The sequence below is a fragment of the Lathyrus oleraceus genome, chromosome 7 (genome assembly GCF_024323335.1).
Source record: "Lathyrus oleraceus cultivar Zhongwan6 chromosome 7, CAAS_Psat_ZW6_1.0, whole genome shotgun sequence".
Lineage (NCBI taxonomy): Eukaryota > Viridiplantae > Streptophyta > Magnoliopsida > Fabales > Fabaceae > Lathyrus > Lathyrus oleraceus.
In genome coordinates this window covers 31795121-31939299 of record NC_066585.1, presented here as the reverse complement: position 1 = coordinate 31939299, position 144179 = coordinate 31795121, and the positions used below count along the sequence as shown (strand labels likewise).

The window sequence follows — 144179 nt, the reverse complement described above, 5'->3', positions numbered from 1 at the left end:
CATACTCTGCATGATTGTTGCTGTAGATGAACTCTATTTTCAATGCATGCTATATGAGTATGTCACCCAGTCTCTCAAGGACTATCCTCATCATGCTTCATTTCACGTTGGAGGCTCCGTCTATAGATAACGCCTATTCTAGGGGCGTCTCCAGGTCTACAAGTGAGCTAAATTCTTCCACAAAATATGCCAGATATTGTGACTTGATGCTTCCCCTTGGGACATATTGGGTGTTATATTCCGAGAGTTCCACCGCCAAACATACCATCCTCCCCGACAAATATAGCTTCTTCAGAACTTGGCGGATAAGATAGTTTGTATTCATAGATATCTTATGACCCTAAAACCTTAAACCCTAAACCCTTGCTCAAAAATACGCAAGCCTCTTTGTCTTGTCTATTTCTTGGACAAGGACTGAGTTCATCTCCTGGTCTATGACCGAGAGGTAGAAGAGTAGTGGCAACTCTTCCCTCGAGCGAGTGAGGACGAGGGGAGATGTGAAGAAGTCCTTTATCTTGGTGAAATCCTCCTTGTAGTTGTAGGTCCATTAGAATATCTCCTTCTTAATTAGGATGGTGAAAAAGAGGAAGGCCTTGTTGCTTGCGCAGGAGAGGAAACAAGATAGGGTAGCAAGGTGACATCTAAGCTGATGTACCTCCTTTACATAAACGGGACTTCTCATGGTGATTATTGCTTGACATTTATCCGGGTTGGCCTCAATACCTCCCCTTCTCAGTATGAAACCTATGAATTTCCCAGTCTGAATCCCGAAAGTGCACTTGGCAGACGCATATCATACTTATTGATTGACTTCAAGACATCCTTCAAATCTTATGCATGGATGCGCCCTTTGATAGTCTTAACTATCATGTCATTGACATAGACTTCCAAGTTTCTCCCTATCTGGTATGAGAAGACAACGTCCATGAGCTTCTTGTAGGTGGAGCCAACATTTTTTAGGCCAAAAGGCATATTAGTTTCCATGATTTGACATAAAGGCAGTTTTGGGAGAATCCAAGGGGTCCATCCGCATGCGGTTGTACCCTGAGTATGCATACAGGGGTCATACCCCGAAACTGACCTTACCCTTTACATTGCTCACCTAGATCAATAACCCTAATCATGTGCCTATCTTCATGGTCAGTCATTTCATTTGCATAAGCATTGTTCAATACAAGAGGACATATATCTTGGATGCAAACCATTGATGCTTGTACCTGGTGGAAGCTAGGGTTTCCTACCAACATGAGGTTGCTCAGTCAATCAAAACCCTAATTGATGGCACCTTTGGTCCTTATGTGTGTGCTTGCTGTTGATGATTCATATGTTGATTCTTGGTGAAGCAAAACCCTAATTGTGGTTACTCGTTTCTTGTGTATGCACCTAACCCTAGTTTCATCTGGCTCACTACCATTCTTTATGCATGATTCATTGGCATATGCAAGCTCTATTTAAGGCCTTTTGTCATTGATTCATATTGAGGTTTCATTTGTTGGATTGGATCCATTTTAAGTCCCACTTATCCCACCCATAATCATTTCATCTGGTCATTGTCATTCTTGATGGTTCACCCATTGGTCTTTGGTCATTCAAGTATGTTTCACTACACCTTCATTGTCTTGGTTGTTTTACCTATTGGTCTTTGGTTCATTCAATCATGGTTAAGGTCTTGGTTTCTTGTGTTTGGTTCAATGGATAATCAGTTTACAGTCTTCTTTAGTTCAATTCTATTCATATTCATTTCAATCCATTCAAATACCTCATTTCATTCATAGTATGTTCTTTGCACAAAGGTCTATATTGATAAGTGCTTTTTGCACTTTCTTTTACCGTTAATGTCATTTAATATTTTCACTGTTCTTCATCAATTTGTTTCCAAATTCCGCATTTTATGCTTGGGTTGTGTTTTTTTACTGCTTTCAGGATCAAATAAATATTCAAGAAGAATTTCGGCTAAAAACTATGAAGAATCGCGAAGAATTGGAAAGTATGGCCCAAGGAATAATGGGTTGCTACAGCCACCCATAGTGCATGCTACGAGCCGTAGCAGAGGAGCAGTTGCTACGGCCAGAAATAGTGGTCTACTACGGCCACCCATAGCACTTGCTACGGGCCGTAGCAGGCATAACCCCCCAGCTTTAGTTGGCAAGCCAGAACCAGTGGCCTGCTACAGTCATCCGTATGTTTACTGTGGAAATTGGTAAACAACCGCTGGTCCTCCCTAGGCCTTAAAACAAAGGGTTACTTGCAGAATTGACCAGTTGATCCTAGGACATGTGCTAGTGCAAGTGAGGCTTGTCCAACTCGACGAAATAACTTTGTGAGGAACGACTCCTAACAAAGTGTCGAACAAGCGTAGGATTTTCCACACGAACGGTTTAGATGATGCTACAGCCTATAGGTGACTCGTGACCGAAATCGCTATAACATTCAAAAGATGTATACGACGAACACGCTTTTGGTAAAATCTATTATCGTAATAGAATCAGTGTCGACAGCGTAAACGACAACGTAAAATGATAACTCAAAAGTAAATGAAATTAAGATAAAATGTTCAACGGGAACAATTGAAAAGTAAGGAAGTTGCATTGAAATAAATGTGGTGATTCACGTACATAACACTCTCAAAAACTCTTTCTTCCTCGCGCTGGGAATGAGAAGTTTTCTTACAAGTGATTTTTAGTACAAAGTGAACACCTCGAGCCCCTCGTGGGACGTTTTATTTATACTAAACTAAAGGAACTACTCATAAGCTAAAACTCCTAGAAATTAGCAGATGTTATGTCACACGATCTGCACAACCGTTGCACCCATGTCTTGCTAACTGCTCCAGATTCTGGCGCTCTTATTCTTCTTGTAACTACTGGTTGTTTTTAAATTTCAAATTTCTCCCGCCCATACGTTAGGGTGATGCTGTCTTCTACGCATTTGGCTATAATTCTTTAAGTCTCAAACTTCACCTCAGTCGACGGAATGGCCTATCGACCAGGCCAGCTTCTCCTGTCGGCTTCATCCATTGACTTGTGTTTTTCCCACTCTTGCTTGCCTCCAACACCTCTTCATCCTTTGATGGGGTATAACCCCCAAATTCACAGGACTCTGTCATTAACTATGCTTTTAGCATGCCTTAGAGATTTTTTGTGGTAACAAAATGCCCCCCCAGAGATGCCATTTTCGACTGTCGAAGTTGGTGAGATGATGGCATCTCTGAAATGTCGACTTACCCCTTACTGCTTCCACTTCTACTTAGTGGGACCTCTGTTTACCCCATGCTGATGACGTCATATAATCATGGCGGACGTTTCCTTTTTCCCTTGAGACGCACAAAATTGCATCCCCATCACTTCACGTCTTTATGACTGAAACGTGTTTGCTATCACGCCTACCTTCTCTCCTCCACGTGTCTGCAAACGTGGGAACGTGGGCATACGTGTTGAAAATGGAAGACCAAACGCTAACTCTTCTTCGCTCAGGGTTTAACCCCTATAAAACCCTCACTCTTTCTTCTTCTTCCCTTTTTTTCGCCCTTTTGCTTCAGCATACACTTGTCTCCTGCGCTCTGTGAAAACCCTTCTTCTCCAAAACGAAAATCTTCCATTTTCTCCATGGCAAGCTCCAACAAACCCTCTGCTGCTAAACTCACGCATCCTATCAACATTGATGGTAGGGAGTATGTTCCTGAGCCTCAGTTTGCAAAAGAGAAGGCAAAAATCTGGCGTTCTCAGGTATTAATTCCTCTTTCTTTGGCTGATGAACCCTTATCGTTCTTAGGTCCTCTCCCAGAAAACTGACACCCAGAGATTACCAGAACAAATTCTTCCCTTTTCCCCTCCACTCACATCTCTGAACCTGTGATTTCTACTCAACAAACTTTTTCCCTTCGCTACGTCGACAGGAACTTCAGGATTGCTCCTCCCAAAAATTGTCCTAAGTTTTGCGCTTGGATTGATCGATTGGAATCAGAAGAAATCGACCATTGGAAAAGGACAGACATCTACACCCTTCTATAGATTGCCCGTTGTGGCCCTCCCCAATCTTGTGGCATGTTATTAGCTGCCCTTCAATTTTGGGAGAGTTCGATCAACTCCTTCCATACAAGTGTGGCATGATCACACCGACACTTCTGGACATTGCTGCCATCACTGGCTTGAAACGGACTGGCGAAGTCTTCGATTACGAAGCTGTAGCGCCAATTTCCTTGAGGTTCGACGTTGGTGACTCTCGCAAGCCAACATACAACAATTTTATTGATCATCATGCCACCTCTGCAGGCCCTGTGACTGACGAGGAACATGTGGCTTTCTTGACCCTCTGGCTATCCCGCTTTGTCTTCTGTTCCAGATCTATGCAGGTAGCCAAGCACTTTGCTCTCCTGGCAACCCAACTGCACCAAGAGCGTGACATTGCCTTGGGCCAACTGATTTTAGCTTCTCTCTATGAGTCTCTGTCTGAGGTTGTCTGCCAAATTAGACTCTTCGACCCTGAGAACTCCAGAAAGAAAAATGTGTTGGTTCATGGCCCTTTCTGGTTTTTGCAACTGTGGCTCAATGCCACTTTATCTAAGGATATAGCCCCCTACGGGATGAGGAGGGTTGCGTGTCCCCCAGAGGAACGACACCTTATCTGGAAACGGTTGATCCCTCTGATGCCTATCGACAAAAACTTCCCCTACCTTCAAGTGTTTCGACTTTTGTTCAACATCATGCTGACCCGTGTCGATTTTCTACCTTCTATGACCCCTTTCAGCTGTTGAACTGAGGGTCCTGCGTGGCTCACCAGACCTTTCCCTCCGACTGACGGGGAACATAGAGATGAAACCTTCCTCATTTGGAGGCGTCTTCTGGTCCCTCGATTCCTGTCGGCTGAAACCTCTAGCAGCAATCCTGGCTTAGTGGCTTATCAGTCTAACCTTGTGGCCAGGCAATTTGGCCTTTGCCAATTCATTCCCAAGTCCATGTTCTCCTCTCAAGAATTGCTCGCCAATATCCTCTACGGTCAACCTTGGAGCGAGATCGAAGAGGAACTTGAAACCATTTGGAAAAACCGACCACATCTCCCTTCTCTTCCTTTTCGACCAGCCTACTACTGTACCAAAGAATTCCATGATTGGTGGCAGTCGTATTTTACCATTTATGTTGGCGCTCCTGAGGCCAAATATCTGAATTAACTGAAGCTTTTATTTGTTTGCAGGTGAAGTCGACCAAGTGTAAGGCTCTTCATGTCAAACAAATTTGTGCTTTCCAGAATTATTTCCAAGTTGTGTATCGACCAGATAATCTTCGTGGGACCATCTGGGAGGTTGCGGTCGAACTAAAGGCGAAAGTAACCGACAGGCTTCCCAAACTTAAAATCCCCGGTTACGCGAAAGACAAGTATCTTTACGCTCTTCACTTTGGAAACCTCAAGTTCCCTCCTCTGCCATCCAATCCTTTGGCTTTGGCCTTTGGTCATTTGGTTCCGGTGTGGTTTTATTGTCCCGTTTCATACGTACAAAACACCTATAAGAAAAAAGCCGACAAAAAGTGGTCCTGACGAAGCATTATCTGCCTGACTACTCAGGGCCACTTCATATTGAGCCTCAATATGTTAGTGTGTTCGAATCCACACAACCTGGTAACACTTCTCTGGAAATTTTAACACTTCCTTTCAGCTGTCTTTCGTTGCTCACTTGCGTTTCTTTTGTTTATTTGCAGTGATCCCTCTAAATCTTGTAGGTCCTGCACCTGCTAACCAACCTACTCTTTCGACACATGAGGCTCGGGTTCGACTCTGGTTGAGTTGCTATTTCCTTTGGCTTTTTGTTTTTATTCTTAGCCATCCTCTCCCTTCTTGCAGGCTGCTCCTGAGAAATCCTCTGATGATGATGAGCGCCCTATTGCTCAAGTCTTGAGGAAGCCCAGTTCTTCTGTATGCACCTATCTGCCACATTTCCATTTACTCTTGTGACTTCTTAAGCGAAATACTGCATGATCATATGAAGAGTGTACTGCTTCATATTCTCATGTTGAAGATAATTAAATAGCGGCAACTGTCACACCCTAATTTTGACCCTGAATCGCTGATTCAATACATTCATCATAGATATTGCATCTCTACATAGCATACCATGCATTTCATACCTCATAGTTCCTAGAATATCAGTCGAAATAATTTTTTCGGATCTACAGGCAAACCGGTTGAATTAATCGACGAATGTGCGTCAAATCAGTGGACGATTTTTTTTTTAAAATCAAGCTTCCAGACATCAGCTTTATTAATCTACGTTTCAAGTAGTTTAACCTGGTGCGCTCAATTTATTTTTCGGCTAATTTTTTGGTCACATTCCGTCTGAGCGTTTTAACCGGGCATTTTCCATTTCAAAATTTGGTAAAAACATGTATGTTTTCGAGAAATTTATTTCACGCTGATTATTTTATTTCATTTTTTTTTTAGCACTTTTACGCCCAATTTTTATTCATTTTGAATCTATTTATTTTTATTTCTTTGTCAAAATGATCGAATTAATTGATTAGAAATTTATATATTTTTGTTTCGATCAAATATTCGTTTATTTAGATTAGTTCTATTTTATTTTGGTTTAGTTGTTAAAATTCATTTTAATTTTATAAAACTTTGAAACAAGGGTATTTTTGGTGTTTTATGTAAATAAATTCTAACAGGAAGACGATGCATATATATATATATATATATATATATATATATATATATATATATATATATATAATATATATATATATATATATATATATATATATATATATATATATATAAGTTTCATTGACCTACACAAAAAGAAAAAAAGTGGCGCCTCACTTAAGGAGGAACTCTCTCTCAAATGTCATAGCCTAACAAAATCAATATTTTTCTCTCTTTTCTTCACAATACACATGTAGCAAAAATATAAGCCACTACCATTCATCACCGATACCAAGCGACGACGCACACAAGAACACAACACAACTACGCAGCTGCCATGCAATACTCGCCATCGCGCCAGCCACTCCATCACCGTTAGTTCCCTTTTATTCTCTTGTCTTGGTTTCCAATTTTGATGCTTGTTTGTTTAACTTTTATTTTTGTTAGTTTGATTTAAATAATGTTTGGATTTAATTTTTAGAGAGATGGGATAAATTTGTTTGAAGCTTCGGATATTTGAAAATAGAGAAAGAAAGAAAGGAGGATTATTGGAAAAGAAGAATCATGGTGCTTCATTTCTCTCTCTCTCTCATGATGGTGATATATATATATATATATATATATATATATATATATATATATATATATATATATATATATATATATATATATATATATATATATATATATATATATATATATATATATATATATATATATATATATATATATATATATATATATATATATATATATATATATATATATATATATATATATATATATATATATATATATATATATATATATATATATATATATATATATATATATATATATATATATATAATATATATATATATATATATATATATATAGTTACTTGTTAAATTTCAAAAAAATTCTACTTGAGTTGAGGGAAATGCAGTAACATCACTCTTTCTTTTTTTATTATTTATATATATTTTAAATCAATTTTATTGTTTGTTATCGTCTTAATTGTTTATATATATATATATATATATATATATATATATATATATATATATATATATATATATATATATATATTATATATATATATATATATATATATATATATATATATATATATATATATATATATATATAAAATTAGGTTTACTGTTTTGGATTTGATCCATTTGGAATTTATATTTTATTTTTTATATATATTCATGTTTATGCCATTCTTATGTTTTATTTTTATTTTTATAGTTTTTAATTTTATTTTGTTATTTATTTTGTTACATTTCTTGTAGTTAAGTTAATTATTTAAAATATTAGTTAATTATTTGATTAAATTTTTGTTTGATTAGTTAGAGTTTATTTGGTTAAGTTAATTAATTGTTAAGCAAATTATTTGTTTAATCGATTTCAATGTGCTTAGTCAATTAATTAGGTAGTCTCTCTGTCCATATTGTGACAGATGTAAATAATCACATTCAAATTCACTAACTTTTCGATTCAAATTTCACTGACTTTCCATGGTTTCAACATTCAATTTCATTTTCTAATCACCTTTAAATACAATTTCAAACTATTTTTCTATCAATCATCAAATCACTTCAAATCGTTTTCATAACTAAATCTAAAGAAAAAAGATTACACTGGATGGAATATCCAGTCGTAATCCCGAATATTAGGCCCAAGCTGTAAGAGCTTGTAAGCCATATATATTCGTCTTCTCTTCAAAACACTTGTAATTATTCAAACTTCTTTTCTCAATAAAATCCGAAGAAAAAGAATACCCTGGATGAAATATTCAGCCGTAATCCTGAATATTAGGCCCAAGTTGTAAGAGCTTGTAAGCCCTATGTATTCGTCTTCTCTTCAAAACGCTCTAATATTCAAATCATTTTCATAAGTAAGTTGGAAGAAAAAGATTACCTGGATGAAATATTCAGTCGTAGTCCCGAATGCTAGGCCCAAGTTGTAAGAGCTTGTAAGCCATTAGTGTTCGTCTTCCCTCCAAAACACTTATAAATATTCAAACCATTTTCTTAACAAAATTGGAAGAAAAAGATTACCTGGGTGAAATATGCAGACGTAGTCCCGAGTATTAGACCCAAGTTGTAAGAGCTTGTGAGTCATAAGTACTCATCTTCAAGCCCAAATATACATCCAACCAATCAAACTCTTTTTTGCCGCCGTGCGATTAATCAAAAAACCCTTTTCATAAACGAAAGAGATATTGTCTTGAGATGATGCAAAACAATGCTTCGGCCATAATTCTTGAGTTGAGATAAGTGACGTTTTTCTGAATGTTGATTTATAAATCCATTCGATGTGTGGTATACGTCTGCTCCTCATCTGTTTTGGGTAAAACAATATTTTCGTCGATTAATACAATATAGCTTTTGCTAAAATCGACCAACAAACAAATATTTTTCTATCCAGAACTACGTAAGCCTTGAGTTCTCTATTGAGATACGTAGGAGCAGGATTGCAAAATCTTGTCAGGCCCATTAATAAAAAACTTAGGTTTAGTCCTTTGTTAAAAATCTAAAAATATTCTCCTCTTATCCTTTCTTTCTTTCCCACCTAATAACTCGAGAAGCCTAACATTTCTAAGCTAACAATAACGCACATGTCGCAACCTGAAAAATGGAATGCGAAAAAAAACAACCGGCGAAGAAAGACAGGAGAGTCGCCACCGTGCGTTATTTATCCCAAAGGAGGGAAAGGAAACGCTCGAAGTAAACCTAGAAAAAGGAAAGGACAAGACAGGGTCTCGCAACCAAATCTTGGGTTCGGGAGTCGATTATGCAAAGGGAAGGTATTAGCACCCCTACGCATCCGTAGTACTCTATGGGATCCACTTTTGTAGTTCTTGTCTAAAGGGTGTGGGTTTATCTAATGTGTTATTTACTAAAAAAAAGGGTCAAAAGAAAATGAATCGCACGGATGTCGCATCCACTGCATACGTATCTCATTTGAATATGAGAATCAGAGTCTTCGTAGCTCGGCTACCTAGGGGTTAAGGGTAATTGTGCTCGCTAAGACATCACGTCTTATGCCTACGTATCTCATCTGGAATGAGAATTAGAGCAAACCGTAGTTCGGCTAACTACGGGGTTATGGATTGGGTTTTGGACGAACGACGTTACTACGCAATCTACTGGATGCTCGACCTTTGGAGACTCACTCGCCTGTAGTAGAAGGAGTTAACATGTTCTTAGGAGAAGAAAAATCAATGAGTTGGTAGGGTTAGGGATGCTCAGGCAAAAGGGAAATCCTAGACGAAGGAACCTGCATAAAGTAAACACACAAAACATTGTCTCCTATCGAGGTCTTCCAGCTAAGAAAGCGGTAAAAATACGAGAAAATGTAAAAGTACCACACGGATAAAGATCCGAAGTAACAGTAATTAACGGAACAAGGAAACCTTGAGATCCTCCCAAGCTAACACCATCAAAGAAAGTGAGTCAGTACAAGTAATCGGAATGAAACCTCCAGGCGGTATCCCACAAATAAAGTGGAACACCAGGCAAACCATCTCTGCAAGAGTCATATGAGCCCTCACAAAACAAAACTCAACAAACAGGTTAGAGAAACAAAATAGGGTAACCAAGAGTTGCCCCCAAATCAAAATGTAACCACATGAATCATGCCATTAAAATTCACAAAAAGCTCACAAAAAGCAACCAAGGGTAGGAGGCCTAAACCTCTTGTCAAACACATGCATCAAGAGGGTATCAAATTCATCCATAATACCTCATACATTTAGAGCATCCAAATTAAAGGCATAAAGATGATGGATATAGGGCAAACCTGATTGGAGAGATCGGTTGAAATCAAATGGCACGGCTGGATTTGCAAACCAATGTTAGGGTTTGCTTGAGCTGAAAGTGTGTGAGTCAGAATGAACCTTTCAGAGTTGCCTGGAGGTTGCTGCAAATTAATTCTCACTCTCTCTGTCTAGGTTTCTCTTCAGGTTTTGTCCAGGGTTTTGTTCCAAGGAAACCTCAGAGTGTTTTTGCTTCTCTTCCTTTTTCTGTCTGTTCTCCCTCTTTTATAACCTGATTTTCATGGCTTTGTGGGCTCAAATGAGAGAGGTCCAAGTCCAAGATTTTTCTATTATATTTTATTTATTTATTTAATTAATTAATTAATTATATATTTTTTTTCGAAACGCGTGGGCTTCCCCTAGTGAGCATGACAGTTCATGAACAAACTTTTGCTCCTTCAAGATTAACGTTTTGACTGATGAATAAACCCCTGTTGGAAGTAACTCAAGTCTTTCCCTTGTGTTGACTGATCATCTAAATAGAACCCACAAGGTGTCCTGGATGATGTTCAAGCTTCTTGGAGCTAATCCCGATTGACATGATGAAATGCAATGTATCTAATGTTAAATGACCTAAAAATGAATGCGTGAATAAGGAGGGCAAATTTTGGGGTGTTACAGCTGCCCATATTCAGTCATCAGCTAACCCGAGCAGGATGAAAGCGAATAACTTATCAGACAAAAAGGGTGAGCTGTGATTGAATACCAAAGACAGACCAAAAATTTGCACTCCGAGAACACCACAAAAATGCTGAAATACACCGCGTTGTTTATTTCTCTTCCGATCCTCTGGCTGAATCTGAATCAGTCTTCTGACTTAATCTGGAGTTTCGATCCTCTGGCTGAATCTATACTCAATTTAGTCCTCTGGTTGGATGTTAATTTTGATCCTCGAGTTGGATACGGTTTCAATCTTCTGGCTAGATCTTCTTCGATCTTCTGGCTAGATCTTCTTCGATCTTCTGGCTAGATCTCCTTTGTTTCGATTCTCTGGCTGAATATATTTTCTTTGATTCTCTGGCTGAATCTACTTCGATCTTCTGGCTAGATCTGAATTGTTTCGATTCTCTGGCTGAATCTATTTCTGGTCTTCGGGCTAGACCTGACTTCGATCTTCTGGCTAGATCTTCTTTGATCTTCTGGCTAGATCTTCTTTGTTTCGATTCTCTGGCTGAATCTATTTTCTTTGATTCTCTGGCTGAATCTACTTCGATCTTCTGGCTAGATTTGAATTGTTTCGATTCTCTGGCTGAATCTATTTCCAGTCTTCGGGTTAGACCTGACTTCGATCTTCTGGCTAGATCTGGATTGATTTGATGATAAATTCCCATCATCAGGATCTCGCATCTGAGGCATGCGTTGGTTGACTCTCTTTCGAAATCTACAGTCTTCATGTTAGATATGCAGCTTCGAGAATATCCCACTTTTGGGCTTCGTACATATTCTTCAAGCTAGAACATGTTATAACGACTCTTCGATTAGACTTTGTTTTTTAAATGTGATCCGCGGGCTGGATCCTCTTGTAGGTTGATTTTCTGTTGAGCTGTCAATCTATTCCTCCAGCTGCCTTGTTGGGGAAATAACGCTCGTAGTCGACTCTCTGGCTGAATCTTCGAAATGGGCCTCAGGCTGGATCTCTGGAAAACGATTCTCAGGCTGAATCTTCAAAAATGACCCTCAGGCTGGATCACTGGAACAACGACTCTCAGGCTGAATCTTCAAAAATGACCCTCAGGCTGGATCACTGGAAAACGATTCTCATGCTGAATCTTCAAAATGACCCTCAGGTTGGATCACTGGAAAACGATTCTCAGGCTGAATCTTCAAAATGACCCTCAGGTTGGATCACTCACACTTGATCCTCTGGCTGGATCTCATGACTCTGGTTGTAAAGAAATTCTTCAGTCTGCTTTGGAGGACCTGTTTATCAGCTTATGTGTATGCTTAATATGATATGCATGCAAATGCAAATGTTATGCATGGTGTAAAAAGAAAAAAAAGAAATCTGCTTGGGGAAGCAACTCTGGTAGGGAGCGAATCGATGTATCAATCCTTGAATGCTCTGTGGGGAACGATCCGTCTGCCGGGACCGGGGAGCCACCGAAAATAAATCGGCCTTTTTTGAAAAGTTGACCTTGCTAGGGAAGTATCAACTATGGAAACTTTGCTTGGCGAGGCTCTGTGAGGAGAGTCTGTGAGGAAAGCACTTCTTGGGGAAATGTCGTAGTAATCGACCTTTGCTGGGGATATGAACTTTCTAGTCGTCCTCAGGCTGGGGATTAAAACAAATCTGTTAGAAATAATCTGCTGAGGACGAGATGAACACTGGGAACACCACCCTCTTGTTTGTTGGGTATGCAACCACTCCGCTGTTGCTGGGGAGATACAGTCTGGCACTGACAATTCCGCTGGGGATATATAGTCTGGATATTGTCAACTCTACTGGGGATAGGCTCTGCTGAGGATAGGCTTTGTCAACCGCTTGGGGATGGGGATTCACGGCTTGGCATCCGGTTCCTGTGACCTGTAACCAAAAACTACACGTATGCCCGGGGGATTACTCGGTTTGAATTCACCGTCCGGGATTAAGCACATTCAAAGCAATTTTAAATGTTTTCCTGTGCAAATCATCTGCAAAAGCCATCATTATATTTAGATGCAATATGTTTCCTCAATAATTCAGACATCTTTTGCAAACAAACTGATAAATGAAAAATAAAGAGGCTTTTTAACTGAATTATTCGACTTTTATTGGTTGAAAAATTTGTGCCAGGAATAGGGGGGTACATCAGGAAGCTGATCCCTGAAAAGAGGTGATCGCTATAAATTGAACAAAAGAACACTATCCTAATGGCAATGTGGAAACGGGGTCCCACTGAGTTTCGACTCTGCTATGGCTCGTATATCCTCAAGACGCTCTGCTCATCTTGCTTTCTGAAGTGGATGATTAGTCGATCTTTACCCTTCGAAGATTGCCAGATTGAATGAAACGGTGATGGAACACAGGTGAACTCAGGTTGCAGTCATTCGCTTATTCCCTAACTTTTCCGTGGACCGCCCTTTTGGGTTTTCAATCCACCGGGATACCCTTTTTTGCCTGAGCCGCCCTTTCGGGTTTTCGACTCACCGGGTGTACATTTATTTTTATTTTTTATATCCCTAATTTTTGCCCGAACCTCTTTGTTCTTTTTTTTTGGTTCGTCGGGATGCCCTTTTTTGCCTGGACTCTTCTTTTTAATGTCCAGCGGGTCTATTTTATGCGAAGTATTTTTTTTTAACTGCGTCTGAGTTGACAGGGGATGGGAAGTCTTCGCCATCCATGGTTGTTAGCATCAAAGCTCCGTCAGAGAAAAACTCTTTTAACCACGTATGGACCCTCATAGTTCGGTGTCCATTTGCCCCTGTGATCTGTGTTGGGAGGAAGAATTCTTTTGAGTACCAATTCACCGACTTGATACTCCTGAGGGCGCACTTTCTGATCAAATGCTCTCTTCATCCGTCTTCGATATAGTTGGCCATGTCATATAGCTGCTAGTCTCTTTTCCTCAACTAGGCTTAGCTGATTGTATCGAGAACGGACCCATTCTGCTCCGTCCGGCTTTATTGTTGATGCAGGGAAAAGTTATTCTGGCACAAAATGGCATATGAACCCCCTCCGGTGTGATCAACAGTGCACCAACTCCGCGACCATTGACGTTGACCGCCCCATCAAACATCATAATCCATTTGGATTCAGGGTCAGGCCCCTCCTCCGGGAGTGGTTCCTCGCAATCTTTCGATTTGAGAAACATGATGTCCTCATCAGGAAAGTCGAACCTCATTGGTTGGTAATCATTAATCGGTTGCTCGGCAAGATAGTCTGACAAGACACTTCCTTTGATGACTTTTTGTGAAGTGTATTGGATGTCATACTCTGTCAGCATCATTTGCCACCTAGCAACCCTGCTGGTTTTTTCAAAAATATACTTGACTTGATCCATCTTTGATATCAATAGAGTCGTGTGAGTCAACATATACTGTCTTAGTCGGCGAGCAGCCCATGCCAAAGCGCGGCAAGTTTTCTCGAGCAATGAGTATCTTTGTTCATAGTCGGTAAACTTTTTGCTAAGGTAGTATATTGCATGCTCTTTTCGACCTGACTCGTCATGCTGACCGAGCACACAACCCATTGACCTTTCTAACATAGTCAAGTACATGATCAATGGTCTTTTCCTCTCGGCCTGTAGACTGGCCCCGATCTTGATCTCTTTCTTGTCGTCTTCGGTACCAATGTTGATGGTCTCAACCACCTGCTGATAAGGTGTGATAGCTCGGTCCTCCTGTTTCAACAACCTGGCTAACTCCTCAGGCAATTCACAATCTTCCTCAGCCCCTTCTTCGGCTTGATAGATAGGATTGTCGAAGTCATACTTGGCCATAGTAGTGTCGTTAGCAGTGAGATCCGGGTGATCAGTTTTACGAGGTGTTTTTTGGAAAGAAAAGCGAAAAAGAAACATTGCCGTTTTTGTAAAAGTAAAAATAATTGAAAGAAAGAGAACACAAAATTGTTTGCAAAAGCTGTCCTTTATTGATGATGAAAATAATTGCGAAATGTAACTAAATGGATGGCCCTACAGATGAGTCATTACACCTTGGTCAAAGTGTAAGACTTTATTATGCATGTGATAAAAGGAAAACAATAAAAATTACTCCTTCAGTAGAGTAAACCGGACGACTTTTTCAGACGACCAATTGTCGAGCTTTTCTCCTGGGACACACGGGCAAATCCAGCTATCTAAGTCACAGTCACTGTCAGCCTTGTCTTCATCTGCAGCATTGACGGTGTGGGGAGAAACCAAACCCCTGCTGGAGAAAGTACCGGTTTCATTCTTCTGAGACCCCGGAGTATACCTCAATCCAAACTTGTCTTCTTTTATGATTGGCTCCACAAATTTTCCCCAGCCTTGGGCATTACCAGCCTTAACCACTTCAACAGCTTGCTTGTATGAAGAGATAGAAGTCCCAACCTTCTCAGACTCAGGTGAAAAGACAGCTTCGGGCACGACCTCACTGATGTTTATAGTTTCGAAGCCCTGACACAGCATCTCATGCATCTCGCCATCCATCTCCACATACTTAAACGTAGACCAATGGCTAACAAAAATATCCTCTTCACCACAGACAGTGACGATCTGACCTTCTAGTCCATATTTGAGCTTCTGGTGGAGAGTAGAAGTAACAACACCGATAGCGTGAATCCAGGGCCGACCTAGCAAACAGCTATAGGCAGGCTGGATATCCATCACATAAAAGGTACTCTTGAATACCTGTGGTCCAATCTTAACTGGCAACTCAACTTCGCCACAAACAGCTCGCTTAGAGCCATCAAAAGCCCTCACAACCAAATTACTCGGCCTCAGGGTGGCGTCGTCGCAATCCAACTTCATCAAGGATTTCTTTGGAAGAACATTAAGAGAAGAGCCTGTATCAACCAAAACATGGGAAAGCACCGTCCCTTTGCATTCCATTGTGATATGCAAGGCTTTATTGTGATTCCTGCCCTCAGATGTTAGGTCATAATCGGTGAAACCTAGCGCATGGCTAGTGTGTACATTCGAAACTACCGACTCCAGCTGGTCAACAACTATCTCTGGGGGAACATAAGCCATATTCAGTACTTTCAACAAGGCTGCTCTGTGTGCCTTAGAGCACATCAATAGTGAGAGAATGGAGATCTTTGAGGGTGTCTGATTTAGCTGGTTGACTACCTTGTAGTCACTTTTCTTGATAATCCTCATAAACTCATCCACTTCCTTCTCGAATGCGGTCTTAGGAGGAGCTTCCTCGGTAGTAACCTCTTCGGTGGATACTTGTTTTCCTTTAGCCTTGGCAGTTGCCTCAGCTTCAGCATTCGTGCACAATGTTGATGGTGCAAATAGGCGTCCACTGCGAGTGAAGCCACCAATTCCTCCAACATTTTCTACAGCGGAGCTACCAATGTCAATGTCTTCTTCGTTAACTTTCTGCCCCTGGCAATAGATATCAGCCCCATAGTGCCACGGGATAGCACTGTCTTTCTCATACGGAACAGGTCCTGGTACCGTGATGGTGACCGGACCAATCAAAGTCGGTTGAGGGTTGTCAGAGCGGGTCTCTCGGGAACATATATTTCTTCAGGAGTGAAATAAAACGTTACTGTCGACACATCATTCTTCACTGGACGAGTCTGATCGAACTGAAGACAACCTTCATCTATCAGTTGATGAATACCCCTTCTTAAACTATCACATCCGTTCTTGGCGTCTTGACAATTTCTGCACTCTTCCCCACAGCCCGGGAAAATCCATCCTTTCAAGAGTCGATCTTTGACCACCGATAGCGAAGTCTTCACTTTAGTCACATCAGAAACCAAATTCAAAGTTTCCCCACTATCAACAGCATTAATCCTCTGCCCGCCGTGGGCTGGCATCGGGTTCTGGACAACATTAGGCACTGGAGAAAAATTGATAGCCTGGGCATCTCTCAAATCTTGTACCTTTAGCTGGAGAGCCTTGCAATTATCTGTAGTATGGCCAGGTGCATTGGAGTGAAAAGCACATTTGGCGTTGACATCATAACCTCTAGACAGATTGTTGGGATCGACCGATGGGGCCAAAGTTCTCAACGTAACCAGATTCATGTCAATCAGCTTGGGAAGTAATGCAGAATAAGGCATTGGGATTGGCTCAATGACCCGGTCCGCCTGCCTTGGACGTTGTTGATAGGGTCTCTGCTGACTCGGATTACCTCCTTGTTGTTGATTGTCGTACCTGGGTTGCTGTTGCGGATGATATTGCGGTTGAGGAACAGGTGTTGGAATAGTGACTGCGGCCACTTGATCTTGATAATAATTAGGGCGTCCTCTGCCCCTGCCTCTGCCGGCATATACAACGCTCGTCTCACCTTCTCTTCTTTGCTGACCGTTACCAGCAAACGGTTTCTTGGGAACTGATGAGTTGGAAGCACTGTTGTCTTGATTTCGGCCCATCTTCAACAGACTCCCGATCCTTTCTCCAGCAATCACTATCTCTGCAAAGCTGATTGACGGGAAAGCAGCCAATCTCTCAATATAATTGCCTTGAAGAGTGTTCATGAACATGTCCGCCATCTCCCTTTCAGACATAGGGGGTTGGACGGATGCAGCAATCTGTCTCCAACGCTGAGCATATTCTCTAAAGGTTTCCTTGGCAGTCTGAGACATTCCTTGCAACAAGGTCCGATTTGGAGCCATGTCCAAGTTGTATTGATATTGCTTGACAAAAGCCTCTGCCAAGTCTTTCCAGCTCTTGATGGTAGTACGAGACAAATGAGAATACCATTCACGAGAAGCTCCAGTTAAACTATCTTCAAAATAGTACATCCACAGTTTTTCATCTTCAGTGTGAGCTCCCAACCTTCCCAAATAAGATTGGAGATGAGTGCGTGGGAAAGAAGCCCTGTTGTATTTCCTAAAAGTAGGGGGTTTGAACTTGTGAGGAATCCTTACTCCCTGAACCAGACCAAGATTTGTGACATCAAAACCTAAGTAATTTTGAGACTCCAAAGATTTGAGCTTCTCAGCAAGCTCATCCATACGGCGAGTGGTCTCGAGGGCTTCGTCGTGCAAAGAAAATTGATCATATTGACAATCTTCAGTAACGGGGCGCCCGTTAATCCGAATCCCTTGATTCACATTGTACCTTCCGCCAATACCATTCCCAACATTTCCCGTGTTGCCAACATTACCCGGGTTTCCATCAACATTTGCGTTACCCGCGTTTCCAGTGTTCACAGGGTTATCAGCGTTCCCAGGGTTACCAGGGTTCCCCTCAGCACTTGGTATTTCCACCTCTGGATCGGGCCTCGGTTGCTCAACCAATTCCTTCAGCTTCGCCTGGCCTTCTGCCATACCAGTCATCAATGTCATGAACTGATCCATCCTTTCACGCATATCAGCCAGTTCTTTCTGTATCCGGTCCATTGCTAGTCGTGGACGGTTTTCCTTTGTCGGGTACCTGTGAACTCGCTTGGGACCCATAACTTCCTGGAACAGGGAACAAACATTAGACACTGCGGTGACACCTGCAAAACAAACAAGGGTTAGTATGTATGGTATGCGATGCACTGCTTATTCGATTTTAAGGCCCCCCCTTAAAAAGGGAATACCCTGCAAATGAATAAGCATGAGATGTTGGATGCAAATATGCGAATGATGTTATGCAATGCAATGGCATGTCAATCAGGATGGCTGGATCCGCTTGAACATCTGTCAGGTTGCACTTCCTGGAGAGAAATTAAGAGGATCAAGCAAAGCACACCAAACAAAGGTCATGGGATGGATCATGTTATCCTTAATATCAACCATCCATTTTTGGTGGATTATGGTTTACACCTTATCAACACCCAAGTTTCATTGATATTAAGGATACCTGAAAGGATCGACCATGAATCAAGGGTTTGTTGTAAGTCACGAGCATAGAGTTTAGGTTAAGAACCACCCAAAGGGAGTGTACTAAAGTTTAAACCTGCCAAACATGTTCTACAAAAGGTTCCCATAGTCATAATCCCATCTTTCGGATATTATCGGAGGAACGACTACTCGTATTCCAAAAATATTCTCAAGAGAGACTCTTATGAGTGTAGTATCGCGTAACAATCGTATCAAATCTTACACTTGAACGACTTTCGCACTACGTCCTACGAATAGGCCAAGATGGGTTTGGTAAACTAAGGTTCTTGGCTTCTAAGGTCTATATTGGAAAAAGTAATGTCTAACCACAACTTACTTGTGTGACATTATTGATCTCAACATGACCTCCACCAAGTGAATGGGCTTGCAAGTCAACTTGCTAAGGAATAACTCCACACAAGTCAACAAGACTATGCCATTCTCCTATCTTAATTGCACTCGAGTCCGGGTATAGAACTCATCTCACAAATAGAACCAGCAGATACGGCAGTCATATGTACACAATGCAATAAAGCAGGTAAATGCGGAAAGATAAATAACTGTACAAAAGAATAAACACCCAATAAACAAACAACCTAGAAAAGCTAGGAGGGACTCGCTTAGGGAAACCGGGTCCCATTCCCCAGCAGAGTCGCCAGCTGTCACAACCTAAAAATGGAATGTGAAAAAAAACAACCGGCGAAGAAAGACAGGAGAGTCGCCACCGTGCGTTATTTATCCCAAAGGAGGGAAAGGAAACGCTCGAAGTAAACCTGGAAAAAGGAAAGGACAAGACAGGGTCTCGCAACCAAATCTTGGGTTCGGGAGTCGATTATATGAAGGGAAGGTATTAGCACCCCTACGCATTCGTAGTACTCTACGGGATCCACTTTTGTAGTTCTTGTCTAAAGGGTGTGGGTTTATCTAATGTGTTATTTACTAAAAAAAAGGGGTCAAAAGAAAATGACTCGCACGAATGTCGCATCCACTGCATACGTATCTCATCTGAATATGAGAATTAGAGTCTTCGTAGCTCGGCTACCTAGGGGTTAAAGGGAAGTGTGCTCGGTAAGACATCGCGTCTTATGCCTACGTATCTCATCTGGAATGAGAATCAGAGCAAACCGTAGTTCGGCTAACTACAGGGTTATGGATTGGGTTTTGGACGAACGACGTTACTACGCAATCTACCGGATGCTTGACCTTTGGAGACTTACTCGTCTGTAGTAGAAGGAGTTAACGTGTTCTTAGGAGAAGAAAAATCAATGAGTTGGTAGGATTAGGGATGCTCAGGCAAAAGGGAGATCCTAGACGAAGGAACCTGCATAAAGTAAACACACAAAACATTGCCTCCTATCGAGGTCTTCCAACTAAGAAAGCGGTAAAAATACGGGAAAATGTAAAAGTACCACACGGATAAAGATCCGAAGTAACAGTAATTAAAGGAACGATAAACCCTGAGATCCTTCCAAGCTAACCTCATCAAAGAAAGTGGGTCAGTACAGGTAACCGGAATGAACCTCCAAGGGGTATCCGACAAATAAAGTGGAAAACCACGCAAGTTATCCCTGCAAAAGTCATGTGAGCCCTCACAAAAACTCAACAAACAGGTTAGAGACAAAAAAATAGGGTAATCAAGGGTTGCCCCCAAATCAAAATGTAACCACATGAATCATGCCATTAAAATTCACAAAAAAGACATGCATCAAAAGGGTATCAAATTCACCCATAATACCTCATACATTTAGAGCATTCAAATTAAAGGCATAAAGATGATGGATATAGGGCAAACCTGATTAGAGAGATCGATTGAAATCAAATGGCACGGCTGGATTTGCAAACCAATGTTAGGGTTTGCTTGAGCTGAAAGTGTGTGAGTCAGAATGAACCTTTCAGAGTTGCCTGGAGGTTGCTGCAGATTAATTCTCACTCTCTCTGTCTAGGTTTCTCTTCAGGTTTTGTCCAGGGTTTTGTTCCAAGGAAACCTCAAAGTGTTTTTGCTTCTCTTCCTTTTTCTATCTCTTATCCCTCTTTTATAACCTAATTTTCATGGCTTTGTGAGCTCAAATGAGAGAGGTCAAAGTCCAAGATTTTTCTATTATATTTTATTTATTTATTTATTTAATTAATTAATTAAAAAAAAAATCGAAACGCGTGGGCTTCGCCTAGCGAGCATGATAGTTCATGAACAAACTTTTGCTCCTTCAAGATTAACATTTTGACTGATGAATAGACCCCTGTTGGAAGTAACTCAAGTCTTTCCCTTGTGTTGACTGACCATCTAAATAGAACCCACAAAGTGTCCTAGATGATGTTCAAGCTTCTTGGAGCTAATCCCGATTGACATGATGAAATGCAATGTATCTAATGTTAAATGACCTAAAAATGAATGCGTGAATAAGGAGGGAAAATTTTGGGGTGTTACAGCACACAATTAACCTAATGGTTCCCGTTGAGTGCAACGGACGTAAGGGGTCTTAATACCTTCCCCTTGCGTAATCGACTCCCGAACCCTGATATTGGTTGCGACGACCATAATCATTGTCGTTCTTTCTTGGGTTTTATCGATATTTCCCCTTTCCTTTTTAGGAATAAATAAATTTTGGTGGCGACTCTGTTTAGTCCATCATGCGAGCGTGCGATTGCGCTTCGCTTAAGTCGTGTTCTCATTTTTCGAGGTGCGACAGATGGCGACTCTGCTGGGGAATGACTGTCCCTATCCCTAAGTGAGTCAAGCCTAGTTAGGACGTGTGTATGCCTTTGTTTGTTTAATTGTATGGCTTTTCTTATTTATTGCTTTTATTATCTTTATTGTTATATTGATATTTTTGTTGTATGTTGGTTCCACTGTGTTGGGTACTTGGATATTTGATTACAAACCATGTGGGAAAGACTCTACACCCGAGTCTAGAATGAAAAAACATAAGATAGGACGATGGTTGAGTAGTACAGACTCCCGAGGTGAATACTTCCCAAGAGTCGGTACGAGAACCTCACTTAGAGTAGATCCTTTTTCAAATATTGTCGCCCGAGGTGTATACCTCGTAAGCTTCAATGTTTCAAGGGGGTCCATGACTCTAACAACCTTTTAGAACATTGAACCTTTGGTCAACTAGAAATGATGGTTGCGTAGTATGTATTCCCGAGGTGAATACTTCGTAAGAATCGATACGAGAACCTCGCTCAGAATAGATTCTCTAGATGGAGTTGACGACCGGAAAGTATTTTCCGTAAGCGTTAAACATTCTTTTGAATTCATGAATCCGAGTAGCCTATCTAGAACCAAGTCGATGGTTGCGTAGTACGGACTCTCGAGGTGAATACTTCGTAAGAGTCGGTACGAGAACCTCACCCAGAATAGATTTCCTTTATGGAGTTGACGACCGGAAAGTATTTTCCGTAAGCGTCAAACATTCTTGTGAATCAATGACTTTGGGGATCCTTTGTAACAAATCCCTAAATCACACCCGGTGAGAGCCTATTCTTGGAAAGCAATCAGATTCATCAGTACCTTAGACTTTTAAACCCGTGTATTAGAAAAAAATATATGCATGGCTTGCATTGCATTCATTCACATTCCATTGCATCTGCATCTTATCATAATGCATGTCATTTTCCAGACAAAATACAAAAAAAAAAAAAAAAACTCATCCATCCTTTGTCCAAGATTCAGCAAAATGATTCCTGACAGGCATTTAGAACAAGGAACCATGTCTCAAGAGATGATGGACGAGCTAAGGAAAGGTCAAGAAGCATTGAAGGAGGAACTCAATCTTTTGAAGAACCAAGTGGGATGGGTCGTGGAAACCCTGCAAGCCTTATTAAGGAAAGAGGGTCATCCCATACCCATTGCTACAACAGAGGGAGCTACTACTCCACATCCATCTGGTGTTACCCTAAGTCAAGGGAAATTCTATATGACAACTCCTCACCTACTAGCATATGGACCTCCCTCAGGATGTCATCATCAACATCCTCTGACTATTCCTCCTCAAAATCACCCAAGTCATATTCAAAGCAAAAATCTGAATCAGAACAAGGGGAACAAAAATCACAACGACCCGATTCCGGTGCCATATAGCAAGCTCTACCCACAACTAATCCAGAATGCTTTGGTGACCCCTCTAGCTCTCACACCTGCGTCACCATACCTGCCATGGTACAATCCAAATGCAACATATGAATTCCATAAAGGGGCAGTGGGACGTGACCTAGATTCTTGCTTAGCGCTGAAAGCCTTGGTACGAGAGCTGATTAACAAAAAGAGCTTAGTCTTTGAAGAAGATCACCCGAAGGTCAAGTGCAAATACCATACTGGAACAATGGGGCACTCCATCGAGGAATGCAAGAGTTATAAGTTCAAGCTGCAAAGATTGATTGACATTAGGTCACCAACACTCAAGGAGGAAAGCTCAGGTGCATACATCTTGATTTTTGGGCCAAGTAGCGAGAAAGGTAAAGTACCTCAGAAACCCCTCAAGGTTTTGTACCACAAGGAAGAAGTCAGGGAGGTGGCTAATGAGATATCATTGTTTCCCGATAAGAGAATTGAGATATCACCTTGGATTTCTAATGTCACGACCCATGGCAACGGAAGCAAAGGAGAAGTGAGTAGTGGATCCAAGAGGGTTGCATCCAACGATCAGATTGAAGGAAAAGAATTTGAAGATCGTCGTGCCAATATCAAAAAGTTTGTTGATCCCAACCTTCAAGTGGCTGAAAATGAGCAGTTAGCAATGCCCGAAGTGTCGTGCCAACAAACGCTACCTTTTGGTCTTCATTACAAACAATCCTGGTTTGCTCCTCATCCAAATCAACAAGCCCAAGGCCCGAGATATCGAAATTAGCATAGGCCTCAAAATAACTTGGAAAGGAGAAACGATCCTCGTCATCTAATCCTCATGACATATAGCCAACTCCTACAACCTCTGATTCAAAACTCGTTGGTGGTTCCCAAGTCTCTTAAGCCGGTTCCACAACCTTACCCACCCGGGTATGACCCAAATGAGAAATGTAGATATCATGCCGGATCAGAAGGGCACTCAACTGAAGACTGCAACGCTTTCAAAGCCAAAGTACAACAGTTGATTGACAACAGGTACATAGCCTTTCAAGAAGGAAGCTTGGTGTTAAACGTTAACCCCTCGGCCGGATAAGTGCAAAGGTCTCAAGGGGTGTCCCCATAGGTTAATGGATCAAGTTTGAAGAAGTCATTCCCTAAAGCTGGCAATCATTTGGTTGTTTCAGCATTTCTTTTGTAGTTTCCTCGCATGTTGATTGTTAATTGCTTTTAAGCATTGTTGTTTTCTTTGAATTGGTAAGATTAATGAAATGGTTATGCATCTTTTGAATTGATCAATTCGTATTCACTCGTTTTTCATTCATGTTAAAAACAAAAATACTCCTCTCATTCACTTTTGTTTATCAAACCGTTGTGTTAACAAAGATTGGAAGGAGGATGATGAAAACGAAACACCTAAAATTGTTGTGGTATGCTTTTGAGTAAAACCTTGTCGATGATGTAAGTCATTGTTTCAAATCCCCAAACACTGAAGTGATAAGGAGTTAATCCCTAGAAAACCACTTTGAGCCTAGAAGTTGGTGTTTATTTCGGATCTAAAACCTTTAATCTTAACCTGGGACAGGGTAGTTGTGTTCAGATAGTTTGACCGTGCATTCGATCTTTCAAAAAAATTCGTCCATATGTACGCCCTCCAATTAGGTTCAACCACATGTTATCCTTCGCGCACATGTTAAGGTGTCGAAGAAGTTGAGAAAAGCTAAAGTTAGTGTTGGTTGATCCTCATCCACCAATAACCTGGCAGTCAACACGTAAAAAAAACAGAAAAAAGTCCGCTAAGTCAAATACCACAAAATGACTTAGGCAAAAGTCAGGGCATCCCGATGGACCGAAAGCTTCAAAGAAGCGGTCCAGGAAAAATGAGGGATAAATAAAATCAATCAAAAGAGGTCATTAAATCCTCAACAAAAACAAAATAAGATGACTGCCATTTCAAGAAAATCTCACCTTGAACCCTCATTTTCACTTTCACACCTTCGAAGTCGAATGCGTGTATTGAATTAACTGAACATAGGAACTGGAGATCATCAAGAAGAAGGGGTGGGTAAAAATAAATTTTGAGCCTTATATCCTTTTGTTTCAAAAACCGTGAACCAGACCACGTTACAATCCTTAAAAGACCTAATTGAGGCAGAGTTTATTCTGAAAGCATACTACAACAAGGTTGTGTTAACCTGAATCCAAATGATTTTTGTTAACCATTTGATGGCACATACTTACATGTTGTGATTGACTTGATCATCATTGTGTTCTTATCAATGACTCGTTCACTGTATTTCACCCGTTCATATCAATAAACTCTGATTTCAAATTTTTGCATAAGCACTGCATTAAAATTACCATTTTTGAATGCATAATCTTATTTACGAGTCAACGCTTAGCATTAAAGAAATTCCAACAATATACAATTGAGGAATTTGATAAGGTGAAAGAAGTCTAGTCATGGGAAAATCACTTTGAGTATCATTCAATCCGACCCAATCAACTCAAGGTTCACTTAGCAAAAAGTGATTTGCTTTAAGACTCAGACCGGGGCAAGCCACCTCAGAAGCTCATTGAGTCCAACTATCCAAAGACAGAAATCAGAAGTCTACCATTCCAGGTTTTGGTGAATTAAGGTCAGGTCACTGCGATATGTAAACATTGGGGCAAGCCATCTCGAGATCGTCTCATGTCGAGTTGTTTCAAACTCACTTTCAAGGTGAACATTTTCAAGGACCCAACAAACTAGGGCAAGATGAGCCACAGAGGGGCAGACCCCCTTCATATTTTGAAATTACTCAAACAAATTCTGCCATACGTCAACAACTGTTGATTTTGAGACGAGTGCCCAAAAGTTATGCTAGCACGATTCATTAATCCTCCGAAAGGATCCCTTTGGCTAAGTTGTGGCCGTCAAGATTGATAGAATTCTCCTTTGACAATATCTATCACAAATATTTGGTTGAGTTCTCAGTGTTGAGGAATCATGATCTCCATAAAAAGCCTCTACAACTCCCAGTCCACTCAAGTGTCAGCATTCTCATAATCATGATCATTCATATATCATGCATAAAAGAATTCAAATCATGCATAGCCGAAATGTACTTCGTGCTCATTTTGCATTGACCCAGGTCTTTTTGTTGATCCTATATTCTTTGACCTCTAATTCTAGTTTTTCTTTGGTGCCCTTAAACCATCATCCCGTTTCCGTAGTCATTTTCAAATCCAACTCAGTTGGCACCTACCAAAATATTTGTCCATGAGGTTCAATTCCTTCTTGGATTATCCAATGAATTTCCGGATTACTCCTTGGTTTATTGATGTATTTCTGTAACTTGCCTGATGTGTTTCCAGATGTTTCCTCACCTATCTGATGTACTCTCGAATATGTCTGTCTTGTATTCTGATGTATTTCCAAAATTTCCTTGATGTATTACCAGATGTGTCTGTATTCTGCTATATTTCTAGAATATCACTTGTAATTCTGATGCATTTCCAGAATTTGTTTCTTTTACTCTCCGATGAATTCTCGGACATGTCATTTTTGTTTTGACGCACTTCTAGAACCCCTATGTCATTCCCTGACATTATTTTAAGACTCGTTGGTGTCTCCTAAAGTTCAGTTGTTACTAGGCATTATTCCAAGCGCAGTGGTCACTAGAACTCATTTTAAACCCAATTTTCATTGGCATCACTGTCACTCCATTTGTAAATACAATCGTGATTGGTATCTGAAGTTTGGTCATTGCCAATATTATTTCAAGTCCAGTTGTTGTTGGCAAACTTCTTTGTAGCCAATAATTGTTTTACTAATGACTTCTATCAAGTCCAATTGTTGTTGCCAAAATCCGTTAAAAGCTGGTTGTAATCCATTGCTTACGGTCAAAGTCCAATTGTTATTGGCATCATTCCGTTAAAAACTGGTTGTAATCCATTGCTTACTGTCAAAGTCCAATTGTTGTTGGCATCATTTCATTAAAAGTTGGTTGTAATCCATTGCTTACAGTCAAAGTCCAATTGTTGTTTGCAAAATCTGTTAAAAGCTGGTTGTAATCCATTGTTTACGATCAAAGTCCAATTGTTGTTTGCAAAATCCGTTAAAAGCTGGTTGTAATCCATTGCTTACGGTCAAAGTCCAATCATTGTTGGCACGTACAGAGAGTTTGATTACCCTGTCTTACTTGATGGTTCCGTAAAAGTCATGTATGACTCATCATTCTGAGGAATTCCCAGAAGCTTGGAGGTTTTTCGTGTTAGAAAACTCCAATGATGTTGGTTTTGTTTGATTTCTTTGTGAAGAATCATTCCTTTTGCGTGGATGATCTACTTATAAGAAGACTCCCGTTTATCTTTGTTTTTCATAATTTCCTTGTGAGAAATCTCCATAATTGTCAGATGTATCCTAAAGTGTCAGGTCATGTATGAACCTATTGATGAAACTTGTTTTGTATGTTTTCCAATATTGTCAGGTCATGTATGAACCTGTTGTTGAAGTTTTCTTTGGGTTTTCTAGTGTTGTCAGGTCACGTATGAACTTGTTGTTAAAATCTCTATGAAACCTCCAAAATTGTCAGGTCATGCATGAACCTGTGGATATACTTTCTTTGAATTTTCCAGTGTCGTCAGGTCATGTATGAACCTATTGATAAAACTCCCCTATATTTTCCAAGTATCGTTAGGCCATGTATGAACCTATGGATGAAACTTACTTTGAATATCCTAATATTGAGGTCATGTATGAACCTATTGATTTAACTTTCCTTGATTTTCTAGTATTGTCAAGTCATGTCTGAACTTGTTGTTAAAACACTTTGAATTTTTCGATACTGTCAGGTCACGCATGAGCCTGTTGATGGAACTTTCTTTGTATATTTTTCAGTGTTGTCAGGTCATGTTTGAACTTGTTGGTGGAACCTTTTGATATCCCCCAACATAGCCAGGTCATGTTTGAACCTGTTATTGAGACTCTTTGAACATTTCAATGGTCAGGTCATGTATGAACTAACTGATGGAATTCTTTGATTTTTTTCCAGTGTTGTCAGGTCATGTATGAACTTGTTGACTAAACTTTCCTTGATATTCAAGTTGCCATCGGGTCATGTATGAACTTGTTGTTCAAACCTTTTTTGTATGTTCCATAATACTATCAGGTAATGTATGAGCCTGTTGATTGAGCACTCTTTGAATATTCAAGTGTTGTCAGGTCATGTTTGAACCTGTTGTTGAAAATTCTTTGAATATTCCGGCTTTGTCAGGTCATGCATGAACCTGTTGTTAAAATCTCTGTGCATATTCCCCAGTTGTCTTTCCTCTAGTAGGATTGTTATCTCTAGTGAATTTTTACCCTTATTTTTTATTTTATGTGGGTCACCTTTACTATATATCTACATCATTCCCCATAGATCTTTATTTCATTCTGCATCCATTATAAAGCATCCTGCTAGAGTTTATCTTGTGTCTGATCATATCTCAAGCAAATCAAAAATAAAAAGAGTCATTCATAAATTCGTAACATATCATATCATTTGCATTCCAGGATCAAAATCTGGATCTTCTTAGTATTTAACTATCTCCCACTATGATCATATGAAGAGTGTACTGCTTCATATTCTCATATTGAAGATAATTAAATAGGGGCAACTGTCACACCCCAATTTTAACCCTGAATCGCTGATTCAATACATTCATCATAGATATTGCATCTCTACATAGCATACCATGCATTTCATACCGCATAGTGCCTAGAATATTAGTCAAAATATTTTTTTCGGATCTACAGGTAAACCAGTTGAATTAATCGACGAATGTGCGTCAAATCAGTGGACGAAATTTTTTAAAATCAAGCTTCCAAACATCAGCTTTATTAATCTACGTTTCGAGTAGTTTAACCTGGTGCGCTCAATTTATTTTTTGGCTAATTTTTTGGTCACATTCCGTCTGAGCGTTTTAACCGGGCATTTTCCATTTCAAAATTTGGTAAAAACATGTATGTTTTCGAGAAATTTATTTCACGCTGATTATTTTATTTCATTATATTTATTTTTTTCGAGCATTTTTACGCCCAATTTTTATTCATTTTGAATCTATTTATTTTTATTTCCTTGTCAAAATGATTGAATTAATTGATTAGAAATTTATATATTTTTGTTTCGATCAAATATTCCTTTAGTTAGATTAGTTCTATTTTATTTTGGTTTAGTTGTTAAAATTCATTTTAATTTTATAAAACTTTGAAACAAGGGTATTTTTGGTGTTTTATGTAAATAAACCCTAACAGTAAGACGATGCATATATATATTAAGTTTCATTGACCTACACAAAAAGAAAAAAAGTGGCGCCTCACTTAAGGAGGAACTCTCTCTCAAATGTCATAGTCTAACAAAATCAATATTTTTCTCTCTTTTCTTCACAATACACATGTAGCAAAAATATAAGCCACTAACATTCATCATCGATACCAAGCGACGACGCGCACAAGAACACAACACAACTGCGCAGCTGCCATGCAACACTCGCCATCGCGCCAGCCGCTCCATCACCATTAGTTCCCTTTTATTCTCTTGTCTTGGTTTCCATTTTTGATGTTTTGCTTGTTTTACTTTTATTTTTGTTAGTTTGATTTAAGTAGTGTTTGGATTTAATTTTGAGAGAGATGGGATAAATTTGTTTGAAGCTTGGGATATTTGAAAATAGAGACAGAAAGAAAGGAGGATTATTGGAAAAGAAGAATCATGGTGCTTCATTTCTCTCTCTCATGATGGTGATATATATATATATATATATATATATATATATATATATATATATATATATATATATATATATATATATATATAAACAATTAAAACGATAACAAATAATAAAATTAATTTAAAACATATATATAAAAAAATAAAAAAGTGATGTTACTGCATTTCCCTCAACTCAAGTAGCATTTTTTTTGAAATTTAACAAGTATATATATATATATATATATATATATATATATATATATATATATATATATATATATATATATATATATATATATATATATATATATATATATATATATATATATATATATATATATATATAACTAATTAAGTTTACTGTTTTGGATTTGACCCATTTGGAATTTATATTTATTTTTTATATATATTCATGTTTATGCCATTCTTATGTTTTATTTTTATTTTTATAGTTTTTAATTTTATTTTGTTATATTTCTTGTAGTTAAGTTAATTATTTAAAATATTAGTTAATTATTTGATTAAATTTTTGTTTGATTAGTTAGAGTTTATTTGGTTAAGTTAATTAATTGTTAAGCAAATTATTTGTTTAATCGATTTCAATGTGCTTAGTCAGTTAATTAGGTAGTCTCTCTGTCCATATTGTCATAGATGTAAATAATCACATTCAAATTCACTAACTTTTCTATTCAAATTTCACTGACTTTCCATGGTTTCAACATTCAATTTCATTTTCTAATCACCTTCAAATACAATTTCAAACTATTTTTCTATCAATCATCAAATCACTTCAAATCGTTTTCATAACTAAATCTAAAGAAAAAAGATTACACTGGATGGAATATCCAGTCGTAATCCCGAATATTAGGCCCAAGCTGTAAGAGCTTGTAAACCATATATATTCGTCTTCTCTTCAAAACACTTGTAATTATTCAAACTTCTTTTCTCAATAAAATCCGAAGAAAAAGAATACCCTGGATGAAATATCCAACCGTAATCCCGAAAATTAGGCCCAAGTTGTAAGAGCTTGTAAGCCCTATGTATTCGTCTTTTCTTCAAAACACTCTAATATTCAAATCATTTTTATAAGTAAGTTGGAAGAAAAAGATTACCTGGATGAAATATTCAGTCGTAGTCCCGAATGCTAGGCCCAAGTTGTAAGAGCTTGTAAGCCATAAGTGTTCGTCTTCCCTCCAAAACACTTGTAAATATTCAAACCATTTTCTTAACAAAATTGGAGGAAAAAGATTACCTGGGTGAAATATCCAGACGTAGTCCCGAGTATTAGACCCAAGTTGTAAGAGCTTGTGAGTCATAAGTACTCGTCTTTCAAGCCCAAAAATACATCCAACCAATCAAACTCATTTTCGCCGTCGTGCGATTAATCAAAAAACCCTTTTCATAAACGAAAGAGATCTTGTCTTGAGATGATGCATAGAAATGCTTCGGCCATAATTGTTGAGTTGAGATAAGTGACGTTTTTCCGAATGTTGATTTGTAAATCCATTCGATGTGTGGTATACGTCCGCTCCTCATTTGTTTTGGGTAAAACAATGTTTTCGTCGATTAATACAATATAGCTTTTGCTAAAATCGACCAACAAACAAATATTTTTCTACCCAGAACTACATAAGCCTTGAGTTCTCTATTGAGATACGTAGGAGCAGGATTGCAAAATCTTGTCAGGCCCATTAATAAAAAACTTAGGTTTAGTCCTTTATTAAAAATCCAAAAATATTCTCCTCTCATCATTTCTTTCTTTCCCACCTAATAACTCGAGAAGCCTAACATTTCTAAGCTAACAATAACGCACACAATTAACCTAATGATTCCCGTTGAGTACAACTGACGTAAGGGGTGCTAATACCTTCCCCTTGCGTAATCGACTCCCGAACCCTGATATTGGTTGCGACGACCATAATCATTGTCGTTCTTTCTTGGGTTTTATCGATATTCCCCTTTCCTTTTTAGGAATAAATAAAGTTCGGTGGCGACTCTGTTTAGTCCATCATGCGAGCGTGCGATTGCGCTTTGCTTAAGTCGTGTTCTAATTTTTCGAGGTGCGACAAGAGGTCTATATTTTTTCAATTACTTTCCATTCACTCTTAGGATTCACCTATCTGGTGCCAACTCCTCGACCTCGTAGGCGTTGTTAGAAAAGGCATACAAAACCTTAAACGGTCCTTCCCAATTAGGGGACCATTTACTCAAGACACTATCATTTCTGTCCATAGGCAGGATCACTCTCCAAACCAGATCGTCGACAGCAAACACTTTACCTTTCACCTTTTTATCGTAGGCTCTGGCGACTTTTTCTTTCTACCTCTGTAGGGAATCCAAAGCTAACATTCTTTCTTCATCTACGTCGACCAGTTCGTCTGTCATCATACTCCAGTAATCTTCAGAAGGTATTTCATACTGCCTTTAGGTTCTGACCGCATGGACCTGAATCTCTACTGGCAACACTGCATCATGCCCATACACCATTCGAAATGGAGTTGTTCCAGTTGCTTCTTTGGGTGACGTTCGACATGCCCACAAAGCTTGGTCTAACGTCTTATGCCAATTTCTTGGCTTCTTTCCTATGTGTTTCTTTATTAGGCTGATGATCACCTTATTAGCAGCTTCGACTTCGCCATTCGCCTGTGCCTAATAGGGGATAGAAGTCAGTAATTTGATTCCCATTTCTTTTGCAAAATCTTGCACTTTTCGACCAGTGAAAACTGACCCCTGGTCGGTTGTAATTATTTTTGGGATGCCAAATCTGCAGATGATATAACTTTGGACAAAATCTATCACAACCCCTTGGTCTACATTTGTTAATGCTACGGCTTCGACCCATTTTGTGAAATAGTCGATACCGACTAAAACATACCTTTGTTGTTTCGACGAGGCTGGTTCTATTTCTCCTATAACATCCAGAGCCCATCCTCGAAATGGCCATGGCTTCACAATTGTATGCAACTTGCTTGCAGGCACGTGTTGTATACCCCCATGTAATTGGCATTCTTGATAACTTTTAGCAAATTCAATGCAATCTTTCAACATTGAAAGCCAATAAACTCCTAAGCGCATCAAGAGCCATTTCATCTTCAAACCTGCTTGATGCGCCCCACACGCCCCACTATGTACGCTTGACACAACCACGTATGCCTCACTTTCTCCTAGGCATTTTAGTAACACTCCGTCGACCGTCTTTTTGAATAATTCATCATTTACCAAGACGTAGCTAAGGGCCCTATATTTTATATTTCGATTTGTCGACCCTACGGGATTGCATAAGTAATCGACTAGCGGTTTACGCCAATCACTTTCCCCCCGTCGTCGACGGTCAGAATTTCAAAATGATTTTTATCTACAGCTCCTAACTTCACAATCGGCAAATATGACGGTGACAACAATGCCGCTCGTACTTTCTCTCTTACCTGGACCTCTTCATCTTGGTCATTCGACGCTTTGTACCCCGAAGCCTCCTGTGCCAAATCATTTTCTCTTTGGTTCTCTTTTCGTGTTATGTGTTGGAGGTTGACTTGTTCAAACCTCTTGAGTAATCTGATGATGGCCACAAAATACATGATTAAATTTTCTTTAAAACACCTGTACTCTTTGATGCTTGCTTAATCACTAACTCCGAGTCTCCCATAATTTCGACATTCCTTGCCCCCAATTCTAGCAGTAGTTCAAGTCCTGTGATCAGTGACTCGTATTCTGCTTCATTATTAGTGCATACCCCTTCAATTCTATATTTGAACTCTACTGGAATTCCATATGGAGAAATTATGACTCCTCCTATCCCAGATCCCTGCTTATGTCTTGAACCGTCGAAGTATAACCTCCATGGCACTAGGTCTATATAATTTTGCACCATTTCGACTATTGAGTGGTCGACAAGGAAATCCGCTACTACTTGCCCTTTCATTGCTTTCAAGGGTACGTACGTCAGGGAGTACTCTGTTAACGCTAGATCCCATTTCCCAATTCGACTATGCAAAATTGGTTTAGATAGCATGTGTTTAATAATATCAAAGTAGGAAGATACGTACACATCAACAGGCTTGATATATTGGTTTAGTTTCATACAAGAGAAATACAGGCATAGACATAGTTTTTCTATATCACTATACCTAGTTTCAGGGTCATTAAGCATTCGACTAAGGTAATACACAGGTCTCTCGACACATTTTTCATCCTCTTGGACTAACATACTTCCTATAGTCTATTCTGAGGCTGCAATATACAGTCTCATTGGCCTATGCCTAACATGAGGGGCCAGTACTGGAGGCCTAGTCAAATACTCTTTGATTTTGTCAAAAGCCTCTTGGTACTCATCCTGCCACTTGAAATCCTCGTTCTTCAGCCGAAGTAGTGGGGAGAAAGCTTTTGTTTTGCCACTTAAATTTGACATAAATCTTCTAAGAAAATTTATTTTTCCCAGAAAAGATTGTAGCTCCTTTTTGGTCGACGGAGGCTTGACGTCCATAATGGCTTTTGTTTTGCTTTGGTTTACTTCAATACCCTTTTTATGCACCACAAAGCCAAGGAAGTCGGCTGCTTGCACACAAAAAGCACACTTTAATGGATTCATTTTTAATCCACATTTCCTCATTCTTAGAAAGGCCTTTCGAAGATGTTCGACGTGAGCATGTCGACCATTTGATTTTATCACAATATCATCAATGTATACTTGTATGAAATCTTCAATAAAATCATGGAACATTGAGTTCATTATCCTCTGGTATGTTGCTCCGGCATTTTTCAAGCCAAATGGCATGACAACCCACTCATATGTCCCCAAGGCTCCTGGGCATCGAAACGCCGTCTTCGACACGTCTTCTTCTGTAATAAAAATTTGGTTATATCCAACATAACCATCTAACATACTTAAATATTCAAAACCAGCGGCCGAATCGACCAACATTTCCGCCACGGGCATGGCATACTCATCTTTTAGGGTGGCAACATTTAGATCTCTAAAATCAATACATACTCTTAAAGACCCATTTTTCTTGATGACTGGCACAATATTGGCCAACCATTCAACATACCTTGCTGTTTGAATAAACTTGCTTTTCAGGAGTCTTTCTACTTCTGCTTTTATCTTTGCCATGATCTCTGGGGCGAAACGCCTGGGCGTCTGCTTTACTGGCTTTCTTCCAGCTTTTGTTGGCAGCTTTAACTCAACCAAATTCCTACTTAAACCAGACATTTCGTTATAATCCCAAGAAAAACAGTCCCTAAATTCTTTAAGTATGGATATTACCTCAGACTTTAGTTCTTTGTTGATGTTGGCGCTTATGTATGTTGGCCTTTTCTCGCCAAGGTCGACTTCTTCCAAGGGGTCTTTTGGTCGGATTTTCTCTGGTGCCTTTGGGTCTTTTTCAAACCCTAAAGGTTCATTGTCATAAATACAGTTCAAACACTGCATGTCGATGTTCCTTTTAGCCAAAGTTGGCTTGTCTGGGGGTTCTGGCCCAATAGCCATATGACCCTCTTTATTTAACGCATAGGCTTCGACAACCATGTTTTCTTCAGCCTCTAGAGCCGACTTTATTTTGTTCTCGGCAACATATACCGAAATCTTTCTTAGAGCTTCTAGCTCAATCATCATCAGTGACGTCTCCCCAGCCTGTCGGCCGGATACCTGTATAGGGTGGATCATCCAGGCGTTCCACATCCCAAATGAAGCCATGAGTCTCGTGTAGAGTTAGAGAGACGAAAACTTCACTCAGATTAGCATATACATCCTTAGTTGGAAGATAGGAGAAATATTGGCCAGCTTCCTCTCGAATTCCTTCTTGCCGACATTATTTATGTCGGCCATGAAGTACCCTTGGTCTGCTTCAATATTTTCGACCATTCCATCTTCTCTCCAAATCACCAACCTTTGGTGCGCTGAAGATGGTACGGCTCCGACACCATGTAGCCACTCTCTGCCAAATAGCAAGTTGTAACTTGGCTTAGCGTCTATCACCATAAATAATGTCGGTCTGGTTATTAAACCCACCGTGATATTCACCATAATCACTCCCATGGTGCTTTTCGTCTTTCCTCCGTAGTCAGACAAAACCACGTTGTTAGATCTGATGTTGGTATCATACTTGCCAATCTTCCTTAGAATATGGTGCGGCATGATGTTGACCGTGGCACCACAGTTGACCAAGACTTTGTTGACAGTTACGCCTTCCACTTTTGCCCTTATCAGTAGTGGTTTCAAATGATTCTTCATGGTCATCGTTGGTCTTTCGAACACTGCCTCTTGGCTTTCAGCAGAGCCATCGTTCAGCACAAAATAGCATCTTGACTGGTGCAGAGCCATTTCTTCAGCGTCAGCATCGTCTACCGACTCCTCCACTTCAGTCACACATTTGTATTCTTGTGGTAGGATTGACACCATGTTGACCAAGATATCCAAACTTGCTTCAGACTCTGAATTGAAGTCATCAGTCACTTCATCAGAACATTTCTCAGTTGGTCGACGGACATACTCTCTGATCCGTTCCTTCGCTGCTGTGTCGACCTTCACAATAATTTTCTTCCCAGCATTCGCCTCATTGGCCATGCCTCTTGCAGCCTCTCTTTCGGCCTGTTTACGCCTCTGAAAGCGTCTCTATTGAGTTCTCGACATGGGGTTCTTCCCCAAATAATTTTAAGAGACATGAGTCCTTTTTTCAGACTTAAACTCACGCATGTAGTTAATTGCTAGACCTCCTCTAGCAGCAGCAACAACACCTTGTGGGGTGTCTTGTTTTTCCTGAGGCTTGATCCAAGTACCTCTAGGGGCACTTGTCGATGGTACAAAGCTCTTAGGCCTTACTTGGGTATTTCCCACAGCCTTTTTTGAGCCTCTTTCATTCTGATAACCCCTGGTCGGCCCATTTCTTTTTCTTTTACCCAATTGCAGTTTCTGGAAATTCTCCGCCGCTATTTTGTCGATGACAGCACCACACCTAGGGCACATGCACACTTGTGAACCCTTGTTCTTGCAGCGATACAGAAAATCCACCAAGTCTTCATCAGCCCTTGGGTAAACTTCAGCTATATCGACATCTGGGCTTTCACCCGTTTGCTCCAACATGTTGGCCTCATCGTATTCGGTGATCTCAACCATGTTGATCTCGACTGGCTCAACGAATAGGGCTTCCTCCTGGTGAAGAGGATCAGCGTCGATCTTCATTCTGCGGCCAACAAATTTCAGCCTGCCTTCTTGAATCTCTTTTTGAACCAAATTCCTGAAAAGGTAACAATTAGAGGTATTATGACCAAGATAATTATGATACTTACAAAACCCTCTTTTCTGTCTCTGTTCTAACGGTGGTATTTTAGTACCAGGAGGTACCACCATTTGACCATCTTTGACCAACAAGTCAAAAATTTCCTCAAATTTCGACACGTCAAAAGTATAAGTTTTCGAAGGGAATTTTGGGTTGTGTTCGATAGGATTTTTTCCTTGCGCAGGAAGCAATGATCAACACTCATAGGCGGATCCTGGCTTTAGTTCAGCCACGTCAATTTCTAATTCGGTCGATGAAGCATAATCAGTCTCACATATTGGGTCTGTTGCGTCGTATTCGACAAACGCTACCTTTTCTTTCTTAGACTTATTGTGCCTAACTTTTTCTAACCTTAGCCGTTCTAGATGTCGGACTCTATCAGCCAATTGTGACATACTTTTCACAAAAGTTGGATCTATTTTCTTCCTAATGGAATAATCTAAACCCCCCCCCCCCCCCCCCCCCCCCCCCGCGGCCATTTGAACCAGTTCATGTTCTAGCACTTGCGTAAAACACCTAGCCTTTAAGAACCTAAAATGATTCAGATAATCGTCGATGCTCTCAACAAACCTTCTCTTGATGCTAGACAATTCTGCCAAACTAATTTTGGAGTGTCCTTCGTAAAACTGTTCATGGAACTTCTTTTCTAATTTGGCCCACGAATCGATTGAACTAGGGGCCAACGAAGTAAACCATGTGAAGGCAGCCTTAGTCAGAGAGGAGGAAAAGTTTTTTACTCTCAAACATTCATTATGAGCCAGATCTCCTGACTCTGTTAAGTATCTGGCAACATGCTCTATTGCGGTTCACCAGACTCTCCCCCAAATTTAGTGTACTTAGGCACTTTCATCCCCCTGGGCGCCTCGACTTGGAGAATAAACTCAGCTAACGGGGAGGCGTACAATGGCCTTTGCAATGTTGCACCCATACCATTTCTGGCCATAATCCTTTTGACAATAGTCGTCAAATTATTTTCCACTGCTAATTCTTCTTGTTGATGTTGATCGACAATTTGATCAGCATCCTGGTGTCGGTTTACCATTACCATCTGGTTACGTCCCGCGACTCCTGATTCGACGCCTTGATTTTGAAGGGGTCTAATGATTTCTCCTTCGTGGACTGTCTCATCTTCCGCTGCCCCTATCTCCATTTGCACAGGAACAACTTGCCTAACCACTTGTGCCATCTGTCGAGCCGGTGCCCCTAGAAAATTGCACAAGCGTGTCAACTGATTCACCACCTGCCTATTTGTTTCAGCAGATTCTTATATTACTGAATTAAAGACTGTGCCCATCTGGTTGGTCAACATGTTAACCAATTCATGGTTACTATCGTCCATTTTTTGTCTCAACACCGCTACTGAAGTGTTCGATAGCGGCATGGTTCTGTTCTGAGTATTATTCCTAATGTTGCCCCCTTGGGCTAATCCCTGCAAGGGTGGATTTGTATCTGAAAACAGTGATGCACTTGATGTCAACTGATATCCTGGCATTAAGGAATACGACATTCCATAAAGAGGATCTGTGGTGCCAAAGCGAGGCACATAAGGTCTGAACGTCGTTATCGTTGATCCTGAACCCCCCGGTGAAGGCTGAGGGATTGATGTTCCAACCGCACCCGTGGTCGACATGGTTAAGGCTGCACTTGTCATCAGTGGTAAAGTGGCAACCTGTGAGATTACTGTTTCTGTAGTGGATAAAGTTCCTCGTGGTACTTCATCCGTGTTAGTTTCTGACATTTTTACAATGTTTTGTGGCTTACTATATAGTTTGCCACTTCTAAGTTTCATGCAATTTCGCAACTACTCTAGCACCGTCCCACTGGGCGTGCCATTTTGTTTACTGTGGAAATTGGCAAACAACCGCTGGTCCTCCCTAGGCCTTAAAACAAAGGGTTACTTGCAAGATCGACCAGTTGATCCTAGGACATGTGCTAGTGCAAGTGAGGCTTGTCCAACTCGACGAAATAACTTTGTGAGGAACGGCTCCTAACAAAGTGTCGAACAAGCGTAGGATTTTCCACACGAACGGTTTAGACGATGCTACAACCTATAGGTGACTCGTGACCGACAACACTATATCATTTAAAAGATGTACACGACGAACATGCTTTTGGTAAACTCTATTATCGTAATAGAATCAGCATCGACAGCGTAAACGACAACGTAAAATGATAACTCAAAAGTAAATGAAATTAAGATAAAATGTTCAACGGGAACAATTGAAAAGTAAGGAAGTTGCATTGAAATAAATGTGGTGATTCACGTACATAGCACTCTCAAAAACTCTTGCTTTCTCGCGCTAGGAATGGGAAGTTTTCTTACAAGTGGTTTTCAGTACAAAGTGAACACCTCGAGCCCCTCGTGGGACGTTATATTTATACTAAACTAAAGGAACTGCTCATAAGCTAAAACTCCTAGAAACTAGCAGATGTTATGTCACACGATCTGCACAATCGTTGCACCCATGTCTTGCTAACTGCTCCAGATTCTGGCTCTCTTATTCTTCTTGTAACTGCTGGTTATTTTTAAATTTCAAATTTGTCCCGCCCAGACGTTAGGGAGATGTTGTCTTCTATGCATTTGGCTATAACTCTTTAAGTCTCAAACTTCACCTCAGTCGACGGAATGACCTGTCGACCAAGCCAGCTTCTCCCGTCGGTTTCATCCCTTGACTTGTGTTTTTCCCACTCTTGCTTGTCTCCAACACCTCTTCATCCTTTGATGGGGTATAACCCCCAAATTCACAGGATTCTGTCATTAACTATGCTTTCAGCATGCCTTAGAGATTTTTCGTGGTAACACCGTAGCACCGGCTACGGGCCATAGCAGGCAGACATGTGATTTTCGAAAACTTTCCTTTTTTAGGCTAGATTTGAAAATTATTGGTGATTGGGCTATTTTCAGACCCGATCTTATTGTCCAGAAAAATCTGATTGACTAGGGGAATCTGCAAATGGGGTATTTCTCTATTTAAGCGAAATTGTTATCACATTTGAGACCAGTTCTTCTTGGATGGAAAAAATACAGAGAGAAAGATTGGAGAACATGGAAGCTTTGGTGAAAGGCGGATTTTCATGAACATAAGCGTCTGAAGATTCAATTTCATCTTAGTATCCATAATGTCTAAACCCCCAAATGCTAAGGGGTGTCTCTGATTTGGACTTGTAATGACTATGATTCTCTATTTGCAATGACAATGGGTTTTTCATAATTAAATTATTATGTTGATGTTTGTAATGCTTTCTTTTTCGGAAAAACTAAGATTGATGTATGATTAACAACTAGGTTGGACCGTGTTGGTAATGCTTTTATGAGAATATGCTATGGTAGATATATCCTAGGACTAGGGTTACCATACAGTGACCAAATAATTCTTAATATAATAATGCTTAATTTCATCGATAATTATCTATGGATATAGTAATTTGGGATGAATGATTAAAGGTTTTCTCGCTAAGAGTTTATGAGAAAACAACTTTAAGAATTTGTGTTGATTACGTAAAATATGTTGTTGCAATGATGATTCATAGTTGTTACTAGGAAGAATCATAGACTCTCCCTAGCATGATGCTCATATCTATCAAAACCATTTAAATCATGTATTTACTTTATTCGTAATTATTTTTATAAATTCGCATAATAAATCCCAACTTTAATTTTTGTTTGATTGAACGACAATTAAAACTCATGATTGACCCGCAGTCCTTGAGATCGACATTCGGAGAAACCTCCTCATTATTACTACATATGCTAAAATAATACACTTTTATTTAACCGATCATGTATCCATACAAAGATTACTTTTATTTGGCCAATTTGTTACCGTTGACTTTTGGTCAACATTTGACTTTTTGGTCAACTAGTTGAGTAAAGTCAATTGACCCTCCCTTGACCCCCTAAGGCTTGTTTCTATCATTCTACCATGTGTCATTATCAAATCCTTGTTTAATTGGCTTTTTCATAACTTTGGGGTCTTGGTCCATTTCTAGGTTGCACCACCTTTTGGACCAAGAAACCAGGTCCATGACCAGGTCAAAAACTGGTCAGACCAACATTTGGATCAACCTATTTTTTTTTGCCACTTTTTTCCTTTTTTTCATTTCAATTGGTCCAATTATCATTTTTAAGCCATTTCCATTTTGCAAGCCATGTTCATTCAGGGTCGGCCCTATGCAAGTGCAGGATGTGCTGCAACACAGGGTCCCAAATTTTGAAATTTTCAATTTTTTTTCATGAATATTAATAAAAATAAATAAAATGTTATTAAAAAACTCAATAATTGAAATAAATGTTATGATAAAAACTCAATACATACAAAAATCAAGATTGATCAAAACTCAAAATAATTACAATTAAATTTATATTTAATTAATACTGTCGCAACCTGCGAAAAAACAACCGGCGAAAAAAAGAAATAACAGAAGAGTCGCCACCGTGCGTTATTTATCCCAAAGGAGGGAAAGGAAACGCTCAAAGTAAACCTGGAGAAAGAAAAGGAAAAGACAAGGTCTCGCAACCAAATTTTGGGTTTGGGAGTCGATTATGCGAAGGGAAGGTATTAGCACCCCTACGCATCCGTAGTACTCTACGGGATCCACTCTTGTTGTTCTTGTCTAAAGGGTGTGTGTTTATCTAATGTACTATTTACTAAAAGAAAGGGTCAAAAGAAAATGACTCGCACGGATGTCGCATCCACTGCATACGTATCTTATCTGAGTATGAGAATCAGAGTCTTCGTAGCTCGGCTACCTATGGATTAAAGAGAAGTGTGTTCGCTAAGACATCGCATCTTATGCCTACGTATCTCATCTGGAATGAGAATCAGAGCAAGTCGTAGTTCGTCTAACTACGGGAACAAAGGTCTCGATTATAACTAGGGCAAGAGAAAGGGAAGGTCTCGATCGCAACGAGGGCGAGAGAAAAGAATCGCAACGAGGGTGAAAACAAACAAGGATTAGTCGTTAGTTGTCAGTCAAAAAGGAAACTCGACAAGACATCACATCTTGTGCCTACGTATCTCATCTGAACATGAGAATCACAGTTGCCGTAGTTCGGCTAAATAGGGACTAAGGATTGCCATCTGAACATAGACTTACAAGGGAGGTCTCGATTGCAACTAGGGCAAGAGAAAGGGAAGGTCTCGATCGCAACGAGGGTGAGAGAAAAGGATCGCAACGAGGGCGAAAGCAAACAAGGGTTAGTTGTTAGTCGTTAGTCAAACTCGGCAAGACATTGCGTCTTGTGCCTACGTATCTCATATGAACATGAGAATCAGAGTTGCCGTAGTTCGGCTACATAGGGGTTGCCATCTGAACATGGACTTACGAAGGAGGACACCAATTGTGTCAAAGGAGAGTGGGCAATGTATTCACATCCTAGCAGCAGGTGTCGCAGCTCGCTGAATCGAGTCTTAGGCAGTTACCTCTTTGCAATAGAACGGAGTGACATGCCACAGGATCAGAGATGCACGGAAGGTCTAAAAAATGGGGAAGCTCTGCCCTAGAGTTGTCATGCAATGTGGACCTAAGTGTTAGGATTTACAAATGGGAACATCTACCTAATGTTAGCATGCAAAGAATAAGGGAATTCTACCTATGTTATCATACAAAAGAATATGGGAATTCTACCTATGTTATCATACAAAATAGTAAGGGAGTTCTACCTATGTTATCATACAAAGGGTTCTACCTAATGGGTGCTACCTAAATGGAACAAGAATCGACGGATGGAGCAAGGAAAGGAACCAGGGATAAGGGATATGGCGATGCATGAAGCAATCGACTTACAGGTGGTAGATGGTGATGCCAGAAGCAATCGACTTACAAGATAAATGGTGATGCATGAAGCAATCGACTTACAAAAGGGTGGATGAATACGTGTTAGTTCTGTTAAGTTTTGAAAATGATTACTCGACGTTGGGTCGAGGTTTTGATCTTGTTTTGAAATGGTTATCAGATGTTTGTTTTAATTCTTGTATTAACAAATGAATAAAGAATGAAAGAATAAACATTATACACTTCATGGGAGAGGGGTACATTTGTTATGAATGGGGATTGTTCATGGCAAACAAACAATAGTAATATGTGCCTCATACAACATACAAGTAGGCCATAGTTAATCAAACATATAAGATATTTAAACAAGTATATGATCAAATCAAATAATCAAAGAATGAAATGAATGGGCATTAGACAATGCATGAGAAGTATAGACATGTTAATCAATCAAACAATAGAAGCATGGATGAAAGAAACAAGTATAAGAAACATCAAATGAATCAGACAGGTGAAACTATGCACACAAAGGATCACTGAATAATTTAATCGGAAAATGATGCAAGGATCAAATAAAATCAAGATGAGAGGCCTCTAATACATGGCATATGAGATGAACAAGGGAGGATCAAAAGATCTCTTCAATTGCCATAAGCAATTCCTAAGTCAAACATCAATCATAGAAAAGTCAACTGTAAAGTCAAGTCAACTTAAAAAATATCAAATAAATAGTAAATTAATCAAGAAAATTATGAAAAATTAAACTAAGTATGCTGGGGTCAGGATATCATCATCCCCCCAAAAGGTTTCAAAAATAATGAAAATTGGTTATTGAATTAATTGAAATAAAACAGAAGTCAAATGAAAAGTCAACCAAGCAAACTAGGTCAAAAATAAATCCAAAATAAATTGAAAATGGGAAATAAAAATCCAAGAAAAGGTCAGGTTAACCATGAGACATTGGTCAACCCTCATACCAAAAATCAGAATCTAAAAATAATTTTAAGTCATGAAAATAAAAAAAATATGTATTAAAATGAACCATTTGAAATAAATAATTAAAATAAAATATTAACATTAAATAAAATATGAAAATAAAAATTAAATAAATTAAATAAAACATTAAGAAATGTGAAAAATATTTTTTGATATTTTTATGAACAACTAAAATATTTTTATTAATTAAAATGAAAACAGAAATAAAATGTGGAATTAAAAAAAAAGAAATGAAAATAACAATGTAATAACAGTGGGCCTTGGAATTAAAACGAAAATGCAGGCAAATTTTCTCCAACTTCAACACAACATATCTCATGCTATGGTTCATGAAATGGCAAGATGTAAAAACCAAAGTTCTAGTTCTAAATGAGTAGAACACAATGGTACCTTGTTTTATTAAAAATAGTGGCTTGAACATAGAGAAAAGTGAACAACAAGGGGGCTTCATGCACCCGGATTCAACAAAAAATAATGTCACAAACTCCAACTTAAAAGCAATGTCTCATATTGAAGGGTTCATGGACAAGCATGGCACAATAACAACATAAAAAATAAGCATGGAAATAATGGCAAACAATCATGGCATAAATGAAAGCTAACATGAAACATGGATGGATAGCATGAAAGAAACAAGTGATGAACAAAGTAAGCATAAGATAAACATGGATATATGATCATGGAAGATGGAATAGAGGGCTTACCTAGTGGAAAACAATCCACTGCTTCTTGGTGGGATGAAAGGAAAGAGAAAGAAGATGTTTCAATGGTGTTGCAAACTTGAAGAATGGAAAATGGAAGTGAGAAAGAGCCTTGCCCTTGCTCGAAAATACAGCCACTACCCTTCAAATTAGGGTTTCTAAGCCTTAAATATGTAGGGTTTTAAGTGTTTGAATGGGCTTAAAGGTATGGTTTGGATCCATTAGCAAAAAGTGCCAAAAGTGAGGTGATATTAGGAAATCTAATTGTGGCAAAACTAAAGTTAGTGGACATAAAGCAAATGGCCAAATGAGGAAATGCAAGGGTTGGTCAATTTTGTAGTCTGAGTGGTTTTCTTGTGCAACATAAAAACAAACCAAATAGGTGACTTTAAGGCCTTGTATCTTGATGAATATGTAACCAAATGGCAAGGCAATGCAAACAGTAGAAAGAGGGCATGGAGCTTAACATCTTTCATGTTGAACACAAGTTGAAATGATGAGTGGAAAGAGGTGAAAAATGCCCATAAAGTGCAGGTTCCACAACTGCAAAATGGTTGGGCCAGTTTGGCCTAAATGCTGTCAAAAAATGCAGTCTATGATACCAACTTTAGATGAGTGTATCTTTCAAACCAATGATCCAAATGAAATGATTCCAAAAGGATGTGAAAGAGGACATAGCAAGGTTCAACTGTCATGAAGAAATTATTTTCAAAAGATGACTTGAAGTGCAAGAAATATGGCCCATAAGTCTTGACAAATCTTGTAGATTTTGGACTTAGAAAATTTTCTAAGTGTTCTAAAATAATGTCCCATTTTGACCAAGCATAACTTTCTCAATTTTAATCCAAATGAAACAAACTTTATATCTCTAGAAAGCTTGAAACAAGAGTAACAACTTTCGTGTTAGAGAAATGTTCAAATGGAGCTTGCATCTTGATGGAATATAGGCTTAAAGTGGGTGCAAAAATCATAAAAACTTGTCTTAAATGGAAAGTCAACTATTTCCAAATTTGGTAACTTTTCAAACTCCTGATTAAATGATGAATCCATGATCCAACCTTGATCAAATTTCACATGTAGGCTCCCTTAGGAATGAATTTTGAGATTCCACTTTCAAAATGTCAGGAGTTGACTTTTCTGGCCCCACAGTTGACTTTTCCCAAACTGTCTGATTCTCGATTCCATTGATCAATTGAAGCACCTCTGGCTCAAATAAAGAGCTGATTTTTTGTATGTAGACCCTTGTGGACATATAGAGGGCCATGGAAAAGAGTTTCACCCAAGGAATCAGAAATAGAATGATTTTATACCAAACCCTAGTTTTAGGGCAAAATTGATCAGGAACTGATTGCACTGATTGCCAATGGATCTTTGTGAGATAATTGTGGATCTTCTTAGGCCAAGATGCCTCTACAATCATGACATGAATGAGCCCCTTCACTTCCAACCAAAACTTTGCCTGTTGTAGATAGCCATGAAACCCTGATTTCTGATTAAATCCAGATGCACACTTTGAGAGCCCTTATTCTTCCACTGATGAATTGAGGACCATAATAAGACATATGGAACCCCTTGAGACCCTTGAGGCTTGTATATTTGGAGAATGAAGTCCAATTCTCAATCTTGCTTTGTGTGGGCTCCTTCTGGTAAGGAGTGGTCAATCAAGCCCTGATTTCCCAAGTCACGGATGCAATATGCAATGAGTATGACCTAGTATGAGGCTAATACAATGTGAAACACAATTCCATGCTTCCAAGAAAAATGAAGGGTAAATTTTGGGGTATTACAAATACATAATTGTATTTTTAATATATATTTTTTAATTATTATAATTGTATTTAAAAAAAATGGGCCCATTTTTGTAATTAGAATGGGGCCTCAAATATGATTTGGCTGACCCTGTGTTCATTAAGCCATTTAGTCATTCAACCATTTTTTTATTTTCAATTTCATACATCCAATTACATAACTCTCATTGCATACATTCAATTTCCATTTAAAGTTCCATTGATTAACATCATACGTTAGTTCATAATCATCAATTTTCCATAATAAACCAAATTCATTTCTAAACGTTCAACCATCAATTACAACATTTCATACACATAAATTCATTCTATTTCAAAATTACATATTATTCACAAATTCAAATTACAACCAAGTTTCACCATGAATAGCATACAAATTTCAACATACATTTCAACATAACCACAAATCATGATACAACAAAATTACAACACTTCAAGTTTACAACATGACATTCTAATTCCACATGATGACCAATAAGCTTCATAGCCCATTCCATGGTCCAATTCAAGCAGGCAAGCCATTGAGTCCAAGCAAACTGCAATTCATGACCTACACAATTCCAAAAAATAGCAATTGAACCAATATTAAACTCATAACCAACTTGATTTCCCAATTAACTAACCTTCAAACTTCCCAACTAACTTCCAACTTCTATAACTATTCAACTATTTTCAACAAACTATAACAAAAACTTCTAACAAATTGAAACAAAATAACAAAATCAAAAGCACTATATAAATAGAACACCACTTCACATCATAGGGGCTTCGAACTCATTTTCCAAATTTTTCATCATCTTCGAATTCTCTTTTTTTTCCATTTAACTCAGCTTTCAGATTCACAATTCACCACCAATCACCTTAAACACTCTATGTTTTCATATTTTCAACCTCTTAGAATCGATTATCACGAATTTTAGAAACTCAACCTCAGAATTCACAACAATCACTACACACACTGAACAGAAGAAGAAGAAGAAGAAGAAGAAGAAGAGCTGAACACAAAGAAAGAGTTCGAGAAGTGAATCGTACCTGACGTTGGCGTTTACCCCGGTAAGCTTATGATTTTCTTCATCCATTTTGCAAATTGAATTTACCATGGCGTAGCTCTTCATGAGGGGAATCAAAGCCCTAATGTGAGGTGGCTTGATTCCCCTCTGATGCTATTTAATTTTGATTCTTAGAATTAGGGTTCACTTTTCTTCTTCTTAGATTTGAGCCGTTCTTGAGGAATTAGGAAGATCCATTTGCATATTGGTGTTCAACGCGTGATTTCGAATTAGGTTTTGGTATTTGATTGCATTTTGGAGAGCCTCCGCCACCAGAGATAGCCCCCGGAACGATGAAGGGACTCAAGACTCTGATGAAGACTCTGAAGTCTGATGAAGGTAAGCTCAAAACCTGTGAACTCAAGACTCTAAAGTCTCACTATAACCAGGTTCTGAAGACATAATTCAACTTCTGATCACGCTTTAACTAATACTATAAAAATCATATGATTCAAGAAGTTAAGTATAAAGATAACAGCGACTCTAAACAAGCTTCAACAAACGTCTACAGGAAGATTTCAAGTCAAAAGTTATCTAATGAAAACCATGTGACAATGGCACAATGATTTATGTCAAATCAAGATAAAGTAACATTGTCAGGATCTAATCCTTCAACTGTTCTAAACTCTGTTATGCTCCTCTCAACGTTTTTATGCTAGTTGAGTTTTTAGCTCACTCTATTGTACAAAGGCTAAAGACCTTCAACCACTACTTGTACCATTAGTAGTTTCAATCTTCAACGGATCTATTCCCAGTATCTATTTAAGATGAAGATTGAAAGCATTCAAACTGTTGGTTGTCTCTGACCAAGAATGAATGGGATTGAAGAATCCATGATTGTGTTCACATAATTGTGATACAAATTCACAAAATGGATTGAGAGAGAGAATATGTGTTTATACAGAAAACACAGATAAAAGAAACACACCTTTTCTAAGGAAATCCTAGGCCTAGAGCCTATATAAATACCTCTCATCCAGGGAAGAAACACAATTCTTAACTGATACATATCACACATACATACATTTATACTTAAACACATTCTTCACATACAGAGCCTCTCACCTCACGTGAGCAGGTCCTTTAAACCATCACAAAACACCACCATATATGACTTCTCGTTGCCGTGGGAAAGCCTTAACCACCATATAACGTAATATACCTACTAAGATCTCTGAACATGTATGCTCTCTAAAAGGATGACATGCTCACATATACTTTTTTTAACTAGTAGAGTCTCCATAATAATGAAATGAAGACTTAAATTCATTTTAAAAAGTCTGTACAAATTAATTTGTAAAATATATGCGTTTTAAATTGATTTTATATGACAATTTAAAAAACAAATCCGAATAGGTTTAATTAATGCGGATTATTTTGAATCAATTTTAAATATATAAATTTATAGATTTAATAATAAAAAACTTAAGACTTGATAAAATAATAAAATGTGAAATTCTGGTATCAGATATAAGATGTCGAAGGTAATGTTACGGCACTGATATCTGCTAATACACAATGGATAAAATAAACAGAATGGTAAAGCGAATAACACAAGCAATTGTTAACCCAGTTCGGTGCAACTCACCTACGTCTGGGGGCTACCAAGCCATGAAGGAAATTCACTATAATAGAATTAGTTCAAAGACTATCCGTACACTTCATCAAGTTACAGTCTTTCTCACCTAATCTCTACCCGTGCAATTTCTACCTAAGCACTCTTAGATATGAGAACCCACTCACTTCCCTTACAATCACACACCCGTGATTTTAAGCAACAATCCCTTGTGAAAAGAAAATACTTTTCAATTACAAACTCTTGATTTTACTTCACAGTTTCAATCAAGATGACACACTCTTGATCTTGCTTCAAAGCTTTGATCAAGAAGACAAATCAGTCCAATTCAATCATCAATGGATGACTTGAATGACCTACAGACACAAACCCTAACTCTCTCTCTAAATTTCGCTCAGTCTTGGTTGTGTGTTCAAACAGGTTTTTTGAGTCCCTTTTTATAGAAACATTGGACAGCTTGAAAACCTTAAATATATTTTCCAATCAAATCTTTTCATATCAGTTGTAAAGATCTCCTTGGAAAATAAACAAATCTGGTTGAAATCCCTGATAGAATGCACTAGCTAGCCATATCTTCAATCAACCAATGATTGCCATTAATTGTGCAATCACAAAACACCAGACATTCATACTGAATGTTCTGTGTACAGGATGTCATGACACCGGGTCTGACATCTGGAAAAATCCTGCATAATCCATATTTCTTTTTATAGCAGATACAACCATATCAGATATCATGACATTGTGTATGTTATCTGAAACAATCCTGCATGAACATGTCTTCCATTTAAGCTCCAGCAGGTACAACTAATATCAGAAGTCTTAGCATTGTAAGTGGCATTCTGAAACAATCCTGCTTGCACATGTTCTTTAACTCCAGCAGGTATCTTATGTTAAGACATCACACATGACATCTTGTGAACACTCTTTGTTTTACCAAAATTGCTGTCAACACTTAGAATCAACAAACTCCCCCTTTGGCAAATTTTGGCTAAAACATATATCTGTCCTTTTTGTTCACAAGGCAAACTATCAGTAGTTTAAACCACATAACTGTAGTTTAATCAGCAGCAGAAGCAAAACAATTACTAGCTATGGCTACTAGTAATACACATATGCACAAGGGTACTTCTCGTCCCCCTAAATTTGTGCAACAATCAACAGAATTACTAGTTATGGATGCAACTAGTAAGACACACAAATGCACAGTGCACAAGGGTACTTCTTCCCCCCCTAAATCTGTGCATTCACCAAAAAAACAGCTACTGAACTCCAGTACCTGTACCAGCCAGAATGTCATACTGACATCTGCTACAACAACAACACTTGTGCACCTCTTTCAATAATAGCTGTCCTTCTGATCAGCCACATACAACTTCCATATCAAGCACTTCTCCCCCTTTTTAGTCAAAATTGACCAAAGGTGACCAATCAAACAAAATAAATGTCTATTAGCCTAGCAGAGAAAGTTAAAACAGATGTTATAACATTAAGCATGTTAAAACATAATATTCAGGAAGTACACAACCATCATTATACACAGCAAAAAAGCTGAGACAATGAACAAATCCAAGGAACTCATTAAGAGCCCTAAGTATTACATAACAGACATCAAGAGGACTGCCACAAAATACAAAAACAAACAAGACAACAACCTTCCAAATAGCAGCCCAGCTTCCACCACACCTTCCAGCACCCCTCCAAGTCTTCAATACAGCCAGGGACAATTAATCAGAAGAAGAAGTATCTCCTTCACCTTCATCTTCATCTTCAGAACCCTCAGAGCTTCTAGAGCTGCCACTGGATTGTGGTTTTTCATCTGAATCCTTTCCAGCCTTTTCTAACTCCTCCTTTTCAAGGCTATAGATAAGGGCTTCCAAAGCTTCTTTTCTTGCCTTGGCCACCTTCATACCTTCCTCTAATTCCTTGCAGGTATCTTTCAATTGATTAATTAGGTTCCCTTGAGATGCAGGTTCCCTTCTGGCAGATGTCATAACAACATCATTGACATAACTACCCTCAAAAAGCTTATAGTGAATTGATAGAGGGGTCTTTCTCCTGCTTGGAATATCACTTGTATTCAGGATTCCTGGTTGTTGACTCAGGATGATGCCACAAATGATAGATGGGAATGCAATGGGCAACTTTACAGCATTGGTGGAGGCATGTTTGATGGTTTGATCAAACACAAACCTTCCAAAATTGTAGTTTATCTTAGTTCCAATGGCATGAATGATCCTCCCAAGAGCAATGGAGATGGTAGATATGTGATTAGTAGGTACCCAATTTGCTGAACCAATCTTATGCAGAATGGCATATTTCACAGTGAGCTTACTAGCTGATAGGTGTTTCCTACTAGGCCATTCCTTAACTTGGCCAGCTGTAATAATTCTACAGACCTCATTGTCTAGTTCCTCTTCCTAGGAACTTGTTGATGGTAGTAGGTGAAAGTTTCACACACTTACTGTAACACCCCAAAATTTGCCCTCCTTATTCACGCATTCATTTTTAGGTCATTTAACATTAGATACATTGCATTTCATCATGTCAATCGGGATTAGCTCCAAGAAGCTTGAACATCATCCAGGACACTTTGTGGGTTCTATTTAGATGATCAGTCAACACAAGGGAAAGACTTGAGTTACTTCCAACAGGGGTCTATTCGCCAGTCAAAACGTTAGTCTTGAAGGAGCAAAGGTTTGTTCATGAGCTGTCATGCTCGCTAGGCGAAGCCCACGTGTTTTGAAAAAATAAACGGAAAAAACGGAAAACAAAAAAAAAACGGAAAAAAGAAACGGAAAACGAAAAAAAAACGGAAAACGGAAAACGAAAAAAAATAAAAAAAAATAAAAAAATAAAAAAAACACAAAACGAAAAAATAAAATAAAAATAAAAAATAAAATAAAAAATAAAAAATATATAAATAAATAAATAAATAAAATATAATAGAAAAATCTTGGACTTGGACCTCTCTCATTTGAGCCCACAAAGCCATGAAAATCGGGTTATAAAAGAGGGAGAACAAACAAAAAAAGGAAGAGAAACAAAAACACTCTGAGGTTTCCTTGGAACAAAACCCTGGACAAAACCTGAAGAGAAACCTAGACAGAGAGAGTGAGAATTAATCTGCAGCAACCTCCAGGCAACTCTGAAAGGTTCATTCTGACTCACACACTTTCAGCTCAAGCAAACCCTAACATTGGTTTGCAAATCCAGCCGTGCCATTTGATTTCAACCGATCTCTCCAATCAGGTTTGCCCTATATCCATCATCTTTATGCCTTTAATTTGAATGCTCTAAATGTATGAGGTATTATGGGTGAATTTGATTCCCTCTTGATGCATGTGTTTGACAAGAGGTTTAGGCCTCCTACCCTTGGTTGCTTTTTGTGAGCTTTTTGTGAATTTTAATGGCATGATTCATGTGGTTACATTTTGATTTGGGGGCAACTCTTGGTTACCCTATTTTGTTTCTCTAACCTGTTTTTTGAGTTTTGTTTTGTGAGGGCTCATATGACTCTTGCAGAGATGGTTTGCCTGGTGTTCCACTTTATTTGTGGGATACCGCCTGGAGGTTTCATTCCGATTACTTGTACTGACTCACTTTCTTTGATGGTGTTAGCTTGGGAGGATCTCAGGGTTTCCTTGTTCCGTTAATTACTGTTACTTCGGATCTTTATCCGTGTGGTACTTTTATATTTTCCCGTATTTTTACCGCTTTCTTAGCTGGAAGACCTCGATAGGAGACAATGTTTTGTGTGTTTACTTTATGCAGGTTCCTTCGTCTAGGATTTCCCTTTTGCCTGAGCATCCCTAACCCTACCAACTCATTGATTTTTCTTCTCCTAAGAACACGTTAACTCCTTCTACTACAGGCGAGTAAGTCTCCAAAGGTCGAGCATCCGGTAGATTGCGTAGTAACGTCGTTCGTCCAAAACCCAATCCATAACCCCGTAGTTAGCCGAACTACGGCTTGCTCTGATTCTCATTCCAGATGAGATACGTAGGCATAAGACGCGATGTCTTAGCGAGCACAATTACCCTTAACCCCTAGGTAGCCGAGCTACGAAGACTCTGATTCTCATATTCAAATGAGATACGTATGCAGTGGATGCGACATCCGTGCGATTCATTTTCTTTTGACCCTTTTTTTTAGTAAATAACACATTAGATAAACCCACACCCTTTAGACAAGAACTACAAAAGTGGATCCCATAGAGTACTACGGATGCGTAGGGGTGCTAATACCTTCCCTTTGCATAATCGACTCCCGAACCCAAGATTTGGTTGCGAGACCCTGTCTTGTCCTTTCCTTTTTCCAGGTTTACTTCGAGCATTTCCTTTCCCTCCTTTGGGATAAATAACGCACGGTGGCGACTCTTCTGTCTTTCTTCGCCGGTTGTTTTTTTTCGCATTCCATTTTTCAGGTTGCGACACTTACCCCTTACAAAAACTTTGCAGCCCTCCATGTTGTTTCTTTCATATATCTCCTCAGGGATGTTCACAATGAATTCTTTGACTAACCCCTCATAGCACTGAGGCAGAGTAGTCACAGTTTTCATAAGACCAACTATCTTAATTAACTCCATGACTTCCTTTACTTCACTTGCCTTTTTTCCCAATTCTCTTTCAGCTGCTACCCTTCTTTGAGTCACAAACTTCCATTTGGCAGCACCACCTTCCACGTGAAACGAGATATTGTCAAGATGAACAGCAGCCACTTTGTTTGGAGACTTCTTTACAGGCTTCCTTTTAACAGGGGGAATGTCTGAGACATCATATTCGACATCCTCATCAGATTCAGAACTCTCACTTTCCTTCATCTTCCTGACCTCTACTTTACTCCAAGTCTTGGAGGGACCTATACCAGCAACCCTTTTCTCTTTCCTACCTGTCCTTATCTCATCCATACTCTTCCTTTTTCTCAGTCTATTAGCTACACTTGTTTTCACAAGATTGACCAACGTGTCATCTTCTTCCTCAGACCCTTCTTCCTCAATGTCCTGAGCAGTATCAGGGGACATACTAGGTAAGTTTTTTCCAAGAGAACATAGTCCCTTAGCAGCTATTTCCTTTTCTGCTTTAGATGAGTCATCATCTTTCTCAGCTTGGGTTTCCACCTCAGGTGAGGGGTCCCTTCTGGACAGAGGAGTAAAAATGTCCTTAACTCCATGATCTTCATTCAGTATCCCAGTAACTAGGTTTCTTATGATGCGATCAGTAGAGTGCATGTCCTCTTTATCAGGCGATTCTTCAGGAGTGTTGCCTTGCTTAGCTCTAGCCGTGGAAGGGGAGCCTGGAACGTCGCCTGGTATCATACGTAGAGGGGTTGCGTCTGTCAACTCTTCTTCTAAAAATTCCATGGAGGAAGTTCTAGTATGAAAGGATTTTGAGCTAGATGTTGACGGATGTTGAGACATGTTGTTAAACTTTTGAGAAAACTTCCTTTGCCCTAGCAGAGGTTCTTTGAGAAGTTTAATGAGGATGGAAAGAATTGTGTTCAGGCAGAGTGTGCAAATGAAATAGATTCTATTTCCAATACTAGGAGATGATTCATTATTAATGTGGCTTTTTCTTTTCATTGGGCAGACAATATTTTTCTTGCCTTTTCCACTCCACATTAATTGCCATATTTTCTCAAGAAGCCAAGCCCCTAAATTTCCCTTTTCATCATACAAATCCTTTGCAGTCAAGTTGTCATAGTACAATGTCATAGCATCGAGTGTGACATTATAGATAATTCTCAGTAATTTCATCCACCCTGGTTGAGCATTGTTGTTTTCAACTGACATAGTTCCTTGTGTCTCAGTTCCAGCAAAGCTCTCACTACCTTCAGACTTCATACCACCAGTCATATGTTCAGGTGTTTGGGCCATCATGACCTTTTCTTCCTTGAGGTTAGATATTAGCACCCTTATCTGACACTTTTCCTTTCCCTTGATGATTCTTCTTGCAACTGTACTCATCTTAGAGGGGTTATCCATTTAAGAGCTCCACATGCAGCAGTTGTTGTTGGTCCTGATTCCTTTCATAATTACTTCACTGTCTTTGTTCACAATCAGACATTCAGTTTTAGTGAAGATGATATTCAGACCTTGATCCCCTAGCTGACTGATGCTTATTAGATTTGAAGTCAAGCCCTTGACCAGTTGAGTATTGTCAAGTTTAGGAGCTCCAGGACACTCAAGTTTGCCTATCCCCTTTATTTCACCTTTAGCTCCATCACCAAAGGTTACATAGCTCAAGTCATGAGGGTGAAGATCAGTTATCAAGTCTGAGTTCCCAGTCATGTGTCTAGAGCATCCACTATCAAAATACCACTCTTCTTTGTGAGCCATTAGACTTGTAACATTAGTCTTAGGAACCCATTGCTTCTTGTTGATAGGCCTGTGATGTTTGGGTCTGGGTTGATAGGGAGTCTGTTGATGAACATGGCTAGGATAACCATACAACTTATAACAAGAAGACCTAGAGTGTCCAACTTTCCCACAGTATTGACATCTCCATCTTTGGTGTTTGCTCTTCTGATGATACTGATGAAAGGGGGTAGGGTAACCATACAGCTGATAGCAGAAGGGCCTTGAGTATCCAAATTTCCCACAGTAATGACATCTCCATCTTTGGTGTTTGTCTTTCTGTTGTTCTTTCTTCTGATGGTGTGACATATGATGTGACATCTTGGAACTGCTCTTACTATTGTTGCATTTAGGTTTAGCTTGAGGTTTGCAGCCAGTGTAACTACTTTCAGCCTTAGTTTTATGGTACCCTAATCCAGATTTGACTCCTGTGATTTGTCCAGTTAGAAGAATCTTGTCTAAGGAATCAGATCCATTGTTCAGCATCCTTACATACTTGGTTGTCTCTTCTAGTTTTGAGTTTAAGAGCACAACTTCAGTCTTTAGCTTGAAGATGGTTTCCACATGTTCTGCTTTTTCTTTCTCCAGTTGGACTATCTTCTGGCTCTCAACTTGTTGATCTTCATCTAGCTTGACCCTTAGAGCCACAACTTCTGTTTTCAACTTGGAGATTGTTTCCAAGAATTCTACCTTCTCATTCTCAAGTTGAGTTATGTCTTTCTCCTGATTTAAAGACTGCTTGTTCAGCTCAACACTTTTCTGACACAGCTCTCTGTAGGTAGAGGCCAATTCCTCAAAGGTTACCTCACCATCACTTGACTCTTCATCAGATTCCCATCTTCCTGTCAAAGCAGTCACAAGATTTGCAGCCTCTTCAGTATCACTCTCATCAGACCATGTGGCAGCAAGACTCATCTTCTGTTTCTTAAGATAAGTTCCACATTCAGTCCTGATGTGTCCATACCCATCACATTCATAGCACTGAACCTCTTTTCCTTCTTTGGGCTTCTCATCTGCTCTTGCTTTTCTTCCAGCATTGTTGGATTTACTGATGTCAGACGAGATGTTCTTGACATTTGCCTTGGATCTGACATCCATTTTCTTTAACAGTCTGTTAAACTGTCTCCCCAGCATTGGAACTTCATTGGCCCACTCTTTATCCAAATCTTGACTGTTTTCCTTTTCTGTGTTGGATACAAAGGCAATGCTCTTGGTTTTCTTTTCAGTTCCCTCAATCAATCCCATCTCAAAGGTTTGGAGGGAGCCAATTAACTCATCTACCCTCATGTTGGAGATGTCTTGAGACTCTTCTATGGCAGTCACCTTCATTACAAATCTCTTAGGGAGTGACCTAAGTATTTCTCTCACCAACTTTTCATCCGTCATCTTCTCTCCCAGGGCTCCTGAAGCATTAGCTATCTCAAGGATACTCATGTGAAATTCATGAATGTTTTCATCTTCTTTCATCCTTAAGTTTTCAAACTTGGAGGTGAGCAGCTGAAGTCTAGACATCTTTACCCTAGAGGTGCCTTCATGAGTGACCTTGAGAATGTCCCAAGTATCTCTGGCCACTTCACAGTTATTTACCAGTCTGAAAATATTCTTGTCTACCCCATTGAATATTGCATTCAAGGCTTTAGAGTTTCCAAGAGCAAGATCATCCTCCTCCTTGGACCATTGTTCTTCAGGCTTCTTCTCAGTGGTGGCTTCTACTTCTTTAGTAATGACAGGATGCACCCAACCTGTTAGCACAGCTTTCCAAGCCTTGTTATCAAGGGATTTCAGAAACGCTACCATTCTAGGTTTCCAATAGTCATAGTTAGAACCATCCAAAATTGGTGGCCTATGAACAGATCCTCCATCTCTCTCCATTGTACCAGAAAGTATTGCCCCTAGATCTCACCCAGAACCAAAGCAGGATGCCTGCTCTGATACCAATTGAAATTCTGGTATCAGATATAAGATGTCGAAGGTAATGTTACGACACTGATATTTGCTAATACACAATGGATAAAATAAACAGAATGGTAAAGCGAATAACACAAGCAATTGTTAACCCAGTTCGGTGCAACTCACCTACGTCTGGGGGCTACCAAGCCAGGAAGGAAATTCACTATAATAGAATTAGTTCAAAGACTATCCGTACACTTCACCAAGTTACAGTCTTTCTCACCTAATCTCTACCCGTGCAATTTCTACCTAAGCACTCTTAGATATGAGAACCCACTCACTTCCCTTACAATCACACACCCGTGATTTTAAACAACAATCCCTTGTGAAAAGAAAATACTTTTCAATTACAAACTCTTGATTTTACTTCATAGTTTCAATCAAGATGACACACTCTTGATCTTGCTTCAAAGCTTTGATCAAGAAGACAAATCAATCCAATTCAATCATCAATGGATGACTTGAATGACCTACAGACACAAACCCTAGCTCTCTCTCTAAATTTCGCTCAGTCTTGGTTGTGTGTTCAAACAGGTTTTCTGAGTCCCTTTTTATAGAAACATTGGACAGCTTGAAAACCCTAAATATATTTTCCAATTAAATCTTTTCATATCAGCTGTAAAGATCTCCTTGGAAAATAAACAAATCTGGTTGAAATCCCTGATAGAATGCGCCAGCTAGCCATATCTTCAATCAACCAATGATTGCCATTAATTATGCAATCACAAAACACCAGACATTCATACTGAATGTTCTGTGTATAGGATGTCATGACATCGGGTCTGACATTTGGAAAAATCCTGCATAATCCATATTTCTTTTTATAGCAGGTACATCCATATCAGATATCATGACATTGTGTATGTTATCTGAAACAATCCTGCATGAACATGTCTTCCATTTAAGCTCCAGTAGGTACACCTAATATCAGAAGTTTTAGCATTGTAAGTGGCATTCTGAAACAATCCTGCTTGCACATGTTCTTTAACTCCAGCAGATACATAGGATATCTTATGTTAAGACATCACACATGACATCTTGTGAACACTCTTTGTTTTACCAAAATTGCTGCCAACACTTAGAATTAACAAAATGCATATAAAATAATATTTTAAAATAAAAATTATTAACTATGTTTAAAGCCAAGGATGGAGCTAGCTATTGGAATTTTATAGGCATATGCCCCCACTAGGATTCAAAATATATTTATAATCTTCTACATGAAAAGTGCTAGTACATAGTAATGATATAGTACATATTAAATTAAATAATTATAGCATTTCAAGTTCTTCTTCAAGTAGTTTATCACACAATAATTCTTTTTTATCTCATCTTTTTAATAGTATAATTTTGGAATTAAAAAGGAGTTAATGTTCTATGATCTATCATTTGATTTGTGAAGTAAAAAAAAGTGTTGTATATATATAATTAAAAAATTATTTTTTCCAAATACTTTTAAAATATCAAAAATTATAAAAATAAATAACTATATTGTTTATTTATAAATATATTATATTTTTAATATAATAAATTTATAAATTTTATTCCCACAATCTAAATTTTCTGATTCCGCCCGTGTTTGAAGCATATAATAATTAATAAAATTTAAATTTAATTAAGAAATTATATTTAAAAAGTTATAAAAGTATATGTAAGTGTTTTGGTTTGATTTTACAAATTTAATCTTATCCAATCTATTTTTTCTAGATCAATTTACAATTTTAATTTTGATTACTTTAAAAAAAATAGAGTGTGTTTTGACAATGTAAAGTTATTTTACATTGTCAATAAATCACCTACATGCATTTTGTCACATCACATGTATAAATTTAAAATATTGATATAACATGATAAATTGATATTTTTCTACCATATAAAATTATTTTTATATCATTGGTGTATAACCAATAAACTCTTAGTTTAATTCGAAGAATTTAATTGATATGTACCGATAATATAAAATAATTGTACAATGTTATTTATAAAAGGTATTTGTCAATCTAAAATTTCATATTATTAACTTAAAAATTAGACTATGATGTGGTAATTAATATTATAAAATATTTTCTCTAATTTGAAGCATCGTAATTTTAAAGACTAATAAAATTATTAGAATTAAAGGTGACAAAATGCGTCTGACTCGTTGGATATGCCCGCTTTACCCACACTTTAGTGACATGTCAAATATTTAGGCCATCAATCTTTAATGAGTCTGTCTTGTTCCGTTTTCTTCACAGATTTTTGCGTTCTTCACGGATTTTTACGGACACAAATATTTACACAAAGTTTTGCGTTTTTAGACTTAAAAGTACAGTGTCAATGAACTTTCTTCGCCTCATTCTTATTTTTTTTAAGAACAAACATAAATTTTAAATCCACGTCTTCAACTATGTCTGACCTATTATGTCTGGCCTATTCCAACCCATTTTTTAATGGATTTTTTCCGGATGCATTTAAATGGTGCGGACATGCGTATTAAATGAAAATGGATTAACACTAAAATAAAAACTGCAACGTACAATTTTTTTTCTCTTTCGTAACTTAATTTCCCTCTTAGAATCAGGCAAAGATAAAAAAGCAAGACGGTGCTTGAAATGGAAAACTAGCAGATAAAAAAAAGATATTTAATTATAAAAGCGACATTGAACCATGAAGAAAAAGAAAAAGAAAACTTTTTTCCTTTTTCTTTTCTATTTTAAAACGGTTATTTCCTAATATTAATTTTCTCGAGAGGGAATCACGATCATAAATAAATAAATAAATAAAGAATATCTCTTTTTCTCTTTTTTCATTTTCCATTATTTGCCAGCCAAAAACAGCGATAATAGGGTAACGAAAAAGGGCATCCTCGTAACTTCAACCCCTCACACCATCTTTTAGACTCATTTTTAAAGGATAGCTATCTCCGTCATTTCAACGCAACTTCACCCAAACTCTCAATAATCGCTTTTTTCGAAAATCTCTCAAATCTTCAACCATGTCGTGGCAAGCCTACGTCGATGATCACCTTATGTGCGATATCGAAGGGAATCATCTCTCTAGTGCAGCTATTCTAGGTCAAGACGGCAGCGTTTGGGCTCAGAGCTCTAATTTCCCTCAGGTTTTCAATCGATCTAACTTCTTTTACCTTTTTTTTAATCCAATCGGTTCGTAACGCGATTCTTCGATTAATCGATTATTTGTTTAATTCGATTGTGAAATAATTGGATCTGCATGCAATTGACTTGAACTGTTACGTTTTTGGTGCATATGAGTATGTTAGACGGTGTTGTGAAGTGTAATTGAAATTGTAAAAGTAGATCTGTTTTTTGTTGAGTTGATCTAATGTTATTTGTGATGTTTTGGTGTTTGTTTTTTGTTTAGTTTAAGCCTGAGGAGATTACTGCTATCAATGGTGATTTTAATGATCCTGGAACTCTTGCTCCTACTGGATTATACCTTGGGGGGACCAAGTATATGGTGATTCAAGGTGAACCTGGAGCTGTTATTCGTGGGAAGAAGGTAAATAGTGTTGTTTTAATCTTGATTTATGTAAATTATTGTGTTGTAGTGATATATATGATTTACATTTGAGTGAATCACAAATTTTGTCAATTGAATTATAGTGTGCAAGGTTTTAATAAACAGCGTTGCGGTTGTGATTTCGGTCGCTACAACGCTACAAGTGTAGCAACACTGATTGCTCTTGTCGTGGTGTGAATGAATTATCACAATTTATTCTTTAATATAAAAAAGTTGAATAAGTTGGTCCGATTTTGACAAGTGGTCCTGAAATTATGAAATTGTAAATTTCAATTTCAATTTCAATTCAAGATGGTTCAAATATTTCATTGATTTTCATTGACAAAAGATTAAATCATAAAACATAAGATATTCATTGAAATTGTACTTTGAGTAAAACATATTTCAATGTTCTTTAAATACTTCTGATCATAGCTACCCATAAGCTAAAATTCGAAATGCTACTTACTATAAGATAAAGTGTGACTAAAAATGACGATTTACTATTTCAGAAATGTTGTTGTCAATTTTTTATTTATTTAAGAAACTATTCTTAGAGCACTTTACAATTTCAGGAACATCACAACACAATGGTGTTTCATTCTTAACATTTTCTCAATCTTATTAAAGTTAAAATTTGAGTTGCAACCATATGTCATTTTTAGTTCTTAAACCTGATCAGAATTCAACAGCCTTTCTTAAAAATATTTAAACTTGGGTTGGCATATTGAATTCTTTGCAGATTCTTATCCTATTTAAAATTATATGATGCCTCTGAACAAATAAATGCTACTTATTAGGATTGTCTTGCATTAAACATTACATTCAATTTTGAGTATTTTTTTTAGGATTGTCCGGCATAAAACATTACTTTGAATTGAGTATTTATTAGGATTGTCCTCCATAAAACATTACCTTACTGTGCTTCTTGCTTAGACACTTTCCTAATACTTTTGGCCATTATAGTTGTAATATTTTGTTGTTTTTCCTCATTATCCAGGGTCCTGGTGGTGTTACTGTTAAGAAGACCACTCTGGCTTTGGTGATTGGTATTTATGATGAACCAATGACTCCTGGTCAGTGCAACATGATAGTTGAAAGGCTTGGTGATTATCTCATTGAACAGGGTCTCTAAACCCCTCGACATATCTTATTATAGTTCATATTTCATTGGCTTCTGTACAAGGTTTTTGCGTCCTCGAATGGGATATGCTTGATTGCAGTTTAATAATATTTTGGATATTGGGTCTGGTGTGGCGAAGAAGTGTTTGGTGCTTGAGAAATGATAACTATAATCAGTCTCTGTACTTTTTTTAGTGGGTACCCTATACATTAAAGTGGTTTTAAATCTTAATGCAGTATAATGGTTGTGGCATATTTTTGAATTCTTTGCAAATTCTTCTATCTGGCAGAAAGCCTTCATATTTATACCCCTATGTCCATCTTATGTTTTCTTTATTTCTCTATGTGCAAGTGAGTCTGATTCAAATGGAGTGTTTTTCTGATTCCACGTGGCTTGTCCTGTACCTGTTTAAACCTTAGTTGGTGTTTGGAGTGTGTCTTTATTTTGTTTGGTTGATTTGTTAATATTGTTTCCGTTTCTCTTCAAACAAATGACATGGTGTAAATACAGGTGTCGATACTTGCTCCTTCAATAAATATGATACTAGTTCAAACTTCAAACGGCTCTGCATTTTTTAAAAAAGTTTTTTATATAAATATTTTTTATCTGATTATCTTAAATTGTATTTGAGCTGGGATAAATGGATCTTGATTATTTTATAAGTTTTAATCTTTCCGTCAGACAAAAAATTCATAATTGTTTTTACTTATTTTAACTTAAGCTACCTTCGATAGGAGGGAGTTAGGTTGAATTATATATTTTTGGTTGACTCACTAAAAACAAAGGTTGATAGTATAGTTAATATAATTTTTAGTTTGCACAAGAATTTTGTTTAGATAAAATAAATAATAGTGTGTCATTATTATGTTAGTATTTCTTTTTATGTGTAATCAAGGTCAGTCAGTATTCATGAGGTTCTTCATTTAGAAGAAGTACTTGAACTTAAAAAAGGAAAAGAAGGTCGAAGTTCGTCATGCAGAAGAATAACTGTAATAGAAAACAGGAGAAAAAGGAAAAGCTAGCAAATTTTGATAAATGCAAATTGGAATTGAATGAAGTTCAAGTTGGTTACAAGTTGGAATTGAATGAAGTTCAAGTTAGTTATAGGATGCATGCGAACATTCTCACTAACCATAACTACCAAATTGTTAACATGTAATACACACATAATGTAACAAATCATGACACTACTTTCTTTGACATATGATGAAGCCAACTTTAGAACGAGCTACGTCAATTTTAAGGAAATATTTCTACAAGCCAAGGTCTTTAATTTGAACTAACTGTCCAAATTTTTCTTAATTCCATCAAACTCATGAAGGAAACTTCCTACTAGAACCACATCATCTACATACATCAAAATAATTGTGAAAAGAAATCTCACGAAAAGTGAAGAAAGAATGGGCATATGTTAATTGTTTATATCCTCAATCAAACAAGATTTATGCCAATTTATTATACTACTTTCTACTTGCTTGTTTGAGACCATAAAAGAATTTGAGCAACTTACAAATTTGGTTTGACTTATGACTTGTAACACCATGTAGAACATTCGTATAAACTTCTTCTTGTAAGTCCATAAGCATGAATGCATTATTTACATCTAATTGATTGAATGCCAAGATTTGATGGTCGCTAATGCAAAGAGAACTCTTACAATTTAAATATCAAGCAATTTTACTATGTGATTTTGAATGGTAGAGGCATAACATATATTTTTGAACTCATTAAGGTTAAGGTTAGTGTGAACACAAAATCTACGAAAATAAGCTGACTTGTTTTGTAAGATAGGACTAAGAATTTTATGTATGATGAAGATGGATTGCAGAAATTCATACGATCAATATTGCTACCCAAGACACGAAAATGTCATGTGATATGACAAATCCTTTTGCAATAATATTTATGTATAAAACTATCATTTTGCCCTTATGTCTATATTGAACACAAGACATAAACCGTGTCATCCTTTTCCAGTTCAATATTGGGCCCTTAGACATTTATCCTGTTACGCAGGATGGACAAATTCCATCCAGGTCACTCATGTCCCTTAGCATGCTCTGTGGAGTACCCATCAACTGTCTTTATGGTCATCCAGTTACGGACAATGTTTGATCAGCAATAAGGCACTCGACTCTACATCTAAGGTCCATAGTGGTTTCATATCGAAGGGTGGTATACACCACTATCACCATGAGAATAACTTATGACACTTTGTATAATATTCTATATGGTATTCTCATAACGGATCAATCCAATATAAATATTACTCCTAATATTCATATTTATGTTTAAGACTTGATAATTCATTATCCATGATCCATGAGATGTGATCATCACTCTATATACATAATAGTCTTAATGCTTTAATGTTATCCCACTTCACAACAAAGCTCGACTACAAATGCTTTAAGAATAATGTCCTTATGTTTAATGGGATCTCATGATTAAGTAACACTTGATATATTAAACGGACTATCTATTCTAGAGACTTTATTAAACAAACATAATAAAGTTTTGTATCGACTGAAGCAAGTCCCTAGAGCTTGGGATCTAAAAATTGATTCATTTTTCAAGAAGCGGGGATTTCAAAAATGTGAGATGTGTAACCCCCGAGACTGCTTTCAGGAATATCGACTGACCCAACAAACCAACACAGGTCTTTTTAACATGCTTTGTCCTCACTCACATGCTTCCCTAGAAACTTCCCAGAAGGTCACCCATCCAAATACTACTCCAAGTCAAGCACGCTTAACTATGGAGTAGTATTTGGATGGGTGACCTTCTGGGAAGTTTCTCGGGAAGCATGTGAGTGAGGACAAAGCATGCTGAAAAGACTCGTGTTGGTTTGTGGGGTCCGTCGATAATCCTGAAAGTAGTCTCGGGCATTACAAATGGTATCAGAGCCATACATCTCCTAGTACGATGTGGTTCAAGGACGAACCAAGCGGAAGCTGATGGACAGGTAAACACCTGAGGCCTAAGAGGGCAGAGAGTGGTTACATGTAACACCCAAGGGCGAGGGAGTGGTTGTCGGTGCATGAGGCATGACAATGAGACACTCCTAGCAGCTTCTAGGGAAAAAAGCGAATTCACATTGAAATAAGAGGGATTCTGAGGTTGTGCAGGTATGGGACTGCATGGTTGGAGGAAGACTTATAAGGATTAATTGGTACTACCTATACCAATAAGATGCATCTTCTTTTTGCTAGCCTAACAAATAAGAATTTCACAGTTAAGCGTGCTTGACTTAGAGTAGTATTTGGATGAGATGAGTGACCTTCTGGGAAGTTTCCCGGAAAGCATGTAAGTGAGGAAAAAACATGTTGAAAAGATCCGTGTTAGTTTGTGGGGTCAGTCGATAATCCTGAAATCGGTCTGGGGCATTACAAATGGTATCGAAGCATACCTCTCCCAGTATGATGTGGTTCGGGGACGAACCAAGCGGAAGCTAGTGGGCATGTAACACTCGAGGTCGAAGAGGGCAGAGAGTGGTTACATGTAACATCCAAGGGCGAGATAGTGGTTGTCAGCCCACGAGGAATGACAATGAGACACTCTTAGTAGCTTCTAGTGGAAAATAGAATTCACATCGAAATAAGAGGGAACCCGAGGTTGTGCAAGTTTGAGACTGTATGGTTGAAGGAAGGCTTATCAGGATTGATTGGTACTATCTATACCAACAAGATGCATCTTCTTTTCGGTAGCCTAATAGATAAGAACTCCATAGTTAAGTGTGCTTGACTTGGAGTAGTATTTAGATGGGTAACCTTCTAGAAAATTTCCTAGAAAGCGTGTGAATGAGGACAAAACATGTTGAAAAGACTCGTGTTGGCTTGTGGGGTCAGTCGATAATCTTGAAAGCAGTCTAGGGTGTTACAAATGGTATCAGAGCCAAACATCTCCTAGTACGATATGGTTCGGGTACGAATCAAGCAGAAGTTGGTGGACATGTAACACCCGAGGCCGAAGAGGCGGAAAGTGGTTACATGTTACACCCGAGGGCGAGGGAGTGATTGTTGGTGCACGGGGCATGACAATGAGACACTCCTAGAAGCTTCTAAGGAGAAACCGAATTCACATCGGGATGAGAGGGATCATGGTGTTGTTCAGGTATGGGACTGCATGGTTAAATGAATGCTTATAAGGATTAATTGGTACTACCTATACCAACAAGATGCATCTTCTTTTCGATATCCTAACAAATAAGAACTCCATAGTTAAGTTTGCTTGACTTGGAGTAGTATTTGGATGGGTGACCTTCTGGGAAGTTTCTCAGAAAGCGTGTGAGTGACGATAAAGCTTGCTGAAAAAGACTCGTGTTGGTTTGCCAGGTTAGTAGGTAATCCTTAAAGTAGTTTGGGGTGTTACAAATATAGAGTAATATTTGGATGGATGGCCTTCTGGGAAGTTTCTCGGGAAGCATGTGAGTGAGGACAAATCATGCTGAAAAGACTCGTGTTAGTTTGGGGGGTCCGTCAATAATCCTGAAAGCAGTCTCAGGCATTACAAATGGTATCATAGTCATACATCTCCCAGTACGATGTGGTTCGAGGACGAACCAAGCAGAAGCTGATGGGCATGTAACACCCGAGGCCTAAGAGGGCGGAGAGTGGTTACATGTAACACCCAAGGGCGAGGGAGTGGTTGTTTGTGCATGAGGCATGACAATGAGAAACTCCTAGCAGCTTCTAGGGGGAAAGAACGAATTCACATCGAAATGAGAGGGACTCTGAGGTTGTGCAGGTATGGGACTACATGGTTGAAGGAAGGCTTATAAGAATTAATTGGTACTACCTATACCAATAAGATGCATCTTCTTTTCAATAGCCTAACAAATCAGAACTCCACAGTTAAGCTTGCTTGACTTGGAGTAGTATTTGGATGGATGACCTTTTGGGAAGTTTCCCGGAAAGTATGTGAGGGAGGAAAAAGCATATTGAAAAGACCCGTGTTAGTTTGTGGGGTCAATCGATAATCCTAAAAGCAGTCTGGGGCGTTACAACACTTAACTATGGAGTAGTATTTGAAAGGGTGACTTTCTGGGATGTTTCTCGGGAAGCATGTGAGTGAGGACAAAGCATGCTGAAAAGACCCGTGTTGGTTTGTGGGGTCAGTCGATAATCCTAAAAGTTGTCTCGAGCGTTACAAATGGTATCAGAGTCATACCTCTCCTAGTACGATATGGTTCCGGGACGAACCAACAAATGATATCATAGCAGACCTTTCGCAGTAAGATGTGGTTCGGGGACGAACCAATCGGAAGCTGGTGGGCATGTAACACTTGAGACCGAAGAGGGTGAAAAGTGGTTACATGTAACACCCGAGGGCGAGGTAGTGGTTGTCAGTGCATGAGGAATGACAATGAGACACTCCTAGTAGCTTCTAGTGGAAAAATTAATTCACATCGAAATGAGAGGGATCCTGAGGTTGTACAGGTATGAGACTGCATGGTTGAAGGAAGGCTTATAAGGATTAATTGGTCTTATCTATACCAACAAGATGCATCTTCTTTTCGGTAGCCTAATAGATAAGAACGTCATAGTTAAGCGTGCTTAACTTAGAGTGGTGTTTGGATGGATGACATTCTGGGAAGTTTTCTAGAAAGCGTGTAATGAGGACAAAATATGCTGAAAAGACTTGTGTTGGTTTGTGGGGCCAGTCGATAATCTTGAAAGCAGTTTGGGGTGTTACAAATGGTATCAGAGTCAAACCTCTCCCAGTACGATGTGGTTCGGGGATTAACCAAGCGAAAGCTGGTGGGTATGTAACACTTGAGACCGGAGAGGTGGATACTGATTACATGTTACACCCGAGGGCGGGAGAGTGGTTATCGGTGCACGAGGTATGACAATGAGATACTCCTAGCAGCTTCTAGGGAGAAACCGAATTCACATCGGAATGAGAGGGATCCTGAGGTTGTGCAGGTATGGGACTGTATGGTTGAATGAATGCTTATAAGGATTAATTGATACTACATGTACCAATGAGATGCATCTTCTTTTTGGTATCCTAACAGATAAGAACTCCATAGTTAAACATGTTTGACTTGGAGTAGTATTTGGATGGGTGACCTTCTGGGAAGTTTTTTGAAAAACGTGTGACTAAGGACAAAGCATGTTGAAAAAGACTTGTGTTGGTTTATGGGGTCAACCGATAATCCTTATAGAGGTTAGGGTATTACAAATATGGAGTAGTATTTGGATGGGTGACCTTCTAGGAAGATTCTTGGGAAGCATGTGAGTGAGTACAAAGCATGCTGAAAAGACTCGTTTTGGTTTGTGGGGTCAGTCGATAATCTTGAAAGTAGTCTCGGGTGTTACAAATGGTATCAGAGTCATACCTCTCCCAGTACGATGCGGTTCGGGGACGAACCAAGCGGAAGCTGGTGGGCATGTAACACCCGAGGCCTAAGAGGGGGAAAAATGGTTACATGTAACACCCAAGGGCGAGGAAGTGGTTGTTGTTGCATGAGGCATGGCAATGAGACACTCCTAGCAGCTTCTAAAGAAAAAAATTGAATTCACATTGGAATGAGATGGATCATGAAGTTGTGCATGTATGGGACTGCATGGTTGAAGGAAGGCTTATAAGGATTAGTTGGTACTACCTATACCAATAAGATGCATCTTCTTTTCGATAGTCTAACAAATAAGAACTCCACAGTTAAGCGTTGGCGTAGTATTTGGATGGGTGACCTTCTGGAAAGTTTTCCGGAAAGCATGTGAGTGAGGAAAAAGCATATTGAAAAGACCCGTGTTGGTTTGTGGGGTTAAAGGAAGGCTTATCAGGATTAATTGGTACTACCTATACCAACAAGATGCATCTTCTTTTCGGTAGCCTAGTGAGGACAAAACATGCTGAAAAGACCCATGTTGGTTTGTGGGGTCAATCAATAATCTTGAAAGCAGTCTGGGGCGTTATAATAAGGAGTATGTTGTCTATGTTCAGCTATGTTCAACATACTTCTGAAGACAATATGATTTTGGTGTGTCTGTATGTTGATGTCACACCTGCTGATACAAATCAGAAATTGGATTCTGATTCTGATGGTGATGATGTAGATGCGAAAATGTTCAAGAAGTTGGTAGGGTCTCTGAGGTATTTGTGTAATACCAGACCTGATATTTGCTATGCAAATTGGAATGATGAGTAAGTTTATGAGTAAACCGAAGTGGTCTCATTATCAAGTTGCTGTCAGAATTCTGAGATATATAAAGGGAACTCTGAAGTATGGAGTTTTGTTCCCTTTTGATGTTTGAAACTGACTTAGAACTTCTGAGTTACTAAGATTCTGATTGGTGTGGAGACAAAGTTGACAGAAGAAGTAATTAAGGATACTTGTTTAATTTTCTGGGAAGTCCTATTTCTTGGTGTTCCAAGAAGCAATCAGTTGTTGCTATGTCAACCTGTGAAGCAAAATATATTGTAGGTGTTGTGACTGCATGTCAAGCCGTGTGACTTCTAAGCCTCTGAAGCTGATGATTGATAACAAGTTTACAATCAATCTTGCCAAGAATCCAGTGATGCATAGGAGAAGCAAGCATATTGAGACTAAGTATCACTTTCTGAGAAATCAGGTTCAAAATGGAACGCTAGAAGTTATGCATTGTAACATCCAGAAGCAGTTGGCAGATGTTCTGACGAAGGCGATCAAGACTGATCAATTTCTCTGTTTGAGGGATGGAATTGGTGTTGTTAGTTTTGGTTAAGCTGAATATGGATTAAGAGATGATGTTAGAATTATATCATTTTCATAAACTTGGAGACAAAGTTTGTTAGATGGTATTTTAGTATTTCTCTTAAGTCTCACTTGTATTTAAGCAAGTGAATGGTGTGAACAAATTATTCCTTTTTGTAGTGTGTGTGTGCGCGCGCGCGCGCAACCATTTTGTAACCATTTTAAGAATAGTGAAAGTTTGTTATTATTATCTCTTCTCTCTCTTGTTTCATTGTTTATCGTTATCATCTTGTGAACCAACAATGATCTCCACTGAAATCTGAATAAGTGTAGCCATATACTTTTGTATCTGTGTTGGACTTCTTTTGCCTTGACATCAGCACACCATGAACAATCGTACCTTTTATGTATCTCAACACTCTCTTGACCGCTATTAGATGACTTTCTTGAGGCTTCATCATGAATCTTCTCAACAATCCGACACTTTGACAAATGTCTGATCTGGTATTGCAAAATTACGTTAGGGATCCAATGATTTATTTGTATAGTGTTGCACTCTCAAACTCAACATATGTCTCATTCCTCAACTTTGCTCCAGTTTCAAAATATAAAAAAAAATACACTAAAATGTAAATAGAGAAATAGATACCAAACAATATAATTATTAATAAATAAAAAAAAAGAACAATCATATTCCTTTTATTAAGTTTTGGCCTATAAATACTAGTTCAGGTTTGAAGAGACCATTTGAAGAAAAGAAAAAAGCAATTTTATCGCTTAAAATTATAATGCCGCTGTAACAGCTGCAGAAGCTCTTTGTGCAATTTCATAACAATGAAATGAATCACAGATTAAAGATTTTACAACAAATGATTTTTACACGTATCTGATGCATGCCATTGTATGAAAAGCTTACAACAAAACCATTACCTCCCCCTTGCATGCGAAAACGCAGCATTCGTCTAAACATAGCAAAATCATGCTGCATTTTCTACAATCAAGCTTGCCTTCTCAGGATTGTTCGATATTCAATAGAACGAAGAGACAAATTACAAGAAGATACATAGAAATTGAAGAATATCTTCCTTTCTGTTGGGAGGATGAAGTTGACGACATCGCCCTTGCATTACTTCCCGATGTTTTATTATTTCTGCATAAACACAAAGGAAGAAAAACCAAAATGTCATATTTGGTTTTACTAACAACAAGTACTATTCTCTCTGGTCTGGTCATATATACGTGAGAAAGTTTATTTTTTAGATTCATTGAATAATCAATATATCTGATATATTATATTGATCAGATACATTGATCATTCAGTGAATTTAAAAAGTAAACTTTCGCTTATAAATATGACCAGAGCTACTTAATTATGAGTGTAACTGAAGTTCATCAAAAATAAAAAGTTTTATATTGAACTTACCCATCTCTCATGTAGATGCAGTTATCATAACCTGCGAAGCGAAAAGAAAATAGTCTTTCAGTGGCACGAACCGATATTTTTTACTATCTTCTGAGCAAAAAACAGCATGTAAGCAAAGAGAATCGAAAAGCAATGGAACATACTTGGATCCTTGTCAACTTTTACACCTGTACCACCAAAACTACAAGCAACATCAGAGGCTCCATTTTGCTGGTAATAGCTATTAAAAACAAAAGATGCATGTGAGACTAAATTATCCGGCTCGAAACAAGGCTGGCTAGGCTGGACCGCAGTACAGTCCACATCGCCAGGACCACATGCCCAATCCAAAGCATTCTGCAAATCGATTTCGGAGGCTTTGCTTGAAGCAATGCACCATGACGTTCGATTTGATCGTGTTACATTTGCAGCCGTAGTCATGTCAATCGCGCCTCGTCCGGTGAAGTCTAGATTATACACACTTGTCTGATCCGGATAAAACAATCCCCAGTTCCTCTCAGATTCTAAACCGGGCTTTCTATTTTCGTTAAACAATGAGAAAATATAAATATCTAGCTCCTTCCCAGGCTTCGCTGGAGTACCGGTATTATTTATAACATGCCTTATGAGATTAGTGTTATATGTTTGTGCATTATCTGGAGTTGCGGCCTTCTCCTTAGGCGAACCTTTTGAAGGCCAGCCTGTTTCGGTGACCATTACATTAATTGTTCGGAAATTTAGGGCCATGAGTGCATAGTAAATAGCATCAATCTGCGCGTCAAACATGTTTGTGTAAAGCAAACCAGTGTTTGGATCAATAACTTCAGAGGATGCCTGAAAAAGAGCATAATCTAAAGGCACTTTATTCGGGGAGTCACGGTAAGCATAATAAGGATATATATCAATCATAAAAGGCGATTGATTTTCCGCAAGAAATTCTAGCATCGGTTTCAGGAAATGAGCATGGCTACTATTGAAAGCCCCGGCTGAAGGAGGGAACGATCGCGACAGAACACCAAGAGAATGAGTACTAGAAACTTTTATCTTTTTGTGCAGCCCAAGTTTCTTGAGTGCTGTAAGTACATTGTTCATCGCAGGTACTACCAGTGAAGATGTATTATAGCTACTTTCTGTGATTTCAGCACCAACAGTTATGTACGTGATTTTCGTGGCCGGATAATAAGGAAGGACGCTGTTTTTCAACCAAGCGTCTGCGTTAGATTGGAATTGAGAGAACGAGAGCAAATCTGAATTCGGAACACCAATCATAAGTTCAACTCCAGTGTTGGCAAAGGCCCTTAGGACCTGTATATTAGAATCATAAATCCGAACATATTTGATTTTATGAAGCTGAACTAACTGTGCCACCTTGTCGGGTGTAGGGAGGTCATCGGCACTTCGCCCGTAGCATATCCCAATGAAACTCCCAGAACAACAATCTGACAAAATAGTCTCAAAAGAGTTAATAAAATTAAGAGTTACAAAGGCAACTAAATCTACTACTAGCTATATGATATCGGCACGTCAAAACAATCAATTATCGAAGAAAATTATTAGAATTCAGAGTTTAGCCTAATTCATCCTTATAAAACCGGCTGGTAAGTTGAGGGGTACCACTCTATTCAACCTCTATGGAATCTTCCCAATATAGCCTCTCACGCCCAACACTCAATTGGGTTAGGTGTGTGAATATAAACTGTGAGCGGCCATGGTCTGATATATATTGGTTGAGTCTAACTCATCCCTACAAAACCGGCCTGTAAGATGAGTGCTGCCCAAACTATATAAAACTTTATCCCTTCAAACCCAACACAATGTAGGCATTGGAAGTTGCAAAGAACAACAACCAATTTCCACAATTAGGCGACTAGGAGCAGCCTGCAATGAAGGCGGAATTTCCAACACCCCCTCACGCTTAGGTCTCAATGAGCCTGGTGCATAGACGATGCGGAAAGCCCAACAACAGATTTATGATATACTTTAATACCAGAATTTACAAAAAATCTATAAAAATCAATCCATATACTAACACTAATCAAACCATTAAGAAGCAAATGATCTTTATATATGAACTATTTAACAAAATTGAACCAGAATTCCACTCTAACTGAAAGCATCTTTCTAATTCATTCTTCAAATTGAAATCCAGAACCCCTCAAATACAAAGTTGTTCCAGCAACCAAGCACATGCATAAGCATAATTCTAGTTAAATTTCATTATTGAATAATCCATTTTAAAGATCAAGCCACCAAAAAAAGAGCACCGACATTCTCTCAAACAGAGTTAGATAGATAATTGAAGCAATAATAATAATAATAATAATAATAGAGATAAATGGGTCCGAAATCCCAAAAAATGACAATTGAACCTAAACAAAATAGAAAGAATAAATAAGATTAATGACAAACCTAGAAGAAGGAAGAAAAATGATGATGCAAAGATGAAGCTGAACCCAGTAGCCATTGTTGTGTTATGTTGTGTTCTCAACAGTAGTAAATATTAGAAAAAAGAATGAAGAGAAAATGAAGACGAAGTTGAGAAGTTGTTTGTTAAGGTTGTTGTTATTGTTCACAAGTGTGCAAAGGTTTTACCTAATGTTTTAATAAAGCTCAGAAAGAGAGTAACGGCTCTTGTCTCTTTTCACTGCTTTTTCTCTCTCTTCAGATTGGAGCATTAGAGTGGCAAACACAGTTTTTGTTTTTGTTCGGTTGTGTTAGTTAACTCTCACACACACAAGTTTCACACAAAGATACCGCTTTTGTTCGGTTGTTTTTGAAAAATATTGTATTTTTAAGATTTTTGAAAAATTTGTGAATCTTATAAAAATTTTAGAAAACTTCATGAGTTTTTATCATAGGTTTTATGAGTTTTCATTTTTCAAATATACTATTGGATTTTTTAAAAATCTATAAGATTTTATTGAATTTTTCAATCTGGTATTGTAGAGAATTTTTCAAAAAAATAGATAGTGTTAATTTCAGTTTTTTATTATCAAAAATGAACTATCGAATTTTTTAAAATATTTTTAAAAAATAAAAATATATGAATTTATAAAAAAATCAGAGTGTAAATTCATTTTTTTAGAAACTACTAAAAATGTATACCGTATTTTTTAAAATATATTACGGAATTTTTTAATTATACTGAATTTTTAAATTGTATTATTGTCAAAACATTTTTCTATTATAAAAATATGTGGGAATGACAGAACAAACTGTGGGGGTGGGTGTAGCAGGGAAACAGATTATATGGGGTCTTAGCTTAGGGCCTAAAGGAATACAGCCGGCCCAAATTCTTTAATGACTTTGTGATGCCTAAGTAGAAGAAGGAAAGCAAAAAATGAGACTAAGTTTAGAATATTCCTTTAACAGTGAGTTTCAGTTATGGTGAGTCAGCGTTTTTTGCATATGGGATTAAAAAATACGGAAGTTTAATGACTTTAATATAATAGTGATAGTGTAATATTGAGTTGTGTTGTGTGTTGTATTATTATTGTGCTCATGATAATTTGTTGCTCTCATTGATTATGAGTTCTCCTTCCACCATCGATGAACTTTCCTCTTTTTTGCCATCAATTCATGAAAGCGAACAAACTTTTCAGTCCATCATTACCACCAACATCATGACCAATTGGCCATCTCTGACTAATGTTAAAAAGTTGAGTTCATTCGACACTATCACAAATTTTCACAATTTTTTTGGAAACTCCACTAGTTAGAAAAAACAAACAAAGCATAAAAAAACATAATCACAATATAAGAACAAAACGTGAAAACTCTAAAATCGAAGAAAAAATAACGGTCGTTATCAATAGATAAATAGAAAATAACACTATCTGAAAATTATTACAACACATAATATACGTTCAACTAATCCAGACTCTCAGTACACCACACCCAACAAAGCAAATATTTAACTATATCTCACAATACTCTAATACAAAAGTATAAGAGAACAAAGAAAGTTAAATACAAGCTTAAAGTGATTTTGACTGGTGCATCTTGGAATGAAGAACTTGAATCTTATATATAGTCTTGGACTCCCTCTTCCTTCACAAAACTAAACGATGTGAGACTTCTTCAACATGTATATTTTCAACCAACTCGAACAATCTCCACCTTAATTGAAAATAATACATAAGTTTTAATTGTCTTCACCACCGAAATCATATTTCACCATAAAGAGTATCAACATGTATATTTTCAATCAACCCCAACAATCTTCACCTTGATTGAAAATAAATAGGGGTGGCAAAATGGATGGATTGGATGGATATGGATTGGATCGTTAATGGATGGATCAAAACAATCCATTATCCATTAACAATCCACTAAAAGTTTTTTAAAAATATCCAATCCAATACATCCATTAAGAATAAAAATCCATCCAATCCATCAATTATCATATTTTTAATGGATGAATATCCATCCATCCATTTTTTTTTCCTTGAAATTTATTTTTTTAAAATTTATTTTTACTTTTTTTTAATAAAATAATATCAATTTTTTTTTGAGAAAAAATATATTTTAAAAAAAATATATATATTTTTGTATTTTTAAAAAAAATAATTTAAAAATAAATTTTTTTATATTCGTAAAAAAAAAAAATTAAAAAATAATTTTTTTATATTCGTAAAAAAACAATATCAGTTTTCTAATTTAAAATTAAGATTTTTTTTTTAAATTTTTGGAAAAAAATCGATTTTTTGTATTTTAAAAAAAAAATGATTTTTTCGAAAAAAAATTGATTTATTTTCAAAAAAAAAAACTGATTTTTTTTCGAAAAAAAAAATTATTTTTTATTTTTTATAAAAAAATTTAATATTTAAATTTTTTTAAAAAAAAAAAATTAGATAAAAAAATCCATTGGATCATTAAAATGTGTTGGATGGATTGGATCAATCCATGCTTATAAATGGATGGATTGGATCAATCCATTAACTTAATTTTTTATGTAATGGATGGATTGGATGGATTTTTTGATGGATGGATTGGATGGATTTTCTCTTAATGGATCCAATTGCCACCCCTAAAAATAATACATAAATTTTCATAGTCTTCACCGACAGTCATACTCCACCATAAAGAGTATAGTCACTTGAAGTTACACCACTCCAAAAAATTTCACATTGACTTCACCGACAATCATAGTTTAAAAACTATCATACTCTTTCATGAAGAATATATTTCACTTGAAGATAAACCACTTCAAGAATTTCAAATTGGCATCATTGGCAATCATATACTTTATCATGAAGAATAAATTTCACTTGAAGTTAAACCAGTCTAAGAATTTCCACATTGTCTTCACCGAAAATCATAGTTTTTAAAAATTATCATACTCCGCCTAAAGAAGAGTATACTTCACTTGAAGTTAAACCACTTCAAGAATTTTCACATTGTCTTCACTGATAATCATAGTTTTAAAAAACTATCATACTCCACCTAAAGAAGAGCATACTTCACTCGTAGCTAAATCACTTCAAGAATTTTCACATGTCGAAAACCAGGTTGGAACTTTAAGGTACAACTTCCTTGTTGGCAGGAAGCTCTTCACCACCGGCATAATCTTGCACCTTGTGTAACCTTGATTGTATCAACACGTCTTTGACTTGAACCTTCCACAAGTGAAAAAAAATTCTCCGATCAATTTTCTCTAGGCCAAACTGCATAGCGGAATTTGTGATTGCAACTCAATAACTCTTTCACAACACTACCCTTCTTTCTGATATGGACAATCAAACAAAACTGTAACCATAAAACATACTAAGAACACTTATCTTTGGATCGAATTAAAATCTCTAATACCAGTTGTTGGAAGAAAAAACGAAGCATAGAGAAAAAAGAGGAACACAATCACAACACAAGAACATAATGTGGAAACTCCAAAACCGAAGCAAAAACCACGGTCGTTATTAATAGACATCCAGATAATAGCAATATGTGAAAATTGGTACAACACATAATATACCCTAAACTAACCCAGGATCCTAGTACACCACACCCTTCAAAACAAATATTTAACTATATCTCACAACACTCTAATACAAGAGTATAAGAGAACAAATAAAGTCAAATACAAGCTTAAAATGATTTTGACTGGTGCATCTTGGAATAAAGAACTTGAATCCTATATATAGCCTTGGACTCCCTCTTCCTTCATAAAACTAAGTGATGTGGGACTTCTTCAACATGTATATTTTCAACCAACCCGAACAGTTAGTCAGTTTGCATCCTAACTACACTTCTAAAAAAGGATTCATTTGAATGGACACAAGAAGCTCAGTCCTCTTTTGGGTCTTTAAAGACATCTATGTCTGAAGCTCTAGTGTTAGCCCTACCTAATTTTACAGAGACTTTTATAATAGAAACATTGTGTCAAGGTTGGGTATGAGAGTAATGCTCATCCAAAATAATCACCACATTTGCTACTCTGGTAAGCATTTCCTCCCTAGAATGTTAACAACCTTTATATATGTTCTAAATTGTGTGTAATTACTTCAACAGTCAAGAAATAACGAACATGCTTATTGAGTAACAATTTTACCAAATATAATGACCAAAGGAGCTTGATAGAACTCGTGACTTAATTGACTTAGCTACCATGACAAAAAATTTACTTAACAAAACTACTGGGTTAGTCTTGTGAAATAATGTAGAAACCTAGGGCTCGAAACAAAGTGGCATATGCATTATCTAGTGCCCAATGCTTGATACTCTCTGTTTCTCACTTTTAGTTCCTATAGAAATTCAAGAAACAATTGACTAAGATTATGAGCTCCAACAACTTATGGGAAAAATACTTTCCAATCCAGAGGCACATAAAGGTTTTCAAGTACTTAATGGAGTGAAAGGGGAGACTAAAATTCCTGGGTCAAGTGAGTGGATGTTTGCAAGCCTAAGAAGCTTGGGGGCCTTGGGGTTCATGACCTTCGGTTGGTTAACTTAATCCTTTTGGGTAAGTGGAGGTGGCGTCTTATTTTTGGGGCTTCTAGTATTTTATGTTATATTCTTAGGGCCATGTATGGGGCACCCCCTATGTATTCCATCTTGGGTGGGAGAGTCATTTTACTTCGACAGGTTTTGTCTTGGTGGAGAGGGATATACCTTCTTTGAGGTAAATCTATCGATACTAATGAGTGGTTTAGGGATGGTGTAAGACCCCAATTTTGACCCTAAGATCCCTCATGCTATCTCATTATATGCATTGGCTTTGGGATCACACCTTGGCATCTTAGTTACCCCTCATTCATTAGGTTTGCATTGGGAGAGATCACCAAGCCCTTTTGATTATATCATACTTTATTTTTAATTATTTACTAACCAAAATGCCAAAAATATGTCTATGTATAACTTTGTTTCTTTTGTAGGTAGTGTGTCCATCCACCAATGCATCATCAAGCTCACAATTAGGATTTGAGACCCTCAGTGCAAGGAGATCAATAAAGTAATGGTTCACATTGGTTATAGACATCATATATGGATCCCCATGATTTTCATTTATCATTTTGATGAATAAATCACCAAGAGTTTGAAGCTTGTTTGTCTTGGAAGCCCTAATTCATCTGGGTATCTTGTGTGGCTTCCTCGACAAGTTTCTTCAACATTTGATCAAATATATCAAGGGATACTCCATATTACATCATCTTATGCATATATTATCCTCATGAGTCCAAAATATCAAGAAAACTTCAAGTTTGCAAGTTGGTTCAAGGTGGTTGACCAAAGAAAGTCAACTGGTCAAAACTGAGGTTCCCTAGACCCTATCTTCTACAATGTTTGTCATATTAAAATGATTCCAAAATAAAATTTACTCCTTATGAAATTAAAAAAAACTTTCATGTTGAGGTCAAGAGCTAGGTTTGCTTGGAAAGTCATTTTTTTATGGTGAAAAATTATAGGTTATTTTGTTTGTGCCTTAGTTAGGAGGTCAACTTTCAAGGACCATAACTTGCTCAATTTTATGATATGAAAGCCATCCAAGTTTCATGATAAATTCCAAGATGTCCTATCCAACTTTTATTCTTTTATAAACTTCAAATTCAACTTTCAAAGGCATGTTCCAAGAGGAAACATTATAGGTCATTTTGGACCATTACCATTGAACAAGCAATTTTCCTCAACTTCTAAAATGTATAACTCCTTCATGTCAAATCCAAATGAGGTCAAATTTGTGATCATATTGAGTAGGATTGAAAGAGATATAACTTTGATGAATTAATGTTTTCCATTTTAAGCTCATAGAAAGAGTTATTTAAGGTGGAAGAAGTGAACATTTGACTTGGGACTTAGAAAATTTTCAATTATGTTTGATTTCCAAAACTTCTACCTCAAAATTCATCATAATACAAGCTTCAAATGGAAAAGTGTTCAACATGAAAGTTATTCTCCTTGATCTCACCTTTCCAAAAAGTCTAAAATAACTTCATTTGGATAAGGTTTGAATGACGTGCGCATGGTTATCCTTCATGGTTCCATTTGGATGAATCTCATGACCACTTCTCAATTTCAATTGCATGGCTTCATGTCACACTTTCAGCATCACTCATGATCATATTTGGACCTTTTGACATCATTTCATGTGCCTATCACATGCCCATGCAATAATGAATATGAGAATTTTTATTTTTGGCATTTGAATGGAAGTGTGTGGAAATCAATTGTCAAGCCTATAAATACATTGCCTCATGCTCAGAATTATGGACACATTGCCCAAGCTTTGCTCCTGTAACCTTCCCATCACCGTTAGAGGATAAACTTGAAAGTTGTCAATTGAAAATCGAGTTTCAATTTCACTTCTGTTTTGAAGTTGAAACTCCAAGACTCTAAGCCATTTGAGCTCTCAATTCACCTCCTACAATCAGGTGGAAGCAAGCCCAAGCAAATTGAGATCCAAATCAAGCTTCATCACTGTAAACAAGATTTGATTTTTGGTTGGCTGAAGTCCTACCAATATAGACAACAAGATTGAGCTGCTTTAAGGTTAAATCGAAGCAACTCAGATCATGAACCTCAAATTTCAAATCCATGTATCTTTCAATATACTTGGAATTGGAAGAAATGGAGGTCAGATTCGTGCTCCTGAGCATTTTTCCTTCAAAAACATGTACTCAATTTTCATTTTTCATTTGGTTGAGGGTGGACCAGTCCGGTGAGGTCCACCGGAGAAGATGACCAGAGCTAGGGCTCTGGTGGTGTGTTGGCATGACCTGAACCATCTGATCTCACATCCACGTTTTAATCCTGGCCCTTATTTTGCTTGACTCATGTTACTACGCGTTTGACTCAGATGTTTGGTACACTCTAGCGTGTGGCCATCAGATCTGCCACCTCAATTAATGAGGGAGATCCGATGACCCTTGTTTTTCTGAATTTCTTTTTATTTTCTGATTTTTCATTTAATCCTTTTATTTTGTTTAATTCATATTAATTTCATTTTTAATCCAAAAAATATGGGACTTTCATTAAAAATCTTTAAATATTTTTCTCTTCCATATTCTGAATTAAAATTGTTTTTTTTGATTAATTTTGGTATTTTTCATGAATTAAATGTTTTTGTGCATATTTTTAATTGTTTAAAATACTTCTGGCTTTTTAAAAATTGTGAAAGTTTTTGTCTAAGGTTCTTTGACCTTGTTTGACCTAGGATAAATCCCTTGACCATTTATTTGGTGTTTTGAAGGGATTTTAGGTTTTGACCAAATTAAAATGCATTTTAATTCATTTTTTAATTGATTAAATGTTTTAAAATTATGTTGAGCCATTTTTATGGTTTTGTAATGTGTGACTTTCTGTTTGGGCCTTGGTCAAGGTTGATTTAACTTTTGTTGGATCAAAACCATTGGATTTAGGGGATTGGTGTAATGTACATTTCATCTCCCAAAATGAATGGATGGTTTTTATTTGATGGAATTCCTCCCATGATCAATTTATGTTTCTATCTCCCTCTCCCTTTTCATCTTCATCCCTATTCTTTCCTATTCCCTCATTTGACCAATGAAATCTCTAATGTCTGAAGGCTAATTGATTCATCAATGACCTTGTGTCAGATGAATCAATACAAGTATGACTGAGATATGTCTCCCCCTTTGACTTTTCTTTTAGTGCATGGTATTGTAGCAGTGTATTCGTCACCATTGGATATATTAACTAAATCCAAGGTAAATCATACAAAGTCGAGACGCCAGCGCACTTCTATTTATCCAAAGGAATGGTTAGAAAGCGAACAAAAACCTATAAAGTTTTACAAACAAAACTAGTAAAAGAGGGTCAGAGATCTGGGTAAGGGGGTTGGTTATGCAATGGGAAGGTGTTAGGCACCCAATGCATCCTAGGTACTCCTAGGGAGCCCTTTTCACGCTTGTTGCAAAGGTTATTGTTATGAAATTATTTTGTGCAAACATGATTGAAGAGATGAGAAAAGAATATACAAGTTTATTTACATTTTGTGTTTGGATGGATGAACCCATTGCCTACGTACCTTCTCATGAAAGATAAGGATCAAAACCCCGTAGTTCGGGTAAAAGATTTCAAAACAAGTGAGTGGATTGATTGGTCCAAAATCCTTAAGGTCTTTTGTTATCAAAGGGAGAAAACTCGACCTGAAAAACCACAAGTCTACCATGTGAGGATAGCTTCGAAATGCTAGTGAAGGATTATGCCCTATAATAAGCATGGAAGACTTATTGTCCAACCACTAAGGACATAGGTGAGTATTATATCTACCACAAAGATAACTCAAACCTAATAGCTAAAGGTTATGAAAAATTTGATTAAGAAGTGGACATTGGAACCACAAAGAAACACATTTGAGTGGGTTAGATTAACCAATTAGAAGTATGTACAAAGATGGTCAAAGTTGACTTAAAGATTCAATTCAAGATGAGTATTGTGAAAAGAGAGTTTGAAAATCAAAAGCCTAAGGCTTAGGTTTCTAATGTTGAAAACAAGTCAAATGTTTGCACAAAAGTTTTTGGTTTGGGTTAGGGATGAAGAAATGATCAAGGTTAAGCATGCAAGAGGTGGGGGATAAAGGAATGCAAACACAAGTAGGGTTGCTCTCTTGAGATCATATGGATGATCCAAGTAAGTCCCATCCTTTGGAATAAAGCAACACAAGGTATAAACAATAAGCAAGTCTCATAAGAAAACCACAGAAAGAGGAAACAGAATGCCAATCAATGAACTTACATCCAACTCCAAACAACAAAACAGGAAACAGAATACCAATAGATGGACTTATATCTAACTCCTCAAAACAAACAGGAAACAGAATGCCAATAGATGGACTTATATCTAACTCCTCAAAACAAACAGGAAACAGAATGCCAATAGATGGACTTATATCTAACTCCTCAAAACAAACAAATGAGCAAAAGCAAACACATGCAAAGTAATCAAGCAAACAATGCATCACACACTATATACAAACAAGAGGCTCAATCAAATAGGTGGGCTTTAGTCAAGAGGGGTCATATCAACCTCGACAAACAAGCCAAACTGTATCAGGTAATCTATGAGCTCTTAACCACCAACATTGAGAGTTAGGGTGAAGCTGATCAAGTATGGAAATGAGGATGAGACCTCATGCTCTTAACCCTGGCCTGGGTGAGCTTATGACAAAGAAAGTGTGGGGATCCAGAATGTGGGATCCTATTCCACTTGACAGACTCTAAACAAGATCTTGGGTGCTTATTCAAAAGCATCACCACGTAGTGCGAGCATAATGAAAGACTCACTGAATAACAGGGGATTGATTGCTAATCCCTTCTGTAACACCCCGATTAAAATAAGAGAATTATTTAATTGAGTTAATAGTATTTTATTAATTTAATTAAATAAAGTTGAATTATTGGATTATTATTATTATTATTATTATTATAGATATTATTTATTTTAATAATAATTAAATAAATAATATAATTGGAATATGAAGAGTGGAAGGGTAAAAGTGGAATTGGGTAAAAGAGGCCAAAGGAGATAACTGAAGGTTTTCATTTTCACGTATTTTGCCTCAGAGTCAGAAAAGGGAGAAGCGCTGAAGAGAAAGAGAAGGAAGAGGAAAAGACCAAAGATTGCTCAGAGCTTCCTTCAATCCAAAGAGGTAAGGGGTCTGAACCTTATTAAACGATAATATGCGAGCAATTACATGATATAGGATTGGGTTGTTGATAAATTTGGGGAATTTAGGGAGATTGAGAAAGTTTGGGGTTTTGAGGGAAATTGTCCGATCTGTGAGTATGGTGGCGTTATATACATTGTAATCGAAGTATGTTGTGTATGTATGATTGTTAAATGTTGATATTGGGTTGTAGGCTTAGAAGCCGCGCGTCCACTGTTTCTGCGCTTAAAATCTTGTTTATGCACATAACAGCCAAATGACGTTCGCCATTATGCCTTTGGCGCTCGCCATTTGGGCCTTTTTTCAGAATAAGAGCGTTTAACGCTAAATGGCGTTCACCATTAGCCTAACGGCGTTCGCCATATCAGTTTGACAGACAGTTTTCAGAATAAGAGCGTTTAACGCTAAATGGCGTTCACCATTAGCCTAACGGCGTTCGCCATATCAGTTTGATAGACAGTTTTCAGAATAGGAGCGTTTAACGCTAATGGCGTTCACCATTAGCCTAACGGCGTTCGCCATATCAGTTTGACGGACAGCTTTCGCGTTTTAAACTCCCAGATGTGATATCGTTGTAATGTTGTTGTTGTTTTGTTGAGTTGTATGTCATGCTATTAATGAAGATGATAACATGACTATATGATGTTGTTGTTGCTATGTTGATTATGATGCATGTTTGATGTGCATGCATTCATGAAAGGCCGATGCCTAGTGACGAACGGACTGAGTTCCAATGATGTTGTTGACTCCGGGCTTGTTGAGAGGCTTGGTTCCTTATGGGGAACTCAGATTCTATGGTGGTGAATCTGGGAGTAGTGATCCTGTAGTGGTCACAAAATGGGTATACCGAGTCGTGTTGAGTCATGCATGGGTGTGTGCATTGCAATTGATGTGTTGTTTTGTTGATATTCATGAGTTTGTGGATTATAATGATGATTGTGATGATCCGTGTTGACATATGTGCAAATTATTCATATTATATTCTGTCGTTATATTATTGTTTAATAATGTAATTCTCACCCCTTCTGCATGTGTTTATGTTCATCTATGATGAGCAATGTGCAGATAATGAGGAGTAGCTTTTGTTGAGGTGAAGAATAAGTGTAGAGTTATTCTACAGAGTCAAGTCAATGCTCTGGTCATGTGACACCGGGGTTATGGGATTCAATAGAGATTATATTATTATTTAAGTTGTGTATGAAGACTAAATTATTGATATGTTTTGTTGAAACATTTTTATAAATCGTTAATTGTGTTGTTGTCCGCTGCGAGGTTTTATTAAAATAAATGAAATATTTTTATGTTGTAAAGTGATGAGTGTTAAGTTGAATGAAATGTAAACTCTTCTACATGTTATACTCTGATAAATTCTTTAAATATGTCGTTTGGGTAGAAGGGTGTTACATTAGTGGTATCAGAGCATGGTCAGTCCAGTCGAGTCATAATGTGATGTTTTCCCTGTTGGTCGATTAGTGTAAATGACACTGTCGATATTTAACGGTGGTGGTTGTGTTGTGCATAGTATGGCTGGAGAAAATGACCGTGCGATTGCTGAGGCTTTGGCTGCTATGGCGCAGGCTATGCAGGCGCAGCAGAATCCGCCGGTCGACGAGTTTAAGAATTTGGGAAGGTTTCTGAAGAATAACCCTCCTACATTCAAAGGGCGCTATGATCCAGATGGTGCTCAGATTTGGCTGAGGGAAATTGAGAAGATTTTCCGGGTGATGACGTGTACTGAAGCACAGAAGGTGCAGTTTGGTACGCATATGTTATCTGAAGAGGCTGAAAACTGGTGGGATAACACTCGCCAGAGAATTGAAGTACCAGGTGCTGAGATGACTTGGGGAAAGGTTCAAGACGGTCTTTCTGGAGAAATATTTTCCTGCTGATGTGCGATGTAAGAAGGAGATGGAATTTCTAGAACTGAAGCAGGGTAACATGTCTGTTGCTGATTACGCTTCGAAGTTTGAGGAGCTGGTGCAGTATTGTCCTCATTATAATGATGCTGATGCTGAGGAATCCAAGTGTGTCAAGTTTGAGAACGGGTTGCGTCCCGAGATCAAACAAGGCATTGGTTACCAGGAGATTCGTAGGTTTCCTACACTGGTTAATAAGTGCAGGATATTTGATGAAGATAGTAAGGCTAGGACTGCTCATTACAAGAGTCTTAGTGAGAAGAAGAATAAGGATCGTGGTAGTCCTTATGCATCTCCGAATGGTAAAGGTAAGCAGAAAGTAGTAGATGAGAAGAAGCCAAGTGGGGGAGGATCTCCCATAGCTGGTAAATGTTTCAAGTGTGGCGAGCCAGGCCACCGTGCTGATAGCTGTACCAAGAAAGTGCTGAGATGTTTCCGATGCGGTCAGGCTGGTCATAGAGTTACTGAATGTAAGGATGCTGGTCCGACATGTTTTAATTGTGGCGAGAAAGGCCATATCAGTTCGCAGTGCTCGAAACCGAAGAAGGCGGCTACTGCAGCTCATACTACTGGTAGGGTGTTTGCCCTGAGTGGGGCTGAAGCTCCTAAAGAAATTATATGCAAAGTTATCTAAATGTGAGTTCTGGTTGAAGGAAGTGAGTTTCCTTGGCCATGTGATTTCGAGTGGTGGGATCTCTGTTGATCCTGCTAAAGTTGATGCTGTGTTACAGTGGGAGACTCCGAAGTCTGCTACTGAGATACGCAGTTTTCTGGGGTTAGCTGGTTATTATCGCAGATTTATTGAAGGCTTCTCTAAGTTGGCATTGCCGTTGACGCAGTTGACTAAGAAGGGTCAAGTGTATGTGTGGGATGCAGCTTGCGAAGCGAGTTTTGTTGAGTTGAAGAGGCGGTTGACCAGTGCTCCAGTGTTGATCTTGCCTAATCCTGGTGAGTCCTTCGTTGTTTATTGTGATGCTTCTTTGATGGGTCTTGGTGGTGTTTTGATGCAGAATGGTAAAGTTGTAGCTTATGCTTCTAGACAGTTGAGAGTTCATGAGAGGAATTATCCTACGCATGATCTAGAGCTTGCAGCTGTTGTATTTGTGTTGAAAATGTGGAGGCATTATCTGTATGGTTCCAGATTCGAAGTGTTCAGTGATCACAAGAGTCTGAAGTATCTGTTTGATCAGAAAGAGTTAAATATGAGGCAGAGAAGGTGGTTAGAATTACTGAAGGATTTTGACTTCGAATTGAGTTATCACCCCGGTAAGGCTAATGTAGTTGCAGATGCGCTGAGTAGAAAGTCTCTACATATGTCTATGATGATGGTTCGGGAGCTTGAGTTAATTGAACAGTTCCGTGATATGAGTTTGGGTTGTGAAGTTTCCGCTGATAGTGTAAAATTGGGTATGCTGAAGTTGACTAGTGGAATTCTGGAAGATATTCGGAATGGTCAGCAAGTTGATGTCGCTCTAGTTGATCATATTACTATGGTTAACCAGGGTAATGGTGGTAATTTTGAGATTGATGAGAATGGCATCCTGCGATTTAAAGGTAGAGTTTGTGTTCCCGAGGTGTCTGAATTGAAAAAGAGTATTCTTGAAGAGGGCCATAGGAGTGGATTGAGTATCCATCCAGGTGCAACTAAAATGTATCAAGATTTGAAGAAGTTGTTTTGGTGGGCGGGTATGAAAAGAGATGTTGCTAAGTTTGTGTATGCCTGTTTGACTTGTCAGAAGTCAAAGATTGAACATCAGAAACCGACAGGTATGATGCAACCTTTGAAGATTCCTGAATGGAAGTGGGATAGCATTTCCATGGATTTTGTGACGGGACTGCCGAGGACGGTGAAAGGTAATGATTCTATTTGGGTGATTGTGGATCGATTGACTAAGTCGGCGCATTTCTTGCCGATGAAGATTAATCACTCTTTAGAGAAGTTGGCAGAGTTGTATATTGAGGAGATAGTGAGGCTGCATGGTATTCCATCCAGTATTGTGTCTGATAGAGATCCCAGATTTACTTCTAGATTTTGGGAAAGTTTGCAGAAAGCGTTGGGGACTAAGTTGAGGTTGAGTTCAGCTTATCATCCTCAGACTGACGGTCAGACTGAAAGAACTATCCAATCCTTGGAGGATTTGTTGAGAGCTTGTGTGTTGGAGCAGAGTGGTTCTTGGGATAGTTATTTGCCGTTGGTGGAGTTTACTTATAATAATAGTTTTCATGCTAGTATCGGTATGGCTCCATATGAAGCATTGTATGGTAGGAGGTGTAGAACTCCATTGTGTTGGTATGAGTCAGGTGAGAGTGTTGTACTCGGACCTGAGATTGTGCAGCAGACGACTGAAAAGGTTAAGATGATTCAGGAGAAGATGAAGATTTCTCAGAGTCGTCAGAAGAGTTATCATGATAAGAGGAGAAAAGCACTTGAGTTCCAAGAGGGAGATCATGTGTTCTTGAGAGTTACTCCGACGACAGGTGTGGGTAGAGCTTTAAAGTCTAAAAAGCTTACTCCGAGGTTTGTGGGTCCGTATCAGATTTTGAAGAGGGTTGGGGAAGTGGCGTATCGGATAGCTTTACCGCCGTCGCTTTCTAATCTGCATGACGTGTTTCATGTATCTCAGTTAAGAAAGTATATTGCGGATCCGTCGCATGTTGTTCAGTTGGATGATATCCAGGTGAGGGATAATTTGACCGTTGAGGTGTTGCCAATTCGGATAGATGACCGAGAAGAGAAGACCCTGAGAGGTAAGAAAATTGCTCTAGTGAAAGTTGTTTGGGGAGGTCCAGCTGGTGAGAGCTTGACTTGGGAGCGTGAAGATCAGATGAAGGAGTCGTATCCGGCTCTATTTGCTTGAGGTATGTTTTCGAGGACGAAAACTTCTAAAGTGGGGGAGAGTTGTAACACCCCGATTAAAATAAGAGAATTATTTAATTGAGTTAATAGTATTTTATTAATTTAATTAAATAAAGTTGAATTATTGGATTATTATTATTATTATTATTATTATAGATATTATTTATTTTAATAATAATTAAATAAATAATATAATTGGAATATGAAGAGTGGAAGGGTAAAAGTGGAATTGGGTAAAAGAGGCCAAAGGAGATAACTGAAGGTTTTCATTTTCACGTATTTTGCCTCAGAGTCAGAAAAGGGAGAAGCGCTGAAGAGAAAGAGAAGGAAGAGGAAAAGACCAAAGATTGCTCAGAGCTTCCTTCAATCCAAAGAGGTAAGGGGTCTGAACCTTATTAAACGATAATATGCGAGCAATTACATGATATAGGATTGGGTTGTTGATAAATTTGGGGAATTTAGGGAGATTGAGAAAGTTTGGGGTTTTGAGGGAAATTGTCCGATCTGTGAGTATGGTGGCGTTATATACATTGTAATCGAAGTATGTTGTGTATGTATGATTGTTAAATGTTGATATTGGGTTGTAGGCTTAGAAGCCGCGCGTCCACTGTTTCTGCGCTTAAAATCTTGTTTATGCACATAACAGCCAAATGACGTTCGCCATTATGCCTTTGGCGCTCGCCATTTGGGCCTTTTTTCAGAATAAGAGCGTTTAACGCTAAATGGCGTTCACCATTAGCCTAACGGCGTTCGCCATATCAGTTTGACAGACAGTTTTCAGAATAAGAGCGTTTAACGCTAAATGGCGTTCACCATTAGCCTAACGGCGTTCGCCATATCAGTTTGATAGACAGTTTTCAGAATAGGAGCGTTTAACGCTAATGGCGTTCACCATTAGCCTAACGGCGTTCGCCATATCAGTTTGACGGACAGCTTTCGCGTTTTAAACTCCCAGATGTGATATCGTTGTAATGTTGTTGTTGTTTTGTTGAGTTGTATGTCATGCTATTAATGAAGATGATAACATGACTATATGATGTTGTTGTTGCTATGTTGATTATGATGCATGTTTGATGTGCATGCATTCATGAAAGGCCGATGCCTAGTGACGAACGGACTGAGTTCCAATGATGTTGTTGACTCCGGGCTTGTTGAGAGGCTTGGTTCCTTATGGGGAACTCAGATTCTATGGTGGTGAATCTGGGAGTAGTGATCCTGTAGTGGTCACAAAATGGGTATACCGAGTCGTGTTGAGTCATGCATGGGTGTGTGCATTGCAATTGATGTGTTGTTTTGTTGATATTCATGAGTTTGTGGATTATAATGATGATTGTGATGATCCGTGTTGACATATGTGCAAATTATTCATATTATATTCTGTCGTTATATTATTGTTTAATAATGTAATTCTCACCCCTTCTGCATGTGTTTATGTTCATCTATGATGAGCAATGTGCAGATAATGAGGAGTAGCTTTTGTTGAGGTGAAGAATAAGTGTAGAGTTATTCTACAGAGTCAAGTCAATGCTCTGGTCATGTGACACCGGGGTTATGGGATTCAATAGAGATTATATTATTATTTAAGTTGTGTATGAAGACTAAATTATTGATATGTTTTGTTGAAACATTTTTATAAATCGTTAATTGTGTTGTTGTCCGCTGCGAGGTTTTATTAAAATAAATGAAATATTTTTATGTTGTAAAGTGATGAGTGTTAAGTTGAATGAAATGTAAACTCTTCTACATGTTATACTCTGATAAATTCTTTAAATATGTCGTTTGGGTAGAAGGGTGTTACACCTTCTATCTGTCAATTGCCTCTTCACTTAGGAGGACTTATCAAGTAACATGCCTCATTTAGAGGTCTTTGGCACAAATGTAAACAATCACAAACAGAGCCTCATAAGGAGGACTTCAGCCAAAATGCCTGCCAAAAAGGTGGCAGGACTTCCAGACTACATGGAGTAAAAGAGTAGCTACCTAAGTGGTGTATCAACCACAATCCAAAGCTCAAGCAATAGCTAAAAGCTAGCAACTAATGTACCTGTACAAAAGCTAAACAGTTAATATCTCAATCAGAAAACAAACAGACAAACAGTCCAACTGTTACACAATTCAATGAGCAATGGTCAAGCAATCAAATGAAGCAATGAGCTCAAGCCTATCACTTAGAATCCTATAAAACACCAATGTGTTAGAATTAAAATCATTTGTATCTCACAAAGTGAGACCAAACCAATCATCAATGCTAAATGTCCAAACCTGAAACACAAAGCACAATTAGTTTATCTACAAAACTCTAGTACAAAGACTAGGTTCAAAACCAAATCAAATGATGAAAACAGAACTCAATCTTTTGCAAAAAGCAACTTCAAACATGTCATAAGATATCCTTAAAGGACCAACATCAATTCACATGGCAAAGGCATCAAATGATCAATGTAAAGCAAAGGCAAGCAAGTGTGCACAATATGGACATCCAAATTACAAAATCCAAATCAAAACATTAAAGCATCCAATGATCATGAAATTTTTTATGTGAACTCATCATGTCATGAACAAACAATGTTCAAAAAATCAAATCCAGAGGAGCTCAAATGATAGGTGAACAAAAATGCACAAATGCAAGGCAAAAAATGTGACACAAATTGTCACATCATATCTTCATGTGTCCAAAACAGTGATAGCATATGATAAAAATTCCAAACCAAAGCTCAAAAATCATATCACATGTGAGGATCAAGCATGCAAAATTTTAGATCAATTGGATTAAAGATGAGCATTTCACAAAGCAATGAATGTAACATGTCAATTTGGCATAAGGTTCAATCAAAAATTCACAATTAAAAATCCAGCAATCAACAAATCATGAAATAAATGCTATAAACAACTAGACATCAAAACAAGAATGTGGAAACAAATTGGGATCAATTTGGACATTTCTACTATTTTTTATGATTTTTTAAATTTGAAGAAAATAATGAAATAATAAAAGAAAATGGAGGGAAAATAATAATTTGAATGAAATTCAGAAGATGCATGCAACCAGGTTTGAACACACGCACGCCCAGTCCAGAATGAGAATTCAATTGAAATTCAGAAAACTGCATGAGCCAAGGATCAAACTCACGCACGCAAGGCCAGGAGCGCTTGAAACCAAAATGCTGCGTTTCATCATGAAACCTTAGCAGCAAGAACCAGACGCCGGAACAGTAGTTCTGGTCGTCTTCTCCGGTTGATTTCCGGTGACCTTCAACAATATTTTTCCAGAAATGCATAAAAAGTACATCAATCGAAAGATCTTTCATCATACATTCCAAATCTATAATCAAAATCATATGATTCTTCCTAACACGCACGGATCGAGCAAGAACATTATCAACATCCAAACTTTAATTCAACCATACAAGCTCAATTTTCAACCATTTTCAAAACAGAACATATCAGCATGCTCAGTGTAACAGGCTCTACACAATCATGGCAAGAAATTGGCAAAATAAGAGGATCGAATTTCACCTACCTGAAATTGCAGTGATCCAAACTCGTGTCCTCAGATGCTATAGAGCTCCAGCTTTACTCCAATAATCCTCCTATGAAGCTGGATGTAAGAAGTAGTGGTTGAAAGCACTTGGATCTAGCTCAATTTCAGAAATCCATAGCCATGAGTTTGCACTTGTGTAGCTCGAATTCTTGCTCAGCTCTTCAAACCAGTGGTTGGATCTTGCTTAGAATTCTTCCAGGATCATGAATGTGCAAAGAAAATGAAGGTTTATGTGAAGAATTTTGGATTTCGAAGAGAGAGAATTTTTGGAGGTGTCGCATCGCGCGAAAAACCGGCGGGAAAAGAAGGAACAACAGAGCCGCCACCGTGCGTTATTTATCCCAAAATAGGGAAAGGAAACGCTCGAAGTAAACCTAGGAAAGAACATGGTCTCGCGACCAAAGAGAATGGGTTCGGGAGTCGGTTATGCGAAGGGAAGGTATTAGCACCCCTACGCATCCGTAGTACTCTACGGGATCCACGCACAAAAGGAAGGAAAATTGGTTGCTAAACACTGCTCAAATATTCACACACACTGGCTGAAAGAAACGAAAGAGACTGACTGAAACTGGACTCGGCAGGATGTCGCATCCTGGGCCTACTTAGTCTATCAGGCATAGACATCAGAGTCAAAGTAGTTCGGACTGGGGAACGACACATGCTCGCTAGGATATCGCATCCTATGCATACGTATCTTCTCAGACGAGAGAAGAATCAGAGCATTCGTAGCTCGGCCGACACGCACACAAACAAACACACACAGGCAAACGTGGAGCCCGACTGCCAATCACTGGACTTATGTCAGCATCCGAACCTAAACACACGCAAAGAGGCAAACGTGGAGCCCAAATGCCAATCACTGGACTTATATTGACATCCGAACCTAAACAACACAACAGATAGATAGGGAGTCGGGGACTCAGCCTATAACTGTCAAACACACACAAACAAAACAGACAGCAAATGCTAAGGAGTCAGGGACTCGAGCCTAGCAAAGGTCAGACAACTCACACAAAAGAAAGAAAAGGCGCCCGGAGAGATCAGCTCAATCTCCTGCCTACATACTTCATCTGGTGTGAAGATCAGGGCGATGTAGTTCCCCTACGGAGGGATAAAGGACTAGCCTAACCAGATAACAGAGGGAGACACAACTCTAGGGAGACTACGACTCGAGCCTAGATGTTGTCATGCAAAATCAACCCTAAGTTAAGGTTTCTAGCTAAATGGCACAAGGGCCAACCTATCCTAAGCATGGCTCACACAGGAAGCAAGCCACACACACTTAACTTGCACAGGAAGCAAGCCAAGCAAAACCTAACTTGCACAGGAAGCAAGTCTAAACTAATCCTAACTTGCACAGGAAGCAAGTCAAACAATCCTATCTTGCACAGGAAGCAAGTCAAACAATCCTATCTTGCACAGGAAGCAAGTCAAACAATCCTACAAGCACAGATAGCACACACTATATGCATACAAGAGGCTCAAGCAAAAGGTTAGGCACTAGGGCCAACTGGAATGGGGTGAACGTGCTCTTAACCTTGCCATTGAGAGACTAAGGTGAAGCAGATGAAAGGTGAGTGAAGATAAGACTTCACAGCTCTTATCCCTGGCCTGGGAGAGCTTAAGACAAGAATGTGTGGGTCCAGAAAGTGGGAACCCTTCTACACATTGGAAACTGACTCAACTGTACAATTGTACAAGATCTTGGGTTTGTATCTGTAATGCATCAACACAGTGGTGTGAGCAAAGCAAATGACACACTGAATAGTGGGGGATAGATTGCATATCCCTACCTTCCACCAATTGCCTCTTCACTTAGGAGGACTTTGACTCTGTACAGGGACAAAAGTAAACATCCACAAACATTGCCTCTTAAGGAGGACTTCAGACAGTTGCCTGGCCAAGTAACAGGCCAGGTCTTCCAGACTACATGAAGAAAAAGAGACATACCTCAATGCAAGTTGCTTATACAAGCAAAGCAAAGCAAAAAGTTCACAAGGAACTAAGCAACTAAAGCACCTGAAACAGTCAAACAGATGTTAGTATGCAACTTCAAACAAAACAAGCAGAAACAGACACCAACAGTCAATTAGAGGCACATGGATGTGCAAGGCACAAGGCTTAGGGTATGTGAGCCAAGCCACCTACAAAACAAAACATGTTAGACAATGATATTTAGGCAAGCTCAATCAAAAAGAAGTGGTCTCATTGGTCAATTGTTGCTTAACCTGAAAACACAAACTCAAAGGTGAGTAACAGGACCACTAGGGCAAGCCTAGGGTCAAACATGAATGAAAAAGTCAAAACAGCAAGGGGCGAGCATCCAAAATCATGTTCAAACAATTGAGAAACACAACCAATTGGGTTCACATCCATATCAATCACTATCATCATTTCATGAACCATTTAGGTCAAAGTATGGCAAACAGAAGCTCATAGAAGTCAACAGCAAGACTTAACTCAAAAGTCAACTCAAACATTTCCAAAAATCCCCAAATAAATCATGATCAATCACAATCCATAGCATGGTAAGCATGTCAAATTTCATCTCATTTGGACAAGTGGAAGGCAGTCAATGAAAATCAGAAAGTCAAGGCAATTTTGAACATGCTCAATGAAGTCAACCAAACATGCATCAACTTAGAAAATTCATAAATCAGAGATGGCATATGATAAATGAATGGGACTAAAACCATGGCAAATATGAGGATGTCTAGTTATCTCGTGTAAAATTTCATGTCCATCTAATAAAGTATGAGAATTTCACAAATGAAATGGGAACATGTGTCACACAAAGTCAACAATTGACTAGGCAGGGGATAAAATCTCAAACAATTAGGAAAATAGTTCAAATAAATCCAAGAAAATTCACAAGTCAACTAGACATACAAGAGTAGGCTCATGCAAAATTTCAATCCATTTAGAGGTCAAGAAGCATGGTAATGAAAATCATGAAGTTGGACATCAATGGTGTGACACAAATTGTCACACCCTAATTCAAAAAATCATATCTCACAAACTACAAATGATAAATTCACAAACTCTACACCAAAATCACCATGAGTGTGTCTAGTTTAAGAACAAAAAATTTGGGAGCCATTGGATACATTCTCATCATTTCACAATTGATTTGGCAAAGTGTACAAAATTTGGTCACATGTCACAAACCCTAGCACCATTTAAAATTCGACCATGAAAAAATTCTGGAAAATATATGACAAAAAACTAGAGATCAAGATGGACACAACACAAAAAATCCCATTAAATTTGGATTAAAAATGAACAAGTTATGATTTTTGTAAGTTTGAGTGATTAAATGAAATAAAAATTGAAAATTAAATGGATTAATGGAATAAATAAAGAAACAATGGGGGGGGGGTCAACGCCCCGGTCAACGCGCCCAGTAGCAGCGTTCCTTTTTAAATATATATTTTAGAAGGCATTTAATAATTGAATTGGCATCGCGCCCCAGTGGTAAAACACTTGGTATTTGAAGCAGGGGTCTGGGGTTCGAATCCCCCTCGCCCCAGGCCTTTTGACATTTAGGCAAGGCAATTTACACACACCAGTAAACACATTGCAGGAAAAAAAATACTTACAGTATGTCATCCAAGAAAAAAAGAAAAAATACTTACAGTAAACAAGATTTTTTTTTTTTTGTTAACCAAATTCAACAAACAACATATCAATGCGTTCCTCTTGCCTTGCTCATCAACATTATGTCATCCATTTTCATCAAATCAAGTTAAACAAAGAGAAATAATCAAAAACAAGTTTGGATGTGAAACTTCAACTCAACATAACTTGCAAAATACCAAACCATTTTTAGTGATCTAAAGCTCTTTGAACTCAGCATTAAGAGACCTTTTTAAAGCATGTATTTATTTCACAAAATAGGGAGATCGAATTTTTACCAAATTTGATGGACAGTTGTGGTACAGTTGTTGTTTGATGTTGTTGGCCTAAAACAGATGCTCCATAAGCCTTCCAATGATGAATGAATGAAAGAGTTTGGCTTGAAACGACTTGAAAAGGTCTAGAACTCGGACTGCCATTGTTGAGTTCATGTAGAAAACAGTCGGGAATGAAGCTTTACAGTTGAAGAAACCATGTTTGAATGAGCTCCATATGTTGTTTTGATGATGTTTCATGCAAGGCCAAGTTTTGTTCTTTGGAGTTCTTTGACTGTTTTGTAAAAATGCTAAGAGTGTGATTTTTGAGAGAATGAGAGAACAATGGTTTTTTTTTTTTGCTATCCAAAGTGTGGCTGCTATTAGTGGTTTTCAAATGATGAATGGATAGTCAAAATAACAATGCAAGGCTTTGTTCTCTTTGAGTTCTTGGACAGAAAATTGGAAAATGCAAGAATGAAGTGTTTTTTGAGAATGAGAGCACACTGGTTTTTTTGCTGTGTTAGAGGCTCTAATTCTGGTTCACAATGACAGAAAATCATGTAAAAATCTTCTGTTTTGATGTACAAGGTATGGCCCATGGATTTGTGGAGAGATATGGTTGCAAAGTGTACTTTTTCTCCAAAATCAAGCAAGCAAGCATGGCCTTTTTTTACTGGTTTTTTAGGCTGCAAATGAGGCTCTAAATGACAGAGAATGGCCTCTAAAAACTCTGTTTTGATGAGTACAAGGCATGGCTAAAATGCAAGTATGGATGGCATGGTGTAATTGTACTTTTATCCAAATTTCAAGCAAGTTGAAGAATGGCTTCATGTACTGCATAATTGAGCTTGCAAACACACTTAAAATGATATTTATGAGCTGTCCCAATTGGCCAAATGTTGAAAAAATGTTTAAATCAAAAAGTCAACTCTTGGTCAAACTTTCATTTAAATGAAAAAGGTCAAAATATGCCATTTTGATTGGTGAAGTTTTGGCTCATGAAATTTATATTTTTGGAAAGAGGGGATCAAATGTGACTTGTAGGAAAAAACCCCATCAAAATTGGCCAAACGGTTTGGGAGATATGGCCCTTTGAAGTTCAAGATTTTCTGAAATCGATTCGATCATAACTTGCCAACCACACATGGGAATTGAGAGTTCTAGGACTTTTTGGAAATGGGAGAACAAGATCTTCAACTTTCATGTTGGGCAAAAATTCATTTGAGGCTTGTATCACAATGTAAGTTTGAGGACCAAGACTTTCCATTTATGGCAGGTTTCAGTTACAGGCCCAGTTTCCATTTTGGGAAATTTTGATCTGGCTTCAAATTCTTCCATGATGGTGTTTGGCATGATGTATGATGACTATTTGGACATGAATGAACTCTCACAAACCAATTCAAATCATTAAATCACTGATTAAATGGACAGTTGACCAACAGTTGACTTTTAGGGTTTCTGACTGATTGTGCATTGACTGATGACTTCCAAACCCTAATTCCTTGAGAACTTGACTTCAAATGATGTCCCAAGTTGTATGAATTATTGATCATTGACCATGGTGCCCAAATTCCACAAGAATGACCACTATCTACTGCTTTGACTGACAGTTGACTTTTTTAGGGTTTTTGACTGTCTGGGCATGAACTGCTGACCTCTGAGCCCTTAACCCTTGACCAAAATACTTCAAATAGACCTCTAAGCCATGTGAACTTGTTGGACAAACCCCAAGGCCTTGATTCAATGAGAAATTCTTCTGCTTGCTTGGTTGACTGATCAGGAGATTAGTTTGACCTAATTTCTGATTGCTTGCTCTTGAGGCAACTGAGGGACAATGCAAATGTTATGCAATGGGTCATGATATGCTATGACCTAATATGAAAATGTATGCATAATGATAGGTGCAAATTTGAGGTGCTACAGCTGCCCCTATTCAATCAGCTGGGAACCCGAATGGATGAGAGCAACGGCTGTCAGACTTTCAGGGTAAACAGGGATTGAATACCAAGAACCGTAGAATTTGCACAACACAGGGATCCACCAATGGGAACGTCCACTGGGATTTGATTTATTGCTGGGTATATATTTGTTTTTTTTTTTGGTTTTGTTTTCAAAGGGTACAGCCACATCCAGACATCGCAACGACGATGAATGGGGGGAAGAAATCACAACTAGATGCCAACGGACAACTAGGAAAAACTCGACGTTTACCAAGACCAACGGAGAGGTAACCAGACATTATTGAATAACTGGGAGGGATACAACCATACGTCAACGGACGAAATGGGAAAAACTCAACGTTTACCAAGACCACCGGAGAGGTAACCAAACATTAATGAATGAATGGAAGGGATACAACCATACGTCAACGGACGAAATGGGAAAAACTCAACGTTTACCAAGACCAACGGAGAGGTAACCAACTGGGGACGACCAGGAAAAACTCGACGTTTATCGAAACCAACGGAGAGGTAACCAGACATTAATGAATGACTGGGGGGCTCGACCAGACATCAACGGATGAATGGGAGAAAACTCGACGTTTACAGACATCGAAAGATGATGTTTACAGACACCAAAGGGATCGACCAGACATTTACAGATGAATGGGAATACTCGACGTTTACAGACATCGAAAGATGATGTTTACAGACACCAAAAAGATCGACCAGACATTTACAGATGAATGGGAATAAGAGAAACACAACCAGACGTCAACGGACGAATGGGAAAAACTCGACGTTTATCGAAACCAACGGAGAGGTAACTCTGCATGGAGAGGGGTACAACTAGACGTCATAGGACGAATAGGAAAAACTCGACGTTTATCGAAACCAACGGAGAGGAGAATACTCTACTGGGGAGAGTGAACACAACCAAATCATCAACGGATGATCGGGAAAAACTCGACGTTTATCGACACCAACGGAGAGGAGGATACTCCTTCGGTCTGAATACCGGAAAATTGGCCTTGTGCCATGAGTACATCGACCTGATCGTCGGAAACTCCTTCGGTCTGAATACCGGAAAATTGGCCTTGTGCCATGAGTACATCGACCTGATCGTCGGAAACTCCTTCGGTCTGAATACCGGAAAAACGTGAGACATATTATCTATAGCCGTCAAAACGTAGATAATACACTCGCATGGAAGATTATCCATAACCGGGTTGTAGGTTGTTAAATGAACAATCGACCGAAAAGAAAGGCATATGGGTACCAGACTAGGTATGCAAAAGATGACCAATCAAAAGAGGATAAAGTTGCTAACTTGGAGCAAGTATCCAAAAAGAAAGTGAGGACCCAATGGGGAAAATACTGCTTGATCAAAGCAAGTATCCAAAGGGGACAAGACCATTAATACCACAAAGAGGGGATTACATCTACCGGTTTGTAGGCAGAAAACCACGGAAAAGTAACTAGTCATCAAAAGGGACGAGCACAAAGGGTTAATTCCAACAAGGGGAGGAAAATGGGATTTTACAACTACCAGCTAGTGGGTAGAAAACCACAAAGATAGGACTTACAGCTACCGGTTTGGTGGTAGAGGCCAACAACAAATTCCGCTGAGGGTGAAATGAATGAGTGCCGGTTAGTGAGCGACTATTCATTTATGCCCCAGGGCAGCACAAGAGATAGTCAACAAGAAGCCAATTTAGGATTGATCCAAAAGGCAGACTGAATCAAGACTCATCCTAATGAGGAAAGAACTCAATAGGGAAAACCCATCCCATTAGGGAGGGAACGGAAGCAACCGTCATCCACGAGGATGTATCTCAGTGGGGAAATGGTAGGAAAAGATTGACACTTTCTGCTTAAGGGGTAGACTCTACATGGAGAGATCAGACACACCCATATCTGCTTAGGGAAAAAAAATCCAAGCTGGCAAGATGCTAACAATTGGGGAGTAACACTGTTGGGGATACCCACCCGACTGAGGAATCACTTGTTGGGAAAACACCAACCTCTCAACCATGCTGATGAACCCAATCCTGAAGCCGATCCAATGGCGCGATGCTAAACTCTTTCCAACAACCCGAGCTCGGCTGGTCACCACGGCCTAGGGCTAATGGATATGCTTGCTATGCAGATGCATGAGTTTTTTCTTGTTTTACACAATGCCCCATGATCATGGAAATGCTATGCACTAATGATGCAATATGCTATGCTTATCTAAATGATGAATGCATAAACACACGTCTCCTTCAGAGACAACACCGGGGAACTCCAGGAACTGTGCTGGGGATCCTATAACCATGTCAACTTCCATCCTGCTGGGGAAAGACAAACCTTGCTGGGGAAAAACCATCAACACAACCTCTGTTGGGAAGAAAGCTTCAGACTTGGAAAACAGTCACAACTCCGCTGGGGATACAGATATCAGTCTATTACAGAAACCCATCCAATTCCCTGGTAGGATGAACTCTGCTGGAGAAATAAATGCTACTTCACTAGGGACGACCCAACCAATCCATATGTAGGAGAATCACTGCTGGAGATGTATTTCATAAGACCCGCTCCACTCGGGGAACTTGCTGAGGAAAAACCACGCCATTCTGCTGAGGAGAACAATCCTAGCGGAGAGAACAACCGTAGTGGTGAGAGTAACAACTCTGTTGAGGATGATAACACGTCATATCATACTGGAGATGAATTCCTACAAACCTGCTTGGGATAAGCACTCACGGCCATACTGGAGATGATAGCATCACAAAACCAAATGTTGGGGAACATAACTGCCAGGCGCTTAGCGGGGATTCTCAACTGGGGAAATCTGCAAGCACAGGCCTGCTGGGGAGAAGCAATCCCTAGATCTGTTGGGGAAAGGAGGTACTGTCTACAGGCATCTCTGCAGGGGAAAATAATTCTGATAGCTTCAATACTGGCTTGGGCTGGGGACGTGACAACCTTCAGGCTTGCTGAGGAGACAACGATCTCGAATCTGCCAGGGAGATCACACTCTTAATCCTCTGGGGAGATACAGCCTGTTTGACGGGGGTGTCGGTCGACTCGTCGAACACTGGTATCCATCATCCACCCATAGTGTTGACTTTCCACTTTTAAGAACTCTCAGACTCTTCTGGACTTTTCTGCTCCATCATCTTGTATTCCAAATCTCGTCCGTACTCCACGGGGATCGAACTCCTGGTATTCATACAAACTTTCCGATCATCAGACTTTGAAGAGTCTTCTTGATTAATTTTCCAGGACCGTGGTCGTAATCCTTCACCGTCTTTTCACCGTTCAACTGTCCCTTGCCCCTGGTTGGACTCTGAGGGGATCTCTTGTCAAACAGGTTCATATTATCACTGGCAAGTGAATGAAGATGTCTAACAGTACTTGCACAAAAGATCGTTAGATAAAAAAACGTGCCCCAGGTATGCCCCATGATAAGGCTCAAACAGCACTCTACTGGGGATGCCCCACAATAGAGCTAATAGGGATTTGGAGGGAGAAATGTTGCACTACTGGGGACATGAAGATGAACATCTTCAAACAACACTGCGTCGGGCAACTTCACTGAGGAGAGACCACACGAGGTTCTGTAGGACAAAGATACAGTCATGCTCGAGATACGAACAATTGTCTTACCTGTTGGTAATCATACCACCCCCGGGAGAGCACTGTGGGTCTCCTAAGTATCTTTCCATCATTATGAAGGTTCACTTTGCTTAAGAACAATTTTTTTTGAAAAATTTGTTTATTTTGAAAACAATGATACTTTATCAATTAAAACATGCAAAACGTTTGTTGAGTTGAAACAAATAAGAATGCAAATAATTGGATAAAAGCTCAAATTGATGTAATGGAATGGTAGTCTGCAAAGGGCGAGACTCCATAGATCTGTGCAAGTTTGAAATCGGTGATGTATATTGGAGAGGGCTACATTGAACATAATAACCTTTCCTCTACCATTCTGAATTTTCGATGTATTCAAAGCTTCAGTCGACGACGAATCGAGAATCCCTGACGGATGACAGATATAGAGCACAGTCTTGTCAAGATGCAGTTACTTGCCAAATCCCTAATTTTTGCCTAGATTGCCCCAGTGTGAGGTGATCAATCTAGCGAGATGCAAATTTTTTTTAATGTCTCTAACTTTTGCCTGGATCGCCCTTACAGGTTTTCAATCCACCGAGACGCTCCTTTTTGCCTAAGTCGCCCTTTGGGGTGTTCGACTTATCGAGCTTTTGCTTTTTTTTTTTTGTTTGTTTTAGGCGAAGTATTTCTTGACTGCATCGGGAATTCACAGGACGAGTGAACTTCTTCATCCATTGTAGTAAGTGTTAAAGCCTCGCCTGAAAAGGCTCTCTTGACAACACATGGACTTTCATAGCTTGGGGTTCACTTGCCCCTGGAATCGGGTACGAAAGACAAGACTTTCTTGAGCACGAGGTCACCTTCTCGGAACACACGAGGCTTGACCTTCTTGTTAAATGCTTTTTCACTCTCTGCTGATATGACTGACCAGGACACATGGCAGTTGATCTCTTCTTTTTGATCGAATTCAGCATCAGCCAACTTGGGACTTTGAGGGTGCTATTTTCTTTTATTTCTTTTTTCTTTCTTTTTCTTTCTTTTGATTTCTTTTGATTTTGATTGATTTCCTTTTTTTTTGATTTTGCACCCTCCTCTTTCTCTTTTTTCTCTTTCTTTTTTTTTTTTTTTTTTTTTTTTTTTTTTTTTTTTTTGATAATGCCCCAGTTGGCTGTTCTGCTGATTCTCGAGATGCAGCTGAGTGATCTTCTTCTCTTGCTCAAGAAGTCGGGAAATCTCGTCAGGAATCCCTTCAACATCATCTTCGTCCGCTTCGAATACAGGGAATTCAAAATTGGGAGATGACGTCCGATCACTATGTTCAATGGGTTTGAGAAACAACCTGCATAATGATTTGATATGAAAAGCTCTTTGAAAATCAAACAAGACAATCGTTATGCAGATGAAAAGACTGCTTTTATTCCTGTTTTTAAAGGTTTTTTGTGATCACCAATTTCATGCAAAAAGCGAAAAGGGAAAACAATTGGAAAAAACAAATGTTTTAACATGAATCATTTGAATGAAAATATCATTGCACAAAATGTTGCCGACAATGCCATCACTTCTCCTTTTGGCATGGGAGAAGGGTTTTTAAACAAAGTGTTTATTACAAAGACTTATGGACAACTGTAGGAAAGCCCAAAGTGACCCAATTGTGGCAGATACCTCCAGGAATGATGAAATTGTTCAAATCCCCTGCGTCCTCTTCCAAGATAGCAGCATCCTTTTCTTCAAGTTGATCGTCATGGATGAATCCTCCACTCTTGAACAGACCTTGCTCATTGCATGCCCCAGCATAGTAGCCAATACCAGCCCGGGATCGGTTAACCAGGAATAAATCCATCAACAGTACAAAGTCTGGCAAATATCTCTCTGAGTTCACAACTCTCTTGCTCAGGATGATCCATCAATCTGGCAGAGATGGCTCTGGTATAATACCGGCAAAGTGCGTCTTCAAAATAAATGAAGATCGCAGGGTCAGACCACAGGACGGGAGATCGGAACAGAACCTGCTGATGCAAATGATGCATGAAGTGTTTATGCATATGCTTGTCTTTATTTCAAAGGAACTCGAGGGTTTTATTTGCAAACTTTGAAATATTTAGCATTTTGATCATATACGAGAATATCTCATCAGATATATCAGGTGAAAAAATTTTCCCGGTTTTTTCATGTTTTGAAATTTTTGCAAATAAACTCCTTTGAGTTCCTTGAAAATTTTCTTTTTTTCTTTTTTTTTTCTGATTTTTTCATTGCGTTTCTTTTGAAAAATAAATATGCTATGATGCACATGATGCAGACACGGCTGGCTGGTTGTGCCATCTCTGATCACTAGGTCGAAGCTTCATTCAAGATCAGAACATAAATCCAACTTATGGTCAAACTGATCACACTGTCGTCTGAACTAGAGTCACCAACAGAACTAAGTCACCAACAGAACCGAGTCACCAACGGTACCTGTAATAATGATCAATCCCCCCCACTCACGGGTGTCATCTAGGCCAGGGTAAGGTCGAGAGAAACGCAGCATAAATAACCTTTCGCAGAATATCATCCTGTGCACACCCGATGTATGCACCGATAATATCCCACCAGGGTCTGAACTGCTCGTGATATCAATGTTCCGCTAAGTGGCGCCATACCACCCGCTTCCCATGAATCACTCTATTCCTAGGTTTCCTAGATTTCACTCATAGCCTGGGTATTGGGCCTTTTACCTCAAGTAACTCCCATCCCAACAGAGAGAAACAGACAACCAGCAGATGAATATGAATAAATGCAAACATCAATGCACATAATAAATGCAAACAGTAAATGCAAATATATACAAATGAATGCGATAAATAAACACAGCACAAAGCAACCAAACCCTAACCTAGAGAGCGCTAGGAGAGACTCGCTCAGGGAAGATGGACCAGCACAGGTCAACTTCTTTGTATCCCCAGCAGAGTCGCCAGCTGGCGCATCGCGCGAAAAACCGGCGGGAAAAGAAGGAACAACAGAGCCGCCACCGTGCGTTATTTATCCCAAAATAGGGAAAGGAAACGCTCGAAGTAAACCTAGGAAAGAACATGGTCTCGCGACCAAAGAGAATGGGTTCGGGAGTCGGTTATGCGAAGGGAAGGTATTAGCACCCCTACGCATCCGTAGTACTCTACGGGATCCACGCACAAAAGGAAGGAAAATTGGTTGCTAAACACTGCTCAAATATTCACACACACTGGCTGAAAGAAACGAAAGAGACTGACTGAAACTGGACTCGGCAGGATGTCGCATCCTGGGCCTACTTAGTCTATCAGGCATAGACATCAGAGTCAAAGTAGTTCGGACTGGGGAACGACACATGCTCGCTAGGATATCGCATCCTATGCATACGTATCTTCTCAGACGAGAGAAGAATCAGAGCATTCGTAGCTCGGCCGACACGCACACAAACAAACACACACAGGCAAACGTGGAGCCCGACTGCCAATCACTGGACTTATGTCAGCATCCGAACCTAAACACACGCAAAGAGGCAAACGTGGAGCCCAAATGCCAATCACTGGACTTATATTGACATCCGAACCTAAACAACACAACAGATAGATAGGGAGTCGGGGACTCAGCCTATAACTGTCAAACACACACAAACAAAACAGACAGCAAATGCTAAGGAGTCAGGGACTCGAGCCTAGCAAAGGTCAGACAACTCACACAAAAGAAAGAAAAGGCGCCCGGAGAGATCAGCTCAATCTCCTGCCTACATACTTCATCTGGTGTGAAGATCAGGGCGATGTAGTTCCCCTACGGAGGGATAAAGGACTAGCCTAACCAGATAACAGAGGGAGACACAACTCTAGGGAGACTACGACTCGAGCCTAGATGTTGTCATGCAAAATCAACCCTAAGTTAAGGTTTCTAGCTAAATGGCACAAGGGCCAACCTATCCTAAGCATGGCTCACACAGGAAGCAAGCCACACACACTTAACTTGCACAGGAAGCAAGCCAAGCAAAACCTAACTTGCACAGGAAGCAAGTCTAAACTAATCCTAACTTGCACAGGAAGCAAGTCAAACAATCCTATCTTGCACAGGAAGCAAGTCAAACAATCCTATCTTGCACAGGAAGCAAGTCAAACAATCCTACAAGCACAGATAGCACACACTATATGCATACAAGAGGCTCAAGCAAAAGGTTAGGCACTAGGGCCAACTGGAATGGGGTGAACGTGCTCTTAACCTTGCCATTGAGAGACTAAGGTGAAGCAGATGAAAGGTGAGTGAAGATAAGACTTCACAGCTCTTATCCCTGGCCTGGGAGAGCTTAAGACAAGAATGTGTGGGTCCAGAAAGTGGGAACCCTTCTACACATTGGAAACTGACTCAACTGTACAATTGTACAAGATCTTGGGTTTGTATCTGTAATGCATCAACACAGTGGTGTGAGCAAAGCAAATGACACACTGAATAGTGGGGGATAGATTGCATATCCCTACCTTCCACCAATTGCCTCTTCACTTAGGAGGACTTTGACTCTGTACAGGGACAAAAGTAAACATCCACAAACATTGCCTCTTAAGGAGGACTTCAGACAGTTGCCTGGCCAAGTAACAGGCCAGGTCTTCCAGACTACATGAAGAAAAAGAGACATACCTCAATGCAAGTTGCTTATACAAGCAAAGCAAAGCAAAAAGTTCACAAGGAACTAAGCAACTAAAGCACCTGAAACAGTCAAACAGATGTTAGTATGCAACTTCAAACAAAACAAGCAGAAACAGACACCAACAGTCAATTAGAGGCACATGGATGTGCAAGGCACAAGGCTTAGGGTATGTGAGCCAAGCCACCTACAAAACAAAACATGTTAGACAATGATATTTAGGCAAGCTCAATCAAAAAGAAGTGGTCTCATTGGTCAATTGTTGCTTAACCTGAAAACACAAACTCAAAGGTGAGTAACAGGACCACTAGGGCAAGCCTAGGGTCAAACATGAATGAAAAAGTCAAAACAGCAAGGGGCGAGCATCCAAAATCATGTTCAAACAATTGAGAAACACAACCAATTGGGTTCACATCCATATCAATCACTATCATCATTTCATGAACCATTTAGGTCAAAGTATGGCAAACAGAAGCTCATAGAAGTCAACAGCAAGACTTAACTCAAAAGTCAACTCAAACATTTCCAAAAATCCCCAAATAAATCATGATCAATCACAATCCATAGCATGGTAAGCATGTCAAATTTCATCTCATTTGGACAAGTGGAAGGCAGTCAATGAAAATCAGAAAGTCAAGGCAATTTTGAACATGCTCAATGAAGTCAACCAAACATGCATCAACTTAGAAAATTCATAAATCAGAGATGGCATATGATAAATGAATGGGACTAAAACCATGGCAAATATGAGGATGTCTAGTTATCTCGTGTAAAATTTCATGTCCATCTAATAAAGTATGAGAATTTCACAAATGAAATGGGAACATGTGTCACACAAAGTCAACAATTGACTAGGCAGGGGATAAAATCTCAAACAATTAGGAAAATAGTTCAAATAAATCCAAGAAAATTCACAAGTCAACTAGACATACAAGAGTAGGCTCATGCAAAATTTCAATCCATTTAGAGGTCAAGAAGCATGGTAATGAAAATCATGAAGTTGGACATCAATGGTGTGACACAAATTGTCACACCCTAATTCAAAAAATCATATCTCACAAACTACAAATGATAAATTCACAAACTCTACACCAAAATCACCATGAGTGTGTCTAGTTTAAGAACAAAAAATTTGGGAGCCATTGGATACATTCTCATCATTTCACAATTGATTTGGCAAAGTGTACAAAATTTGGTCACATGTCACAAACCCTAGCACCATTTAAAATTCGACCATGAAAAAATTCTGGAAAATATATGACAAAAAACTAGAGATCAAGATGGACACAACACAAAAAATCCCATTAAATTTGGATTAAAAATGAACAAGTTATGATTTTTGTAAGTTTGAGTGATTAAATGAAATAAAAATTGAAAATTAAATGGATTAATGGAATAAATAAAGAAACAATGGGGGGGGGGGGGGGGGGTCAACGCCCCGGTCAACGCGCCCAGTAGCAGCGTTCCTTTTTAAATATATATTTTAGAAGGCATTTAATAATTGAATTGGCATCGCGCCCCAGTGGTAAAACACTTGGTATTTGAAGCAGGGGTCTGGGGTTCGAATCCCCCTCGCCCCAGGCCTTTGACATTTAGGCAAGGCAATTTACACACACCAGTAAACACATTGCAGGAAAAAAAATACTTACAGTATGTCATCCAAGAAAAAAAGAAAAAATACTTACAGTAAACAAGATTTTTTTTTTTTGTTAACCAAATTCAACAAACAACATATCAATGCGTTCCTCTTGCCTTGCTCATCAACATTATGTCATCCATTTTCATCAAATCAAGTTAAACAAAGAGAAATAATCAAAAACAAGTTTGGATGTGAAACTTCAACTCAACATAACTTGCAAAATACCAAACCATTTTTAGTGATCTAAAGCTCTTTGAACTCAGCATTAAGAGACCTTTTTAAAGCATGTATTTATTTCACAAAATAGGGAGATCGAATTTTTACCAAATTTGATGGACAGTTGTGGTACAGTTGTTGTTTGATGTTGTTGGCCTAAAACAGATGCTCCATAAGCCTTCCAATGATGAATGAATGAAAGAGTTTGGCTTGAAACGACTTGAAAAGGTCTAGAACTCGGACTGCCATTGTTGAGTTCATGTAGAAAACAGTCGGGAATGAAGCTTTACAGTTGAAGAAACCATGTTTGAATGAGCTCCATATGTTGTTTTGATGATGTTTCATGCAAGGCCAAGTTTTGTTCTTTGGAGTTCTTTGACTGTTTTGTAAAAATGCTAAGAGTGTGATTTTTGAGAGAATGAGAGAACAATGGTTTTTTTTTTTTGCTATCCAAAGTGTGGCTGCTATTAGTGGTTTTCAAATGATGAATGGATAGTCAAAATAACAATGCAAGGCTTTGTTCTCTTTGAGTTCTTGGACAGAAAATTGGAAAATGCAAGAATGAAGTGTTTTTTGAGAATGAGAGCACACTGGTTTTTTTGCTGTGTTAGAGGCTCTAATTCTGGTTCACAATGACAGAAAATCATGTAAAAATCTTCTGTTTTGATGTACAAGGTATGGCCCATGGATTTGTGGAGAGATATGGTTGCAAAGTGTACTTTTTCTCCAAAATCAAGCAAGCATGGCCTTTTTTTACTGGTTTTTTAGGCTGCAAATGAGGCTCTAAATGACAGAGAATGGCCTCTAAAAACTCTGTTTTGATGAGTACAAGGCATGGCTAAAATGCAAGTATGGATGGCATGGTGTAATTGTACTTTTATCCAAATTTCAAGCAAGTTGAAGAATGGCTTCATGTACTGCATAATTGAGCTTGCAAACACACTTAAAATGATATTTATGAGCTGTCCCAATTGGCCAAATGTTGAAAAAATGTTTAAATCAAAAAGTCAACTCTTGGTCAAACTTTCATTTAAATGAAAAAGGTCAAAATATGCCATTTTGATTGGTGAAGTTTTGGCTCATGAAATTTATATTTTTGGAAAGAGGGGATCAAATGTGACTTGTAGGAAAAAACCCCATCAAAATTGGCCAAACGGTTTGGGAGATATGGCCCTTTGAAGTTCAAGATTTTCTGAAATCGATTCGATCATAACTTGCCAACCACACATGGGAATTGAGAGTTCTAGGACTTTTTGGAAATGGGAGAACAAGATCTTCAACTTTCATGTTGGGCAAAAATTCATTTGAGGCTTGTATCACAATGTAAGTTTGAGGATCAAGACTTTCCATTTATGGCAGGTTTCAGTTACAGGCCCAGTTTCCATTTTGGGAAATTTTGATCTGGCTTCAAATTCTTCCATGATGGTGTTTGGCATGATGTATGATGACTATTTGGACATGAATGAACTCTCACAAACCAATTCAAATCATTAAATCACTGATTAAATGGACAGTTGACCAACAGTTGACTTTTAGGGTTTCTGACTGATTGTGCATTGACTGATGACTTCCAAACCCTAATTCCTTGAGAACTTGACTTCAAATGATGTCCCAAGTTGTATGAATTATTGATCATTGACCATGGTGCCCAAATTCCACAAGAATGACCACTATCTACTACTTTGACTGACAGTTGACTTTTTTAGGGTTTTTGACTGTCTGGGCATGAACTGCTGACCTCTGAGCCCTTAACCCTTGACCAAAATACTTCAAATAGACCTCTAAGCCATGTGAACTTGTTGGACAAACCCCAAGGCCTTGATTCAATGAGAAATTCTTCTGCTTGCTTGGTTGACTGATCAGGAGATTAGTTTGACCTAATTTCTGATTGCTTGCTCTTGAGGCAACTGAGGGACAATGCAAATGTTATGCAATGGGTCATGATATGCTATGACCTAATATGAAAATGTATGCATAATGATAGGTGCAAATTTGAGGTGCTACAGGAGGGAATGTGAATTTTTCAGATCTCAAATGTTTCTCCCTTGAAAAACAGTTATGATTTGGCTTATATACTCTGTGTTAATCATGCTGAAATCAGGATTAGGCTTTGGTTAATTGAGATTAGAGAGATGTGAGGTGTTTTGCAAAATTGCAAGTGTGAGGTAGCATGGCCATGTAGCACGTGAACAGTACCATGCAAGCTGGGATTTCACTCAAAATCATTCAATAATCATCATGGAATTGGTATTTGGCTTGCATGATCAACTAAATTTGAATTATCAGAATTCCCTCCAAAATGCACATATGTGAACAAGTGATCATATGAGCTTCTTCCATTCAAGGCAATGGTTTATTTGGAATCTCTTGGTCATGATAAGCATTTTGCAAAAAGAGTGGACCAATTTGGAGTTTTGAATAAAAAATTATGCCATGTTGAACTTCCATGCATACTTGGTAATCATTTGGCCATAACTTCTCAACCAATTATCATATGGACATGATATATGACTTTTTGCAAAGAGGAGAGAGAGATATTCAACTTTCATGTTCACCAAAAATCCATTTGAAGCTTCTTTGATGTTGAAAAGTCAAGTTGAATGTGGACCAAAAACTTGCCATTTTTGGAAACTTGAAATTACATGTCACTTTCCATTTTTGGAAACTTTTGCAATGACTTCAAAATATTCAAGATAGATGCTTGACATGATGAATATGCCTTGTTTGAACATGAATGGGATATCTCAAATCATTTCACCCACCTCAAAGCCCTCAGTTGACTATACAGTTGATTATCTGGTCCTCAAACGACCTTGACATGCCTTGATGAACTTGAGCCTTTACCACTTGGGGAATTTGCTTCAAAATGAACCTCTAGCTCATATAAGCTCCATATGATATCATGTGGTCCTCATCTCAAGAAAATACCTTCATCTCTTGCACAAAGGAAATCCTTGAATTGCTTGACCTGGTGATCTCAACCACTCACAGGAGATCTCTCCCCAAAGGGAAAGGAAGCCAAGATGCATCAAATGATCCTTGAGGCTATGCAATGCAATGCTTATGATGCCATGAGGGATCTTAGGGACAAAATTGGGGTCTTACAGATTTCCCTATTTAAGATCATTCTAGCCGGAGAAATGAAGGTTAAGATCTTCGTCTCGACGAGGTAGAATGGGCTTAAATAACAACAAAGAGACAAATTTTGGTCCCTGAGAGACCTCATGATGCAAATGTATGTATGCAAAACAAACTATCTCTGTAGGGATATGGGTCCACAAAGAAGAAAAGAAATCAGGGGAAATGGACAATCCATAGGAGTAATATACTCCATGGGGACACAGAGACTCTAACAGGGACTCTTATGGGGAAAGGAAAAATGCGTGAGCAGGACACGACTTCAAGCTGGAGACTTTACTGGGGAGTAAAGGACTGAAACCGCGTGAGCAGGTAACGACTCAAAACTGGGGAAAAGAGTTTTCCAAAGGGAAACCAATGGAAAGACTCAAGCTGACTCAAAGATGCATGTGCTGGGGAATACGCCAACACAGTAAAACTATCCACAATGGATACCTCGGATGAAAATCCGGACTCGGGCTGGGGAAAGAGCTGACAAAGCAACTCTGCCAGGAAAAATGCATGTATTGGGGAATATGCCAATACAACAAAAGGCGAATCACAACAGAAATTCCGCTGGGGAAATCTAAAAAGATTATCCAGGGGAAGCAAAAGGATGAGGTGTTACCGGTTAGTAGGCAACAAGCTCAGGAAGAATGAATATCTAAGATTGGTGTAAGGGTGAGAGATATCAATCGACCAAATCATCTGAGGAAGACCTGAAAAAGGTATGTTTCAACTCAGGAAAATCTGACTCCACAGGGGACCGAGGTCGTAATAGGGAGCAGAAAGGAAGGAACACCAGGGATACCGGGTAGTAGGTATATAATAGGTGACCGACCAAGGTGTGGATTGGTGTGTGTGCCAAAACACTCATCATCCTGAAGAAAGCTGGAAAAGCAGTCTTGTTTATAGGATGGACATTCGATTCCGCAAGGAATACGAATCTTACTCGACTGGAGAAGAACAACAAAAGACTTCGACCAAAGAGTGCATGAGATATATTATCTATTGTCGTCAAAACGTAGATAATATACTCGCATGGAAGATTATCTACAACCGAGTAGTAGGTTAACAAAGGATAAATCGACCGAAACGTGAATTGGTTTGTGTGCCAACACACTCATCATCCTGAAGAAAGCTGGAAAAGCAGTCTTGTTTATAGGATGGACATTCGATTCCACAAGGAATACGAATCTTACTCAATTGGGGAAGAATAACAAAAGACTTCGACCAAAGAGTGCATGAGATATATTATCTATTGCCGTCAAAACGTAGATAATATACTCGCATGGAAGATTATCCACAACCGGGTTGTAGGTTAACAAAGGATAAATCGTTCAAAAAGAAAGGCATCGGGATACCAAACTAGGTATGTAATGATGACCAATCAAGGGAGAAACAATCGTTACCGAAAACAATAGGGTAGACGAGAGATGACTCACTGGGGATAAACTGCACAAACAAGGCAACTATCCAAACAAAATGGGGTAGAATGAATATTCGATTCCGCAAAGGGACAACGAATCTTACTCAACTGGGGAAACACAAAAGGTTTCGACCGAAGAGTGCATGAGATGTATTATCTATTGCCGTCAAAACGTAGATAATATACTCGCATGGAAGATTATCCGCAACCGGGTAGTAGGTTAACAAAGGATAAATCAACCGAAACGTGAATTGGTTTGTGTGCCAACATACTCATCATCCTGAAGAAAGCTGGAAAAGCAGACTTGTTTATAGGATGGACATTCGATTCCACAAGGAATACGAATCTTACTCAATTGGGGAAGAACAACAAAAGACTTCGACCAAAGAGTGCATGAGATATATTATCTATTGCCGTCAAAACGTAGATAATATACTCACATGGAAGATTATCCACAACCGGGTTGTAGGTTAACAAAGGATAAATCGTCCGAAAAGAAAGGCATCGGGATACCAAACTAGGTATGTAATGATGGCTAATCAAAGGGGAAGCAACAAAACATTACCGACAAACGGTAAATGAAAGAGGACCCGCTGGGGATAAATCTGCTTACTCAGAGCAAACATCCACAAAAAGGAAGGAATATCAATACCGAATACTGGATGATAACCAACAAAGAGGGGATTACATCTACCGAAGACTGGGTAGAAAACCACGGAAGAGTAACCGTCATCGGTTGGGATGAACAACAAGGTTAACTCTGCAAGGGGAGAAAATAGGGTTTACGACTACCGGATGCTGGGTAGAAGACCAAAGACTCAGCTGGGGATAAGGATAGGGTTTACAACTACCGAATACTGGGTAGAAAACCGCAAATTCCGCTGGGGACAAGATGAATGATTGCTGGTTAGTGAGCAAATATTCATTTATACCACGGGGAAGCACAAACTTCGATGGGGAGAAAACGTATAGGATTTACGACTACCGAATACTGGGTAGAAGACCACAAAATCCGCCATCAACCAGAATGAACCACAAAGGTTACCTCTGCTAGGGGATGAAAGTAGGATTTACAACTACCGGATGCTGGGTAGAAGACCATAAAGATCCACTGAGGATAAGGTGAATAATCATTGGCGACCTTATTGGGGAACACCCAAAACAGTCTCAAAGGGCCAGTTTAGGATCTAACCAAAAAGGCAAACTGAATCAAGACTCATCCTACTGAGGACATAACTCAATAGGGGAATCCATCCCAATATATGTATTGGGAGGAAACGGAAACAACCGTCGTCCACGAGGATATAACTTAATGGGGAAATGGCAGGAAAGATAAACACTTTCTGCTTAAGAGGCTGACTCTATATTGAAGGATCAGACACGCCCATCTGCTTAGGGAGATGTATATCACCAACTAGCAGGAGACAACAAACAATAGATATATGGCAAAAAGATGCAACATGAATATCTGAATGTTATAAGTATGCATGGTTTATGTATGATGAATGCTGACAAACAGACATATCTAACACAAACAGGCCCAGGAATCAAACGTCCGGTACTACATCTCAAGAGAGAAAGCCAGAAACTCCGATGGAGAGTATCCAAACTGCTGGAGATCCGAGATGCTAGGAAGCAAAGACTCTGCAGGAGAATCAGAGATATCACATGAATCTCTGAGTGATGGATCATCAATCAACCCGGTTAGGGAAAGGAGTCGTCGCACAGACAGAAACTGCCACAAAAGCAATTCTACTGGAGAAACCAATCAGCAACTCTACTGGAGAATCAATCAGCAACTCTACTGGAGAATCAATTCGTAACTTTACTGGGGAATTCCACTGGAGATCACACTCTGTTGAGGAGAAAAGATCGGGGCGTAGTGAAATCATAAAATCATCGCAAGGATGAATCATCATTCTCAGATGGGGAGAAGTGCTTAATTGTGCAAGTAGAATCTGTCACAAAAGCAACTCTGGTTGGGGAAATTGTCGATACAGGTAAGATCCACCATACCAACAACTCTACGTGGGGATGAATTATCACAGATAAAATCCTCCACCAAAACTCTGTTGTGGATCAGAGAAACAACAATATCTCTGAAGGGGATAATATCATAAAAGATAAGATCCAACACATCAACAACTCCATTGGGGATCTATCTGAGGAGATGAAGGAAATTTGGGGAGCAACCACCAAATACCGAACCTTCCAACGAGAACACATCTGCTGAAGAGGGAAGTACCACTGCTCTTCTACTAGGGGAGGAATCAATGAATATTCCAACCGGGGATAGGAATTAACATGAGACCATTTCTACCACATGAGCAGCTCTACTGGAGAGCCTATCTGATGGATAAAGGGATTCTGAGGGCCCATCACCAGAACAAATCTTCCAGAGATAACACAACCGAGGAGAGAAAATTACTGCTCTGCTGAAGTGAAAAGGGATGAATCCTCCCCACACTTGGTAGGGGAAGAAGCCAAGAAAGGCACCTTGCTCGGGAGAAAAACCACAGAAGGTTCCGGAGGAAAAGGATACAATCCAATGTCAGGGATATGAACAAATGTCTTACCCTGTTGGGAATCATGCCACCCTTAGGAGAGCACTGAGAATCTCCTAAGTATCTTTTTATCATCGTGAATGTTCACTTTGTTTAAAAACAATTTGTGAAAAAATTCGTTTGTTTAAAACAATGACATTTTATCAATTAAAACGTGCAAAACGTTTGTTGAATTGAAACAAATAAGAGTGCAAATAATTGGATAAAAAGCTCAAATTTATTTGATGGAATGGTAGCCTGCAAATGGCAAGACTCCATAGGTTTTTACAAGTTTGAAATTGGTGATATATATTGGAAAAGGGCTACATTGAACATAATGACCATTTCTCCACCAATTCCGGATTTGATGTATTCGAAGCTTCAGTTGACGATGAATGAACAGGAATCTCTGATAGATGACAGATGTAGAACGCAGTCTTGTCAGGATGCAGTTACTTGCTAAATCCCTAATTTTTGCCTAGATTGCCCCAGGATGAGGTACTCAATCTAGCGGGATGCAGATTCTTTTTTATGTCTCTAACTTTTGCCCGGATCACCCTTTCGGGTTTAATCAACCGAGACGCTCATTTTTGCCTAAGCCGCCCTTTCGGGTTTTCAACTTAGCGAGTTATTCTGTTTTTCTTTCTAGGCGAAGTATTTCTTGACTGCATCTGAATTCACAGGACGAGTGAAATCCTCCCCATCCATAGTTGTAAGCATCAAAGCACCGCCTGAAAAGGCTCTCTTGACAACATATGGACCTTTATAGTTTGGAGTCCACTTGCCCCTGGAATCGGGCGCGAAAGACAAGACTTTCTTGAGCACAAGGTCACCTTCTCGGAACACGCGAGGCTTGACCTTCTTATCAAAAGCTTTCTTCATTCTCTGCTGATATAACTGACCATGGCACATGGCAGTCAATCTCTTCTCTTCGATCAAATTCAGCTGGTCATAACGACTCTGAACCCATTCAACATCAGTCAACTTGGCCTCCATCAAGACTCTCATTGATGGGATCTCCACCTCTATTGGGAGTACAGCCTCCAGGCCATAGACAAGAGATAAAGGGGTTGCCCTTGTTGAAGTGCGGACAGATGTAGCTCGTTGATACGTGGCTCCGGCGTTCTTCAAACCGAAGGGCATCACTCGATAACAGAATGTTCCCCAAGGTGTGATGAATGTTGTCTTCTCCATATCCTCGGGTGCCATTTTGATCTGATTATAACCGGAAAATTCGTCCATAAAGGAGAAGATATTGAATTTAGCTGTATTGTCTACCAACATATCAATGTGTGGTAGAGGGAAATCATCTTTTGGACTAGCTTTATTCAAATCACGGTAATCCACACACATCCGGACTTTTCCGTCTTTCTTAGGCACAAGCACAATATTGGCCACCCATTGAGGATACGTAGAAGTCACCAGAAACTCCGCATCAATTTGCTTCTGAACTTCCTCTTTGATCTTCACTGCCATATCAGGATGAGTTCTTCTGAGCTTCTGCTTCACAGGCACGCACTCAGGCTTCAAGGGCAGGAAATGTTGCACAATGTCTGTATCCAGACCTGGCATGTCTTCATACGACCAAGCAAAGATATCGGAATATTCTCGTAGCAATTCAATCAACCCCTTCTTAACAGACTCTTCCAGGAGTGCCCCAATCTTCACTATTCGCACACAATCTTCAGTCCCCAAGTTGACTGTTTCCAGATTCTCAAGATGCGGTTGAATGATCTTCTCTTCATGCTCAAGAAGACGGGTAATCTCATCGGGAATCTCTTCAACATCATCTTCCTCTGCCTCGAATACAGGGAATTCAAAATTGGGAGATGGCGTTGGATCATTATGTTCAATGGGTTTAGATATCAACCTGCATAATGATTTTGGATATGAAAAGCTTTTTAGAAATCAAACAAGGCAATCATTATGCAGATGAAAAGATTGATTTTATTCTTGTTTTTTGTGATCACCAATTTCATGCAAAAAGCAAAAAGTGAAAATAATTGGAAAAATAAACATTTAACATGAATTTATTGAATGAAAATATCATTGTATTAAATGTTGCCAACAATGTCATCACTTCTCCTTTTGGCATGGGAGAAGGGTTTTTAAACAAAGTGATTATTACTTTGACTTATGGATAACTGTAGGAACATCCACAACGACCCAATTGTTGCAGATCCCTCAAGGGATGACAAAATTGTCAGAATCCTCTGCATCCTCTTCCAAGACAGCATCAGCTTCTTCATCCTGACCGGTGTGGATGAAACCTCCACTCTTGAACAACCCTTTCTCTTTGAAAACCCCAGAAGAAAAGCCAATGCCAACCTGGGATTTGTTGTCTTCCAGCTCGATCATTTTCCTAGACCAGTAACTGCACCACATTCAATGGCCAGTTTCACATCTCTATAGGAAGCAAATGAAGGAGTTCTCTTCTCAACAGGCTCAGCAATAGATAAAGCTTGGAAAGGAGTTCCAACTTCATCTTCAGCATCTATATATGAGAAGGAAGACAAGTGGCTAACTAGGTGAGCCTTTTCTCCCCCTACCACTACCAGTTTCTTGTTCTTAACAAATTTCAGCTTCTGGTGTAGGGTGGATGTCACGGCGCCCGCCTCGTGAATCCATGGTCTGCCTAAGAGACAGCTATAGGATGAGTGGATATCCATAACCTGGAAGGTAATATGGAAATCACTTGGTCCAATCTTGATTGGGAGATCAACTTCCCCAATCACAGTCTTACGCGGCCCATCAAAAGCTTTCACAACAACTCCATTCTACCTCATGGGAGGCCCTTGAAATGACAGTCTAGAGAGAGTGGATTTTGGAAATACATTCAGGGATGACCCAGTGTCCACCAGCACATTGGACATGGCGTCGTCTTTGCAATTCATGGAAATGTGTAATGCCAGGTTGTGGTATCTTCCCTTCTTAGGGAGATCAGAGTCACAAAAACTCAAAGTGTTACAAGCAGTAATGTTTGCAACAATGCTGTCGAACTGTTCTATTGTGACATCGTGATCAACATAAGCCACATCCAAGACTTTCTGCAGAGCCTCTCTATGCGGTTCTGAATTCAGAAGCAAAGATAGCACGGAAATCTTGGATGGTGTTTGTAGAAGCTGGTCTACAACATTGTACTCACTCTTCTTGATGAGCTTCAGCATCTCATCACAGTCTTCTTTCAAATTGCCACTATGGCCATCAGAAGCATGAGTCTTTTGTACAGAGGAGGGTTTAACAACAGGTGCTGGGTTCGGAGAATTCACCGCATTCCCAACCGGACGCTCAACAGAATCAGCAACTGCCTGAGACTTCGGGGGTGCAGAAAACACACGATCGCTACGGGTCAACCCGCTCACATCAACAATACTCACAACAGAGGAGGACGGCAGAGTCACCTCTTTCCCATCTTCCACAGTAACAACATTGTATCGGAATGGGATTGCCTTGTCAAAAGAATAAGGCACAGGACCGGCAGGCTTGATAATCAGCGAAGGAGAAACCTTCTGCTTGCTACCATCGTATTTAATGATAACAGGCTCGGGTATCCGAAACACCGGAGAAATCACATTCACTTCTGGTTCATCTTCATCAACATTTCTGTTCTGAAGGATCTCAATGACTCCTTCATCCAGCAGTTCCTGAAGATCTTTACGCACTTGGCGACAACCCAGACGGTTACCAGAGCAGATTCGGCATTTATCATGATCGTGCTCCAGATGACTGTACTCACACAGCAGACGATGCAACTCGACCAATGATTGTCGAATATGGCTGACATATTTGACTTTGTACTTGCCAGGGCAACCCTGGACCATGTTGACAGATTTCCCATGCTCGGGCAATGGGTTCTTCTTAACATTAGGACCTGCGTCCTCAAAGCTCAAAATGCCGCATCTCATAAGGTCTTGAACCTTAGTCTTCAACTGAAAGCAGTTCTCCACATCATGACCGGGAGCACCCGAGTGATAGACACAATGCAAATCAGGCTTATACCACCACTGAGGGTTAACAAGTATAGCCGACGGGTCTCTCGGAGTAATCAACTTCCTCTCTATCAAAGAGGGATACAGTTCTGCATATGACATTGGAATCGGATCAAAAGTGATCTTCTTCCTCTCATAACTCGTGCTGGCTTGATTACTATTGCGAGGCTGGTAGGCCTGTTGTTGAGGACGATGCTGTTGTTGATATTGCGGATGTGGTTGTTGATTATTGCTGTGCTGATGATACTGTTGGTTGTCTCTGAAGACAGGTGCTATGTGAGCCACCTGATGCTGGTTACCGGCTGGACGCCCGGTCTTCCTCCTCACAGAGGGTCTTCTGGGTTTCATATGGGAGGTCACAACATGTGCCTCTCCATCTTTCTTCTTCGCAAACGCCCCATATCGTTTGGTAGAAGAGCCTTCATCTTTGGTTAGACGTCCTTCTCTAACCCCTTCCTCTAGACGCATCCCCATGTTCACCATCTCGGTGAAGTCAGAAGGAGCGCTAACAATCATCCACTCGTAATAGAATGAGCTCAAGGTCTTAAGAAAGATCTTGGTCATTTCTTTCTCTTCCAGCGGAGGCACAATCTGAGCTGCCAACTCTCGCCGCCTCTGGGCGTACTCTTTGAACGTTTCCTTGTCCTTCTAGGACATGGCCCTTAGCTGATCCCGATCGGGAGCCGTATCCATATTATATTTATATTGCTTGACGAAGGCTTCTCCAAGATCATTGAAGGAACGGATGTTCGCACTGTCCAGACTCATATACCAACGCAGTGCAGCACCGGACAAACTGTCCTGGAAATAATGGATGAGTAGCTGATCATTATCTGTCTGAGTTGACATCTTCCTGGCATACATGACCAGGTGGCTGAGAGGGCAAGTGTTCCCTTTGTATTTTTCAAAGTCTGGGAACTTGAATTTCACAGGAATTTTCACACCGGGAACCAAACAAAGCTCGGCAGCAGATTTGCCAAAGAGATCCTTTCCTCGAAGATTCTTCAATTCCTTGCGCAGCTCAAGAAATTGATCATTCATAGCGTCCATCTTCTCATGAACATCTGGGCCCTCAGACGGCTCAGAATGATAGATGGTGTCGTCTACCCTAGGCACTGTATGCATGACAGGAGGAGGAACAGCAAGGACTGGGCTAGATGCCGGCATAGAAGCAAACGTTGGAGCAGGAATCTCGGGCATGAAGTTGAGAGGCATCCCCAACGGAAACCCGGACGGCATGGCTGTTGGAGCGAAATGTGCATTGGCAACAGGCACAGCAGAGGAGACAATCTCATAGATGACTGTCCTCTGGGGAGGATTTGAGGGTGTTGGAAACGACTGGCTCTGGGCAGCCAAGAACGATTCCATCAAAGCACTCAGTCTGGCGACTTCCTCTTTGAGCTCACGGTTCTCTTGCTCAAGACGATCCATCAATCTGGAAGAGTTGGCTCTGGTGTAGTACCGGTGAGTCAACTTGTCTTCAAAATAAATGAAGAGCACAGAGTTAGACCACGAGACCAGAAGCTGAGAACCACACCTACTTATGCAAATGATGCATGCAATGCTCGTGCATATGATTTGTTTTTATTTCAAAGGAACCTTTAGGGTTTTATTTGCAAATTTTGAAAATATCAAGCATTTGATCGCATATGGAAATATCTCGTCAAATATATCTGAAAAAAGAAGTACAACATTGTCAATCATTACAAGAGAAAAGGAAAATAATCATCCTATGGATCCCTAGAAGCTCGGGACGTAGGAAGATAAGTTGCACGAAGCCTCTTCACCTCTCTCTCGTAGGCTGCTTCCATATCCGCCTTCTCTTTGGCGAGTCGATCATACCTCCTTTTCCAGAACTTGGAAGACTGAGGAAGTAGAGAAGTCCATGCATCATCAGGATCATCAATGACCTGATGCTCGAGGAACTCGATCAGAGCATCCTTCTCCTTAATTTGTTGAAGCAACTCTTCTCTTTCACGGATCCAGGCACGTGAAAGGTCTTCGTCTCTCAACTCCTCTACTTCTTGGTTAGGGAGGGTTGAAGGCCCAGCCACAACCAAAGGTGTAGGTCTCGGATAGTCGTAAGGCATGAGATACTCAGATGCTCTCTTCCTTACCCAAGCAGTGTAAGGCTCCAAAGCAATGCAATTCTTAGGTCCCAACTCATTCCTGCCTTTCTTATGGATCTTATGCCAAGCGCGAACCATTCTGCCCTTCAAGCCTTGGGGATCTTTACCCTCCTGAAAGAACACACCTTCTAACAGAATGTTATTAGGTTTATCTTTTAGGGGGAACCCAAGCTAACGACGTGCTAACACAAGGTTGTATCTAATCCCACCACATGTACCAAGAAGAGGCACATTGGAGAATTCACCACAAGAGTCGATAATCTGCACACCATTATATACACGGTTATACCAAGAGATATCATCATTAGTGAGAGACATAAGTCTCGTAGACCACCGTATACATCCCTTGTTCTCCTTGAAGGCGAGCGTTTGAGGTAAGTGAGAAATAAACCACTTATACAACAGAGGCAAACAACACACAATAGCGCCACCACCCTTTGCATTCCTCAGATGCAAAGAGAAATAGATATCACCCAACAGAGTCAAAACAGGATTAAGAGCAGAGAAGATCCTAATAGCGTTCACATCCACAAATTTGTCGATGTTGGGGAACAATACCAATCCATAGATGAGAAGTAAAAATATGGCTTAAAAGACATCCTCACTCATGGCCTTCCCATAAATAGTAGCTTGAGCGATGAGGAACTCAGAAGGGAGACCTTGAATTCCACCTTTGGTAGTCATATGAGCACGAATCAGAGATTCATCTATGTGCAACAGGTCAGCTATCTCTTGAGAAGTAGGAATACTCTCCAAGCCACTAAACGACACCTGATCCAGAATCGGTATACCCACCAGATAAGCATACTCCTCAAGGGTAGGCAACAGCTGAAAGTCCGGAAAAGAGAAGCAACGGTACCGAGGATCATAAAACTGCACCAACATACTCATCAACCCTTCATCAACCTGAGTAGTCAGAAGAGGAAGAAGTTTCCCAAAGCGAGCTTTGAAACCCAAGGGATCTAGTACATAGGATATCAGATTCCTTAATTCTTTCAGATCGGGCTGTCTGAAGCTATACTTCTTGGTATTCCTTCTTTGTCTTTCCATTTGTCTGAAAATTTTGCAAATAAACCCCTTAAGTTCCTTGAAAATTTTCTTTTTATCTGATGATATGGATGCAGATGAATGCATGAATGCATGAATGCAACAATCACACTCAAGGATCAAGCAAAGCACACCAGACAAAGGTCATGGGATGGCTCATATTATCCTTAATATCAATCATCCATTTTGGTGGATTATGGTTTACACCTTATCAACACCCAAGTTCCATTGATATTAAGGATGTATGAACGGATCAACCATGAATCACGGGTTTGTTGCGAGTCATGAGCATGTAGTCTCGGTTAAGAACCACCCAAAGGGAGTGTACTAGGGTTTAAACCTGCCGAACATGTTCTACCAGAGGTTCCCATAGTCATCATCCCATCCTTCGGATATTATCGGAGAAACGACTACTCATATTCCAAAAATATCCTCAAGAAAGACTCTTATGAGTGTAGTATCGCGTAACAATCGTATCAAATCTTACATTTGAACGATCTCCGCACTACGTCCTAAAAATAGGCCAAGATGGGCTTGGTAAACTAAGGTCCTTGGCTTCTAAGGCACATATTGGAAAGAGTAATATCTAACCACAAATTACTTGTGTGACATTATTGATCCCAACATGACCTCCACCAAGTGAATGGACTCACAAGTCAACTTGCTAAGGAATAACTCCACACAAGTCGACGAGACTATGCCATTCTCCTATCCTAAGGTGCACTCGTGTTCGGGTATAGAACTCATCTCACAAAGATCACCAAGCAAACAAGCAATTGATATATCAAGCAATTCAAACATTACAAGCAATACAGTAATCCCAAATTGCACAAAAATATGTCATAACAATATAATACAACAAATGTGAAAAGTTGGCAAAACCCACCAGGAGAAAGATCTCCCCAGCAGAGTCGCCACTTTTCTGTAGCGGTGTATTCGTCACCATTGGATATATTAACTAAATCCAAGGTAAATCATACAAAGTCGAGTCGCCACCGCACTTCTATTTATCCAAAGGAATGGTTAGAAAGCGAACAAAACCTTATAAAGTTTTACAAACAAAACTAGTAAAAGAGGGTCAGAGATCTGGGTAAGGGGGTTGGTTATGCAATGGGAAGGTGTTAGGCACCCAATGCATCCTAGGTACTCCTAGGGAGCCCTTTTCACGCTTGTTGCAAAGGTTGTTGTTATGAAATTATTTTGTGCAAACATGATTGAAGAGATGAGAAAAGAATATACAAGTTTATTTACATTTTGTGTTTGGATGGATGAACCCATTGCCTACGTACCTTCTCATGAAAGATAAGGATCAAAACCCCGTAGTTCGGGTAAAAGATTTCAAAACAAGTGAGTGGATTGATTGGTCCAAAAGCCTTAAGGTCTTTTGTTATCAAAGGGAGAAAACTCGACCTGAAAAACCACAAGTCCACCATGTGAGGATAGCTTCGACATGCTAGTGAAGGATTATGCCCTATAATAAGCATGGAAGACTTATTGTCCAACCACTAAGGACATAGGTGAGTATTATATCTACCACAAAGATAACTCAAACCTAATAGCTAAAGGTTATGAAAAATTTGATTAAGAAGTGGACATTGGAACCACAAAGAAACACATTTGAGTGGGTTAGATTAACCAATTAGAAGTATGTACAAAGATGGTCAAAGTTGACTTAAAGATTCAATTCAAGATGAGTATTGTGAAAAGAGAGTTTGAAAATCAAAAGCCTAAGGCTTAGGTTTCTAATGTTGAAAACAAGTCAAATGTTTGCACAAAAGTTTTTGGTTTGGGTTAGGGATGAAGAAATGATCAAGGTTAAGCATGGAAGAGGTGGGGGATAAAGGAATGCAAACACAAGTAGGGTTGCTCTCTTGAGATCATATGGACGATCCAAGTAAGTCCCATCCTTTGGAATAAAGCAACACAAGGTATAAACAATAAGCAAGTCTCATAAGAGAACCACAGAAAGAGGAAACAGAATGCCAATCAATGGACTTACATCCAACTCCAAACAACAAAATAGGAAACAGAATGCCAATAGATGGACTTATATCTAACTCCTCAAAAGAAACAGGAAACAGAATGCCAATAGATGGACTTATATCTAACTCCTCAAAACAAACAGGAAACAGAATGCCAATAGATGGACTTATATCTAACTCCTCAAAACAAACAGGAAACAGAATGCCAATAGATGGACTTATATCTAACTCCTCAAAACAAACAAATGAGCAAAAGCAAACACATGCAAAGTAATCAAGCAAACAATGCATCACACACTATATACAAACAAGAGGCTCAATCAAATAGGTGGGCTTTAGTCAAGAGGGGTCATATCAACCTCGACAAACAAGCCAAACTGTATCAGGTAATCTGTGAGCTCTTAACCACCAACATTGAGAGTTAGGGTGAAGCTGATCAAGTATGGAAATGAGGATGAGACCTCATGCTCTTAACCCTGGCCTGGGTGAGCTTATGACAAAGAAAGTGTGGGGATCCAGAATGTGGGATCCTATTCCACTTGACAGACTCTAAACAAGATCTTGGGTGCTTATTCAAAAGCATCAGCACGTAGTGCGAGCATAATGAAAGACTCACTGAATAACAGGGGATTGATTGCTAATCCATTCTATCTGTCAATTGCCTCTTCACTTAGGAGGACTTATCAAGTAACATGCCTCATTTATAGGTCTTTGGCACAAATGTAAACAATCACAAACAGAGCCTCATAAGGAGGACTTCAGCCAAAATGCCTGCCAAAAAGGTGACAGGACTTCCAGACTACATGGAGTAAAAGAGTAGCTACCTAAGTGGTGTATCAACCACAATCCAAAGCTCAAGCAAGAGCTAAAAGCTAGCAACTAATGTACTTGTACAAAAGCTAAACAGTTAATATCTCAATCAGAAAACAAACAGACAAACAGTCCAACTGTTACGCAATTCAATGAGCAATGGTCAAGCAATCAAATGAAACAATGAGCTCAAGCCTATCACTTAGAATCCTACAAAACAACAATGTGTTAGAATTCAAATCATTTGTATCTCATTGTGGCAACCTGAAAAATACAGTGCCCGAAAAAACAACTGGCGAAAGAAAATGACAGAAGAGTCGCCACCGTGCGTCATTCATCCCAAAGGAGGGAAAGGAAACGCTCGAAGTAAACCTGAAAAAGGAAAGGACAAGACGGGGTCTCGCAACCAAATCTTGGGTTCGGGAGTCGGTTATGCGAAGGGAAGGTATTAGCACCCCTACGCATCCATAGTACTCTACGGGATCCACTTTTGTGGTTCTTGTCTAAAGGGTGTGAGTTTACCTAATGTGTTTATTTACTAAAAAAGGTTAAGAGAAATGACTCGCGCGGATGTCGCATCCACTGCATACGTATCTCATCTGAATATGAGAATCAGAGTCTTCGTAGCTCGGCTGACCTATGGGTTGGGGGGATGTGTGCTCGCTAAGACATCGCGTCTTATGCCTACGTATCTCATCTGGAATGAGAATCAGAGCAAGCCGTAGTTCGGCTAACTACGGGGTTATGGATTGGGTTTTGGACGAACAACGTTACTACGCGATCTACCGGATGCTCGACCTTTGGAGACTTACTCGCCTGTAGTAGAAGGAGATAACATGTTGCTTTGGGTTCTAGGGTTTGTTCGCGTTGTAGGAACGCGCATGCAAAAAGGAAGTCTTAGGCGAAGGAACAGTGCTACCTTAATTGGCATGCAAACGGGAGACTATCCGAAGCCTCGTGTCCTATGGGGAAGCGATCACACCACACAAAACATGTATCTTAAAGTAAAATGCCACCCAGGGGCTCAAACATTGCCTCCTATCGAGGTCTTCCAGCTAAGAAAGTGATAAAGTACGAGAAAGGGAGAAAATTACCACACGGATAAAGATCCGAAGTTACAGCAATTAAAGGATTAGCAACCCTGAGATCTCTCCAGCTAGACCATCAAAGAAAATTAGTCAATACGAGTAATCAGAATAAACCTCCGAAGGGTATCCCTGCAAGAGTGCTTGAGTCCTCACAAAAACTCGACAAAAAAAGGGGTTAGGCAAACAGGATGAAATCAAGAGAAAACAATGCCATGACAACACAAGACAGATGAGAACAAAACAGAACGAAAAGGGCGAATGCTGTCACATGCGCGACTGCATCGCCTAGCGAAGCTTCGCCGTGTACTCGCCCAGCGAAGCGGCTAGCGAGCGCTTGCGGGTTTTGGGTTTCTCACTGATAACAGTACGATTTTAGGGACTCCACACCCTATCGCATTCCTCTCAGAAACGAAATTATCAAACATTCAAGACTCTACTTACATATTCATACACAAATATGATCCCGTGGACAAAACCTGACGTAACCTCATACATTCATAATATTTAAATTCAAGGCATAGAGTAGTAGGAACAAAGGCATACCTGATGAGAGAGACCGATCGAATGGCACGGCTGGATTTGCAAAGCTCTGTTAGGGTTTGCGTGGGGCAGAGGCAAAAGAGCGTGTGAATCGGAGTGAACTTCTCAGAGCTGCCTGAAGATTGCTGCAGAGTAGTTCCTAGGTCTCCTTCTCTCAAAATCTTTCTCCAGTGAATCTCCCAGTGTAACTCCAAGTGTGTTTTCCTCTACTGAAACTTCAGTATTTATAGACTGATTTCGTGGGTAGTGGGCTCAAATGAGGGCAACTCAAGCCCAAAATCTTTCTGATATTTTCTGAAGTGCGCGCCCTTCGCCTAGCGAAGGACCTGCTCGCCTAGCGAGCATGGCAGTACTTTTTGCTAGGCGAAGCATCTGCTCGCCTAGCGAGCATGATAGCTTAGTAGCAGATTCTTGCTTCTTCCAGCCTGGCGATTTGCACGGTGAATAGGCCCCATCTGACCCTGTTGGTAGTACCTCAAGTCTTTTCCTTGTGTTGACTGATCGTCTAAGTAGAACCCATAAAGTGTCCTGGATGATGTCCGAGCTTCTTGGAGCTAATTCCGATTGACATGATGCAATGTGGTATGAAATGCTAAATGACCTAAAAAGTGAATGCATGAATGAGGAGGGCAAATTTTGGGGTGTTACAGCTGCCCCTATTCAATCAACTGGAGACCCGGAAAGAAGATGGCAGCGGCTTTCGTACTTTCGAGGTATCAAGGGATTGAATACAATAAAAGCCCAAAAATTTGCACTGAAGTGAAGTGAAGTAACAATGCCTGTCAGAATCGGCAAAGAGGTGGTCTTGAAAGAAGAATCCGTCTGGTACGGTGAAAGTCCGTCTGAATACCGACAAGGAATGTTAAACTAGATACCAAAATAAATGGTAACACAGAAATAACCATGGCCTGAATGCCGCTCATCAGTCTGAATACTGGAAAGGACTTCGATCTGAACGTCGGAAAACTGGCCTGAACGCCACTTCGATCTGAATATCGGAACACTGGCCTGAATGCCACTTCGGTCTGGATACCGGAAAACTGGCCTGAACGCCACTTCGATCTGAATACCAGAAAACTGGCCTGAACGCCACTTCGATCTGAATATTGGAACACTGGCCTGAACGCCACTTCGGTCTGGATACCGGAAAACTGGCCTGAACGCCACTTCGATCTGAATATCGGAACACTGGCCTGAATGCCACTTCGGTATGGATACCGGAAAACTGGCCTGAACGCCACTTCGATCTGAATATCGGAACACTGGCCTGAATGCCACTTCGATCTGGATACCGGAAAACTGGCCTGAATGCCACTTCGATCTGAATATCGGAACACTGGCCTGAATGCCACTTCGGTCTGGATACCGGAAAACTGGCCTGAATGCCACTTCGATCTGAATATCGGAACACTGGCCTGAATGCCACTTCGGTCTGGATACTGGAAAACTTCATGTCCGTCAACATCGGCAGAAATAGGGAAGGATAATAGAGGCGGTGCATGGGCCAATGACACTTGTTGGGGATAACCAAGGTGAGTCATGAACAATCTTCAGTCTGAGTACTGGAAACAACTTCTAGCTTATCACTTGGGATACCGAGAATGTTTTATGCTTAGATGCGTATGTTTGAATTTTTCAATGGCGTAATGCTCCATGAAAATGGAAATGCTACGCGATTTGGGAGAATGCAATGCAATATGATTCTACATGCAGGGATGCGAAATGCTGGGTAGAATGCCAAGCTGAGGCAGGGGGATCTGCTGGGGAAATGATCACCATCCTTTGGGCTCTAGCAAGGCTGCTGGAGATGCACAGCGCAAAGAAATATGTGGGGAAATGACCCGCCACACGGTGTTCTAGCAATGATGAAATGCCGAGATTCTGACTGGGGAGAGAACGACACTGAAAACCTGCTGTTGGGGAAAGCGATAGTGGTTATGGAAACCACGATCTGCGGGAGATGACTCAGCAGGGGAAGCAAACACTGATACGGTACCGAGGTTCTGCTTCACGGAAAGAAACCATGGATCTGGCGTTGGGATTATTGATCTGGCCTCGCACTCTAAAGAGTAGCCGATTCTGCTGGGAAGATACAGTCTGGCACTGTCAACTCCGCCGGGGAGTGTATGTCCTGAAACAAACGCTTGGGGAAGTACAATGGTGAGAACCTGCTGGGGATTGAAGAATCCAACACTCTGATCAGCTCTGCAGGGATAAGACACCGAATTCGTCTGTTGGCGACTTCACTGGGGAAGATATTCACGATCATCTGCAAGGGATTTTAAGGAAATGCCCCGAGGGTATCTGTTCTGAATAGACGATCCAAAGCACTTAAAATTTACAGCAATTTTAAATGTTTATTAAGCATGTGCCTGTAAAGCCCTTATGTGTCATGATGCAATGTTTATCAAAAATTCGGACGTCATTTTTGCAAACAAAACAGTAAAATGAAGACAGAGATATACTGAATAACATGATTTTATTGATTGAATGGCCTCTGAATAGGCATTTACATCAGGAAGCAATCCATGGAAAGAGGTAATCGCACAAAAGATAAAAACAGAAATTAATCTAATGGCAATGTGAAATGGATTTCTATTGGGTTCCAATTCTGCTATGACTTGCCCGTCTTCAAGATCCTCCAGATGATCAGCCTTCTGAAAAGGTGATTGGACTGTTTCCTACCTTTCGAAAATTTCCAGTCATCGACATGAGATGAGATTCAGAACTAACTCAGAATGCAGACATTCGCTTAATCCCTAACTTTTGCCTGGATCGCCCTTTTCGGGTTTTCAATCCACCGGGATACCCATTTTTGCCTAAGTTGCCTTTTTAGGTTTTCAACTTACTGGGTGTACGATCTTTTCATTTTTAATCCCTAATTTTTGCCCGAACCTTTTCATTTTCTTGGTTCGTCGGGATGCCCATTTTTGCCTAGACTATTCTTTTTACTGTCCAGCGGGTCTATTTTATGCGAAGTATTTTTTAACTGCGTCTGAGTTCACAGGGGAAGTGAAGCTTTCACCATCCATAGTTGCAAGCATTAAGGCCCCACCATCAAAAACCTTGGTGACAATATACGGTCCATCATAGTTAGGAGTCCACTTGCCCCTGTGATCTGTCTGAGGAGGAAGGATCCTTTTCAACACTAAATCTCCGACTTGGAAACAACGAGGACGCACTTTCTGATCAAAGGCTCTCTTCATCCGACTCTGATACAACTGCCCATGACAAATGGCTGCCATTCACTTCTCTTCGATAAGACTCAACTCATTGAACCTTGTCCGAATCCATTCGGCTTCGTCTAACTTGACATCCAACAAGACTCTTAGAGAAGGAATCTCCACTTCAACAGGTAGGACTGCTTCCATACCATACACCAGGGAGTAAGGGGTTGCCCCAATCGACGTACGTACTGAAGTACGGTACCCATGCAAGGCGAAAGGTAGCATCTCATGCTAATCTCTGTACGTGACGACCATCTTCTGCACAATCTTCTTTATGTTCTTATTTGCCGCCTCAACATCGCCGTTCATCTTAGGGCGGTAAGGGGAAGAATTGTGATGCTGAATGTTGAAGTTCTGACACAACTCCTTCATCATTTTGTTATTGAGATTAGAACCATTATCAGTAATGATTCTTTCGGGAATCCCATAGCGACAAATGATTTCTTTCTTGATGAAACGGGCAACCACATGTCTGGTGACATTCGCGAACGACGCTGCTTCGACCCACTTGGTGAAATAGTCGATGGCAACAAGGATGAAGCGATGCCCATTGGAAGCAGTCAGCTCAATCTTTCCAATCATGTCAATACCCCATATAGCAAACGGCCACGGCGAAGACATCACATTCAGAGGATTCGGCGGTACATGCACCTTATCAGCATAAATCTGGCATTTATGACACTTCCGAGCATATTTGAAGCAATCTGATTCCATGGTCATCCAATAATAACCCGCTCTCAACAATTTCTTAGCCATTACATGTCCGCCGGCATGAGTACCGAAGGAACCTTCATGAACTTCCTGCATTAACATGTCCGCTTCGTGTCTGTCCACGCATCTGAGCAAAACCATGTCGAAGTTCCTCTTATACAGCACATTGTCTTGGTTCAAGAAGAAACTGCCTGCCAATCTTCTCAAAGTCTTTCTGTCGTTGTTGGATGCCCCTGCAGGGTACTCTTGATTCTTCAGAAAACACTTGATATCGTGATACCAGGGCTTGTCATCGACTACCAGTTCAACATCAAACACATATGCAGCCTTGTCAAGGCGCATCACATCGATCCTCGGAGCATGGTTCCAACGAATTACTTTGATCATGGAGGATAGAGTAGCAAGTGCGTCTGCCATATGGTTCTCATCACGAGGTATATGATACAATTTTACTGTTGTGAAGAAAGTCAACAGTCTTCTCGTGTAGTCTCTGTAGGGGACCAGAGTGGGCTGGAGAGTATTCCAATCACCATTCACTTGATTGATCACCATAGCTGAATCTCCGAAGATGTCCAGAGTCTTGATTCTCAGATCAATGGCTTGCTCAATACCCAAAATACAGGCCTCATACTCAGCTTCATTATTTGTGCACTCAAAAGTCAAACGAGCGGTGAAAGGTATGTGGGCACCTTTCGGAGTTGTAATGACAGCACCAATTCCACTTCCTCTGGCGTTGACAGCCCCATCGAACAACAAAGTCCACTTTTCGTTTGGATCAGGTCCCTCCTCAATAACTGGCTCTTCACAGTATTTCATCTTGAGGAACATGATGTCTTCATCTGGAAAATCAAACTTCATCGGCTCATAATCATCAATCGGCTGCTGAGCAAGATAGTTCGACAGAATACTCCCTTTGATGGCTTTCTGGGATGTATACTGGATATCGTACTCTGTCAGTACCATTTGCCAACGAGCCACCCTTCCGGTGAGAGCTGGCTTCTCGAATATGTATTTGACTGGATCCATCTTAAAAATCAACAAGGTAGTATGGTTCAACATATACTGCCTCAGTCGGCGAGCAGCCCAGGCCAAAGCACAGCAAGTTTTCTCAAGCTGCGAATATTTGATTTCACAGTCGGTAAACTTTTTTCTAAGGTAGTATATGGCATGCTCTTTTCGACCAGACTCGTCATGCTGTCCCAATACACACCCCATCGAGTTCTCAGTTACTGACAGATACATTATCAGAGGTCTCCCAGGAACTGGAGGTATAAGGATTGGAGGTTTCTGTAGATACTCTTTTATCTTCTCGAAAGCCCTTTGACAATCTTCATTCCACCTGATAGCCTGATCTTTCCTCAGCAATTTGAAAATTGGCTCACACGTGGTTGTTAGGTGAGAGATGAACCTTGCAATGTAGTTCAACCTTCCTAAGAAACTACAGACTTGCTTCTCTGTTCTTGGCTCTGGCATTTCCTGTATCGCTTTTACTTTGTCGGGATCCACCTCAATCCCTTTTTCGCTAACAATAAAACCCAGCAATTTTCCCGATCTCACCCCGAAAGTGCACTTGTTCGGATTAAGTCTCAGTTTGAATTTCCTCAAACGCTCAAACAGTTTCTGCAAATTCACCAAATGTTCTTCTTCTGTCTGAGATTTGGCAATCATATCGTCCACATAAACCTCGATTTCATGATGAATCATATCATGGAACAGAGTCACCATAGCTCGTTGATATGTTGCTCCGATATTTTTCAGACCAAACGGCATCACCTTGTAGCAGAAGGTGCCCCATGGGGTTATGAAAGTTATCTTTTCCATGTCTTCTGGTGCCATCTTGATTTGGTTATAGCCAGAAAAACCATCCATGAAGGAGAATACCGAGAACTGAGCTGTATTATCCACCAAAACGTCAATGTGAGGTAATGGGAAATCATCTTTAGGGCTAGCTCTGTTCAGATCCCGGTAGTCGACACACATCCGTACCTTTCCATCCTTCTTAGATACTGGGACGATGTTTGCAACCCATGGCGGATAATTGGTGACTGCTAGAAACCCTGCATCCAACTGCTTTTGCACTTCTTCCATTATCTTGACAGCCATCTCTGGTCTTGTTCTTCTGAGCTTCTGCTTGACCGGAGGACAACCTTCTTTGAGAGGCAAGCAGTGTACCACGATGTCTGTGTCCAGCCCAGGCATGTCCTGATAAGACCAGACGAAGATGTCAACGTATTCTTGCAGCAATTCAATCAACCCCTTCTTCACATTGTCTTCTAAAGCAGCCCCTATCTTGATTTCTCTCTTGGCGTCCTCGGTGTCGAGATTAATCACTTCAACAGACTCTCGATGCGGTTGAATAACCCTTTCCTCTTGTTTTAATAACCTGGTAAGCTCTTCAGGGAGTTCACAGTCTTCATCACCCTCTTCTTCAGCTTGAAAGATTGGATTTTCAAAGTCGAAACGAGCCGTAGCAGAAACGTTATCAATAGGATCCGGTGATGTGCATCTGCATGAGTGATGGTATGTGCTTATGAGTGTGAACAAGAAGTGAAAACTAAACAAAACACTGCCATTTTTTATTTTGAAAAATTGCAAAAATAGAAAGACAGGGAACGAAATATTTGAATGCAAAAATACGTCCTTTATTTATGATAAAAATGCAAGTGTCACATAGATGAGCCCTACAATGAGTCATTACGCCCTGGGTGGAACGTAAGACTTGGATATGCATGAATAAACAAAGAAAATTACTCTTCAAGAAGAGTGACTTGGATAATCTCTTCAGAAGACCAATTGTTGATGACTTCACCCGGGATCCTCGGACGCACCCAGTTGTCAATGTCACAATCACTATCCCCATCTTCTTCGTTGACCGCAGAGACCTGGCCATACTGAATGATGCCAGCACTGGAGAAAGTGATCGGCCCCTGAAGTGTTGTAGAAGTCAAAACTGGCTGATACCCAATCCCGAACTTATCTTCTTTCATTGGTAATTCCAACAGACGCCCCCAACCGGGAGCAACACCTGAATCCACCACGGCCCGTGCCTGCTTAAAGGATGAGATAGAGGCACCCGCCTTAACCTCTTCCACCGGAGCTGCATCCTTGACTTGAACTGACTCAAAGGCCTGACACAGAGTCTCATGAATTTCACCTTCTACTTCTACATACTTGAATGTAGACAGGTTATTGACCAGGATGTCCTCCTCACCACAGACGGTGATAATTCGTCCGTTGACTGGAAACTTAATCTTCTGATGTAGAGTTGAAGAGACTGCCCCAGCATTATGGATCCAAGGACGACCCAACAGGCAACTGTAGGAAGGACTGATATCCATCACGTAGAAGACAGTGTTGAAGGTTTGTGATCCAATCAAAATTGGCAATTCCACCTCTCCAAACACCGATCTCTTAGAACCATCGAAGGCTCTCACAATAAGATCTGAAGGTTTCAAGACCAAACCCTCTACTTCTAACCTTGACAGGGCTCTCTTGGGTAGCACATTGAGAGAGGAGCCTGTATCCACCAGAACATGCGATAGCACGGTGTCTCTGCATTCCATCGAGATGTACAGAGCCTTGTTATGATTGCGTCCGGCTGGTGTCAAGTCAGAATCGGTAAAACCCAACCCGTTGCATGCATGTACATTGGCGACGATCCCTTCTAGTTGGTTTACCGAGATTTCTTGAGGTACATATGCAGCATTAAGAACCTTCAGAAGTGCCTCCCTGTGTGCCTCCAAACACAACAGGAGTGAGAGAATGGATATCTTGGACGGAGTCTGAATCAACTGATCGACTACCTTGTAGTCGCTTTTCTTTATGATTCTTAGAAGCTCGTCCACATCCTTTGCAAAAGTGGGCTCAGAACCATCCTGGGGTGCAGAGGTACCCTCATTCACGACTTGCTTGCCTTTGGTTTTCGCCACAGCATCAGCATTACCAGCTTGGGTAACCGGTGGTGAGAACAATCTACCACTCCTGGTGAATTGGCCGATTCCACCGACATTATCCACTGCGGGACCGTCAAGTTCAGGCTTCTGACCCTCTTCTACTTTCAGTGGTCGTTCCACCCTATGATCGTGCGTATACACGCTCCCCCCATAATGCCACGGAATGGCCCTTTCACTGGTGAGAGGTAAAGGACCAGGGGTTGTGATGGTCATAGTAGATCGTCGCACTGGTGGCACGGGTTGCGCTTCTGGCACACTGATCTGATTAGTTGGGTAGAAAATAGTGATAGTAGCAATATCGCAGTCGTACTCGGAAATCTCATTCATTGAAATGCAAGCATCCGAAACATCGGGATCAAGTTCAATTACATCAGGATCATCCATATTAGAAAAAATAAATACATCATCATGGATTACATAATCAGTAGGAACAACATCTGCGAATTCATCAGTAGCATCTTCAAACCCTTCTTCCTCAACCCCTTCCACAAACTCTTGGACAGACAAATCTTCAACCTGGAGGATACCCTTGTTGAGCAAGGCCTGGATACTATGCTGTAGCTTCAAACAACCTCCACTATGAATGGCACAATCCAAACAACCCTTCCCACAACCGGGGAAAACATCGGCCTTCAGCAAGCATCCTTTGATATCCAACAATGGAGTCTTCAACTTCAACACATCCTTAATGGACTTGGCTTTTCCCTCTATCATGTTAACGTTCGCACCACCATGATGGGGCATGGGATTGTTAACGACATTCGGAGCCGGTGCAAGGTCGATGGCCTTTGAATCTATGAGGTCCTGAGCTACGTGCTTAAAAGTTTTGCAGTTCTCAATATTGTGGCCAGGTGCCCCAGAGTGGAAGCTACACCTAGCGTTGGCGTCGTAACCCACCGGAAGTCTACCAACAGGAGGAGCCAGAGTGCGCAGTTGCACAAGTTGTAGTTGTTGAAGACTAGAAAGCAACTGAGCGTACGACATTGGAAGGGTGTCGAAACGCCGGTCCATCATCCTTTGCCTCTGTTGATAAGTGGGTCTGTTACCCGGTTGCTGCTGCTGTTGATACTGAGCTGGTTCACGTTGTGGTTGTTGTTGTTGTAGTGGTGCTGCAGCTTGAATGGTCACATCCGCAACATACGGTTGCTGATGATAATTCTGAAAGCTATTCCTCCGGTTATCCCTGTTCTGATAAAAAGATATGGCATTTGCATCCCCTTCTCTCCTCTTCTGTCCTTGAATGAACGGCTTCTTCACCCCTGATGAGGATCCACCTCCACTCTGGCTCTTATAGGTCTTCAGGTAATTCTCCACCCTTTCTCCAGTAGAGACCACATCAGCAAAGTTGGAAGCATTGCAACCTACCAGACGCTCCAAGTAAGGTCCGGGCATGTAGCGGTGTATTCGTCGCTATATGATTTATTGATTAAATCAAAAGCAAAGCATACAATGAATCGAGTCGCCACCGCACTTTTATTTATCCAAAGGACTGGCTAAAAAGCGAACAAAAGCCTAAGAAGTTTTACACATAGAAAACTAATGAAAAGATCAGAGAGTCTGGGTAAGGGGTAAATTACGCAATGGGAAGGTGTTAGGCACCCATCACGTCCTAGGTACTCCTAGGGAGCCCTTTTCACACTTGTTGTACTAAAATGTTATTTGTTTTGAAATATTTATTGTGCAAACATGAATGGGATGATGAGAAAAGAATATACAATTTTTATTATTTTTGTGTTTGAACGGATGAACCCGTTGCCTACGTACCTTCCATCAAAGGTAAGGATCAAAACGCCGTAGTTCGGCTAAAAGATTTCCAAAAGTTAGTGGATTCAATTTTAAACACAAGCCCTAAGGTCTTACGTTATCCACAGGAGAAAACTCAACCTTATGAAACAACGAGTCCACCATGTGAGAAAAGCTTCAACTTGCTAGTGAGGGGTTAACCCTATAATAAGCAAGGAAGACTTACAATTCAATCAACTAAGGACAAATAGGTGATATTAACATCAACCAACTAGGATAAATCAAACTTATGGCTAATGTATGAAAACTTAACAAGAATGGACAAAGCCACAAAACAATTGAATGGGTGAAGTTAATTGATTATGATTATTCACAAAAGGAGGGTCAAAGTATGATTAAGCTTGATTCAAAAGAAGTATTATGAAATGGAGTTTGAAAAGTCAAGGACTTAGGGTCCAGGTTTCTAATTTGAAAGCATGAAGATGTTTGCACAATATTTATCTCAAGTTTTGAAAGTAATGTGTGAAAAGGTTTAGGACAAAATGGATGAATGGATGAAGACGGAGTGTAAAACTTCCTAGAAGGTTCACCTCTTGATATCATATAGAAGATGACTCAAGTGTGTCCTTTGGAATAGGCAATGAGCAATAATAAACAAGCAAAGCAAAGGAAGAAAGTCAACAAAAGCGGATACCGGATGCCAATTACCGGACTTATACCAATCTCCTAAAACAAAACCGGATATCAGAGGCCACTCTATGGACTTATACCAATCTCCTCAACAAAGAAAATAAAAAGTGGATACCGGATGCCAATCTATCTGGACTTATACCAATCTCCAATAATAACAAAGCAAACACTTGGATGTCAGATGCCAATCTATCTGGGCTTACTCTAACCTCCAACATATGATCATGGGAAAACAAATGCCAAATTACATGGACTTACAATTGCATCCTCACATACAACAAACAAATGCATCAAGCAAAGAGAAGATGAGTGACCAATGAAATAGTCTTATACTCACTTCCATATCATAGGAACAATGGCCAATGAATGGTCTTACAATTGTCCTCAATGGGCAAACAACAAAGATATGTCACAAAGACAAATGAAATGATCATGCACTAATGAGCAATTAATGATGATAAATGCACAAAGCATGCAAGCAGATATGTACAAATGAACTAAGTAATCAATCAACCAAAGTCATTCAGCACACTCTATAACCAAACAATTAGGCTCATACAAAGGGTTAGGCATTGAAGCCAACTGGAATAGGGTTAATGGTGCTCTTAACCTTGACATTGAGAGCCAAGGTGAAGCAGATGAAAGGATATGAGGGGTGTGCCTCATGCTCTTATCCCTGGTCAGGGAGAGTTTCAAATGATAGAAGGTGTGGGAGTTCAGAAAGTAGGAACTCTCTCCACAGATTATTGACTCGATAGATCTTGGGCTTTTACTCACTATGCATCAACACATGTGGTGTGAGCAAGGTGAGTGACACACAGAATAGTAGGAGATAGGTTACATATCTCTTGGATTCTACCAATTGCCTTATTCAAAGGACTTTTCCTGTTTGGGACAAAAGTAAACAAGCACAAACATCGCCTCTTAAGGAGGACTTCAGACAGTTGCCTGGCTAAGTAACAAGCCAGGTCTTCCAGACTACATGAAGAAGAAAGTGCTATACCTCAATGCAAATTCTATCAAGCAAAGCAATGCAAGTTCTCAAAGAACTATTAGCAACTAATGGTACCTGAAACCAATCAAACATAATCAGTATACCAATCACAGAATCAAAACAAACAACTAAGAACCAACAGACAACACAATCAATCTCATGTGCAAAGCACAAGCTCAAAGCATATGAGCTAAGCATCTTACAAAACAAACAAGTTAGTTCATAACAATCAAACAAACCAAACTTAATCAACTTGCATTAATCTCCTTAAAGCATTTGCCTCTTAACCTGAAAAGCAAACTTAAACATGAGAAACAAGACCACTAGGACAAGCCTAGGGTCAAAAGGAGGTGAAAAATTCAAAACAGCAAGTGAAAATTGATCAAAACCAAAATTAATCAATTAAGAAGAAGGTCCAATTGGTCTCATATCAAAACTATGCACCAAGTCCATTTTATGAACAAAACATGTCAAACTAGGCAAAATTGCAACATATTGGAGCCAACAGAATGATCACAATCAAATCAATACCAAAGTAGCTCAATAAATTCCAAGGAAAATCATGCTTAAACAAGACACATTCAATGACCAGCACACCAAATTTCATGCTATTTGGACAAGAGGAGGTATGGAAATTAAATTCATCAAGTCATGGTATGCAAATACAAACTCAAACAATGCCACAAATCATGTGTCAACTTTAAGCAATCATAAAACAGTGGAAACAATTGATAAATGAATGAGACCAAAGCCAAAATGAAGTTAAATATATTAAGAAACAATCCACAAAATTTCAGCTTCATGTGATAAGGCATGAGAATTTCACAAGTCATGTAAAAGCATATATCACAAGAAGGTCAACAATTGGTCAAACAGGGGAGAAATTATCAAACAAATAGGAAATGCATTCAAAAATTCCAGGAAAATTCACAAGCAAACTAGACATCCACAAGTATCTTCATGTAAAAATTCAAACCATTTTGAGTTCAATAAGCATGGTAACAAAAATCAAGAAGTTGGACATGAATGGTGTGACACAAATTGTCACACCTCTATTCAAAAAATCATATCTCATCAACTAGCAACGATAAAATCACAAACTCTACACCAAAATAACCATGAAAATGTCTAGTTTAAGCACAAAAATTTTGAGAGGCATTGGATTAAGTATCATCATTTCACAAGCAAAATGGTAAAGCATAGGCAAATTGGACACACATGAACAAACCCTAGGCATTTTTAAAATCTACACGTGCAAAAAATCTGGAAAACTCACCATAATAAACTAGAGATCATGAGGAGCATTTCACAAAAAATCCCATATTATTTGGACAAGTATTGGCAGAGTTATGAATTTTCTAAGATTGGCATACCAATTGAAATAAAAATTGAAAAAAAGAAATGATTTAAATGAAATATAACACGGACCGTGGCATTTTTGTAATTACGAGGCTCACTAAGTGAAACGCCGCGTTTCACTTAGTGGCGTGGCAGCCAGTGATTGGCTTCATGGGCAAAAAACCGCGGAACGCATGCAGGACACGGGATTTGAAGATCAAACACGAGTTTCTGGGTTGGAAATTAGGGTTTTGAACGTGTTCTTCATCATTTTTTCCAGATTTTCCAGCAAGAACATTTTGTAACCAAAATCAACATACAATATACCATTGTGTTCATCTCCTAATGCTCATCAATAATCCAACATTCATTAACCCTAATTCAAACTATCATGGAAGAAATAAGCAACACAACATTCAACCATCAAACTTCAAATCAATGTATCTCCCTTAATACTCAACAATATTTCACGATTCAAAGCTCATTGAACTCAGCATGGCAAGGTCTATCCAAAGCATATCATGATTTCAACATTAGCAAGGTTCGAATTCCTACCTGATTTGAAGAACAGAGATGGATTCGTGATTTCCAGGACTTGTAAGCACGAAACAGATGTTCCTTCAAGCTCCAGAAGGTGTATGGATGGTGAATCGTGGCTCAAACTTGCTTGATTGTGTTCAAATCAAAAACTGCCATGTGAGGTGCTTCTTCCAACAGTCCACGGAAACAGCTATGCAGTTGTAGATTGATGCTTGCAAAAGCTTCAAAAATGATGGTAGGTGATGCACCAATGAGCAAGGGCACGAGCTCTTTGGAATTTTTCATAAAAAAAACAGATGAAGAAATGAGAGAGTTTTTTGAGAGAAAAAGTTCAGATCTCAGTTTTGTAAATTGTGGCTAGGGTTTTCAGTCTGAAATATGCAATATATACTCCTGATTAACAATGCCTAAACTTGGTTAATAAGATGGTAAATGAAATTAGCTCAATGGAGGTGTTTTGGCCAATTAGTAAAACCACTCATGTTGCATGTGCATGGCATGCTACAGTGCGAAAATGGGCCTAAACATATTCCAAATATGGTTTTTGATCATTTGCAATTGGTAGAAAGTGTAGGCAAAACTTAATTTGAAAGTCAATTTTTCACCCCTCCCATTTTTAATTCAAGTCACTTGAAAAAGGCCATTTTGATTGGATGTTTTTTGGTGAAATATGATGAAGGATTTGGATAGAGCATGTCAAATGTGACTTGTAGCAAAAGACCTCACTCAATTTGGCCAAATGGTTTGGAAGTTATCTCACTTTGAAGTTCAAAAATTCTTGAGAATGATTTGATCATAACTTGCCAACCACACATGAGAAATGAGTGTTCTTGGACTTTTTGGAAATGGGAGAACAAGATCTTCAACTTTCATGTTGGACAAAAATTCATTTGAAGCTTGTATGATGAAGTAATTTTGAGGAGAAGAACTTTCCATTTTTGGCAAATTCCAATTACAGGTCAACTTACTATTTTTGGAAACTTTTTGTCTGACCTCAAATTCTTCAATGATGATGTTTGACATGTTATATGAGGCTTATATGGACATGAATGAGACCTCTCAAACCAATTCTCACCATCAAATCACTGATTAAATGCACAGTTGACCACAGTTGACTTTGCTAGGGTTTTGGTTGACTGAACCATGTTCTGATGAATTCCAAGCCCCTACCACTTGAGATCTTGATTCAAAATGATGTCACAACTCATATGAACTCTTGATGAATGATCATGGTGCCCAAATTCTTCAAGAATGGCCACCATCTATTGCTCAATGGCTGTTTTGACCTAGCTTGCGTCATCTGCAAGTAACATGGTTAGATGACAATATTTTTGTACTTTTGGTTAGTAAACAAATGAAAAGCAATGATATACAAATGCAATACATGCTTGGTGATCAAGAACCACACTCACAAGACAACCCACCCACTAGGAGGGAAGCAAAGGTGCACAATGATCCTTGAGGCAATGATATGGTATGATATGATGCCATGAGGGATCTTAGGGACAAAATTGGGGTCTTACAGGGCAGAGTGTTCATGAACATGTTGGCCATTTCCTTTTCCAACATCGGAGGTTGAACACGAGAAGCTGTCTCCCTCCATCGTTGAGCGTACTCCCTGAAGCACTCATTGCTTTTAAGAGACAGATTCTGAAGTTGAGTTCTGTCCGGAGCCATGTCTGCATTATACTGATACTGCTTCACGAAAGCCTCTGCCAAATCCCTCCAACAACGGATGTGGGCTCTGTCCAGCCTCATATACCATTCCAAGGATGCCCCAGCCAGGCTGTCCTGGAAGAAGTACATAAGTAGCTTCTCGTCATCAGAGTATGCAACCATTTTACGGAAATAGGCTTGCACATGAGTTTTGGGGCAAGAGCTGCCATTGTATTTGTCAAATATCGGGACCTTGAATTTCGGTGGCACTCTCACACCTGGGACCAACCCTAAGTCAGCAACATCTACTCCTAGAGGATCCTGTCCTTCCACTGCTTTCAACCTCTCTTCCAATCTTCTAAACATGGGGTCCATGCCAAAGTCTTCCTGAAGCAAGGGGAACTGATCATCCTGACCATCCTGAATGGGTTGTTGATCTAGGTTGACATGCGGGATCGGGATAGGCCCCGGTCCATTGGGACCATTAGCCTCTTCAGCCCCAGCAGAGTCGCCAGCTGTGGCAACCTGAAAAATACAGTGCGCGAAAAAACAACCGGCGAAAGAAAATGACAGAAGAGTCGCCACCGTGCGTTATTCATCCTAAAGGAGGGAAAGGAAACGCTCGAAGTAAACCTGAAAAAGGAAAGGACAAGACGGGGTCTCGCAACCAAATCTTGGGTTCGGGAGTCGGTTATGCGAAGGGAAGGTATTAGCACCCCTACGCATCCATAGTACTCTACGGGATCCACTTTTGTGGTTCTTGTCTAAAGGGTGTGAGTTTACCTAATGTGTTTATTTACTAAAAAAGGTTAAGAGAAATGACTCGCGCGGATGTCGCATCCACTGCATACGTATCTCATCTGAATATGAGAATCAGAGTCTTTGTAGCTCGGCTGACCTATGGGTTGGGGGGATGTGTGCTCGCTAAGACATCGCGTCTTATGCCTACGTATCTCATCTGGAATGAGAATCAGAGCAAGTCGTAGTTCGGCTAACTACGGGGTTATGGATTGGGTTTTGGACGAACAACGTTACTACGCGATCTACCGGATGCTCGACCTTTGGAGACTTACTCGCCTGTAGTAGAAGGAGATAACATGTTGCTTTGGGTTCTAGGGTTTGTTCGCGTTCTAGGAACGCGCATGCAAAAAGGAAGTCTTAGGCGAAGGAATAGTGCTACCTTAATTGGCATGCAAACGGGAGACTATCCGAAGCCTCGTGTCCTATGGGGAAGCGATCACACCACACAAAACATGTATCTTAAAGTAAAATGCCACCCAGGGGCTCAAACATTGCCTCCTATCGAGGTCTTCCATCTAAGAAAGCGATAAAGTACGAGAAAGGGAGAAAATTACCACACGGATAAAGATCCGAAGTTACAGCAATTAAAGGATTAGCAACCCTGAGATCTCTCCAGCTAGACCATCAAAGAAAATTAGTCAATACGAGTAATCAGAATAAACCTCCGAAGGGTATCCCTGCAAGAGTGCTTGAGTCCTCACAAAAACTCGACAAAAAAAGGGGTTAGGCAAACAGGATGAAATCAAGAGAAAACAATGCCATGACAACACAAGACAGATGAGAACAAAACAGAACGAAAAGGGCGAATGCTGTCACATGCGCGACTGCATCGCCTAGCGAAGCTTCGCCGTGTACTCGCCCAGCGAAGCGGCTAGCGAGCGCTTGCGGGTTTTGGGTTTCTCACTGATAACAGTACGATTTTAGGGACTCCACACCCTATCGCATTCCTCTCAGAAACGAAATTATCAAACATTCAAGACTCTACTTACATATTCATACACAAATATGATCCCGTGGACAAAACCTGACGTAACCTCATACATTCATAATATTTAAATTCAAGGCATAGAGTAGTAGGAACAAAGGCATACCTGATGAGAGAGACCGATCGAATGGCACGGCTGGATTTGCAAAGCTCTGTTAGGGTTTGCGTGGGGCAGAGGCAAAAGAGCGTGTGAATCGGAGTGAACTTCTCAGAGCTGCCTGAAGATTGCTGCAGAGTAGTTCCTAGGTCTCCTTCTCTCAAAATCTTTCTCCAGTGAATCTCCCAGTGTAACTCTAAGTGTGTTTTCCTCTACTGAAACTTCAGTATTTATAGACTGGTTCCGTGGGTAGTGGGCTCAAATGAGGGCAACTCAAGCCCCAAATCTTTCTGATATTTTCTGAAGTGCGCGCCCTTCGCCTAGCGAAGGACCTGCTCGCCTAGCGAGCATGGCAGTACTTTTTGCTAGGCGAAGCATCTGCTCGCCTAGCGAGCATGATAGCTCAGCAGCAGATTCTCGCTTCTTCCAGCCTGGCGATTTGCACGGTGAATAGGCCCCATCTGGCCCTGTTGGTAGTACCTCAAGTCTTTTCCTTGTGTTGACTGATCGTCTAAGTAGAACCCACAAAGTGTCCTGGATGATGTCCGAGCTTCTTGGAGCTAATTCCGATTGACATGATGCAATGTGGCATGAAATGCTAAATGACATAAAAAGTGAATGCGTGAATGAGGAAGGCAAATTTTGGGGTGTTACACTCACAAAGTGAGACCAAACCAATCATCAATGCTAAATGTCCAAACCTGAAACACAAAGCACAATTAGTTTATGTACAAAACACTAGTACAAAGACTAGGTTCAAAACCAAATCAAATGATGAAAACAGAACTCAATCTTTTGCACAAAGCAAGTTCAAACATGTCATAAGATGTCCTCAAAAGGACCAACATCAATTCACATGGCAAAGGCATCAAATGATTAATGTAAAGCAAAGGCAAGCAAGTGTGCACAATATGGACATCCAAATTAGAAAATCCAAATCAAAACATAAAAGCATCCAATGATCATGAAATTTTTTATGTGAACTCATCATGTCATGAACAAACAATGTTCAAAAAATCAAATCCAGAGGAGCTCAAATGATAGGTGAACAAAAATGCACAAATGCAAGGCAAAAAATGTGACACAAATTGTCACATCATATCTTCATGTGTCCAAAACAGTGATAGCATATGATAAAAATTCCAAACCAAAGCTCAAAAATCATATCACATGTGAGGATCAAGCATGAAAATTTTTAGATCAATTGGATTAAAGATGAGCATTTCACAAAGCAATGAATGTAACATGTCAATTTGGCATAAGGTTCAATCAAAAATTCACAATTAAAAATCTAGCAATCAACAAATCATGAAATAAATGCTATAAACAACTAGACATCAAAACAAGAATGTGGAAACAAATTGGGATCAATTTGGACATTTCTACTATTTTTTATGATTTTTTAAATTTGAAGAAAATAATGAAATAATAAAAGAAAATGGAGGGAAAATAATAATTTGAATGAAATTCAGAAGATGCATGCAGCCAGGTTCGAACACACGCACGCCCAGTCCAGAATGAGAATTCAATTAAAAT

General features: G+C 39.4%; 2 protein-coding genes and 2 long non-coding RNA genes across 4 annotated transcripts; 3 read left to right on the top strand and 1 right to left on the bottom strand.

Moving 5' to 3' along the window:
• The first annotated feature begins 60038 nt into the window (after positions 1-60038).
• LOC127107687 (profilin) lies at positions 60039-62041 on the top strand. The gene is made up of 3 exons (XM_051045002.1): positions 60039-60265; positions 60529-60666; positions 61667-62041. The coding sequence occupies exons 1-3, from the start codon at positions 60143-60145 to the stop codon at positions 61799-61801; spliced, it is 396 nt and encodes a 131-aa protein (XP_050900959.1). The 5' UTR covers positions 60039-60142; the 3' UTR covers positions 61802-62041.
• An 8233-nt stretch (positions 62042-70274) lies between these two features.
• LOC127105691 (glucan endo-1,3-beta-glucosidase 13) lies at positions 70275-73603 on the bottom strand. Its single transcript, XM_051042890.1, has 4 exons — positions 73282-73603; positions 71037-72311; positions 70894-70924; positions 70275-70620 (listed from the first exon to the last, which is right to left on the bottom strand). Exons 1-4 carry the CDS (start codon positions 73334-73336, stop codon positions 70482-70484), a joined length of 1500 nt encoding a protein of 499 aa, XP_050898847.1. The 5' UTR covers positions 73337-73603; the 3' UTR covers positions 70275-70481.
• Positions 73604-82810: 9207 nt separating this feature from the next.
• On the top strand, positions 82811-84349 carry LOC127107374 (uncharacterized). The gene is made up of 2 exons (XR_007795709.1): positions 82811-82975; positions 84059-84349. It is a non-coding gene; the product is annotated as an uncharacterized LOC127107374 (long non-coding RNA).
• Positions 84350-87381: 3032 nt separating this feature from the next.
• On the top strand, positions 87382-89511 carry LOC127107373 (uncharacterized). The gene is made up of 2 exons (XR_007795708.1): positions 87382-88142; positions 89226-89511. It is a non-coding gene; the product is annotated as an uncharacterized LOC127107373 (long non-coding RNA).
• The last annotated feature ends 54668 nt before the right edge of the window (positions 89512-144179 follow it).

Bases quoted from the DNA above. Each gene is read 5' to 3' on its own strand.
- LOC127107687 (XM_051045002.1), top strand. From the start codon at position 60,143: ATGTCGTGGCAAGCCTACGTCGATGATCACCTTATGTGCGATATCGAA. The intron at 60,266-60,528 runs GTTTTCAATCGA...TTTTTTGTTTAG, and splicing joins AGAGCTCTAATTTCCCTCAG to TTTAAGCCTGAGGAGATTAC. The intron at 60,667-61,666 runs GTAAATAGTGTT...CTCATTATCCAG, and splicing joins CTGTTATTCGTGGGAAGAAG to GGTCCTGGTGGTGTTACTGT.
- LOC127105691 (XM_051042890.1), bottom strand. From the start codon at position 73,336: ATGGCTACTGGGTTCAGCTTCATCTTTGCATCATCATTTTTCTTCCTT. The intron at 72,312-73,281 runs GTTTGTCATTAA...CTATTTTGTCAG, and splicing joins ATTTTTCTTCCTTCTTCTAG to ATTGTTGTTCTGGGAGTTTC. The intron at 70,621-70,893 runs GTAAGTTCAATA...GTGTTTATGCAG, and splicing joins TGCATCTACATGAGAGATGG to AAATAATAAAACATCGGGAA.